The following is a 144,179-nucleotide window of genomic DNA, read 5'->3' as shown; positions in this document are numbered from 1 at the left end:
TAGTAGCAAAGGCTAAAAAAAGAAGTTAAGGCTCGGCAAGCCAAGCTTCGTAATTGTTCCATCTCCGTTATCATGGCCCAAGTAATTGACCTAGAAGAGGAGGACTGGGAGGTGAAATGTGCAGACTATGGTTTTGCATGACCATAGAAATTGGTCTCAAATAAAACATGGGAGAGCTAGCCATAACCTAATGTCTCATGAGACAGTGTGAGATACAACAGCCATCATTGACTCCCACAAAAGTGCAGGTGGAAGGAGTGAGCTCGTTCCAAACCACATGCATGGGAGCTTTCAGTACTATATGTTTCACATTGGTAATAACCCCTTGGAAGGGAAGTTTTATATCATCCCTGTAGTTCTTCTCGGACGAGAATGGACGGCCGTAATTTGATTGGGACTCAAGAACTGCTACCTTGTAAAAAGTAGCCTTGGGATAGGTAATCATTGTGTGATGTGACAAAAGAGGACTTCTTGGACGAGGGAATGAAGCCCATTAGCTTTGATATATTGAGGCCATAGATTCTCATGTCGACTTTTGCCACCAATGAAGAGGAAGACTAGAAAGCGAAGCGTGGTCGTGATCATAGAAATTGGTCTCAAATAAAACATGGGAGAGCTAGCCAAACCTAATGTCTCATGAGACAGTGTGAGATACAACAGCCATCATTGACTCCCACAAAAGTGCAGGTGGAAGCGGTGAGTTCGTTCCAAACCACAAGCATGGGAGCTTTCAGTACTATATGTTTCACATTGGGAATAACCCCTTGGAAGGGAAGTTTTATATCATCCCTGTAGTTCTTCTCGGACGAGAATGGACGGCCATAATTTGATTGGGACTCAAGAACTGCTACCTTGTAAAAAGTAGCCTTGGGATAGGTAATCATTGTGTGATGTGACAAAAGAGGACTTCTTGGACGAGGGAATGAAGACCATTAGCTTTGATATATTGAGGCCATAGATTCTCATGTCGACTTTTGCCACCAATGAAAAAGAGAGGTCAATATTCTAATCAAGTTAATGGCCACGTAGAGAGATGAACCCTTAGGTTTGGAAGAATCTAGAAAACTCTCTCGCTCTGCCAAGAAGAGCAATGAATAAATTCTTAGCAAAGGCTAAAAAAGAAGTTAAGGCTAGGCAAGCCAAGCTTCGTAATTGCTTCATCTCCATTAACATGGCCCGAGTAATTGAGCTAGAAGAGGAAGACTAGGAGGCGAAGCGTGGTCGTGATCATAGAAATTGGTCTCAAATAAAACATGGGAGAGCTAGCCATAACCTAATGTCTCATGAGACAGTGTGAGATACAACAAGCATCATCGACTCCCACAAAAGTTCAGGTGGAAGGAGTGAACACGTTGCAAACCACATGCATCATCGGAGCTCTCACTACAATATTTCGCATTGGGAATAACCCCTTAGAAGGGAAGTTTTAAATCAGGCCTGCAGTAGTTCTTGGACGACGATGGATAGCCAAAATTTGATTGGGACTCGAGAACTGCTACCTTGTACGTAGCCTAAGAATAGGTAATCATTGTGATGTGACCAAAGAGGCTGAGCCCATGTAGTACTTCTTGGACGAGGGAATGAAGAGCATTAGCTTTGATATGTTGAGGCCATAGACTCTCAGGTGTGGACTTTGCCACCAATGGAAAAAAGAGAGCTTAATATTCTTAAGGTTCTGATCAAGTTAACGGCCGCATAGAGAGATGAATCCTTAGGTTTGGAAGAATCTAGAAAACTCTCTCGCTCTGCCAAAGAAGAGCAAGAAATAAATCCTTAGTAGAGCAAAGGCTAAAAAAGAAGTTAAGGTTAGGAAAGCCAAGCTTTGTACTTGCTCCATCTCCAAGCAATTTACCTAGAAGAGGAAGACTCGGAGGTGAAGGGTGCCAGCATGACCATAGAAACTGGTCTCAAATAAAACATAAGAGAGCTCGCTATAACCTAATGTCTCATGAGATAGCGTGAGATACAACAACCATCATTGACTCCCACAAAAGTGCAGGTGGAAGGAGTGAACTCGTTCCAGGCCACATGTATAGGAGCTTTCACTGCTATGTTTCACATTGGGAATAACCACCAAGAAACGTCTTAAAGAGAGCAAGATTCAAAATAAGAACAAGATTTAAACTTTATTCATTCTCGGAACTTATACAGTAAAGATAGAAGAACTCTTTACACTTCCATAAGCCCGTCCATCATATGATCACAAAAGCAGTCCTCACAAGCTGCACAAGTATAAGGTAACTCATCTATGGGAATAATTCTGTTGGTTATTGCTGCACCTATCTCAGTGGTATGAGGTGATCTAACAAAAGGACCTCTGAGAGGCAAGCCAAAAACGGGATAAAGGCATATCTTCTCATGAGGAAGAAAACATGCCAGTAAGAAGACCCGCTCAGAAAACCCAAGATGTCTTGATCTCATGACACAGTAATATCGGGGACCCAAACCCAAAGCTTCAATAACCATGGCCAAGCGGACATTGTTACGAAAGTGCTGCTGACCCCAGGGTGTTACCCTAGTTATGTTTTGATAGGTCCGCCATTTGGTTTGCGCTACAGAAGTTCCCAAGTGAGGGAAAAGTGAGCGCTCATACTGCTCTATAAAATCCTTCTTCACAGATTCACTTGCGTCTTGAAGGTGAGGAATCATTATGGATAAAACTAGTTCTTGTTGCCAAGCCATGAAGGAGATTAAGAAAGAAAGGAGATCGATGGAAGTAAGATTACTGTGAGCGACAAGTAAAAGTTACGACTTATATAAAGGAAGGAGCTAGCATAACTTAGAAGCCAACGGTAACTTGCCACTGAAGTTTTACCGTCTTTCCATGATTTGGGTTTGGCACATATTTCTATGAAATACATTAAGAACTTTGAGATGAGGAGATAAAAGAAGCTCGTAAGCTAAGTCGCTTACTTTCTTTGAATTCAGATAAGGCTCACAATATCTGGTGGATAACTTCTTAAACTCCCCAATAGATAAAGAACTTCTTTTGGGCCGTACTCGAATGAAGACCAAAACCTTGGTATCCAAAACACCGATTTTTACTTCTGAACTCATTGTTCTGAATCCTTAAAACAGGTGGAACTCCTAAGAAGTATTCTAGGGAAAGGGTCTTTCTTTCTTAAACAGAATCTTTCTTTTATTTTAGAGATCAAAAAGGGAGATTCTTACTCCTGTATACCTCGAAGGCTGGGGAGGAATCTTACATTCTACCCCACTTAAAAAAAGTGCGAGATGTCCTCATCTCGCCAAGTAGAGGACAACTCTTTTTCTTAAGATCCAATTTTATTCTGGGGTTCCTTATATTTTGGTCAACCCAACAGAATACTGGAATAAATATCCCTTAGAACTCATCAACAATTCATTCAGATCATATCATTCATATCTTTAACATGATAATGGTCCATTAGACCGAAAAATTTCCTTCTGAACATTCCTCCACGGGAATTTTAGTCAAGTAAGTTCTCAATTTGTCATCCCTTAACTTGATCTAACGGTCAAGTATTAATAGTAGCAAACTGACAGCACAATCCACTAATCTCATAGTGATTTGCTGAAATCATTATCATCATTCTAGTTATGAATATCATCACAGGGATTCGTCCCACTCATCCTCATTGAGGTTTCGCTCATCTTATTACATTTCAACCAATTTTCAGGGATCATCATTTTTCAATCAGAATCCAAATCAATTCATCAATTCTCAAACAGAATTAAAAAACATATCAACCACATTCAAATTCATCATCTGGATAGCATTAACGCTTATAATTTCAAGTCTTAGATTTACTCGTATATACTGTCAGTAAAGAGCTGCAGTATACTCTCGGTATATACGGGTAGTCGTGGCTCTTGGAATTATAAGGTAAATACCATCATGTCTAGGCCTCAAGCAAGTCAGGGATTCTATATAATTGCGGTACTTCTATCTGAAGACCCAATTACCAAATTACGAATTTCAATTTGAATATCAAATTGTATGAATTATATCACACAATTACAACCTTTTTGTGTTTCTACATAAATTTTTGACATATTTGTCTTCTCAGTTGATCTTTATTAAAATATTCGCTCTGATACCAACTGTGAGATCCCTGTTCCCACACCGAGCAACGGATTCAGGATACTGGCAGCGGAAGTAACACATCATGCGCGGGTAGGGGTCTCACACTCGGGGTCTCACCCACGGATATCCGGACAAAAGACTAATCCGTCGGTTTTTCCAAAACCAGACCCGGAAAAACTTCCCTTATCCGGAAAGCACGGGCGATTCCACCAGGATAATTTTTACTCTAACGTAGTCAAAACCCTTACTGATCAAACAGATCCGACTGCATCTATAAAGATACTTGGTCAGATCAAGGAAGAAACTTGCACTTGGATCATTGGGATCAACGCTTTTTTCCCCACCAAGGAGGCACAGCCGTTGATTCCTATCCATAGAACAATTACTATCTGGGATTTACTTTATCTATCGTAATAACAGAAATTGAGTCTCGATTTATGGATCCATCAGTCCAGCCTAACCCCATCCGATCCCATGGGTTAGCCAACCGCCCAACCACTGTAGTGATGGAATCCAATTTGGAATTTGGTTAGGTTTTGTCCCGGGTACCAAGGAAAAGAGTTCCAAGGCCCCCTAGCCGGAATTTCATGCAAACATAAAACTAGCCACACCACTTACACACCCAATATGAAAATTGCCTTTTTCTTAGCATCAGTTAACTTTAAAACAATCCTTTAATGAAACCATAGTACCACTGATCACAATCTCCCAATTTATCCAGTTGATTCATAATTTTCCATCATTCCTTCATCAGAGTATCTATGGCATCATTGGCAACTAGAACGCTCACCACCTGTCCACACAGGGGCCGTTTCAATAGTTCCTAGCCCATAATACTCAACAATATAATCACTTATCAAGATGGACTCTCGTTGAAGATCAGCAAGATCAACCAACAGATCCATATAAAAGAGCCATGGACTCATCCGTTGAGGACCAGCAAGGTCAGTCAACCAGATCCATGCCCGGTTCCAGAAAACAACTCTTACTCCTTGTTCCAATATCTTCCTCGACGCACGCGTGGGTATCCTAGGCGACCCAGAGCCCGAGCACCGTATGGTCAGCACCCTCTAGGATCCTTCGCAGGTGACCTAGCGCTTCACTCATAGGCCGCTTCCTTGGTCCCTCATCCACCGTACCGGAAGCTCACCATTTTAATCGCACCGAGGCTGGTCAAGACCTCGGCCGACCTTGCTACGCGAGACGTCCTCCATTGACTCTCCGTCAGCAGTTGCAACTTTATCAGTTAGGTCTCCACGACCTTAATCACAAGATGGTCAAAATGCTTTCCCAGCATTCTTGACATAAAACAGCCATTTACAGACAGCATTTACAAACAGTTTACAAATACAATTTCTATGTTAACTCTCATTTTTCCACATTATCCCTCATACAATCCACATTACTTATTCCACATTTCATTTATATGTGTACTCATCCAATCACATCATTTTCCATCTCTTCACTTCAGATTCCTTCACATCACATATCATATATTCACATCCATATCCACATCCATACATCCACATCCACATCCACATTCACATCCATACATCCACATCTACATGCTTATCTCCATTTTCACATCCTCATTTATACATCCACATCCCATATCCACATTCATACATACACATCCATATCCGCATTCATACATACACATCTATATCCACATCCACATGCATACATTCATTATCACGTCCTCATTCATACATCCATATCCACATACATACATACATCCACATCCACATTTCTATTCACATCTATACATCCATATCTACATGCACATTCACATCCATACATCCACATCTATATCCTCATTCACATCCATACATCCACATTCATGTATCCACATCTACATGCATACATCCATACATACACATCCACATTTACATCCATGCATCCACATCCACATCCTCATTCACATCCATACATCCAAATTCATACATCCACACCCACATCCACATTCACATCCATACATCCACATCTACATGCTTATCTCCATTTTCACATCCTCATTTATACATCCACATCCCATATCCACATTCATACATACACATCCATATCCACATCCACATGCATACATACATCCACATCCACATTCCCATTCACATATATACATCCATATCTACATGCACATTCACATCCATACATCCACATCTATATGCTCATTCACATCCATACATCCACATTCATGCATCCACATCTACATGCATACATCCATACATCCACATCCACATTTACATCCATGCATCCACATCTACATCCTCATTCACATCCATACATCCACATTCATACATCCATACATCCACATTCATACATCCACATCCACATCCACATTCACATCCATACATCCACATCTACATGCTTATCTCCATTTTCACATCCTCATTTATACATCCACATCCCATATCCACATTCATACATACACATCCATATCCACATCCACATGCATCTTATCATATCTTATCACTTCCCATATCTTTTATGCATACCTCTATGCATGAAATTCAATTATGCTAAAAGTAACACTTTTATAATAAAATATTCAACTTTTATGCATACCTCTATGCATGAAATCCAATATGATAAAAGTAACACTTTTGATATAAAAAAATTATCCTTTATGCATACTTCTATGCATGAAAATTAAAAATGATAAAAGTAACACTTTTGATATAAAAATTTTCCTTTATGCATACTTCTATGCATGAAAATTAAAAATGATAAAAGTAACACTTTTAATATAAAAAAAATTATCCTTTATGCATACTTCTATGCATGAAAATTAAAAATGATAAAAGTAACACTTTTGATATAAAAATTTTCCTTTATGCATACTTCTATGCATGAAAATTAAAAATGATAAAAGTAACACTTTTAATATAAAAAAAATTATCCTTTATGCATACTTCTATGCATGAAAATTAAAAATGATAAAAGTAACACTTTTGATATAAAAATTTTCCTTTATGCATACTTCTATGCATGAAAATTAAAAATGATAAAAGTAACACTTTTAATATAAAAAAAATTATCCTTTATGCATACTTCTATGCATGAAAATTAAAAATGATAAAAGTAACACTTTTGATATAAAAGAATTATCCTTTATGCATGATATTAAAATTCAATTTCTCCATGATTATAATGAAATTCTTTCAATTAATCTAGGATGATAATTCCTAGAATATGGTAGGAAGTCCTCTTTTTATGCTTTGAATGAAATTATTTTATGCATATTTTTTTATAAAAATTTTGCCATAGCTCCGCTGCTATGACTGATAAATCTCAATTTTTTCTAAGGGATAAAGCTTATCATTAAGGAAATAATTAAAATGATCTCTAATTGGATCATTAATCTATAATGGATTGAATCATCAATATGCATAAACTAAAAGCATATGAAAAAGCTATTAATTTGGCCTCAAGCTTAGCTTAATCTTGGATTAAGAAAAAGCTTTATGAAAAGCCTCATGTGGATTGAGAATGGGTCATGAGTATGACCATTTCTTGAGTGAGAGAGAGAAATTACATAAAAACCATTAGAGTTTAAACATAAATAAAAATTAACTTCAATAGCATTTATTAAATTATGTAACTCTTCACTACGATTCACCAATTAACTTTAATAGCATTTAAAAAAACCATACCAATTAAGCTTCTCAAGCTTGAGAGGGGTTGAGAAGAGAGAAACATTGAGAAATTATAGAAAAGAGCAATATTTACTAATTACCTTACAAATTGCTTGATTCTTTGTTCACGGTAGAGGCCCCCAACCAATCAATTGGTTAAGTATGTTGATGGAGCCACTAATAGGGATTGAAGAAAGAGGGAAGCTCCAAAAACTAGTGAATTATTAAATGAATTCACAGTTCTTGGCTTAGGTGGAGTAGAGTAACGATGCATAAACACTATATATTTTTCAACAAGGGGGAGGCTTCTATTTATAGGAAAATTTGAGCTCCTAACCAAACAAACTGATTCTAGAATTTTCCAAATCAGTTTGGTCAATTTTTGACCATTTTTAGGTCAGTTAAGCTAATTTTTTGGAACTAGACTTGAATGAGGAGAGAGGAGAGATGAAATATCTCAATTTTTATGAGTTTAAAACTCATTCAAGCATGTGAAATATGCACCTCCTTTAAAGAACTCCCCTTCCTTACATATGTGTCATAATGGAATCATTTTAATATTGCTCATAGTTTTTTTACTAATAAACCTTGTACATTTTCAACTCTTCATCTTATGTGAAATATGCACCTCCTTTAAAGAACTCCCCTTCCTTACATATGTGTCATAATGGAATCATTTTATTATTGCTCATAGTTTTTTACTAATAAACCTTGTACATTTTCAACTCTTCATCTTATGTGAGCATTTAAGGGACTCCCCTTCCTTACATATGTGTCATAATAAAATCATTATACCCAAAATATCTCATATTTTTAATATTGCACATAGTTTTTTACTAATAAACCTTGTACATTTTCAACTCTTCACCTCATGTGAGCATTTACTCATTTTTGGGTATTTTCTTTTTACAAGCTGGATTTATCTCCTCCCTACACATGGATTGATGCTATTGGTCCATAGGAACCTTAATTGGACCATAGTCTAAAGATTTCTGAAAATCTAGACCCTTAGGCTAAGGTTCTTTATACCTATTTTCAATTAATTCCAATTGCACATTGGAAAATTCTTTTTGAATTTCTGTTTCAGGGGAACTCATTTGAATTAGAAGAGATATTTTTCTATCCAAAAATATTCAAAATCTGAATATTCTCTCTCTAGAATATTTTTCTCTCTCTAGGCTAAAACAGATAGAAACAAGGTCTTTATATTTCTGAAGAGGGATTGATTACAGGGAAAGATACTAGACATCAAAAAGGGGGTGGGGGAGGAATCTTACATTCTACCCCACTTAGAAAAATGCGAGATGTCCTCATCTCGCAAACTGGGATAATTTCGCAAGATGCACGAATATGAGACTTAGAGAAAAATTTTAATCAAGATTAACCACCAAGAAACGTCTTAAAGAGAGCAAGATTCAAAATAAGAACAAGATTTAAACTTTATTCATTCTCGGAACTTATACAGTAAAGATAGAAGAACTCTTTACACTTCCATAAGCCCGTCCATCATATGATCACAAAAGCAGTCCTCACAAGCTGCACAAGTATAAGGTAACTCATCTATGGGAATAATTCTGTTGGTTATTGCTGCACCTATCTCAGTGGTATGAGGTGATCTAACAAAAGGACCTCTGAGAGGCAAGCCAAAAACGGGATAAAGGCATATCTTCTCATGAGGAAGAAAACATGCCAGTAAGAAGACCCGCTCAGAAAACCCAAGATGTCTTGATCTCATGACACAGTAATATCGGGGACCCAAACCCAAAGCTTCAATAACCATGGCCAAGCGGACATTGTTACGAAAGTGCTGCTAACCCCAGGGTGTTACCCTAGTTATGTTTTGATAGGTCTGCCATTTGGTTTGCGCTACAGAAGTTCCCAAGTGAGGGAAAAGTGAGCGCTCATACTGCTCTATAAAATCCTTCTTCACAGATTCACTTGCGTCTTGAAGGTGAGGAATCATTATGGATAAAACTAGTTCTTGTTGCCAAGCCATGAAGGAGATTAAGAAAGAAAGGAGATCGATGGAAGTGAGATTACTGTGAGCGACAAGTAAAAGTTACGACTTATATAAAGGAAGGAGCTAGCGTAACTTAGAAGCCAACGGTAACTTGCCACTGAAGTTTTACCGTCTTTCCATGATTTGGGTTTGGCACATATTTCTATGAAATACATTAAGAACTTTGAGATGAGGAGATAAAAGAAGCTCGTAAGCTAAGTCGCTTACTTTCTTTGAATTCAGATAAGGCTCACAATATCTGGTGGATAACTTCTTAAACTCCCCAATAGATAAAGAACTTCTTTTGGGCCGTACTCGAATGAAGACCAAAACCTTGGTATCCAAAACACCGATTTTTACTTCTGAACTCATTGTTCTGAATCCTTAAAACAGGTGGAACTCCTGAGAAGTATTCTAGGGAAAGGGTCTTTCTTTCTTAAACAGAATCTTTCTTTTATTTTAGAGATCAAAAAGGGAGATTCTTACTCCTGTATACCTCGAAGGCTGGGGAGGAATCTTACATTCTACCCCACTTAAAAAAAGTGCAAGATGTCCTCATCTCGCCAAGTAGAGGACAACTCTTTTTCTTAAGATCCAATTTTATTCTGGGGTTCCTTATATTTTGGTCAACCCAACAGAATACTGGAATAAATATCCCTTAGAACTCATCAACAATTCATTCAGATCATATCATTCATATCTTTAACATGATAATGGTCCATTAGACCGAAAAATTTCCTTCTGAACATTCCTCCACGGGAATTTTAGTCAAGTAAGTTCTCAATTTGTCATCCCTTAACTTGATCTAACGGTCAAGTATTAATAGTAGCAAACTGACAGCACAATCCACTAATCTCATAGTGATTTGCTGAAATCATTATCATCATTCTAGTTATGAATATCATCACAGGGATTCGTCCCACTCATCCTCATTGAGGTTTCGCTCATCTTATTACATTTCAACCAATTTTCAGGGATCATCATTTTTCAATCAGAATCCAAATCAATTCATCAATTCTCAAACAGAATTAAAAAACATATCAACCACATTCAAATTCATCATCTGGATAGCATTAACGCTTATAATTTCAAGTCTTAGATTTACTCGTATATACTGTCAGTAAAGAGCTGCAGTATACTCTCGGTATATACGGGTAGTCGTGGCTCTTGGAATTATAAGGTAAATACCATCATGTCTAGGCCTCAAGCAAGTCAGGGATTCTATATAATTGCGGTACTTCTATCTAAAGACCCAATTACCAAATTATGAATTTCAATTTGAATATCAAATTGTATGAATTATATCACACAATTACAACCTTTTTGTGTTTCTACATAAATTTTTGACATATTTGTCTTCTCAGTTGATCTTTATTAACCAATTCGCTCTGATACCAACTGTGAGATCCCTGTTCCCACACCGAGCAACGGATTCAGGATACTGGCAGCGGAAGTAACACATCATGCGTGGGTAGGGGTCTCACACTCAGGGTCTCACCCACGGATATCCGGACAAAAGACTAATCCGTCGGTTTTTCCAAAACCAGACCCGGAAAAACTTCCCTTATCCGGAAAGCACGGGCGATTCCACCAGGATAATTTTTACTCTAACGTAGTCAAAACCCTTACTGATCAAATAGATCCGACTGCATCTATAAAGATACTTGGTCAGATCAAGGAAGAAACTTGCACTTGGATCATTGGGATCAACGCCTTTTTCCCCACCAAGGAGGCACAGCCGTTGATTCCTATCCATAGAACAATTACTATCTGGGATTTACTTTATCTATCGTAATAACAGAAATTGAGTCTCGATTTACGGATCCATCAGTCCAGCCTAACCCCATCCGATCCCATGGGTTAGCCAACCGCCCAACCACTGTAGTGATGGGATCCAATTTGGAATTTGGTTAGGTTTTGTCCCGGGTACCAAGAAAAAGAGTTCCAAGGCCCCCTAGCCGGAATTTCATGCAAACATAAAACTAGCCACACCACTTACACACCCAATATGAAAATTGCCTTTTTCTTAGCATCAGTTAACTTTAAAACAATCCTTTAATGAAACCATAGTACCACTGATCACAATCTCCCAATTTATCCAGTTGATTCATAATTTTCCATCATTCCTTCATCAGAGTATCTATGGCATCATTGGCAACTAGAACGCTCACCACCTGTCCACACAGGGGCCGTTTCAATAGTTCCTAGCCCATAATACTCAACAATATAATCACTTATCAAGATGGACTCTCGTTGAAGATCAGCAAGATCAACCAACAGATCCATATAAAAGAGCCATGGACTCATCCGTTGAGGACCAGCAAGGTCAGTCAACCAGATCCATGCCCGGTTCCAGAAAACAACTCTTACTCCTTGTTCCAATATCTTCCTCGACGCACGCGTGGGTATCCTAGGCGACCCAGAGCCCGAGCACCGTATGGTCAGCACCCTCTAGGATCCTTCGTAGGTGACCTAGCGCTTCACTCATAGGCCGCTTCCTTGGTCCCTCATCCACCGTACCGGAAGCTCACCATTTTAATCGCACCGAGGCTGGTCAAGACCTCGGCCGACCTTGCTACGCGAGACGTCCTCCATTGACTCTCCGTCACGGCAGTTGCAACTTTATCAGTTAGGTCTCCACGACCTTAATCACAAGACGGTCAAAATGCTTTCCCAGCATTCTTGACATAAAACAGCCATTTACAAACAGCATTTACAAACAGTTTACAAATACAATTTCTATATTAACTCTCATTTTTCCACATTATCCCTCATACAATCCACATTACTTATTCCACATTTCATTTATATGTTGTGTACTCATCCAATCATATCATTTTCCATCTCTTCACTTCAGATTCCTTCACATCACATATCATATATTCACATCCATATCTACATTCATACATACACATCCATATCCACATCCATACATCCACATCTACATGCTAATCTCCATTTTCACATCCTCATTTATACATCCACATCCCATATCCACATTCATACATACACATCCATATCCACATCCATATCCGCATTCATACATACACATCTATATCCACATCCACATGCATACATTCATTATCACGTCCTCATTCATACATCCATATCCACATACATACATACATCCACATCCACATTTCTATTCACATCTATACATCCATATCTACATGCACATTCACATCCATACATCCACATCTATATCCTCATTCACATCCATACATCCACATTCATGTATCCACATCTACATGCATACATCCATACATACACATCCACATTTACATCCATGCATCCACATCCACATCCTCATTCACATCCATACATCCAAATTCATACATCCACACCCACATCCACATTCACATCCATACATCCACATCTACATGCTTATCTCCATTTTCACATCCTCATTTATACATCCACATCCCATATCCACATTCATACATACACATCCATATCCACATCCACATGCATACATACATCCACATCCACATTCCCATTCACATATATACATCCATATCTACATGCACATTCACATCCATACATCCACATCTATATGCTCATTCACATCCATACATCCACATTCATGCATCCACATCTACATGCATACATCCATACATCCACATCCACATTTACATCCATGCATCCACATCTACATCCTCATTCACATCCATACATCCACATTCATACATCCATACATCCACATCCACATCCACATTCACATCCATACATCCACATCTACATGCTTATCTCCATTTTCACATCCTCATTTATACATCCACATCCCATATCCACATTCATACATACACATCCATATCCACATCCACATGCATCTTATCATATCTTATCACTTCCCATATCTTTTATGCATACCTCTATGCATGAAATTCAATTATGCTAAAAGTAACACTTTTATAATAAAATATTCAACTTTTATGCATACCTCTATGCATGAAATCCAATATGATAAAAGTAACACTTTTGATATAAAAAAATTATCCTTTATGCATACTTCTATGCATGAAAATTAAAAATGATAAAAGTAATACTTTTGATATAAAAATTTTCCTTTATGCATACTTCTATGCATGAAAATTAAAAATGATAAAAGTAACACTTTTAATATAAAAAAAATTATCCTTTATGCATACTTCTATGCATGAAAATTAAAAATGATAAAAGTAACACTTTTGATATAAAAATTTTCCTTTATGCATACTTCTATGCATGAAAATTAAAAATGATAAAAGTAACACTTTTAATATAAAAAAAATTATCCTTTATGCATACTTCTATGCATGAAAATTAAAAATGATAAAAGTAACACTTTTGATATAAAAGAATTATCCTTTATGCATGATATTAAAATTCAATTTCTCCATGATTATAATGAAATTCTTTCAATTAATCTAGGATGATAATTCCTAGAATATGGTAGGAAGTCCTCTTTTTATGCTTTGAATGAAATTATTTTATGCATATTTTTTTATAAAAATTTTGCCATAGCTCCGCTGCTATGACTGATAAATCTCAATTTTTTCTAAGGGATAAAGCTTATCATTAAGGAAATAATTAAAATGATCTCTAATTGGATCATTAATCTATAATGGATTGAATCATCAATATGCATAAACTAAAAGCATATGAAAAAGCTATTAATTTGGCCTCAAGCATAGCTTAATCTTGGATTAAGGAAAAGCTTTATGAAAAGCCTCATGTGGATTGAGAATGGGTCATGAGTATGACCATTTCTTGAGTGAGAGAGAGAAATTACATAAAAACCATTAGAGTTTAAACATAAATAAAAATTAACTTCAATAGCATTTATTAAATTATGTAACTCTTCACTACGATTCACCAATTAACTTTAATAGCATTTAAAAAAACCTTACCAATTAAGCTTCTCAAGCTTGAGAGGGGTTGAGAAGAGAGAAACATTGAGAAATTATAGAAAAGAGCAATATTCACTAATTACCTTACAAATTGCTTGATTCTTTGTTTACGGTAGAGGCCCCCAACCAATCAATTGGTTAAGTATGTTGATGGAGCCACTAATAGGGATTGAAGAAAGAGGGAAGCTCCAAAAACTAGTGAATTATTAAATGAATTCACAGTTCTTGGCTTAGGTGGAGTAGAGTAACGATGCATAAACACTATATATTTTTCAACAAGGGGGAGGCTTCTATTTATAGGAAAATTTGAGCTCCTAACCAAACAAACTGATTCTAGAATTTTCCAAATCAGTTTGGTCAATTTTTGACCATTTTTAGGTCAGTTAAGCTAATTTTTTGGAACTAGACTTGAATGAGGAGAGAGGAGAGATGAAATATCTCAATTTTTATGAGTTTAAAACTCATTCAAGCATGTGAAATATGCACCTCCTTTAAAGAACTCCCCTTCCTTACATATGTGTCATAATGGAATCGTTTTAATATTGCTCATAGTTTTTTTACTAATAAACCTTGTACATTTTCAACTCTTCATCTTATGTGAAATATGCACCTCCTTTAAAGAACTCCCCTTCCTTACATATGTGTCATAATGGAATCATTTTATTATTGCTCATAGTTTTTTACTAATAAACCTTGTACATTTTCAACTCTTCATCTTATGTGAGCATTTAAGGGACTCCCCTTCCTTACATATGTGTCATAATAAAATCATTATACCCAAAATATCTCATATTTTTAATATTGCACATAGTTTTTTACTAATAAACCTTGTACATTTTCAACTCTTCACCTCATGTGAGCATTTACTCATTTTTGGGTATTTTCTTTTTACAAGCTGGATTTATCTCCTCCCTACACATGGATTGATGCTATTGGTCCATAGGAACCTTAATTGGACCATAGTCTAAAGATTTCTGAAAATCTAGACCCTTAGGCTAAGGTTCTTTATACCTATTTTCAATTAATTCCAATTGCACATTGGAAAATTCTTTTTGAATTTCTGTTTCAGGGGAACTCATTTGAATTAGAAGAGATATTTTTCTATCCAAAAATATTCAAAATCTGAATATTCTCTCTCTAGAATATTTTTCTCTCTCTAGGCTAAAACAGATAGAAACAAGGTCTTTATATTTCTGAAGAGGGATTGATTACAGGGAAAGATACTAGACATCAAAAAGGGGGTGGGGGAGGAATCTTACATAATTGACCTAGAAGAAGAGGACTGGGAGGTGAAATGTGCAGACTATGGTTTTGCATGACCATAGAAATTGGTCTCAAATAAAACATGGGAGAGCTAGCCATAACCTAATGTCTCATGAGACAGTGTGAGATACAACAGCCATCATTGACTCCCACAAAAGTGCAGGTGGAAGGAGTGAGCTCGTTCCAAACCACATGCATGGGAGCTTTCAGTACTATATGTTTCACATTGGTAATAACCCCTTGGAAGGGAAGTTTTATATCATCCCTGTAGTTCTTCTCGGACGAGAATGGACGGCCGTAATTTGATTGGGACTCAAGAACTGCTACCTTGTAAAAAGTAGCCTTGGGATAGGTAATCATTGTGTGATGTGACAAAAGAGGACTTCTTGGACGAGGGAATGAAGCCCATTAGCTTTGATATATTGAGGCCATAGATTCTCATGTTGACTTTTGCCACCAATGAAGAGGAAGACTAGAAAGCGAAGCGTGGTCGTGATCATAGAAATTGGTCTCAAATAAAACATGGGAGAGCTAGCCATAACCTAATGTCTCATGAGACAGTGTGAGATACAACAGCCATCATTGACTCCCACAAAAGTGCAGGTGGAAGGAGTGAGTTCGTTCCAAACCACATGCATGGGAGCTTTCAGTACTATATGTTTCACATTGGGAATAACCCCTTGGAAGGGAAGTTTTATATCATCCCTGTAGTTCTTCTCGGACGAGAATGGACGGCCATAATTTGATTGGGACTCAAGAACTGCTACCTTGTAAAAAGTAGCCTTGGGATAGGTAATCATTGTGTGATGTGACAAAAGAGGACTTCTTGGACGAGGGAATGAAGACCATTAGCTTTGATATATTGAGGCCATAGATTCTCATGTCGACTTTTGCCACCAATGAAAAAGAGAGCTCAATATTCTAATCAAGTTAATGGCCACATAGAGAGATGAACCCTTAGGTTTGGAAGAATCTAGAAAACTCTCTCGCTCTGCCAAGAAGAGCAATGAATAAATTCTTAGCAAAGGCTAAAAAAGAAGTTAAGGCTAGGCAAGCCAAGCTTCGTAATTGCTTCATCTCCATTAACATGGCCCGAGTAATTGATCTAGAAGAGGAAGACTAGGAGGCGAAGCGTGGTCGTGATCATAGAAATTGGTCTCAAATAAAACATGGGAGAGCTAGCCATAACCTAATGTCTCATGAGACAGTGTGAGATACAACAAGCATCATCGACTCCCACAAAAGTTCAGGTGGAAGGAGTGAACACGTTGCAAACCACATGCATCATCGGAGCTCTCACTACAATATTTCGCATTGGGAATAACCCCTTAGAAGGGAAGTTTTAAATCAGGCCTGCAGTAGTTCTTGGACGACGATGGATAGCCATAATTTGATTGGGACTCGAGAACTGCTACCTTGTACGTAGCCTAAGAATAGGTAATCATTGTGATGCGACCAAAGAGGCTGAGCCCATGTAGTACTTCTTGGACGAGGGAATGAAGAGCATTAGCTTTGATATGTTGAGGCCATAGACTCTCAGGTGTGGACTTTGCCACCAATGGAAAAAAGAGAGCTTAATATTCTTAAGGTTCTGATCAAGTTAACGGCCGCATAGAGAGATGAATCCTTAGGTTTGGAAGAATCTAGAAAACTCTCTCGCTCTGCCAAAGAAGAGCAAGAAATAAATCCTTAGTAGAGCAAAGGCTAAAAAAGAAGTTAAGGTTAGGAAAGCCAAGCTTTGTACTTGCTCCATCTCCAAGCAATTTACCTAGAAGAGGAAGACTCGGAGGTGAAGGGTGCCAGCATGACCATAGAAACTGGTCTCAAATAAAACATAAGAGAGCTCGCTATAACCTAATGTCTCATGAGATAGCGTGAGATACAACAACCATCATTGACTCCCACAAAAGTGCAGGTGGAAGGAGTGAACTCGTTCCAGGCCACATGTATAGGAGCTTTCACTACTATGTTTCACATTGGGAATAACCCCTTGGGGAGGGAAGTTTTATATCATGCCTGTAGTACTTCTTGGATTAGGATGGATGGGCATAACTTGATTGGGACTGGAGGACATGGACCGAGTAATTGACCTAGCAGAGGAAAACTAGGAGGAGGTGAAGTGTGCCAGACTATGGTTGGTCATGATCATAGAAATTGCTCTCAAATAAGACATGGGAGAGCTAGCCATAACCCAATGTCTCATGATCATAGAAATTGCTCTCAAATAAAACATGGGAGAGCTAGCCAGAACCTAATGTCTCCTGATCATAGAAATTGCTCTCAGATAAAACATGGGAGAGCTAGCAACAACCTAATGTCTCATGAGACAGTGTGAGATACAACAACCATCATTGACTCCCACAAGAGTCCACGCGGAAGGAAAGAACTCGTTCTTTCAAACCACATGCATAGGAGCTTTCACTACTATGTCTCACATTGGGAATAACCCCTTGGAAGGGAAGTTTTTTTATCATGCCTGTAGTTCTTCTTGGACGAGGATGGATGGGCATAATTTGATTGGGACTCAAGAACTACTACCTTGTGAGTAGCCTTGGGATATCGGTAATAATCATTCTGATGTGACCAACGAGGAGCCCATGTAGTACTTCTTGGACGAGGGAATGAAGAGCATTAGCTTCGATATGTTGAGGCCATAGACCTCTCATGTGGACTTTTGCCACACCAATGGAATAGAGAGCTCAATATTTTTCAGGTTCTGATCAAGTTAATGGCCACATAGTGATCTGAACCCTTAGGTTTAGAAGAATCTAGAAAACTCTCACTCTGCCAAGAAGAGCAGTAAATAAATCTTTAGCAAAGGCTAAAAAAGAAGTTAAGGCTAGCAAAGCCAGGCTTCGTAATTGCTCCACCTCCGTTAGCATGGCCCAAGTAATTAACCTAGAAGAGGAAGACTGGGAGGTGAAGTGTGCCAGAATATGGTTTTGCATGACCATAGAAATTGGTCTCAATTAAAACATGAGAGAGCTAGCCATAACCTAATGTCTCATGAAACAATGTGAGATACAACAACCATTATTAACTCCCACAAATGTGAGATCCCTGTTCCCACCGCGCAACGGATTCGGGGTACTAGCAGCGGAAGTAGCACTTCTTGCGCGAGACAGGGTCCCACACTCGGGGCCTCGTCCACGGATATCCGGACAAAAGACTAATCCGTCGGTTTTTCCAAAACCAGACCCGGAAAAACTTCCCTTATCCGGAAAGTACGGGCGATTCCACCAGGATAATTTTTACTCTAACGTAGTCAAAACCCTTACTGATCAAACAGATCCGACTGCATCTATAAAGATACTTGGTCAGATCAAGGAAGAAACTTGCACTTGGATCATTGGGATCAACGCTTTTTTCCCCACCAAGGAGGCACAGCCGTTGATTCCTATCCATAGAACAATTACTATCTGGGATTTACTTTATCTATCGTAATAACAGAAATTGAGTCTCGATTTACGGATCCATCAGTCCAGCCTAACCCCATCCGATCCCATGGGTTAGCCAACCGCCCAACCACTGTAGTGATGGGATCCAATTTGGAATTTGGTTAGGTTTTGTCCCGGGTACCAAGGAAAAGAGTTCCAAGGCCCCCTAGCCGGAATTTCATGCAAACATAAAACTAGCCACACCACTTACACACCCAATATGAAAATTGCATTTTTCTTAGCATCAACTAACTTTAAAACAATCCTTTAATGAAACCATAGTACCACTGATCACAATCTCCCAATTTATCCAGTTGATTCATAATTTTCCATCATTCCTTCATCAGAGTATCTATGGCATCATTGGCAACTAGAACGCTCACCACCTGTCCACACAGGGGCCGTTTCAATAGTTCCTAGCCCATAATACTCAGCAATATAATCACTTATCAAGATGGACTCTCGTTGAAGATCAGCAAGATCAACCAACAGATCCATATAAAAGAGCCATGGACTCATCCGTTGAGGACCAGCAAGGTCAGTCAACCAGATCCATTCCCGGTTCCAGAAAACAACTTTTACTCCTTGTTCCAATATCTTCCTCGACGCACGCGTGGGTATCCTGGGCGACCCAGAGCCCGAGCACCGTATGGTCAGCACCCTCTAGGATCCTTCGCAGGTGACCTAGCGCTTCACTCATAGGCCGCTTCCTTGGTCCCTCATCCACCGTACCGGAAGCTCACCATTTTAATCGAACCGAGGCTGGTCAAGACCTCGGCCGACCTTGCTACACGAGACGTCCTCCATTGACTCTCCGTCACGGCAGTTGCAACTTTATCAGTTAGGTCTCCACGACCTTAATCACAAGACGGTCAAAATGCTTTCCCAGCATTCTTGACATAAAACAGCCATTTACAAACAGCATTTACAAACAGTTTACAAATACAATTTCTATATTAACTCTCATTTTTCCACATTATCCCTCATACAATCCACATTACTTATTCCACATTTCATTTATATGTTGTGTACTCATCCAATCATATCATTTTCCATCTCTTCACTTCAGATTCCTTCACATCACATATCATATATTCACATCCATATCTACATTCATACATACACATCCATATCCACATCCACATGCATACATTCATTATCACGTCCTCATTCATACATCCACATCCACATACATACATACATACATCCACATCCACATCCACATTCCCATTCACATCTATACATCCATATCTACATGCACATTTCATCCATACATCCACATCTATATCCTCATTCACATCCATACATCCACATTCATGCATCCACATCTACATGCTTATCTCCATTTTCACATCCTCATTTATACATCCACATCCCATATCCACATTCATACATACGCATCCATATCCACATCCACATGCATACATATATCCACATCCACATTCTCATTCACATATATACATCCATATCTACATGCACATTCACATCCATACATCCACATCTATATGCTCATTCACATCCATACATCCACATTCATGCATCCACATCTACATGCATACATCCATACATCCACATCCACATTTACATCCATGCATCCACATCTACATGCTTAACTCCATTTTCACATCCTCATTTATACATCCACATCCCATATCCACATTCATACATACGCATCCATATCCACATCCACATGCATATATATATCCACATCCACATTCCCATTCACATATATACATCCATATCTACATGCACATTCACATCCATACATCCACATCTATATGCTCATTCACATCCATACATCCACATTCATGCATCCACATCTACATGCATACATCCATACATACACATCCACATTTACATCCATGCATCCACATCTACATCCTCATTCACATCCATACATCCACATTCATGCATCCACATCTACATGCTTATCTCCATTTTCACATCCTTATTTATACATCCACATCCCATATCCACATTCATACATACGCATCCATATCCACATCCACATGCATACATATATCCACATCCACATTCCCATTCACATATATACATCCATATCTACATGCACATTCACATCCATACATCCACATCTATATGCTCATTCACATCCATACATCCACATTCATGCATCCACTTCTACATGCATACATCCATACATACACATCCACATTTACATCCATGCATCCACATCTACATCCTCATTCACATCCATACATCCACATCTACAAGCTTATCTCCATTTTCACATCCTCATTTATACATCCACATCCCATATCCACATTCATACATACACATCCATATCCACATCCACATGCATCTTATCATATTTTATCACTTCCCATATCTTTTATGCATACCTCTATGTATGAAATTCAATTATGCTAAAAGTAACACTTTTATAATAAAATATTCAACTTTTATGCATACCTCTATGCATGAAATCCAATATGATAAAAGTAACACTTTTGATATAAAAAATATTTCATTTATGCATACTTCTATGCATGAAAATTAAAAATGATAAAAGTAACACTTTTGATATAAAAAAAATTATCCTTTATGCATGATATTAAAATTCAATTTCTCCATGATTATAATGAAATTCTTTCAATTAATCTAGGATGATAATTCCTAGAATATGGTAGGAAGTCCTCTTTTTATGCTTTGAATGAAATTATTTTATGCATAATTTTTATAAAAATTTTACCATAGCTCCGCTGCTATGACTGATAAATCTCAATTTTTTTCTGAGGGATAAAGCTTATCATTAAGGAAATAATTAAAATGATCTCTAATTGGATCATTAATCTATAATGGATTGAATCATCAATATGCATAAACTTAAAGCATAGAAAAAAGCCATTAATTTGGCCTCAAGCATAGCTTAATCTTGAATTAAGGAAAAGCTTTATGAAAAGCTTCATTTGGATTGAGAAAGGGTCATGAGTATGACCATTTCTTGAGTGAGAGAGAGAGAAATTACATAAAAACCATTAGAATTTAAACATAAATAAAAATTAACTTCAATAGCATTTATTAAATTATGTAACTCTTCACTACTATTCACCAATTAACTTTAACAGCATTTAAAAAACCATACCAATTAAGCTTCTCAAGCTTGAGAGGGGTTGAGAAGAGAGAAACATTGAGAAATTATAGAAAAGATCAATATTCACTAATTACCTTACAAATTGCTTGATTCTTTGTTCACGGTAGAGGCCCCCAACCAATCAATTGGTTAAGTATGTTGATGGAGCCACTAATGGGGATTGAAGAAAGAGGGAAGATCCAAAAACTAGTGAATTATTAAATGAATTCACAGTTCTTGGCTTAGGTGGAGTAGAGTAACGATGCATAAACACTATATATTTTTCAACAAGGGGGAGGCTTCTATTTATAGGAAAAATTGAGCTCCTAACCAAACAAATTGATTCTAGAATTTTCTAAATCAGTTTGGTCAATAATTGACCATTTTTAGGTCAGTTAAGCTAACTTTTTGGAACTAGACTTGAATGAGGAAAGAGGAGAGATGAAATATCTCAATTTTTATGAGTTTAAAACTCATTCAAGCATGTGAAATATGCACCTCCTTTAAAGAACTCCCCTTCCTTACATATGTGTCATAATGGAATCATTTTAATATTGCTCATAGTTTTTTTACTAATAAACCTTGTACATTTTCAACTCTTCATCTTATGTGAAATATGCACCTCCTTTAAAGAACTCCCCTTCCTTACATATGTGTCATAATGGAATCATTTTAATATTGCTCATAGTTTTTTTACTAATAAACCTTGTACATTTTCAACTCTTCATCTTATGTGAAATATGCACCTCCTTTAAAGAACTCCCCTTCCTTACATATGTGTCATAATGGAATCATTTTAATATTGCTCATAGTTTTTTACTAATAAACCTTGTACATTTTCAACTCTTCATCTTATGTGAGCATTTAAGGGACTCCCCTTCCTTACATATGTGTCATAATAAAATCATTATACCCAAAATATCTCATATTTTTAATATTGCACATAGTTTTTTACTAATAAACCTTGTACATTTTCAACTCTTCACCTCATGTGAGCATTTACTCATTTTTGGGTATTTTCTTTTTACAAGTTGGATTTATCTCCTCCCTACACATGGATTGATGCTATTGGTCCATAGGAACCTTAATTGGACCATAGTCTAAAGATTTCTGAAAATCTAGACCCTTAGGCTAAGGTTCTTTATACCTATTTTCAATTAATTCCAATTGCACATTGGAAAATTCTTTTTGAATTTCGGTTTCAGGGGAACTCATCTGAATTAGAAGAGATATTTTTCTATCCAAAAATATTCACAATCTGAATATTCTCTCTCTAGAATATTTTTCTCTCTCTAGGCTAAAACAGATAGAAACAAGGTCTTTATATTTCTGAAGAGGGATTGATTACAAGGAAAGATACTAGACATCAAAAAGGGGGTGGGGGAGGAATCTTACATTCTACCCCACTTAAAAAATGCGAGATGTCCTCATCTCGCAAACTGGGATAATTTCGCAAGATGCACGAATATGAGACTTAGAGAAAAATTTTAATCAAGATTAACCACCAAGAAACGTCTTAAAGAGAGCAAGATTCAAAATAAGAACAAGATTTAAACTTTATTCATTCTCGGAACTTATACAGTAAAGATAGAAGAACTCTTTACACTTCCATAAGCCCGTCCATCATATGATCACAAAAGCAGTCCTCACAAGCTGCACACTTCTATGCATGAAAATTAAAAATGATAAAAGTAACACTTTTGATATAAAAATTTTCCTTTATGCATACTTCTATGCATGAAAATTAAAAATGATAAAAGTAACACTTTTAATATAAAAAAAATTATCCTTTATGCATACTTCTATGCATGAAAATTAAAAATGATAAAAGTAACACTTTTGATATAAAAATTTTCCTTTATGCATACTTCTATGCATGAAAATTAAAAATGATAAAAGTAACACTTTTAATATAAAAAAATTATCCTTTATGCATACTTCTATGCATGAAAATTAAAAATGATAAAAGTAACACTTTTGATATAAAAATTTTCCTTTATGCATACTTCTATGCATGAAAATTAAAAATGATAAAAGTAACACTTTTAATATAAAAAAAATTATCCTTTATGCATACTTCTATGCATGAAAATTAAAAATGATAAAAGTAACACTTTTGATATAAAAGAATTATCCTTTATGCATGATATTAAAATTCAATTTCTCCATGATTATAATGAAATTCTTTCAATTAATCTAGGATGATAATTCCTAGAATATGGTAGGAAGTCCTCTTTTTATGCTTTGAATGAAATTATTTTATGCATATTTTTTTATAAAAATTTTGCCATAGCTCCGCTGCTATGACTGATAAATCTCAATTTTTTCTAAGGGATAAAGCTTATCATTAAGGAAATAATTAAAATGATCTCTAATTGGATCATTAATCTATAATGGATTGAATCATCAATATGCATAAACTAAAAGCATATGAAAAAGCTATTAATTTGGCCTCAAGCATAGCTTAATCTTGGATTAAGGAAAAGCTTTATGAAAAGCCTCATGTGGATTGAGAATGGGTCATGAGTATGACCATTTCTTGAGTGAGAGAGAGAAATTACATAAAAACCATTAGAGTTTAAACATAAATAAAAATTAACTTCAATAGCATTTATTAAATTATGTAACTCTTCACTACGATTCACCAATTAACTTTAATAGCATTTAAAAAAACCATACCAATTAAGCTTCTCAAGCTTGAGAGGGGTTGAGAAGAGAGAAACATTGAGAAATTATAGAAAAGAGCAATATTCACTAATTACCTTACAAATTGCTTGATTCTTTGTTCACGGTAGAGGCCCCCAACCAATCAATTGGTTAAGTATGTTGATGGAGCCACTAATAGGGATTGAAGAAAGAGGGAAGCTCCAAAAACTAGTGAATTATTAAATGAATTCACAGTTCTTGGCTTAGGTGGAGTAGAGTAACGATGCATAAACACTATATATTTTTCAACAAGGGGGAGGCTTCTATTTATAGGAAAATTTGAGCTCCTAACCAAACAAACTGATTCTAGAATTTTCCAAATCAGTTTGGTCAATTTTTGACCATTTTTAGGTCAGTTAAGCTAATTTTTTGGAACTAGACTTGAATGAGGAGAGAGGAGAGATGAAATATCTCAATTTTTATGAGTTTAAAACTCATTCAAGCATGTGAAATATGCACCTCCTTTAAAGAACTCCCCTTCCTTACATATGTGTCATAATGGAATCATTTTAATATTGCTCATAGTTTTTTTACTAATAAACCTTGTACATTTTCAACTCTTCATCTTATGTGAAATATGCACCTCCTTTAAAGAACTCCCCTTCCTTACATATGTGTCATAATGGAATCATTTTATTATTGCTCATAGTTTTTTACTAATAAACCTTGTACATTTTCAACTCTTCATCTTATGTGAGCATTTAAGGGACTCCCCTTCCTTACATATGTGTCATAATAAAATCATTATACCCAAAATATCTCATATTTTTAATATTGCACATAGTTTTTTACTAATAAACCTTGTACATTTTCAACTCTTCACCTCATGTGAGCATTTACTCATTTTTGGGTATTTTCTTTTTACAAGCTGGATTTATCTCCTCCCTACACATGGATTGATGCTATTGGTCCATAGGAACCTTAATTGGACCATAGTCTAAAGATTTCTGAAAATCTAGACCCTTAGGCTAAGGTTCTTTATACCTATTTTCAATTAATTCCAATTGCACATTGGAAAATTCTTTTTGAATTTCTGTTTCAGGGGAACTCATTTGAATTAGAAGAGATATTTTTCTATCCAAAAATATTCAAAATCTGAATATTCTCTCTCTAGAATATTTTGCTCTCTCTAGGCTAAAACAGATAGAAACAAGGTCTTTATATTTCTGAAGAGGGATTGATTACAGGGAAAGATACTAGACATCAAAAAGGGGGTGGGGGAGGAATCTTACATAATTGACCTAGAAGAAGAGGACTGGGAGGTGAAATGTGCAGACTATGGTTTTGCATGACCATAGAAATTGGTCTCAAATAAAACATGGGAGAGCTAGCCATAACCTAATGTCTCATGAGACAGTGTGAGATACAACAGCCATCATTGACTCCCACAAAAGTGCAGGTGGAAGGAGTGAGCTCGTTCCAAACCACATGCATGGGAGCTTTCAGTACTATATGTTTTACATTGGTAATAACCCCTTGGAAGGGAAGTTTTATATCATCCCTGTAGTTCTTCTCGGACGAGAATGGACGGCCGTAATTTGATTGGGACTCAAGAACTGCTACCTTGTAAAAAGTAGCCTTGGGATAGGTAATCATTGTGTGATGTGACAAAAGAGGACTTCTTGGACGAGGGAATGAAGCCCATTAGCTTTGATATATTGAGGCCATAGATTCTCATGTCGACTTTTGCCACCAATGAAGAGGAAGACTAGAAAGCGAAGCGTGGTCGTGATCATAGAAATTGGTCTCAAATAAAACATGGGAGAGCTAGCCATAACCTAATGTCTCATGAGACAGTGTGAGATACAACAGCCATCATTGACTCCCACAAAAGTGCAGGTGGAAGGAGTGAGTTCGTTCCAAACCACATGCATGGGAGCTTTCAGTACTATATGTTTCACATTGGGAATAACCCCTTGGAAGGGAAGTTTTATATCATCCCTGTAGTTCTTCTCGGACGAGAATGGACGGCCATAATTTGATTGGGACTCAAGAACTGCTACCTTGTAAAAAGTAGCCTTGGGATAGGTAATCATTGTGTGATGTGACAAAAGAGGACTTCTTGGACGAGGGAATGAAGACCATTAGCTTTGATATATTGAGGCCATAGATTCTCATGTCGACTTTTGCCACCAATGAAAAAGAGAGCTCAATATTCTAATCAAGTTAATGGCCACATAGAGAGATGAACCCTTAGGTTTGGAAGAATCTAGAAAACTCTCTCGCTCTGCCAAGAAGAGCAATGAATAAATTCTTAGCAAAGGCTAAAAAAGAAGTTAAGGCTAGGCAAGCCAAGCTTCGTAATTGCTTCATCTCCATTAACATGGCCCGAGTAATTGATCTAGAAGAGGAAGACTAGGAGGCGAAGCGTGGTCGTGATCATAGAAATTGGTCTCAAATAAAACATGGGAGAGCTAGCCATAACCTAATGTCTCATGAGACAGTGTGAGATACAACAAGCATCATCGACTCCCACAAAAGTTCAGGTGGAAGGAGTGAACACGTTGCAAACCACATGCATCATCGGAGCTCTCACTACAATATTTCGCATTGGGAATAACCCCTTAGAAGGGAAGTTTTAAATCAGGCCTGCAGTAGTTCTTGGACGACGATGGATAGCCATAATTTGATTGGGACTCGAGAACTGCTACCTTGTACGTAGCCTAAGAATAGGTAATCATTGTGATGCGACCAAAGAGGCTGAGCCCATGTAGTACTTCTTGGACGAGGGAATGAAGAGCATTAGCTTTGATATGTTGAGGCCATAGACTCTCAGGTGTGGACTTTGCCACCAATGGAAAAAAGAGAGCTTAATATTCTTAAGGTTCTGATCAAGTTAACGGCCGCATAGAGAGATGAATCCTTAGGTTTGGAAGAATCTAGAAAACTCTCTCGCTCTGCCAAAGAAGAGCAAGAAATAAATCCTTAGTAGAGCAAAGGCTAAAAAAGAAGTTAAGGTTAGGAAAGCCAAGCTTTGTACTTGCTCCATCTCCAAGCAATTTACCTAGAAGAGGAAGACTCGGAGGTGAAGGGTGCCAGCATGACCATAGAAACTGGTCTCAAATAAAACATAAGAGAGCTCGCTATAACCTAATGTCTCATGAGATAGCGTGAGATACAACAACCATCATTGACTCCCACAAAAGTGCAGGTGGAAGGAGTGAACTCGTTCCAGGCCACATGTATAGGAGCTTTCACTACTATGTTTCACATTGGGAATAACCCCTTGGGGAGGGAAGTTTTATATCATGCCTGTAGTACTTCTTGGATTAGGATGGATGGGCATAACTTGATTGGGACTGGAGGACATGGACCGAGTAATTGACCTAGCAGAGGAAAACTAGGAGGAGGTGAAGTGTGCCAGACTATGGTTGGTCATGATCATAGAAATTGCTCTCAAATAAGACATGGGAGAGCTAGCCATAACCCAATGTCTCATGATCATAGAAATTGCTCTCAAATAAAACATGGGAGAGCTAGCCAGAACCTAATGTCTCCTGATCATAGAAATTGCTCTCAGATAAAACATGGGAGAGCTAGCAACAACCTAATGTCTCATGAGACAGTGTGAGATACAACAACCATCATTGACTCCCACAAGAGTCCACGCGGAAGGAAAGAACTCGTTCTTTCAAACCACATGCATAGGAGCTTTCACTACTATGTCTCACATTGGGAATAACCCCTTGGAAGGGAAGTTTTTTTATCATGCCTGTAGTTCTTCTTGGACGAGGATGGATGGGCATAATTTGATTGGGACTCAAGAACTACTACCTTGTGAGTAGCCTTGGGATATCGGTAATAATCATTCTGATGTGACCAACGAGGAGCCCATGTAGTACTTCTTGGACGAGGGAATGAAGAGCATTAGCTTCGATATGTTGAGGCCATAGACCTCTCATGTGGACTTTTGCCACACCAATGGAATAGAGAGCTCAATATTTTTCAGGTTCTGATCAAGTTAATGGCCACATAGTGATCTGAACCCTTAGGTTTAGAAGAATCTAGAAAACTCTCACTCTGCCAAGAAGAGCAGTAAATAAATCTTTAGCAAAGGCTAAAAAAGAAGTTAAGGCTAGCAAAGCCAGGCTTCGTAATTGGTCCACCTCCGTTAGCATGGCCCAAGTAATTAACCTAGAAGAGGAAGACTGGGAGGTGAAGTGTGCCAGAATATGGTTTTGCATGACCATAGAAATTGGTCTCAATTAAAACATGAGAGAGCTAGCCATAACCTAATGTCTCATGAAACAATGTGAGATACAACAACCATTATTAACTCCCACAAATGTGAGATCCCTGTTCCCACCGCGCAACGGATTCGGGGTACTAGCAGCGGAAGTAGCACTTCTTGCGCGAGACAGGGTCCCACACTCGGGGCCTCGTCCACGGATATCCGGACAAAAGACTAATCCGTCGGTTTTTCCAAAACCAGACCCGGAAAAACTTCCCTTATCCGGAAAGTACGGGCGATTCCACCAGGATAATTTTTACTCTAACGTAGTCAAAACCCTTACTGATCAAACAGATCCGACTGCATCTATAAAGATACTTGGTCAGATCAAGGAAGAAACTTGCACTTGGATCATTGGGATCAACGCTTTTTTCCCCACCAAGGAGGCACAGCCGTTGATTCCTATCCATAGAACAATTACTATCTGGGATTTACTTTATCTATCGTAATAACAGAAATTGAGTCTCGATTTACGGATCCATCAGTCCAGCCTAACCCCATCCGATCCCATGGGTTAGCCAACCGCCCAACCACTGTAGTGATGGGATCCAATTTGGAATTTGGTTAGGTTTTGTCCCGGGTACCAAGGAAAAGAGTTCCAAGGCCCCCTAGCCGGAATTTCATGCAAACATAAAACTAGCCACACCACTTACACACCCAATATGAAAATTGCATTTTTCTTAGCATCAACTAACTTTAAAACAATCCTTTAATGAAACCATAGTACCACTGATCACAATCTCCCAATTTATCCAGTTGATTCATAATTTTCCATCATTCCTTCATCAGAGTATCTATGGCATCATTGGCAACTAGAACGCTCACCACCTGTCCACACAGGGGCCGTTTCAATAGTTCCTAGCCCATAATACTCAACAATATAATCACTTATCAAGATGGACTCTCGTTGAAGATCAGCAAGATCAACCAACAGATCCATATAAAAGAGCCATGGACTCATCCGTTGAGGACCAGCAAGGTCAGTCAACCAGATCCATTCCCGGTTCCAGAAAATAACTTTTACTCCTTGTTCCAATATCTTCCTCGACGCACGCGTGGGTATCCTGGGCGACCCAGAGCCCGAGCACCGTATGGTCAGCACCCTCTAGGATCCTTCGCAGGTGACCTAGCGCTTCACTCATAGGCCGCTTCCTTGGTCCCTCATCCACCGTACCGGAAGCTCACCATTTTAATCGAACCGAGGCTGGTCAAGACCTCGGCCGACCTTGCTACGCGAGACGTCCTCCATTGACTCTCCGTCACGGCAGTTGCAACTTTATCAGTTAGGTCTCCACGACCTTAATCACAAGACGGTCAAAATGCTTTCCCAGCATTCTTGACATAAAACAGCCATTTACAAACAGCATTTACAAACAGTTTACAAATACAATTTCTATATTAACTCTCATTTTTCCACATTATCCCTCATACAATCCACATTACTTATTCCACATTTCATTTATATGTTGTGTACTCATCCAATCATATCATTTTCCATCTCTTCACTTCAGATTCCTTCACATCACATATCATATATTCACATCCATATCTACATTCATACATACACATCCATATCCACATCCACATGCATACATTCATTATCACGTCCTCATTCATACATCCACATCCACATACATACATACATACATCCACATCCACATCCACATTCCCATTCACATCTATACATCCATATCTACATGCACATTTCATCCATACATCCACATCTATATCCTCATTCACATCCATACATCCACATTCATGCATCCACATCTACATGCTTATCTCCATTTTCACATCCTCATTTATACATCCACATCCCATATCCACATTCATACATACGCATCCATATCCACATCCACATGCATACATATATCCACATCCACATTCTCATTCACATATATACATCCATATCTACATGCACATTCACATCCATACATCCACATCTATATGCTCATTCACATCCATACATCCACATTCATGCATCCACATCTACATGCATACATCCATACATCCACATCCACATTTACATCCATGCATCCACATCTACATGCTTAACTCCATTTTCACATCCTCATTTATACATCCACATCCCATATCCACATTCATACATACGCATCCATATCCACATCCACATGCATATATATATCCACATCCACATTCCCATTCACATATATACATCCATATCTACATGCACATTCACATCCATACATCCACATCTATATGCTCATTCACATCCATACATCCACATTCATGCATCCACATCTACATGCATACATCCATACATACACATCCACATTTACATCCATGCATCCACATCTACATCCTCATTCACATCCATACATCCACATTCATGCATCCACATCTACATGCTTATCTCCATTTTCACATCCTTATTTATACATCCACATCCCATATCCACATTCATACATACGCATCCATATCCACATCCACATGCATACATATATCCACATCCACATTCCCATTCACATATATACATCCATATCTACATGCACATTCACATCCATACATCCACATCTATATGCTCATTCACATCCATACATCCACATTCATGCATCCACTTCTACATGCATACATCCATACATACACATCCACATTTACATCCATGCATCCACATCTACATCCTCATTCACATCCATACATCCACATCTACAAGCTTATCTCCATTTTCACATCCTCATTTATACATCCACATCCCATATCCACATTCATACATACACATCCATATCCACATCCACATGCATCTTATCATATTTTATCACTTCCCATATCTTTTATGCATACCTCTATGCATGAAATTCAATTATGCTAAAAGTAACACTTTTATAATAAAATATTCAACTTTTATGCATACCTCTATGCATGAAATCCAATATGATAAAAGTAACACTTTTGATATAAAAAATTTATCATTTATGCATACTTCTATGCATGAAAATTAAAAATGATAAAAGTAACACTTTTGATATAAAAAAAATTATCCTTTATGCATGATATTAAAATTCAATTTCTCCATGATTATAATGAAATTCTTTCAATTAATCTAGGATGATAATTCCTAGAATATGGTAGGAAGTCCTCTTTTTATGCTTTGAATGAAATTATTTTATGCATAATTTTTATAAAAATTTTACCATAGCTCCGCTGCTATGACTGATAAATCTCAATTTTTTTCTAAGGGATAAAGCTTATCATTAAGGAAATAATTAAAATGATCTCTAATTGGATCATTAATCTATAATGGATTGAATCATCAATATGCATAAACTTAAAGCATAGAAAAAAGCCATTAATTTGGCCTCAAGCATAGCTTAATCTTGAATTAAGGAAAAGCTTTATGAAAAGCTTCATTTGGATTGAGAAAGGGTCATGAGTATGACCATTTCTTGAGTGAGAGAGAGAGAAATTACATAAAAACCATTAGAATTTAAACATAAATAAAAATTAACTTCAATAGCATTTATTAAATTATGTAACTCTTCACTACTATTCACCAATTAACTTTAACAGCATTTAAAAAACCATACCAATTAAGCTTCTCAAGCTTGAGAGGGGTTGAGAAGAGAGAAACATTGAGAAATTATAGAAAAGATCAATATTCACTAATTACCTTACAAATTGCTTGATTCTTTGTTCACGGTAGAGGCCCCCAACCAATCAATTGGTTAAGTATGTTGATGGAGCCACTAATGGGGATTGAAGAAAGAGGGAAGATCCAAAAACTAGTGAATTATTAAATGAATTCACAGTTCTTGGCTTAGGTGGAGTAGAGTAACGATGCATAAACACTATATATTTTTCAACAAGGGGGAGGCTTCTATTTATAGGAAAAATTGAGCTCCTAACCAAACAAATTGATTCTAGAATTTTCTAAATCAGTTTGGTCAATAATTGACCATTTTTAGGTCAGTTAAGCTAACTTTTTGGAACTAGACTTGAATGAGGAAAGAGGAGAGATGAAATATCTCAATTTTTATGAGTTTAAAACTCATTCAAGCATGTGAAATATGCACCTCCTTTAAAGAACTCCCCTTCCTTACATATGTGTCATAATGGAATCATTTTAATATTGCTCATAGTTTTTTTACTAATAAACCTTGTACATTTTCAACTCTTCATCTTATGTGAAATATGCACCTCCTTTAAAGAACTCCCCTTCCTTACATATGTGTCATAATGGAATCATTTTAATATTGCTCATAGTTTTTTTACTAATAAACCTTGTACATTTTCAACTCTTCATCTTATGTGAAATATGCACCTCCTTTAAAGAACTCCCCTTCCTTACATATGTGTCATAATGGAATCATTTTAATATTGCTCATAGTTTTTTACTAATAAACCTTGTACATTTTCAACTCTTCATCTTATGTGAGCATTTAAGGGACTCCCCTTCCTTACATATGTGTCATAATAAAATCATTATACCCAAAATATCTCATATTTTTAATATTGCACATAGTTTTTTACTAATAAACCTTGTACATTTTCAACTCTTCACCTCATGTGAGCATTTACTCATTTTTGGGTATTTTCTTTTTACAAGTTGGATTTATCTCCTCCCTACACATGGATTGATGCTATTGGTCCATAGGAACCTTAATTGGACCATAGTCTAAAGATTTCTGAAAATCTAGACCCTTAGGCTAAGGTTCTTTATACCTATTTTCAATTAATTCCAATTGCACATTGGAAAATTCTTTTTGAATTTCGGTTTCAGGGGAACTCATCTGAATTAGAAGAGATATTTTTCTATCCAAAAATATTCACAATCTGAATATTCTCTCTCTAGAATATTTTTCTCTCTCTAGGCTAAAACAGATAGAAACAAGGTCTTTATATTTCTGAAGAGGGATTGATTACAAGGAAAGATACTAGACATCAAAAAGGGGGTGGGGGAGGAATCTTACATTCTACCCCACTTAAAAAATGCGAGATGTCCTCATCTCGCAAACTGGGATAATTTCGCAAGATGCACGAATATGAGACTTAGAGAAAAATTTTAATCAAGATTAACCACCAAGAAACGTCTTAAAGAGAGCAAGATTCAAAATAAGAACAAGATTTAAACTTTATTCATTCTCGGAACTTATACAGTAAAGATAGAAGAACTCTTTACACTTCCATAAGCCCGTCCATCATATGATCACAAAAGCAGTCCTCACAAGCTGCACAAGCTGCACAAGTATAAGGTAACTCATCTATGGGAATAATTCTGTTGGTTATTGCTGCACCTATCTCAGTGGTATGAGGTGATCTAACAAAAGGATCTCTGAGAGGCAAGCCAAAAACGGGATAAAGGCATATCTTCTCATGAGGAAGAAAACATGCCAGTAAGAAGACCCGCTCAGAAAACCCAAGATGCCTTGATCTCATGACACAGTAATATCGGGGACCCAAACCCAAAGCTTCAATAACCATGGCCAAGCGGACATTGTTACGAAAGTGCTGCTGACCCCAGGGTGTTACCCTAGTTATGTTTTGATAGGTCCGCCATTTGGTTTGCGCTACAGAAGTTCCCAAGTGAGGGAAAAGTGAGCGCTCATACTGCTCTATAAAATCCTTCTTCACAGATTCACTTGCATCTTGAAGGTGAGGAATCATTATGGATAAAACTAGTTCTTGTTGCCAAGCCATGAAGGAGATTAAGAAAGAAAGGAGATCGATGGAAGTAAGATTACTGTGAGCAACAAGTAAAAGTTACGACTTATATAAAGGAAGGAGCTAGCGTAACTTAGAAGCCAACGGTAACTTGCCACTGAAGTTTTACCGTCTTTCCATGATTTAGATTTGACATATTTTTCTATAGAAGGCATTAAGAATTTTGAGATGAAGAGATAAAAGAAGCTTGTAGGCTAAGTCACCTACTTTCATTGAATTCAGATATAAGGCTCACAATATCTGGGGGATAACTTCATATACTCCCCAAGAGATAAAGAACTTCTTTTGGGCCGTACTCGAATGAAGACCAAAACCTTGATATCCAAAACATCGATTCTCACTTCTGAACTCATTGTTCTGAATCCTTAAAACAGGTGGGACTCTTGAGAAGTATTCTAGGAAAAGGGTCTTCCTTTGTTAAACAGAACTTTCTTTTATTTTAGAGAGGGAATAATTATAAGATCAGAAAGGGAGATTCTTACTCCTGTATACCTCGAAGGCTGGGGAGGAATCTTACATTCTACCCCACTTAAAAAGTGCGAGATGTCCTCATCTTGCAAGGTAGAGGACAACTCTTTTTCTTAACATCCAATTTTATTTTGGGGTTCCTTATATTCTGGTCAACCCAACAGAACACTGGGATAAATATCCCTTATATAGAACTCATCATTAATATTCAGATCATATGATTCATATCTTTAACATGATAATGGTCCATTAGACCGAAAAATTTCCTTCTGAACATTCCTCCATGGGAATTTCAGTCAAGCAAGTTCTCAATTTGTCATCCCTTAACTCGATCTACTGATTAAGTATTAACAGTAACAATTTGATAGCACAATCCACTAATCTCATAGTGATTTGCTGAATTCATTATCATCATTCCAGTTATGAATATCATCACTGGGACTCGTCCCATTCATCCTCATTGTGGTTTTGTTCAGATTTTTATATTTCAACTAATTTCAGAAATCATCATTTTTCAATCAGAATTTTCAATCAGAATCCAATTCAATTCATCAATTCTCAAACAGAATTAAAAATCATATCAACCACATTCGAATTCATCATCTGGATAGCATTAACGCTTATAATTTCAAGTCTTAGATTTACTCGTATATACTGTCAGTAAAGAGCTGCAGTATACTCTCGGTATATACGGGTAGTCGTGGCTCTTAGAATTATAAGGTAAATACCATCATGTCTAGGCCTCAAGCAAGTCAGGGATTCTATATAATTGCGGTACTTCTATCTGAAGACCCAATTACCAAATTACGAATTTCAATTTGAATATCAAATTGTATGAATTATATCACACAATTATAACCTTTTTGTGTTTCTACATAAATTTTTGACATATTTGTCTTCTCAATTGATCTTTATTAACCAATTCGGTCTGATACCAACTGTGAGATCCCTGTTCCCACCGCGCAACGGATTCGGGGTACTAGCAGCGGAAGTAGCACTTCTTGCGCGAGACAGGGTCCCACACTCGGGGCCTCGTCCACCACGGATATCCGGACAAAAGACTAATCCGTCGGTTTTTCCAAAACCAGACCCGGAAAAACTTCCCTTATCCGGAAAGTACGGGCGATTCCACCAGGATAATTTTTACTCTAACGTAGTCAAAACCCTTACTGATCAAACAGATCCGACTGCATCTATAAAGATACTTGGTCAGATCAAGGAAGAAACTTGCACTTGGATCATTGGGATCAACGCTTTTTTCCCCACCAAGGAGGCACAGCCGTTGATTCCTATCCATAGAACAATTACTATCTGGGATTTACTTTATCTATCGTAATAACAGAAATTGAGTCTCGATTTACGGATCCATCAGTCCAGCCTAACCCCATCCGATCCCATGGGTTAGCCAACCGCCCAACCACTGTAGTGATGGGATCCAATTTGGAATTTGGTTAGGTTTTGTCCCGGGTACCAAGGAAAAGAGTTCCAAGGCCCCCTAGCCGGAATTTCATGCAAACATAAAACTAGCCACACCACTTACACACCCAATATGAAAATTGCATTTTTCTTAGCATCAACTAACTTTAAAACAATCCTTTAATGAAACCATAGTACCACTGATCACAATCTCCCAATTTATCCAGTTGATTCATAATTTTCCATCATTCCTTCATCAGAGTATCTATGGCATCATTGGCAACTAGAACGCTCACCACCTGTCCACACAGGGGCCGTTTCAATAGTTCCTAGCCCATAATACTCAACAATATAATCACTTATCAAGATGGACTCTCGTTGAAGATCAGCAAGATCAACCAACAGATCCATATAAAAGAGCCATGGACTCATCCGTTGAGGACCAGCAAGGTCAGTCAACCAGATCCATTCCCGGTTCCAGAAAACAACTTTTACTCCTTGTTCCAATATCTTCCTCGACGCACGCGTGGGTATCCTGGGCGACCCAGAGCCCGAGCACCGTATGGTCAGCACCCTCTAGGATCCTTCGCAGGTGACCTAGCGCTTCACTCATAGGCCGCTTCCTTGGTCCCTCATCCACCGTACCGGAAGCTCACCATTTTAATCGAACCGAGGTTGGTCAAGACCTCGGCCGACCTTGCTACGCGAGACGTCCTCCATTGACTCTCCGTCACGGCAGTTGCAACTTTATCAGTTAGGTCTCCACGACCTTAATCACAAGACGGTCAAAATGCTTTCCCAGCATTCTTGACATAAAACAGCCATTTACAAACAGCATTTACAAACAGTTTACAAATACAATTTCTATATTAACTCTCATTTTTCCACATTATCCCTCATACAATCCACATTACTTATTCCACATTTCATTTATATGTTGTGTACTCATCCAATCATATCATTTTCCATCTCTTCACTTCAGATTCCTTCACATCACATATCATATATTCACATCCATATCTACATTCATACATACACATCCATATCCACATCCACATGCATACATTCATTATCACGTCCTCATTCATACATCCACATCCACATACATACATACATACATCCACATTCCCATTCACATCTATACATCCATATCTACATGCACATTTCATCCATACATCCACATCTATATCCTCATTCACATCCATACATCCACATTCATGCATCCACATCTACATGCTTATCTCCATTTTCACATCCTCATTTATACATCCACATCCCATATCCACATTCATACATACGCATCCATATCCACATCCACATGCATACATATATCCACATCCACATTCTCATTCACATATATACATCCATATCTACATGCACATTCACATCCATACATCCACATCTATATGCTCATTCACATCCATACATCCACATTCATGCATCCACATCTACATGCATACATCCATACATCCACATCCACATTTACATCCATGCATCCACATCTACATGCTTAACTCCATTTTCACATCCTCATTTATACATCCACATCCCATATCCACATTCATACATACGCATCCATATCCACATCCACATGCATATATATATCCACATCCACATTCCCATTCACATATATACATCCATATCTACATGCACATTCACATCCATACATCCACATCTATATGCTCATTCACATCCATACATCCACATTCATGCATCCACATCTACATGCATACATCCATACATACACATCCACATTTACATCCATGCATCCACATCTACATCCTCATTCACATCCATACATCCACATTCATGCATCCACATCTACATGCTTATCTCCATTTTCACATCCTTATTTATACATCCACATCCCATATCCACATTCATACATACGCATCCATATCCACATCCACATGCATACATATATCCACATCCACATTCCCATTCACATATATACATCCATATCTACATGCACATTCACATCCATACATCCACATCTATATGCTCATTCACATCCATACATCCACATTCATGCATCCACTTCTACATGCATACATCCATACATACACATCCACATTTACATCCATGCATCCACATCTACATCCTCATTCACATCCATACATCCACATCTACAAGCTTATCTCCATTTTCACATCCTCATTTATACATCCACATCCCATATCCACATTCATACATACACATCCATATCCACATCCACATGCATCTTATCATATTTTATCACTTCCCATATCTTTTATGCATACCTCTATGCATGAAATTCAATTATGCTAAAAGTAACACTTTTATAATAAAATATTCAACTTTTATGCATACCTCTATGCATGAAATCCAATATGATAAAAGTAACACTTTTGATATAAAAAATATTTCATTTATGCATACTTCTATGCATGAAAATTAAAAATGATAAAAGTAACACTTTTGATATAAAAAAAATTATCCTTTATGCATGATATTAAAATTCAATTTCTCCATGATTATAATGAAATTCTTTCAATTAATCTAGGATGATAATTCCTAGAATATGGTAGGAAGTCCTCTTTTTATGCTTTGAATGAAATTATTTTATGCATAATTTTTATAAAAATTTTACCATAGCTCCGCTGCTATGACTGATAAATCTCAATTTTTTTCTGAGGGATAAAGCTTATCATTAAGGAAATAATTAAAATGATCTCTAATTGGATCATTAATCTATAATGGATTGAATCATCAATATGCATAAACTTAAAGCATAGAAAAAAGCCATTAATTTGGCCTCAAGCATAGCTTAATCTTGAATTAAGGAAAAGCTTTATGAAAAGCTTCATTTGGATTGAGAAAGGGTCATGAGTATGACCATTTCTTGAGTGAGAGAGAGAGAAATTACATAAAAACCATTAGAATTTAAACATAAATAAAAATTAACTTCAATAGCATTTATTAAATTATGTAACTCTTCACTACTATTCACCAATTAACTTTAACAGCATTTAAAAAACCATACCAATTAAGCTTCTCAAGCTTGAGAGGGGTTGAGAAGAGAGAAACATTGAGAAATTATAGAAAAGATCAATATTCACTAATTACCTTACAAATTGCTTGATTCTTTGTTCACGGTAGAGGCCCCCAACCAATCAATTGGTTAAGTATGTTGATGGAGCCACTAATGGGGATTGAAGAAAGAGGGAAGATCCAAAAACTAGTGAATTATTAAATGAATTCACAGTTCTTGGCTTAGGTGGAGTAGAGTAACGATGCATAAACACTATATATTTTTCAACAAGGGGGAGGCTTCTATTTATAGGAAAAATTGAGCTCCTAACCAAACAAATTGATTCTAGAATTTTCTAAATCAGTTTGGTCAATAATTGACCATTTTTAGGTCAGTTAAGCTAACTTTTTGGAACTAGACTTGAATGAGGAAAGAGGAGAGATGAAATATCTCAATTTTTATGAGTTTAAAACTCATTCAAGCATGTGAAATATGCACCTCCTTTAAAGAACTCCCCTTCCTTACATATGTGTCATAATGGAATCATTTTAATATTGCTCATAGTTTTTTTACTAATAAACCTTGTACATTTTCAACTCTTCATCTTATGTGAAATATGCACCTCCTTTAAAGAACTCCCCTTCCTTACATATGTGTCATAATGGAATCATTTTAATATTGCTCATAGTTTTTTTACTAATAAACCTTGTACATTTTCAACTCTTCATCTTATGTGAAATATGCACCTCCTTTAAAGAACTCCCCTTCCTTACATATGTGTCATAATGGAATCATTTTAATATTGCTCATAGTTTTTTACTAATAAACCTTGTACATTTTCAACTCTTCATCTTATGTGAGCATTTAAGGGACTCCCCTTCCTTACATATGTGTCATAATAAAATCATTATACCCAAAATATCTCATATTTTTAATATTGCACATAGTTTTTTACTAATAAACCTTGTACATTTTCAACTCTTCACCTCATGTGAGCATTTACTCATTTTTGGGTATTTTCTTTTTACAAGTTGGATTTATCTCCTCCCTACACATGGATTGATGCTATTGGTCCATAGGAACCTTAATTGGACCATAGTCTAAAGATTTCTGAAAATCTAGACCCTTAGGCTAAGGTTCTTTATACCTATTTTCAATTAATTCCAATTGCACATTGGAAAATTCTTTTTGAATTTCGGTTTCAGGGGAACTCATCTGAATTAGAAGAGATATTTTTCTATCCAAAAATATTCACAATCTGAATATTCTCTCTCTAGAATATTTTTCTCTCTCTAGGCTAAAACAGATAGAAACAAGGTCTTTATATTTCTGAAGAGGGATTGATTACAAGGAAAGATACTAGACATCAAAAAGGGGGTGGGGGAGGAATCTTACATTCTACCCCACTTAAAAAATGCGAGATGTCCTCATCTCGCAAACTGGGATAATTTCGCAAGATGCACGAATATGAGACTTAGAGAAAAATTTTAATCAAGATTAACCACCAAGAAACGTCTTAAAGAGAGCAAGATTCAAAATAAGAACAAGATTTAAACTTTATTCATTCTCGGAACTTATACAGTAAAGATAGAAGAACTCTTTACACTTCCATAAGCCCGTCCATCATATGATCACAAAAGCAGTCCTCACAAGCTGCACAAGCTGCACAAGTATAAGGTAACTCATCTATGGGAATAATTCTGTTGGTTATTGCTGCACCTATCTCAGTGGTATGAGGTGATCTAACAAAAGGACCTCTGAGAGGCAAGCCAAAAACGGGATAAAGGCATATCTTCTCATGAGGAAGAAAACATGCCAGTAAGAAGACCCGCTCAGAAAACCCAAGATGCCTTGATCTCATGACACAGTAATATCGGGGACCCAAACCCAAAGCTTCAATAACCATGGCCAAGCGGACATTGTTACGAAAGTGCTGCTGACCCCAGGGTGTTACCCTAGTTATGTTTTGATAGGTCCGCCATTTGGTTTGCGCTATAGAAGTTCCCAAGTGAGGGAAAAGTGAGCGCTCATACTGCTCTATAAAATCCTTCTTCACAGATTCACTTGCGTCTTGAAGGTGAGGAATCATTATGGATAAAACTAGTTCTTATTGCCAAGCCATGAAGGAGATTAAGAAAGAAAGGAGATCGATGGAAGTAAGATTACTGTGAGCAACAAGTAAAAGTTACGACTTATATAAAGGAAGGAGCTAGCGTAACTTAGAAGCCAACGGTAACTTGCCACTGAAGTTTTACCGTCTTTCCATGATTTGGATTTGACATATTTTTCTATAGAAGGCATTAAGAATTTTGAGATGAAGAGATAAAAGAAGCTTGTAGGCTAAGTCACCTACTTTCATTGAATTCAGATATAAGGCTCACAATATCTGGGGGATAACTTCATATACTCCCCAAGAGATAAAGAACTTCTTTTGGGCCGTACTCGAATGAAGACCAAAACCTTGATATCCAAAACATCGATTCTCACTTCTGAACTCATTGTTCTGAATCCTTAAAACAGGTGGGACTCTTGAGAAGTATTCTAGGAAAAGGGTCTTCCTTTGTTAAACAGAACTTTCTTTTATTTTAGAGAGGGAATAATTATAAGATCAGAAAGGGAGATTCTTACTCCTGTATACCTCGAAGGCTGGGGAGGAATCTTACATTCTACCCCACTTAAAAAGTGCGAGATGTCCTCATCTCGCAAGGTAGAGGACAACTCTTTTTCTTAACATCCAATTTTATTTTGGGGTTCCTTATATTCTGGTCAACCCAACAGAACACTGGGATAAATATCCCTTATATAGAACTCATCATTAATATTCAGATCATATCATTCATATCTTTAACATGATAATGGTCCATTAGACCGAAAAATTTCCTTCTGAACATTCCTCCATGGGAATTTCAGTCAAGCAAGTTCTCAATTTGTCATCCCTTAACTCGATCTACTGATTAAGTATTAACAGTAACAATTTGATAGCACAATCCACTAATCTCATAGTGATTTGCTGAATTCATTATCATCATTCCAGTTATGAATATCATCACTGGGACTCGTCCCATTCATCCTCATTGTGGTTTTGTTCAGATTTTTATATTTCAACTAATTTCAGAAATCATCATTTTTCAATCAGAATCCAATTCAATTCATCAATTCTCAAACAGAATTAAAAATCATATCAACCACATTCGAATTCATCATCTGGATAGCATTAACGCTTATAATTTCAAGTCTTAGATTTACTCGTATATACTGTCAGTAAAGAGCTGCAGTATACTCTCGGTATATACGGGTAGTCGTGGCTCTTAGAATTATAAGGTAAATACCATCATGTCTAGGCCTCAAGCAAGTCAGGGATTCTATATAATTGCGGTACTTCTATCTGAAGACCCAATTACTAAATTACGAATTTCAATTTGAATATCAAATTGTATGAATTATATCACACAATTATAACCTTTTTGTGTTTCTACATAAATTTTTGACATATTTGTCTTCTCAATTGATCTTTATTAACCAATTCGCTCTGATACCAACTGTGAGATCCCTGTTCCCACCGCGCAACGGATTCGGGGTACTAGCAGCGGAAGTAGCACTTCTTGCGCGAGACAGGGTCCCACACTCGGGGCCTCGTCCACGGATATCCGGACAAAAGACTAATCCGTCGGTTTTTCCAAAACCAGACCCGGAAAAACTTCCCTTATCCGGAAAGTACGGGCGATTCCACCAGGATAATTTTTACTCTAACGTAGTCAAAACCCTTACTGATCAAACAGATCCGACTGCATCTATAAAGATACTTGGTCAGATCAAGGAAGAAACTTGCACTTGGATCATTGGGATCAACGCTTTTTTCCCCACCAAGGAGGCACAGCCGTTGATTCCTATCCATAGAACAATTACTATCTGGGATTTACTTTATCTATCGTAATAACAGAAATTGAGTCTCGATTTACGGATCCATCAGTCCAGCCTAACCCCATCCGATCCCATGGGTTAGCCAACCGCCCAACCACTGTAGTGATGGGATCCAATTTGGAATTTGGTTAGGTTTTGTCCCGAGTACCAAGGAAAAGAGTTCCAAGGCCCCCTAGCCGGAATTTCATGCAAACATAAAACTAGCCACACCACTTACACACCCAATATGAAAATTGCATTTTTCTTAGCATCAACTAACTTTAAAACAATCCTTTAATGAAACCATAGTACCACTGATCACAATCTCCCAATTTATCCAGTTGATTCATAATTTTCCATCATTCCTTCATCAGAGTATCTATGGCATCATTGGCAACTAGAACGCTCACCACCTGTCCACACAGGGGCCGTTTCAATAGTTCCTAGCCCATAATACTCAACAATATAATCACTTATCAAGATGGACTCTCGTTGAAGATCAGCAAGATCAACCAACAGATCCATATAAAAGAGCCATGGACTCATCCGTTGAGGACCAGCAAGGTCAGTCAACCAGATCCATTCCCGGTTCCAGAAAACAACTTTTACTCCTTGTTCCAATATCTTCCTCGACGCACGCGTGGGTATCCTGGGCGACCCAGAGCCCGAGCACCGTATGGTCAGCACCCTCTAGGATCCTTCGCAGGTGACCTAGCGCTTCACTCATAGGCCGCTTCCTTGGTCCCTCATCCACCGTACCGGAAGCTCACCATTTTAATCGAACCGAGGTTGGTCAAGACCTCGGCCGACCTTGCTACGCGAGACGTCCTCCATTGACTCTCCGTCACGGCAGTTGCAACTTTATCAGTTAGGTCTCCACGACCTTAATCACAAGACGGTCAAAATGCTTTCCCAGCATTCTTGACATAAAACAGCCATTTACAAACAGCATTTACAAACAGTTTACAAATACAATTTCTATATTAACTCTCATTTTTCCACATTATCCCTCATACAATCCACATTACTTATTCCACATTTCATTTATATGTTGTGTACTCATCCAATCATATCATTTTCCATCTCTTCACTTCAGATTCCTTCACATCACATATCATATATTCACATCCATATCTACATTCATACATACACATCCATATCCACATCCACATGCATACATTCATTATCACGTCCTCATTCATACATCCACATCCACATACATACATACATACATCCACATCCACATCCACATTCCCATTCACATCTATACATCCATATCTACATGCACATTTCATCCATACATCCACATCTATATCCTCATTCACATCCATACATCCACATTCATGCATCCACATCTACATGCTTATCTCCATTTTCACATCCTCATTTATACATCCACATCCCATATCCACATTCATACATACGCATCCATATCCACATCCACATGCATACATATATCCACATCCACATTCTCATTCACATATATACATCCATATCTACATGCACATTCACATCCATACATCCACATCTATATGCTCATTCACATCCATACATCCACATTCATGCATCCACATCTACATGCATACATCCATACATCCACATCCACATTTACATCCATGCATCCACATCTACATGCTTAACTCCATTTTCACATCCTCATTTATACATCCACATCCCATATCCACATTCATACATACGCATCCATATCCACATCCACATGCATATATATATCCACATCCACATTCCCATTCACATATATACATCCATATCTACATGCACATTCACATCCATACATCCACATCTATATGCTCATTCACATCCATACATCCACATTCATGCATCCACATCTACATGCATACATCCATACATACACATCCACATTTACATCCATGCATCCACATCTACATCCTCATTCACATCCATACATCCACATTCATGCATCCACATCTACATGCTTATCTCCATTTTCACATCCTTATTTATACATCCACATCCCATATCCACATTCATACATACGCATCCATATCCACATCCACATGCATACATATATCCACATCCACATTCCCATTCACATATATACATCCATATCTACATGCACATTCACATCCATACATCCACATCTATATGCTCATTCACATCCATACATCCACATTCATGCATCCACTTCTACATGCATACATCCATACATACACATCCACATTTACATCCATGCATCCACATCTACATCCTCATTCACATCCATACATCCACATCTACAAGCTTATCTCCATTTTCACATCCTCATTTATACATCCACATCCCATATCCACATTCATACATACACATCCATATCCACATCCACATGCATCTTATCATATTTTATCACTTCCCATATCTTTTATGCATACCTCTATGCATGAAATTCAATTATGCTAAAAGTAACACTTTTATAATAAAATATTCAACTTTTATGCATACCTCTATGCATGAAATCCAATATGATAAAAGTAACACTTTTGATATAAAAAATATTTCATTTATGCATACTTCTATGCATGAAAATTAAAAATGATAAAAGTAACACTTTTGATATAAAAAAAATTATCCTTTATGCATGATATTAAAATTCAATTTCTCCATGATTATAATGAAATTCTTTCAATTAATCTAGGATGATAATTCCTAGAATATGGTAGGAAGTCCTCTTTTTATGCTTTGAATGAAATTATTTTATGCATAATTTTTATAAAAATTTTACCATAGCTCCGCTGCTATGACTGATAAATCTCAATTTTTTTCTGAGGGATAAAGCTTATCATTAAGGAAATAATTAAAATGATCTCTAATTGGATCATTAATCTATAATGGATTGAATCATCAATATGCATAAACTTAAAGCATAGAAAAAAGCCATTAATTTGGCCTCAAGCATAGCTTAATCTTGAATTAAGGAAAAGCTTTATGAAAAGCTTCATTTGGATTGAGAAAGGGTCATGAGTATGACCATTTCTTGAGTGAGAGAGAGAGAAATTACATAAAAACCATTAGAATTTAAACATAAATAAAAATTAACTTCAATAGCATTTATTAAATTATGTAACTCTTCACTACTATTCACCAATTAACTTTAACAGCATTTAAAAAACCATACCAATTAAGCTTCTCAAGCTTGAGAGGGGTTGAGAAGAGAGAAACATTGAGAAATTATAGAAAAGATCAATATTCACTAATTACCTTACAAATTGCTTGATTCTTTGTTCACGGTAGAGGCCCCCAACCAATCAATTGGTTAAGTATGTTGATGGAGCCACTAATGGGGATTGAAGAAAGAGGGAAGATCCAAAAACTAGTGAATTATTAAATGAATTCACAGTTCTTGGCTTAGGTGGAGTAGAGTAACGATGCATAAACACTATATATTTTTCAACAAGGGGGAGGCTTCTATTTATAGGAAAAATTGAGCTCCTAACCAAACAAATTGATTCTAGAATTTTCTAAATCAGTTTGGTCAATAATTGACCATTTTTAGGTCAGTTAAGCTAACTTTTTGGAACTAGACTTGAATGAGGAAAGAGGAGAGATGAAATATCTCAATTTTTATGAGTTTAAAACTCATTCAAGCATGTGAAATATGCACCTCCTTTAAAGAACTCCCCTTCCTTACATATGTGTCATAATGGAATCATTTTAATATTGCTCATAGTTTTTTTACTAATAAACCTTGTACATTTTCAACTCTTCATCTTATGTGAAATATGCACCTCCTTTAAAGAACTCCCCTTCCTTACATATGTGTCATAATGGAATCATTTTAATATTGCTCATAGTTTTTTTACTAATAAACCTTGTACATTTTCAACTCTTCATCTTATGTGAAATATGCACCTCCTTTAAAGAACTCCCCTTCCTTACATATGTGTCATAATGGAATCATTTTAATATTGCTCATAGTTTTTTACTAATAAACCTTGTACATTTTCAACTCTTCATCTTATGTGAGCATTTAAGGGACTCCCCTTCCTTACATATGTGTCATAATAAAATCATTATACCCAAAATATCTCATATTTTTAATATTGCACATAGTTTTTTACTAATAAACCTTGTACATTTTCAACTCTTCACCTCATGTGAGCATTTACTCATTTTTGGGTATTTTCTTTTTACAAGTTGGATTTATCTCCTCCCTACACATGGATTGATGCTATTGGTCCATAGGAACCTTAATTGGACCATAGTCTAAAGATTTCTGAAAATCTAGACCCTTAGGCTAAGGTTCTTTATACCTATTTTCAATTAATTCCAATTGCACATTGGAAAATTCTTTTTGAATTTCGGTTTCAGGGGAACTCATCTGAATTAGAAGAGATATTTTTCTATCCAAAAATATTCACAATCTGAATATTCTCTCTCTAGAATATTTTTCTCTCTCTAGGCTAAAACAGATAGAAACAAGGTCTTTATATTTCTGAAGAGGGATTGATTACAAGGAAAGATACTAGACATCAAAAAGGGGGTGGGGGAGGAATCTTACATTCTACCCCACTTAAAAAATGCGAGATGTCCTCATCTCGCAAACTGGGATAATTTCGCAAGATGCACGAATATGAGACTTAGAGAAAAATTTTAATCAAGATTAACCACCAAGAAACGTCTTAAAGAGAGCAAGATTCAAAATAAGAACAAGATTTAAACTTTATTCATTCTCGGAACTTATACAGTAAAGATAGAAGAACTCTTTACACTTCCATAAGCCCGTCCATCATATGATCACAAAAGCAGTCCTCACAAGCTGCACAAGCTGCACAAGTATAAGGTAACTCATCTATGGGAATAATTCTGTTGGTTATTGCTGCACCTATCTCAGTGGTATGAGGTGATCTAACAAAAGGACCTCTGAGAGGCAAGCCAAAAACGGGATAAAGGCATATCTTCTCATGAGGAAGAAAACATGCCAGTAAGAAGACCCGCTCAGAAAACCCAAGATGCCTTGATCTCATGACACAGTAATATCGGGGACCCAAACCCAAAGCTTCAATAACCATGGCCAAGCGGACATTGTTACGAAAGTGCTGCTGACCCCAGGGTGTTACCCTAGTTATGTTTTGATAGGTCCGCCATTTGGTTTGCGCTATAGAAGTTCCCAAGTGAGGGAAAAGTGAGCGCTCATACTGCTCTATAAAATCCTTCTTCACAGATTCACTTGCGTCTTGAAGGTGAGGAATCATTATGGATAAAACTAGTTCTTATTGCCAAGCCATGAAGGAGATTAAGAAAGAAAGGAGATCGATGGAAGTAAGATTACTGTGAGCAACAAGTAAAAGTTACGACTTATATAAAGGAAGGAGCTAGCGTAACTTAGAAGCCAACGGTAACTTGCCACTGAAGTTTTACCGTCTTTCCATGATTTGGATTTGACATATTTTTCTATAGAAGGCATTAAGAATTTTGAGATGAAGAGATAAAAGAAGCTTGTAGGCTAAGTCACCTACTTTCATTGAATTCAGATATAAGGCTCACAATATCTGGGGGATAACTTCATATACTCCCCAAGAGATAAAGAACTTCTTTTGGGCCGTACTCGAATGAAGACCAAAACCTTGATATCCAAAACATCGATTCTCACTTCTGAACTCATTGTTCTGAATCCTTAAAACAGGTGGGACTCTTGAGAAGTATTCTAGGAAAAGGGTCTTCCTTTGTTAAACAGAACTTTCTTTTATTTTAGAGAGGGAATAATTATAAGATCAGAAAGGGAGATTCTTACTCCTGTATACCTCGAAGGCTGGGGAGGAATCTTACATTCTACCCCACTTAAAAAGTGCGAGATGTCCTCATCTCGCAAGGTAGAGGACAACTCTTTTTCTTAACATCCAATTTTATTTTGGGGTTCCTTATATTCTGGTCAACCCAACAGAACACTGGGATAAATATCCCTTATATAGAACTCATCATTAATATTCAGATCATATCATTCATATCTTTAACATGATAATGGTCCATTAGACCGAAAAATTTCCTTCTGAACATTCCTCCATGGGAATTTCAGTCAAGCAAGTTCTCAATTTGTCATCCCTTAACTCGATCTACTGATTAAGTATTAACAGTAACAATTTGATAGCACAATCCACTAATCTCATAGTGATTTGCTGAATTCATTATCATCATTCCAGTTATGAATATCATCACTGGGACTCGTCCCATTCATCCTCATTGTGGTTTTGTTCAGATTTTTATATTTCAACTAATTTCAGAAATCATCATTTTTCAATCAGAATCCAATTCAATTCATCAATTCTCAAACAGAATTAAAAATCATATCAACCACATTCGAATTCATCATCTGGATAGCATTAACGCTTATAATTTCAAGTCTTAGATTTACTCGTATATACTGTCAGTAAAGAGCTGCAGTATACTCTCGGTATATACGGGTAGTCGTGGCTCTTAGAATTATAAGGTAAATACCATCATGTCTAGGCCTCAAGCAAGTCAGGGATTCTATATAATTGCGGTACTTCTATCTGAAGACCCAATTACTAAATTACGAATTTCAATTTGAATATCAAATTGTATGAATTATATCACACAATTATAACCTTTTTGTGTTTCTACATAAATTTTTGACATATTTGTCTTCTCAATTGATCTTTATTAACCAATTCGCTCTGATACCAACTGTGAGATCCCTGTTCCCACCGCGCAACGGATTCGGGGTACTAGCAGCGGAAGTAGCACTTCTTGCGCGAGACAGGGTCCCACACTCGGGGCCTCGTCCACGGATATCCGGACAAAAGACTAATCCGTCGGTTTTTCCAAAACCAGACCCGGAAAAACTTCCCTTATCCGGAAAGTACGGGCGATTCCACCAGGATAATTTTTACTCTAACGTAGTCAAAACCCTTACTGATCAAACAGATCCGACTGCATCTATAAAGATACTTGGTCAGATCAAGGAAGAAACTTGCACTTGGATCATTGGGATCAACGCTTTTTTCCCCACCAAGGAGGCACAGCCGTTGATTCCTATCCATAGAACAATTACTATCTGGGATTTACTTTATCTATCGTAATAACAGAAATTGAGTCTCGATTTACGGATCCATCAGTCCAGCCTAACCCCATCCGATCCCATGGGTTAGCCAACCGCCCAACCACTGTAGTGATGGGATCCAATTTGGAATTTGGTTAGGTTTTGTCCCGAGTACCAAGGAAAAGAGTTCCAAGGCCCCCTAGCCGGAATTTCATGCAAACATAAAACTAGCCACACCACTTACACACCCAATATGAAAATTGCATTTTTCTTAGCATCAACTAACTTTAAAACAATCCTTTAATGAAACCATAGTACCACTGATCACAATCTCCCAATTTATCCAGTTGATTCATAATTTTCCATCATTCCTTCATCAGAGTATCTATGGCATCATTGGCAACTAGAACGCTCACCACCTGTCCACACAGGGGCCGTTTCAATAGTTCCTAGCCCATAATACTCAACAATATAATCACTTATCAAGATGGACTCTCGTTGAAGATCAGCAAGATCAACCAACAGATCCATATAAAAGAGCCATGGACTCATCCGTTGAGGACCAGCAAGGTCAGTCAACCAGATCCATTCCCGGTTCCAGAAAACAACTTTTACTCCTTGTTCCAATATCTTCCTCGACGCACGCGTGGGTATCCTGGGCGACCCAGAGCCCGAGCACCGTATGGTCAGCACCCTCTAGGATCCTTCGCAGGTGACCTAGCGCTTCACTCATAGGCCGCTTCCTTGGTCCCTCATCCACCGTACCGGAAGCTCACCATTTTAATCGAACCGAGGCTGGTCAAGACCTCGGCCGACCTTGCTACGCGAGACGTCCTCCATTGACTCTCCGTCACGGCAGTTGCAACTTTATCAGTTAGGTCTCCACGACCTTAATCACAAGACGGTCAAAATGCTTTCCCAGCATTCTTGACATAAAACAGCCATTTACAAACAGCATTTACAAACAGTTTACAAATACAATTTCTATATTAACTCTCATTTTTCCACATTATCCCTCATACAATCCACATTACTTATTCCACATTTCATTTATATGTTGTGTACTCATCCAATCATATCATTTTCCATCTCTTCACTTCAGATTCCTTCACATCACATATCATATATTCACATCCATATCTACATTCATACATACACATCCATATCCACATCCACATGCATACATTCATTATCACGTCCTCATTCATACATCCACATCCACATACATACATACATACATCCACATCCACATCCACATTCCCATTCACATCTATACATCCATATCTACATGCACATTTCATCCATACATCCACATCTATATCCTCATTCACATCCATACATCCACATTCATGCATCCACATCTACATGCTTATCTCCATTTTCACATCCTCATTTATACATCCACATCCCATATCCACATTCATACATACGCATCCATATCCACATCCACATGCATACATATATCCACATCCACATTCTCATTCACATATATACATCCATATCTACATGCACATTCACATCCATACATCCACATCTATATGCTCATTCACATCCATACATCCACATTCATGCATCCACATCTACATGCATACATCCATACATCCACATCCACATTTACATCCATGCATCCACATCTACATGCTTAACTCCATTTTCACATCCTCATTTATACATCCACATCCCATATCCACATTCATACATACGCATCCATATCCACATCCACATGCATATATATATCCACATCCACATTCCCATTCACATATATACATCCATATCTACATGCACATTCACATCCATACATCCACATCTATATGCTCATTCACATCCATACATCCACATTCATGCATCCACATCTACATGCATACATCCATACATACACATCCACATTTACATCCATGCATCCACATCTACATCCTCATTCACATCCATACATCCACATTCATGCATCCACATCTACATGCTTATCTCCATTTTCACATCCTTATTTATACATCCACATCCCATATCCACATTCATACATACGCATCCATATCCACATCCACATGCATACATATATCCACATCCACATTCCCATTCACATATATACATCCATATCTACATGCACATTCACATCCATACATCCACATCTATATGCTCATTCACATCCATACATCCACATTCATGCATCCACTTCTACATGCATACATCCATACATACACATCCACATTTACATCCATGCATCCACATCTACATCCTCATTCACATCCATACATCCACATCTACAAGCTTATCTCCATTTTCACACCCTCATTTATACATCCACATCCCATATCCACATTCATACATACACATCCATATCCACATCCACATGCATCTTATCATATTTTATCACTTCCCATATCTTTTATGCATACCTCTATGCATGAAATTCAATTATGCTAAAAGTAACACTTTTATAATAAAATATTCAACTTTTATGCATACCTCTATGCATGAAATCCAATATGATAAAAGTAACACTTTTGATATAAAAAATTTATCATTTATGCATACTTCTATGCATGAAAATTAAAAATGATAAAAGTAACACTTTTGATATAAAAAAAATTATCCTTTATGCATGATATTAAAATTCAATTTCTCCATGATTATAATGAAATTCTTTCAATTAATCTAGGATGATAATTCCTAGAATATGGTAGGAAGTCCTCTTTTTATGCTTTGAATGAAATTATTTTATGCATAATTTTTATAAAAATTTTACCATAGCTCCGCTGCTATGACTGATAAATCTCAATTTTTTTCTGAGGGATAAAGCTTATCATTAAGGAAATAATTAAAATGATCTCTAATTGGATCATTAATCTATAATGGATTGAATCATCAATATGCATAAACTAAAAGCATAGAAAAAAGCCATTAATTTGGCCTCAAGCATAGCTTAATCTTGAATTAAGGAAAAGCTTTATGAAAAGCTTCATTTGGATTGAGAAAGGGTCATGAGTATGACCATTTCTTGAGTGAGAGAGAGAGAAATTACATAAAAACCATTAGAATTTAAACATAAATAAAAATTAACTTCAATAGCATTTATTAAATTATGTAACTCTTCACTACTATTCACCAATTAACTTTAACAGCATTTAAAAAACCATACCAATTAAGCTTCTCAAGCTTGAGAGGGGTTGAGAAGAGAGAAACATTGAGAAATTATAGAAAAGATCAATATTCACTAATTACCTTACAAATTGCTTGATTCTTTGTTCACGGTAGAGGCCCCCAACCAATCAATTGGTTAAGTATGTTGATGGAGCCACTAATGGGGATTGAAGAAAGAGGGAAGATCCAAAAACTAGTGAATTATTAAATGAATTCACAGTTCTTGGCTTAGGTGGAGTAGAGTAACGATGCATAAACACTATATATTTTTCAACAAGGGGGAGGCTTCTATTTATAGGAAAAATTGAGCTCCTAACCAAACAAATTGATTCTAGAATTTTCTAAATCAGTTTGGTCAATAATTGACCATTTTTAGGTCAGTTAAGCTAACTTTTTGGAACTAGACTTGAATGAGGAAAGAGGAGAGATGAAATATCTCAATTTTTATGAGTTTAAAACTCATTCAAGCATGTGAAATATGCACCTCCTTTAAAGAACTCCCCTTCCTTACATATGTGTCATAATGGAATCATTTTAATATTGCTCATAGTTTTTTTACTAATAAACCTTGTACATTTTCAACTCTTCATCTTATGTGAAATATGCACCTCCTTTAAAGAACTCCCCTTCCTTACATATGTGTCATAATGGAATCATTTTAATATTGCTCATAGTTTTTTTACTAATAAACCTTGTACATTTTCAACTCTTCATCTTATGTGAAATATGCACCTCCTTTAAAGAACTCCCCTTCCTTACATATGTGTCATAATGGAATCATTTTAATATTGCTCATAGTTTTTTACTAATAAACCTTGTACATTTTCAACTCTTCATCTTATGTGAGCATTTAAGGGACTCCCCTTCCTTACATATGTGTCATAATAAAATCATTATACCCAAAATATCTCATATTTTTAATATTGCACATAGTTTTTTACTAATAAACCTTGTACATTTTCAACTCTTCACCTCATGTGAGCATTTACTCATTTTTGGGTATTTTCTTTTTACAAGTTGGATTTATCTCCTCCCTACACATGGATTGATGCTATTGGTCCATAGGAACCTTAATTGGACCATAGTCTAAAGATTTCTGAAAATCTAGACCCTTAGGCTAAGGTTCTTTATACCTATTTTCAATTAATTCCAATTGCACATTGGAAAATTCTTTTTGAATTTCGGTTTCAGGGGAACTCATCTGAATTAGAAGAGATATTTTTCTATCCAAAAATATTCAAAATCTGAATATTCTCTCTCTAGAATATTTTTCTCTCTCTAGGCTAAAACAAATAGAAACAAGGTCTTTATATTTCTGAAGAGGGATTGATTACAAGGAAAGATACTAGACATCAAAAAGGGGGTGGGGGAGGAATCTTACATTTCACATCTATACATCCACATCCATTCACATCTATACATCCACATCTACATCCACATTCACATCTATGCATATATATCTTCATGCATATATCCATTTTCACGTTCATACATCCATACTCCCATACATCCACATCTATACATCCACATTCCACATTCACATCTATATATCCACATCTACATTCACATTCACATACATCCACATCTACATTCACATTCACATACATCCACATCCACATTCCACATTCATATCTATACATCCACATCTACATCCACATTCACATACATCCACATCCACATTCCCATTCACATCTATACATCCACATCCATTCACATCTATACATCCACATCTACATCCACATTCACATCTATGCATATATATCTTCATGCATATATCCATTTTCACGTTCATACATCCACACTCCCATCTCCACATCCACACATCCACATACATACATCCATTTCCACATTCCCATTTATATAACCCCATATACCTTCACATCTAATCTTTTACATCACATCCATTCTCGCCCTATCACAACCCATATACATCTTATCCTATCACATACACTTCTTACCTCATCCCCCCATACACATCTTAATTCATCTTATCACCTCCTAACTTATTTCATAAGCATCTTATCACCTCTTATCACATCTCATCACATTTCATATCTTTTTTAAGAGAATTCTTATATTTGATATAAGATTTCTCTACACATTTATTTATGCATAAATTCCATTTAAGGAGACTAACACTTTCGAAATTAAAATCAATCTTTTATGCATCTTCTTATGCATAAATTCAATTTGGTAAGAATTACACTTTTAGAATAAAAAAATTTCTCTTATGCATCTAAGTTAAGCATAAAATCCATTTATGAGGAAAATCACACTTTTAGTATAAAAAGAATATCTTTTATGCATACCTATATGCATGAAATTCAATTATGATAAAAGTCACACTTTTATAATAAAATAATCAACTTTTATGTATACCTCTATGCATGAAATCCAATATGATAAAAGTAACACTTTTGATATAAAATTTTTTCCATTATGCATACTTCTATGCATGAAATAAAAATGGTAAAAATAACACTTTTGATATAAAAATTTATCCATTATGCCTAATATTAAAATTCAATTTCTCCATGATTGTAATGTATTCTTTCAATTAATCTAGGATGATAATTCCTAGAATATGGTAGGAAGTCCTCTTTTTATGCTTTGAATGAGATTATTTTATGCATAATTTTTATAAAAATTTTGCCATAGCTCCGCTGCTATGACTGATAAATCTCAATTTTTCTAAGGGATAATGCTTATCATTAAGGAAATAATTAAAATGATCTCTAATTGGATTATTAATCCATAATGGATTGAATCATCAATATTCATAAACTAAAAGCATAGAAAAAAGCTATTAATTTGGCCTCAAGCATAGCTTAATCTTGGGTTAAGGAAAAGCTTTATGAAAAGCTTGATTTGGATTGAGAACGGGTCATGAGTATGACCATTTCTTGAGTGAGAGAGAATATTTACATAAGAATCATTCAAAACTCATTCAAGCATGTGAAATATGCACCTCCTTTAAAGAACTCCCCTTCCTTACATATGTGTCATAATGGAATCATTTTAATATTGCTCATAGTTTTTTTACTAATAAACCTTGTACATTTTCAACTCTTCATCTTATGTGAAATATGCACCTCCTTTAAAGAACTCCCCTTCCTTACATATGTGTCATAATGGAATCATTTTAATATTGCTCATAGTTTTTTTACTAATAAACCTTGTACATTTTCAACTCTTCATCTTATGTGAAATATGCACCTCCTTTAAAGAACTCCCCTTCCTTACATATGTGTCATAATGGAATCATTTTAATATTGCTCATAGTTTTTTACTAATAAACCTTGTACATTTTCAACTCTTCATCTTATGTGAGCATTTAAGGGACTCCCCTTCCTTACATATGTGTCATAATAAAATCATTATACCCAAAATATCTCATATTTTTAATATTGCACATAGTTTTTTACTAATAAACCTTGTACATTTTCAACTCTTCACCTCATGTGAGCATTTACTCATTTTTGGGTATTTTCTTTTTACAAGTTGGATTTATCTCCTCCCTACACATGGATTGATGCTATTGGTCCATAGGAACCTTAATTGGACCATAGTCTAAAGATTTCTGAAAATCTAGACCCTTAGGCTAAGGTTCTTTATACCTATTTTCAATTAATTCCAATTGCACATTGGAAAATTCTTTTTGAATTTCGGTTTCAGGGGAACTCATCTGAATTAGAAGAGATATTTTTCTAACCAAAAATATTCAAAATCTGAATATTCTCTCTCTAGAATATTTTTCTCTCTCTAGGCTAAAACAGATAGAAACAAGGTCTTTATATTTCTGAAGAGGGATTGATTACAAGGAAAGATACTAGACATCAAAAAGGGGGTGGGGGAGGAATCTTACATTCTACCCCACTTAAAAAATGCGAGATGTCCTCATCTCGCAAACTGGGATAATTTCGCAAGATGCACGAATATGAGACTTAGAGAAAAATTTTAATCAAGATTAACCACCAAGAAACGTCTTAAAGAGAGCAAGATTCAAAATAAGAACAAGATTTAAACTTTATTCATTCTCGGAACTTATACAGTAAAGATAGAAGAACTCTTTACACTTCCATAAGCCCGTCTATCATATGATCACAAAAGCAGTCCTCACAAGCTGCACAAGCTGCACAAGTATAAGGTAACTCATCTATGGGAATAATTCTGTTGGTTATTGCTGCACCTATCTCAGTGGTATGAGGTGATCTAACAAAAGGACCTCTGAGAGGCAAGCCAAAAACGGGATAAAGGCATATCTTCTCATGAGGAAGAAAACATGCCAGTAAGAAGACCCGCTCAGAAAACCCAAGATGCCTTGATCTCATGACACAGTAATATCGGGGACCCAAACCTAAAGCTTCAATAACCATGGCCAAGCGGACATTGTTACGAAAGTGCTGCTGACCCCAGGGTGTTACCCTAGTTATGTTTTGATAGGTCCGCCATTTGGTTTGCGCTACAGAAGTTCCCAAGTGAGGGAAAAGTGAGCGCTCATACTGCTCTATAAAATCCTTCTTCACAGATTCACTTGCGTCTTGAAGGTGAGGAATCATTATGGATAAAACTAGTTCTTGTTGCCAAGCCATGAAGGAGATTAAGAAAGAAAGGAGATCGATGGAAGTAAGATTACTGTAAGCAACAAGTAAAAGTTACGACTTATATAAAGGAAGGAGCTAGCGTAACTTAGAAATTAACGGCCGCATAGAGAGATGAATCCTTAGGTTTGGAAGAATCTAGAAAACTCTCTCGCTCTGCCAAAGAAGAGCAAGAAATAAATCCTTAGTAGAGCAAAGGCTAAAAAAGAAGTTAAGGTTAGGAAAGCCAAGCTTTCTACTTGCTCCATCTCCAAGCAATTTACCTAGAAGAGGAAGACTCGGAGGTGAAGGGTGCCAGCATGACCATAGAAACTGGTCTCAAATAAAACATAAGAGAGCTCTCTATAACCTAATGTCTCATGAGATAGCGTGAGATACAACAACCATCATTGACTCCCACAAAAGTGCAGGTGGAAGGAGTGAACTCGTTCCAGGCCACATGTATAGGAGCTTTCACTACTATGTTTCACATTGGGAATAACCCCTTGGGGAGGGAAGTTTTATGTCATGCCTGTAGTACTTCTTGGATTAGGATGGATGGGCATAACTTGATTGGGACTGGAGGACATGGACCGAGTAATTGACCTAGCAGAGGAAAACTAGGAGGAGGTGAAGTGTGCCAGACTATGGTTGGTCATGATCATAGAAATTGCTCTCAAATAAGACATGGGAGAGCTAGCCATAACCCAATGTCTCATGATCATAGAAATTGCTCTCAAATAAAACATGGGAGAGCTAGCCAGAACCTAATGTCTCCTGATCATAGAAATTGCTCTCAGATAAAACATGGGAGAGCTAGCAACAACCTAATGTCTCATGAGACAGTGTGAGATACAACAACCATCATTGACTCCCACAAGAGTCCATGCGGAAGGAAAGAACTCGTTCTTCCAAACCACATGCATAGGAGCTTTCACTACTATGTCTCACATTGGGAATAACCCCTTGGAAGGGAAGTTTTTTTATCATGCCTGTAGTTCTTCTTGGACGAGGATGGATGGGCATAATTTGATTGGGACTCAAGAACTACTACCTTGTGAGTAGCCTTGGGATATCGGTAATAATCATTCTGATGTGACCAACGAGGAGCCCATGTAGTACTTCTTGGACGAGGGAATGAAGAGCATTAGCTTCGATATGTTGAGGCCATAGACCTCTCATGTGGACTTTTGCCACACCAATGGAATAGAGAGCTCAATATTTTTCAGGTTCTGATCAAGTTAATGGCCACATAGTGATCTGAACCCTTAGGTTTAGAAGAATCTAAAAAACTCACTCTGCCAAGAAGAGCAGTAAATAAATCTTTAGCAAAGGCTAAAAAAGAAGTTAAGGCTAGCAAAGCCAGGCTTCGTAATTGGTCCACCTCCGTTAGCATGGCCCAAGTAATTAACCTAGAAGAGGAAGACTGGGAGGTGAAGTGTGCCAGAATATGGTTTTGCATGACCATAAAAATTGGTCTCAATTAAAACATGAGAGAGTTAGCCATAACCTAATGTCTCATGAAACAATGTGAGATACAACAACCATCATTTTGAACTCGTTCCAAACCACATACATAGGAGTAGCTTTCACTACTATGTTTCACATTGGGAATAACTCCTTGGGAGTGAAGTTTTACATCATGCCTACAATACTTCTCTGGACGAGGATGGATGGGCATAATTTGATTGGGACACTCCAGAACTGCTACCTTGTAATAAGTAGCCTTGGGATATCAGTAATCATTCTGCTGATGTGACCAAAGAGGAGCCCATGTAGTACTTCTTGGACGAGGGAATGAAGACAATGCATTAGCTTTGATATGTTGAGGCCGTAGACTCTCATGTGTGGACTTTTGCCACCAATGGAAAAGAGAGCTCAATTTTTAAGGTTCTGATCAAGTTAATGGCCACATAGCGAGATGAACCCTTATGTCTAGAAGAATCTAGAAAACTCTATCGCTCTGCCAAGAAGAGCAATAAGTAAATCCTTAGTAGCAAAGGCTAAAAAAAGAAGTTAAGGCTCGGCAAGCCAAGCTTCGTAATTGTTCCATCTCCGTTATCATGGCCCAAGTAATTGACCTAGAAGAGGAGGACTGGGAGGTGAAATGTGCAGACTATGGTTTTGCATGACCATAGAAATTGGTCTCAAATAAAACATGGGAGAGCTAGCCATAACCTAATGTCTCATGAGACAGTGTGAGATACAACAGCCATCATTGACTCCCACAAAAGTGCAGGTGGAAGGAGTGAGCTCGTTCCAAACCACATGCATGGGAGCTTTGAGTACTATATGTTTCACATTGGTAATAACCCCTTGGAAGGGAAGTTTTATATCATCCCTATAGTTCTTCTCGGACGAGAATGGACGGCCGTAATTTGATTGGGACTCAAGAACTGCTACCTTGTAAAAAGTAGCCTTGGGATAGGTAATCATTGTGTGATGTGACAAAAGAGGACTTCTTGGACGAGGGAATGAAGCCCATTAGCTTTGATATATTGAGGCCATAGATTCTCATATCGACTTTTGCCACCAATGAAGAGGAAGACTAGAAAGCGAAGCGTGGTCGTGATCATAGAAATTGGTCTCAAATAAAACATGGGAGAGCTAGCCATAACCTAATGTCTCATGAGACAGTGTGAGATACAACAGCCATCATTGACTCCCACAAAAGTGCAGGTGGAAGGAGTGAGTTCGTTCCAAACCACATGCATGGGAGCTTTCAGTACTATATGTTTCACATTGGGAATAACCCCTTGGAAGGGAAGTTTTATATCATCCCTGTAGTTCTTCTCGGATGAGAATGGACGGCCATAATTTGATTGGGACTCAAGAACTGCTACCTTGTAAAAAGTAGCCTTGGGATAGGTAATCATTGTGTGATGTGACAAAAGAGGACTTCTTGGACGAGGGAATGAAGACCATTAGCTTTGATATATTGAGGCCATAGGTTCTCATGTCGACTTTTGCCACCAATGAAAAAGAGAGCTCAATATTCTAATCTAGTTAATGGCCACATAGAGAGATGAACCCTTAGGTTTGGAAGAATCTAGAAAACTCTCTCGCTCTGCCAAGAAGAGCAATGAATAAATTCTTAGCAAAGGCTAAAAAAGAAGTTAAGGCTAGGCAAGCCAAGCTTTGTAATTGCTTCATCTCCATTAACATGGCCCGAGTAATTGAGCTAGAAGAGGAAGACTAGGAGGCGAAGCGTGGTCGTGATCATAGAAATTGGTCTCAAATAAAACATGGGAGAGCTAGCCAAAACCTAATGTCTCATGAGACAGTGTGAGATACAACAAGCATCATCGACTCCCACAAAAGTTCAGGTGGAAGGAGTGAACACGTTGCAAACCACATGCATCATCGGAGCTCTCACTACAATATTTCGCATTGGGAATAACCCCTTAGAAGGGAAGTTTTAAATCAGGCCTGCAGTAGTTCTTGGACGACGATGGATAGCCATAATTTGATTGGGACTCGAGAACTGCTACCTTGTACGTAGCCTAAGAATAGGTAATCATTGTGATGTGACCAAAGAGGCTGAGCCCATGTAGTACTTCTTGGACGAGGGAATGAAGAGCATTAGCTTTGATATGTTGAGGCCATAGACTCTCAGGTGTGGACTTTGCCACCAATGGAAAAAAGAGAGCTTAATATTCTTAAGGTTCTGATCAAGTTAACGGCCGCATAGAGAGATGAATCCTTAGGTTTGGAAGAATCTAGAAAACTCTCTCGCTCTGCCAAAGAAGAGCAAGAAATAAATCCTTAGTAGAGCAAAGGCTAAAAAAGAAGTTAAGGTTAGGAGAGCCAAGCTTTGTACTTGCTCCATCTCCAAGCAATTTACCTAGAAGAGGAAGACTCGGAGGTGAAGGGTGCCAGCATGACCATAGAAACTGGTCTCAAATAAAACATAAGAGAGCTCGCTATAACCTAATGTCTCATGAGATAGCGTGAGATACAACAACCATCATTGACTCCCACAAAAGTGCAGGTGGAAGGAGTGAACTCGTTCCAGACCACATGTATAGGAGCTTTCACTACTATGTTTCACATTGGGAATAACCCCTTGGGGAGGAAAGTTTTATATCATGCCTGTAGTACTTCTTGGATTAGGATGGATGGGCATAACTTGATTGGGACTGGAGGACATGGACCGAGTAATTGACCTAGCAGAGGAAAACTAGGAGGAGGTGAAGTGTGCCAGACTATGGTTGGTCATGATCATAGAAATTGCTCTCAAATAAGACATGGGAGAGCTAGCCATAACCCAATGTCTCATGATCATAGAAATTGCTCTCAAATAAAACATGGGAGAGCTAGCCAGAACCTAATGTCTCCTGATCATAGAAATTGCTCTCAGATAAAACATGGGAGAGCTAGCAACAACCTAATGTCTCATGAGACAGTGTGAGATACAACAACCATCATTGACTCCCACAAGAGTCCACGCGGAAGGAAAGAACTCGTTCTTCCAAACCACATGCATAGGAGCTTTCACTACTATGTCTCACATTGGGAATAACCCCTTGGAAGGGAAGTTTTTTTATCATGCCTGTAGTTCTTCTTGGACGAGGATGGATGGGCATAATTTGATTGGGACTCAAGAACTACTACCTTGTGAGTAGCCTTGGGATATCGGTAATAATCATTCTGATGTGACCAACGAGGAGCCCATGTAGTACTTCTTGGACGAGGGAATGAAGAGCATTAGCTTCGATATGTTGAGGCCATAGACCTCTCATGTGGACTTTTGCCACACCAATGGAATAGAGAGCTCAATATTTTTCAGGTTCTGATCAAGTTAATGGCCACATAGTGATCTGAACCCTTAGGTTTAGAAGAATCTAGAAAACTCTCACTCTGCTAAGAAGAGCAGTAAATAAATCTTTAGCAAAGGCTAAAAAAGAAGTTAAGGCTAGCAAAGCCAGGCTTCGTAATTGGTCCACCTCCGTTAGCATGGCCCAAGTAATTAACCTAGAAGAGGAAGACTGGGAGGTGAAGTGTGCCAGAATATGGTTTTGCATGACCATAGAAATTGGTCTCAATTAAAACATGAGAGAGCTAGCCATAACCTAATGTCTCATGAAACAATGTGAGATACAACAACCATTATTAACTCCCACAAAAGTGCAGTAGGAAGGAGTGAACTCGTTCCAAACCACATACATAGAAGTAGCTTTCACTACTATGTTTCACATTGGGAATAACTCCTTGGGAGTGAAGCTTTACATCATGCCTACAATACTTCTTGGACGAGGATGGATGGGCATAATTTGATTGGGACACTCCAGAACTGCTACCTTGTAATAAGTAGCCTTGGGATATCGGTAATCATTCTGCTGATGTGACCAAAGAGGAGCCCATGTAGTACTTCTTGGACGAGGGAATGAAGACAATGCATTAGCTTTGATATGTTGAGGCCGTAGACTCCCATGTGTGGACTTTTGCCACCAATGGAAAAGAGAGCTCAATTTTTAAGGTTCTGATCAAGTTAATGGCCACATAGCGAGATGAACCCTTATGTCTACAAGAATCTAGAAAACTCTATCGCTCTGCCAAGAAGAGCAATAAGTAAATCCTTAGTAGCAAAGGCTAAAAAAAGAAGTTAAGGCTAGGCAAGCCAAGCTTCGTAATTGTTCCATCTCCGTTATCATGGCCCAAGTAATTGACCTAGAAGAGGAGGACTGGGAGGTGAAATGTGCAGACTATGGTTTTGCATGACCATAGAAATTGGTCTCAAATAAAACATGGGAGAGCTAGCCATAACCTAATGTCTCATGAGATAGTGTGAGATACAACAGCCATCATTGACTCCCACAAAAGTGCAGGTGGAAGGAGTGAGCTCGTTCCAAACCACATGCATGGGAGCTTTCAGTACTATATGTTTCACATTGGTAATAACCCCTTGGAAGGGAAGTTTTATATCATCCCTGTAGTTCTTCTCGGACGAGAATGGACGGCCATAATTTGATTGGGACTCAAGAACTGCTACCTTGTAAAAAGTAGCCTTGGGATAGGTAATCATTGTGTGATGTGACAAAAGAGGACTTCTTGGACGAGGGAATGAAGCCCATTAGCTTTGATATATTGAGGCCATAGATTCTCATGTCGACTTTTGCCACCAATGAAGAGGAAGACTAGAAAGCGAAGCGTGGTCGTGATCATAGAAATTGGTCTCAAATAAAACATGGGAGAGCTAGCCATAACCTAATGTCTCATGAGACAGTGTGAGATACAACAGCCATCATTGACTCCCACAAAAGTGCAGGTGGAAGGAGTGAGTTCGTTCCAAACCACATGCATGGGAGCTTTCAGTACTATATGTTTCACATTGGGAATAACCCCTTGGAAGGGAAGTTTTATATCATCCCTGTAGTTCTTCTCGGACGAGAATGGACGGCCATAATTTGATTGGGACTCAAGATTTGCTACCTTGTAAAAAGTAGCCTTGGGATAGGTAATCATTGTGTGATGTGACAAAAGAGGACTTCTTGGACGAGGGAATGAAGACCATTAGCTTTGATATATTGAGGCCATAGATTCTCATGTCGACTTTTGCCACCAATGAAAAAGAGAGCTCAATATTCTAATCAAGTTAATGGCCACATAGAGAGATGAACCCTTAGGTTTGGAAGAATCTAGAAAACTCTCTCGCTCTGCCAAGAAGAGCAATGAATAAATTCTTAGCAAAGGCTAAAAAAGAAGTTAAGGCTAGGCAAGCCAAGCTTCGTAATTGCTTCATCTCCATTAACATGGCCCGAGTAATTGAGCTAGAAGAGGAAGACTAGGAGGCGAAGCGTGGTCGTGATCATAGAAATTGGTCTCAAATAAAACATGGGAGAGCTAGCCATAACCTAATGTCTCATGAGACAGTGTGAGATACAACAAGCATCATCAACTCCCACAAAAGTTCAGGTGGAAGGAGTGAACACGTTGCAAACCACATGCATCATCTGTGAGATCCCTGTTCCCACCGAGCAACAGATTCGGGATACTAGCAGCGGAAGTAGCACTTCTCGCGCGGGACAGGGGTCCCACATTCGGGGCCTCACCCACGGATATCCGGATAAGAGACTAATCCGTCGGTTGTTCCAAAACCGGAACCTGGAAAAACTTCCTTTACCGGAAAGCACAGGCGACTCCACCAGGATAACTTTTTACTCTAACGTAGTCAAGATCATTTCTGATCGAGCTGATCCAATTACATCTACAAGATACTTGGTCAGATCAAGGAAGAAACTTGCACTTGGATCATTGGGATCAACGCTTTTTTCCCCATTCAAGAGGCACAGCCGTTGATTCCTATCCATAGAACAGTTACTGTCTGGGATTTATTATTTTATCTATCGTAAAAACAAAAGTTTGAGTCTCGATTTACGGATCCATCAGTCCAGCCTAACCCCATCCAGTCCCATGGGTTAGCCAACCGCCCAACCACTATAGTGATGGGATCCAATTTGGAATTTGGTTAGGTTTTGTCCCGGGTACCAAGGAAAAGAGTTCCAAGGCCCCCTAGCCGGAAGTTCATGCAAACATAAAACTAGCCACACCACTTACACACCCAATATGAAATTGCCTTTTCCTTAGCATCAGCTAACTTTAAAACAATCCTTTAATGAAACCATAGTACCACTGATCACAATCTTCCAATTTATCCAGTTGATTCATAATTTCCCATCATTCCTTCATCAGAGTATCTATGACATCATTGGCAACTAGAACGCTCACCACCTGTCCACACAGGGGCCTTTTCAATAGTTCCTAGCCCATAATACTCGAAAATATAATCATTTATAAAAATCAAGATGGACTCTCGTTGAAGATCAGCAAGATCAACCAACAGATCCATATAAAGAGCCATGGACTCATCCATTGAAGACCAGCAAGGTCAATCAACCAGATCCATGCCCGGTTTCACAAAACAACTCTTACTCCTTGTTCCAATATCTTCCTCGACGCACGCGTGGGTATCCTAGGTGACCCAGAGCCCGAGCACCGTATGGTCAGCACCCTCTAGGATCCTTCGCAGGTGACCTAGCGCTTCACTCATAGGCCGCTTCCTTGGTCCCTCATCCACCGTACCGGAAGCTCACCATTTTAATCGAACCGAGGCTGGTCAAGACCTCGGCCGACCTTGCTACGTGAGACGTCCTCCATTGACTCTCCGTCAGCAGTTGCAACTTTATCAGTTAGGTCTCCACGACCTTAATCACAAGATGGTCAAAATGCTTTCCCAGCATTCTTGACATAAAACAGCCATTTACAGACAGCATTTACAAACAGTTTACAAATACAATTTCTATGTTAACTCTCATTTTTCCACATTATCCCTCATACAATCCACATTACTTATTCCACATTTCATTTATATGTGTACTCATCCAATCACATCATTTTCCATCTCTTCACTTCAGATTCCTTCACATCACATATCATATATTCACATCCATATCCACATCCATACATCCACATCCACATCCACATTCACATCCATACATCCACATCTACATGCTTATCTCCATTTTCACATCCTCATTTATACATCCACATCCCATATCCACATTCATACATACACATCCATATCCACATCCATATCCGCATTCATACATACACATCTATATCCACATCCACATGCATACATTCATTATCACGTCCTCATTCATACATCCATATCCACATACATACATACATCCACATCCACATTTCCATTCACATCTATACATCCATATCTACATGCACATTCACATCCATACATCCACATCTATATCCTCATTCACATCCATACATCCACATTCATGTATCCACATCTACATGCATACATCCATACATACACATCCACATTTACATCCATGCATCCACATCCACATCCTCATTCACATCCATACATCCAAATTCATACATCCACATCCACATCCACATTCACATCCATACATCCACATCTAGATGCTTATCTCCATTTTCACATCCTCATTTATACATCCACATCCCATATCCACATTCATACATACACATCCATATCCACATCCACATGCATACATACATCCACATCCACATTCCCATTCACATATATACATCCATATCTACATGCACATTCACATCCATACATCCACATCTATATGCTCATTCACATCCATACATCCACATTCATGTATCCACATCTACATGCATACATCCATACATCCACATCCACATTTACATCCATGCATTCACATCTACATCCTCATTCACATCCATACATCCACATTCATACATCCATACATCCACATTCATACATCCACATCCACATCCACATTCACATCCATACATCCACATCTACATGCTTATCTCCATTTTCACATCCTCATTTATACATCCACATCCCATATCCACATTCATACATACATATCCATATCCACATCCACATGCATACATACATCCACATCCACATTCCCATTCACATATATACATCCATATCTACATGCACATTCATATCCATACATCCACATCTATATGCTCATTCACATCCATACATCCACATTCATGCATCCACATCTACATGCATACATCCATACATCCACATCCACATTTACATCCATGCATCCACATCTACATCCTCATTCACATCCATACATCCACATTCATACATCCATACATCCACATTCATACATCCACATCCACATCCACATTCACATCCATACATCCACATCTACATGCTTATCTCCATTTTCACATCCTCATTTATACATCCACATCCCATATCCACATTCATACATACACATCCATATCCACATCCACATGCATCTTATCATATCTTATCACTTCCCATATCTTTTATGCATACCTCTATGCATGAAATTCAATTATGCTAAAAGTAACACTTTTATAATAAAATATTCAACTTTTATGCATACCTCTATGCATGAAATCCAATATGATAAAAGTAACACTTTTGATATAAAAAAATTATCCTTTATGCATACTTCTATGCATGAAAATTAAAAATGATAAAAGTAACACTTTTGATATAAAAATTTTCCTTTATGCATACTTCTATGCATGAAAATTAAAAATGATAAAAGTAACACTTTTAATATAAAAAAAATTATCCTTTATGCATACTTCTATGCATGAAAATTAAAAATGATAAAAGTAACACTTTTAATATAAAAAAAATTATCCTTTATGCATACTTCTATGCATGAAAATTAAAAATGATAAAAGTAACACTTTTGATATAAAAATTTTTCTTTTATGCATACTTCTATGCATGAAAATTAAAAATGATAAAAGTAACACTTTTGATATAAAAAATTATCCTTTATGCATACTTCTATGCATGAAAATTAAAAATGATAAAAGTAACACTTTTGATATAATTTTTTTTTTTCCTTTATACATACTTCTATGCATGAAAATTAAAAATGATAAAAGTAACACTTTTGATATAAAAGAATTATCCTTTATGCATGATATTAAAATTCAATTTCTCCATGATTATAATGAAATTCTTTCAATTAATCTAGGATGATAATTCCTAGAATATGGTAGGAAGTCCTCTTTTTATGCTTTGAATGAAATTATTTTATGCATATTTTTTATAAAAATTTTGCCATAGCTCCGCTGCTATGACTGATAAATCTCAATTTTTTCTAAGGGATAAAGCTTATCATTAAGGAAATAATTAAAATGACCTCTAATTGGATCATTAATCTATAATGGATTGAATCATCAATATGCATAAACTAAAAGCATATGAAAAAGCCATTAATTTGGCCTCAAGCATAGCTTAATCTTGGATTAAGAAAAAGCTTTATGAAAAGCTTGATTTGGATTGAGAATGGGTCATGAGTATGACCATTTCTTGAGTGAGAGAGAGAAATTACATAAAAATCATTACAATTTAAACATAAATAGAAATTAACTTCAATAGCATTTATTAAATTATGTAACTCTTCACTACTATTCACCAATTAACTTCAATAGCATTTAAAAAACCATACCAATTAAGCTTCTCAAACTTGAGAGGGGTTGAGAAGAGAGAAACATTGAGAATTTATAGAAAAGATAAATATTCACTAATTACCTTACAAATTGCTTGATTCTTTGTTCACGGTAGAGGCCCCCAACCAATCAATTGGTTAAGTATGTTGATGGAGCCACTAATGGGGATTGAAGAAAGAGGGAAGCTCCAAAAACTAGTGAATTATTAAATGAATTCACAGTTTCTGGCTTAGGTGGAGTAGAGTAACGATGCATAAACACTATATCTTTTTCAACAAGGGGGAGGCTTCTATTTATAGGAAAAATTGAGCTCCTAACCAAACAAACTGATTCTAGAATTTTCTAAATCAGTTTGGTCAATATTTGACCATTTTTAGATCAGTTAAGCTAACTTTTTGGAACTAGACTTGAATGAGGAGAGAGGAGAGATGAAATATCTCAATTTTTATAAGTTTAAAACTCATTCAAGCATGTGAAATATGCACCTCCTTTAAAGAACTCCCCTTCCTTACATATGTCATATTTTTAATATTGCTCATAGTTTTTTACTAATAAACCTTGTACATTTTCAACTCTTCATCTTATGTGAAATATGCACCTCCTTTAAAGAACTCCCCTTCCTTACATATATCATACTTTTAATATTGCTCATAATTTTTTACTAATAAACCTTGTACATTTTCAACTCTTCATCTTATGTGAAATATGCACCTCCTTTAAAGAACTCCCCTTCCTTACATATGTCATACTTTTAATATTGCTCATAATTTTTTACTAATAAACCTTGTACATTTTCAACTCTTCATCTTATGTGAAATATGCACCTCCTTTAAAGAACTCCCCTTCCTTACATATGTCATACTTTTAATATTGCTCATAATTTTTTACTAATAAACCTTGTACATTTTCAACTCTTCATCTTATGTGAGCATTTACTCATTTTTGGGTATCTCCTTTTACAAATAGAATTTATCTCCTCCCTACACATGGATTGATGCTATTGGCCCATAGGAACCTTAATTGGACCATAATCCAAAAATTTCTGAAAATCTAGACCCTTAGGCTAAGGTCCTTTATACCCATTTCCAATTAATTCCAATTGCACATTGGAAAATTCTTTCTGAATTTCTGTTTCAGGGGAATTCATTTTAATAAGATGAGATATTTTTCTATCCAAAAATATTCAAAATCTGAATATTCTCTCTCTAGAATATTTTCTCCGAGAAGTGCTACTTCCGCTGCTAGTATCCCGAATCTGTTGCTCGGTGGGAACAGGGGTCCCACATTCGGGGCCTCACCCACGGATATCCGGATAAGAGACTAATCCGTCGGTTGTTCCAAAACCGGAACCCGGAAAAACTTCCTTTACCGAAAAGCACGGGCGATTCCACCAGGATAACTTTTTACTCTAACGTAGTCAAGATCATTTGTGATCGAGCTGATCCAATTACATCTACAAGATACTTGGTCAGATCAAGGAAGAAACTTGCACTTGGATCATTGGGATCAACGCTTTTTTCCCCATTCAAGAGGCACAGCCGTTGATTCCTATCCATAGAACAGTTACTGTCCGGGATTTATTTTATCTATCGTAAAAACAAAAGTTTGAGTCTCGATTTACGGATCCATCAGTCCAGCCTAACCCCATCCAGTCCCATGGGTTAGCCAACCGCCCAACCACTATAGTGATGGGATCCAATTTGGAATTTGGTTAGGTTTTGTCCCGGGTACCAAGGAAAAGAGTTCCAAGGCCCCCTAGCCGGAAGTTCATGCAAACATAAAACTAGCCACACCACTTACACACCCAATATGAAATTGCCTTTTCCTTAGCATCAGCTAACTTTAAAACAATCCTTTAATGAAACCATAGTACCACTGATCACAATCTTCCAATTTATCTAGTTGATTCATAATTTCCCATCATTCCTTCATCAGAGTATCTATGACATCATTGGCAACTAGAACGCTCACCACCTGTCCACACAGGGGCCTTTTCAATAGTTCCTAGCCTATAATACTCGAAAATATAATCATTTATAAAAATCAAGATGGACTCTCGTTGAAGATCAGCAAGATCAACCAACAGATCCATATAAAGAGCCATGGACTCATCCATTGAAGACCAGCAAGGTCAATCAACCAGATCCATGCCCGGTTTCACAAAACAACTCTTACTCCTTGTTCCAATATCTTCCTCGACGCACGCGTGGGTATCCTAGGCGACCCAGAGCCCGAGCACCGTATGGTCAGCACCCTCTAGGATCCTTCGCAGGTGACCTAGCGCTTCACTCATAGGCCGCTTCCTTGGTCCCTCATCCACCGTACCGGAAGCTCACCATTTTAATCGAACCGAGGCTGGTCAAGACCTCGGCCGACCTTGCTACGTGAGACGTCCTCCATTGACTCTCCGTCTGTAAGATTCCTCCCCCAACCCCTTTTTGATGTCTAGTATCTTCCCCTGTAATCAACCCTCTTCAGAAATATAAAGACCTTGTTTCTATCTGTTTTAGCCTAGAGAGAGAAAAATATTCTAGAGAGAGAATATTCAGATTTTGAATATTTTTGGATAGAAAAATATCTCTTATAATTCAGATGAGTTCCCCTGAAATAGAAATTCAAAAAGAATTTTCCAATGTGCAATTGGAATTAATTGGAAATAGGTATAAAGAACCTTAGTCTAAGGGTCTAGATTTTCAAAAATCTTTAGACTATGGTCCAATTAAGGTTCCTATGGGCCAATAGCATCAATCCATGTGTAGGGAAGAGATAAATCCAAATTTGTAAAAAAAGAAGATACCCAAAAATGAGTAAATGCTCACATAAGGTGAAGAGTTGAAAATGTACAAGGTTTATTAGTAAAAAACTATGAGCAATATTAAAAATATGAGATATTTTGGGTATCCAAAAATGAGTAAATGCTCACATAAGATGAAGAGTTGAAAATGTACAAGGTTTATTAGTAAAAAACTATGAGCAATATTAAAATGATGCCATTATGACACATATGTAAGGAAGGGGAATTCTTTAAAGGAGGTGCATATTTCACATAAGATGAAGAGTTGAAAATGTACAAGGTTTATTAGTAAAAAAAAACTATGAGCAATATTAAAATGATTCCATTATGACACATATGTAAGGAAGGGGAGTTCTTTAAAGGAGGTGCATATTTCACATGCTTGAATGAGTTTTAAACCCATAAAAATTGAGATATTTCATCTCTCCTCTCTCCTCATTCAAGTCTAGTTCCAAAAAGTTAGCTTAACTGACCTAAAAATGGTCAAATATTGACCAAACTGATTTAGAAAATTCTAGAATCAGTTTGTTTGGTTAGGAGCTCAATTTTTCCTATAAATAGAAGCCTCCCCCTTGTTGAAAAATAGTTAGTGTTTATGCATCGTTACTCTACTCCACCTAAGCCAAGAACTGTGAATTCCTTTAATAATTCACTAGTTTTTGGAGCTTCCCTCTTTCTTCAATTCCCATTAGTGGCTCCATCAACATACTTAACCAATTGATTGGTTGGGGGCCTCTACCGTGAACAAAGAATCAAGCAAGTTGTAAGGTAATTAGTGAATATTGATCTTTCTATAATTTCTCAATGTTTCTCTCTTCTCAACCCCTCTCAAGCTTGAGAAGTTTAATTAGTATGGTTTTTTTTAAAATGCTATTGAAGTTTGAATAGTAGTGAAGAGTTACATAATGCTATTGAAGTTAATTTTCATTTATGTTTAAATTCTAATGGTTTTTATGTAATTTCTCTCTCTCACTCAAGAAATGGTCATACTCATGACCGTTCTCAATCCAAATCAAGCTTTTCATAAAGCTTTTCCTTAACCCAAGATTAAGCTATGCTTGAGGCCAATTTAATGGCTTTTTTCTATGCTTTTAGTTTATGCATATTGATGATTCAATCCACTATAGATTAATGATCCAATTAGAGATCATTTTAATTATTTCCTTAATGATAAGCTTTATCCCTTAGAAAAAATTGAGATCTATCAGTCATAGCAGCGGAGCTATGGCAAAATTTTTATAAAAATTATGCATAAAATAATTTCATTCAAAGCATAAAAAGAGGACTTCCTACCATATTCTAGGAATTATCATCCTAGATTAATTGAAAGAATTTCATTATAATCATGGAGAAATCGAATTTTAATATCATGCATAAAGGATAATTTTTTATATCAAAAGTGTTACTTTTATCATTTTTAATTTTCATGCATAAAAGTATGCATAAAGGAAAAAATTTTATATCAAAAGTGTTACTTTTATCATTTTTAATTTTCATGCATAGAAGTATGCATAAAGAAAAATTTTTTATATCAAAAGTGTTACTTTTATCATTTTTAATTTTCATGCATAGAAGTATGCATAAAGGATAATTTTTTTATATCAAAAGTGTTACTTTTATCATATTGGATTTCATGCATAGAGGTATGCATAAAAGTTGAATATTTTATTATAAAAGTGTTACTTTTAGCATAATTGAATTTCATGCATAGAGGTATGCATAAAAGATATGGGAAGTGATAAGATATGATAAGATGCATGTGGATGTGGATGTGGATGTATGAATGTGGATGTATGGATGTGAATGTGGATGTGGATGTGGATGTATGAATGTGGATGTATGGATGTGAATGTGGATGTGGATGTGGATGTATGAATGTGGATGTATGGATGTGAATGTGGATATGGATGTGGATGTATGAATGTGGATGTATGGATGTATGAATGTAGATGTATGGATGTGAATGAGGATGTAGATGTGGATGCATGGATGTAAATGTGGATGTGGATGTATGGATGTATGCATGTAGATGTGGATGCATGAATGTGGATGTATGGATGTGAATGAGCATATAGATTTGGATGTATGGATGTGAATGTGCATGAAGATATGGATGTATATATGTGAATGGGAATGTGGATGTGGATGTATGTATGCATGTGCATGTAGATATGGATGTATATATGTGAATGGGAATGTGGATGTGGATGTATGTAAGCATGTGGATGTGGATATGGATGTGTATGTATGAATGTGGATATGGGATGTGGATGTATAAATGAGGATGTGAAAATGGAGATAAGCATGTAGATGTGGATGTATGGATGTGAATGTGGATGTGGATGTGGATGTATGAATGTGGATGTATGGATGTGAATGAGGATGTGGATGTGGATGCATGGATGTAAATGTGGATGTGTATGTATGGATGTAGGCATGTAGATGTGGATGCATGAATGTGGATGTATGGATGTGAATGAGGATATAGATGTGGATGTATGGATGTGAATGTGCATGTAGATATGGAAGTATAGATGTGAATAGGAATGTGGATTTGGATGTGGATGTATGTATGTATGTATGTGGATGTGGATGTATGAATGAGGACGTGATAATGAATGTATGCATGTGGATGTGGATATGGATGTGTATGTATGAATGCGGATATGGATGTGGATATGGATGTGTATGTATGAATGCGGATATGGATGTGGAGATGGATGTGTATGTATGAATGTGGATATGGGATGTGGATGTATGGATGTGAATGTGGATGTGGATGTGGATGTATGGATGTGGATATGGATGTGAATATATGATATGTGATGTGAAGGAATCTGAAGTGAAGAGATGGAAAATGATATGATTGGATGAGTACACATATAAATGAAATGTGGAATAAGTAATGTGGATTGTATGAGGGATAATGTGGAAAAATGAGAGTTAATATAGAAATTGTATTTGTAAACTGTTTGTAAATGCTGTTTGTAAATGGCTGTTTTATGTCAAGAATGCTGGGAAAGCATTTTGACCGTCTTGTGATTAAGGTCGTGGAGACCTAACTGATAAAGTTGCAACTGCTGACGGAGAGTCAATGGAGGACGTCTCGCGTAGCAAGGTCGGCCGAGGTCTTGACCAGCCTCGGTTCGATTAAAATGGTGAGCTTCCGGTACGGTGGATGAGGGACCAAGGAAGCGGCCTATGAGTGAAGCGCTAGGTCACCTGCGAAGGATCCTAGAGGGTGCTGACCATACGGTGCTCGGGCTCTGGGTCGCCCAGGATACCCACGCGTGCGTCGAGGAAGATATTGGAACAAGGAGTAAGAGTTGTTTTCTGGAACCGGGCATGGATCTGGTTGACTGACCTTGCTGGTCCTCAACGGATGAGTCCATGGCTCTTTTATATGGATCTGTTGGTTGATCTTGCTGATCTTCAACGAGAGTCCATCTTGATAAGTGATTATATTGTTGAGTATTATGGGCTAGGAACTATTGAAACGGCCCCTGTGTGGACAGGTGGTGAGCGTTCTAGTTGCCAATGATGCCATAGATACTCTGATGAAGGAATGATGGGAAATTATGAATCAACTGGATAATTTGGGAGATTGTGATCAGTGGTACTATGGTTTCATTAAAGGATTGTTTTAAAGTTAGCTGATGCTAAGAAAAAGGCAATTTTCATATTGGGTGTGTAAGTGGTGTGGCTAGTTTTATGTTTGCATGAAATTCCGGCTAGGGGGCCTTGGAACTCTTTTCCTTGGTACCCGGGACAAAACCTAACCAAATTCCAAATTGGATCCCATCACTACAGTGGTTGGGCGGTTGGCTAACCCATGGGATCGGATGGGGTTAGGCTGGACTGATGGATCCGTAAATCGAGACTCAATTTCTGTTATTACGATAGATAAAGTAAATCCCGGATAGTAATTGTTCTATGGATAGGAATCAACGGCTGTGCCTCCTTGGTGGGGAAAAAAGCGTTGATCCCAATGATCCAAGTGCAAGTTTCTTCCTTGATCTGACCAAGTATCTTTATAGATGCAGTCGGATCTGTTTGATCAGTAAGAGTTTTGACTACGTTAGAGTAAAAATTATCCTGGTGGAATCGCCCGTGCTTTCCGGATAAGGGAAGTTTTTTCGGGTCTGGTTTTGGAAAAACCGACGGATTAGTCTTTTGTCCGGATATCCGTGGACGAGGCCCCGAGTGTGGGACCCTGCCTCGCGCAAGAAGTGCTACTTCCGCTGCTAGTACCCCGAATCCGTTGCGCGGTGGGAACAGGGATCTCACAGTTGGTATCAGAGCATTTGGTTAATAAAGATCAACTGAGAAGACAAATATGTCAAAAATTTATCAAGAAGCACAAAAAGGTTGTAATTGTGTGATATAATTCATACAATTTGATATTCAAACTGAAATTCGTAATTTGGTAATTGGGTCTTCAGATGGAAGTACCGCAATTATATAGAATCCCTGACTTGCTTGAGGCCTAGGCATGATGGTATTTACCTTATAATTCCAAGAGCCACGACTACCCGTATATACCGAGAGTATACTGCAGCTCTTTACTGACAGTATATACGAGTAAATCTAAAGACTTGAAATTATAAGCGTTAATGCTATCCAGATGATGAATTCGAATGTGGTTGATATGATTTTTAATTCTGTTTGAGAATTGATGAATTGAATTGGATTCTGATTGAAAATTCTGATTGAAAAATGATGATTTCTGAAATTAGTTGAAATATAAAAATCTGAACAAAACCACAATGAGGATGAATGGGACGAGTCCCAGTGATGATATTCATAACTGGAATGATGATAATGAATTCAGCAAATCACTATGAGATTAGTGGGTTGTGCTGTCAAATTGTTACTGTTAACACTTGATCAGTAGATCAAGTTAAGGGATGACAAATTGAGAACTTGCTTGACTGAAATTCCCGTGGAGGAATGTTCAGAAGGAAATTTTTCGGTCTAATGGACCATTATCATGTTAAAGATATGAATGATATGAGCTAAATATTAATGATGAGTTTTATATAAGGGATATTTATCCCAGTGTTCTGTTGGGTTGACCAGAATATAAGGAACCCCAAAATAAAATTGGATGTTAAGAAAAAGAGTTGTCCTCTACCTTGCGAGATGAGGACATCTCGCACTTTTTAAGTGGGGTAGAATGTAAGATTCCTCCCCCAGCCTTAGAGGTATACAGGAGTAAGAATCTCCCTTTTTGATCTTATAATTATTCCCTCTCTAAAATAAAAGAAAGATTCTGTTTAAAAAAGGAAGACCCTTTCCCTAGAATACTTCTCAAGAGTCCCACCTGTTTTAAGGATTCAGAACAATGAGTTCAGAAGTGAGAATCGATGTTTTGGATATCAAGGTTTTGGTCTTCATTCGAGTACGGCCCAAAAGAAGTTCTTTATCTCTTGGGGAGTATATGAAGTTATCCCCCAGATATTGTGAGCCTTATATCTGAATTCAATGAAAGTAGGTGACTTAGCCTACAAGCTTCTTTTATCTCTTCATCTCAAAATTCTTAATGCCTTCTATAGAAAAATGTGTCAAACCCAAATCATGGAAAGACGGTAAAACTTCAGTGGCAAGTTACCATTGGCTTCTAAGTTACGCTAGCTCCTTCCTTTATATAAGTCGTAACTTTTACTTGTCGCTCACAGTAATCTTACTTCCATCGATCTCCTTTCTTTCTTAATCTCCTTCATGGCTTGGCAACAAGAACTAGTTTTATCCCTAATGATTTCTCACCTTCAAGACGCAAGGGAGTCTGTGAAGAAAGATTTTATAGAGCAGTATGAGCGCTCACTTTTCCCTCACTTGGGAACTTCTGTAGCGCAGACAAAATGGCGGACCTATCAAGACATAACTAGGGTAACACCCTGGGGTCAGCAACACTTTCGTAACAATGTCCGCTTGGCCATGGTTATTGAAGCTTTGGGTTTGGGTCCCCGATACTACTGTGTCATGAGATCAAGGCATCTTGGGTTTTCTGAGCGGGTCTTCTTACTGGCGTGTTTTCTTCCTCATGAGAAGATATGCCTTTACCCCGTTTTTGGCTTGCCTCTCAGAGGTCCTTTTGTTAGAACACCTCATACCACTGAGATAGGCGCAGCAATAACCCACAGAATCATTCCCATAGATGAGTTACCTTATACTTGTGCAGCTTGTGAGGACTGCTTTTGTGATCATATGATGGACGGGCTTATGGAAGTGTAAAGAGTTTTTCTATCTTTACTGTATAAGTTCCGAGAATGAATAAAGTTTAAATCTTGTTCTTATTTTGAATCTTGCTCTCTTTAAGACATTTCTTGGTGGTTAATCTTGATTAAAAATTTTCTCTAAGTCTCATATTCGTGAATCTTGCGAAATTATCACAAGTTGCGAGATGAGGACATCTCGCGTTTTTTAAGTGGGGTAGAATGTAAGATTCCTCCCCCAACCCCTTTTTGATGTCTAGTATCTTCCCCTGTAATCAACCCTCTTCAGAAATATAAAGACCTTGTTTCTATCTGTTTTAGCCTAGAGAGAGAAAAATATTCTAGAGAGAGAATATTCAGATTTTGAATATTTTTGGATAGAAAAATATCTCTTATAATTCAGATGAGTTCCCCTGAAATAGAAATTCAAAAAGAATTTTCCAATGTGCAATTGGAATTAATTGGAAATAGGTATAAAGAACCTTAGTCTAAGGGTCTAGATTTTCAAAAATCTTTAGACTATGGTCCAATTAAGGTTCCTATGGGCCAATAGCATCAATCCATGTGTAGGGAAGAGATAAATCCAAATTTGTAAAAAAAGAAGATACCCAAAAATGAGTAAATGCTCACATAAGGTGAAGAGTTGAAAATGTACAAGGTTTATTAGTAAAAAACTATGAGCAATATTAAAAATATGAGATATTTTGGGTATCCAAAAATGAGTAAATGCTCACATAAGATGAAGAGTTGAAAATGTACAAGGTTTATTAGTAAAAAACTATGAGCAATATTAAAATGATGCCATTATGACACATATGTAAGGAAGGGGAATTCTTTAAAGGAGGTGCATATTTCACATAAGATGAAGAGTTGAAAATGTACAAGGTTTATTAGTAAAAAAAAACTATGAGCAATATTAAAATGATTCCATTATGACACATATGTAAGGAAGGGGAGTTCTTTAAAGGAGGTGCATATTTCACATGCTTGAATGAGTTTTAAACCCATAAAAATTGAGATATTTCATCTCTCCTCTCTCCTCATTCAAGTCTAGTTCCAAAAAGTTAGCTTAACTGACCTAAAAATGGTCAAATATTGACCAAACTGATTTAGAAAATTCTAGAATCAGTTTGTTTGGTTAGGAGCTCAATTTTTCCTATAAATAGAAGCCTCCCCCTTGTTGAAAAATAGTTAGTGTTTATGCATCGTTACTCTACTCCACCTAAGCCAAGAACTGTGAATTCCTTTAATAATTCACTAGTTTTTGGAGCTTCCCTCTTTCTTCAATTCCCATTAGTGGCTCCATCAACATACTTAACCAATTGATTGGTTGGGGGCCTCTACCGTGAACAAAGAATCAAGCAAGTTGTAAGGTAATTAGTGAATATTGATCTTTCTATAATTTCTCAATGTTTCTCTCTTCTCAACCCCTCTCAAGCTTGAGAAGTTTAATTAGTATGGTTTTTTTTAAAATGCTATTGAAGTTTGAATAGTAGTGAAGAGTTACATAATGCTATTGAAGTTAATTTTCATTTATGTTTAAATTCTAATGGTTTTTATGTAATTTCTCTCTCTCACTCAAGAAATGGTCATACTCATGACCGTTCTCAATCCAAATCAAGCTTTTCATAAAGCTTTTCCTTAACCCAAGATTAAGCTATGCTTGAGGCCAATTTAATGGCTTTTTTCTATGCTTTTAGTTTATGCATATTGATGATTCAATCCACTATAGATTAATGATCCAATTAGAGATCATTTTAATTATTTCCTTAATGATAAGCTTTATCCCTTAGAAAAAATTGAGATCTATCAGTCATAGCAGCGGAGCTATGGCAAAATTTTTATAAAAATTATGCATAAAATAATTTCATTCAAAGCATAAAAAGAGGACTTCCTACCATATTCTAGGAATTATCATCCTAGATTAATTGAAAGAATTTCATTATAATCATGGAGAAATCGAATTTTAATATCATGCATAAAGGATAATTTTTTATATCAAAAGTGTTACTTTTATCATTTTTAATTTTCATGCATAAAAGTATGCATAAAGGAAAAAATTTTATATCAAAAGTGTTACTTTTATCATTTTTAATTTTCATGCATAGAAGTATGCATAAAGAAAAATTTTTTATATCAAAAGTGTTACTTTTATCATTTTTAATTTTCATGCATAGAAGTATGCATAAAGGATAATTTTTTTATATCAAAAGTGTTACTTTTATCATATTGGATTTCATGCATAGAGGTATGCATAAAAGTTGAATATTTTATTATAAAAGTGTTACTTTTAGCATAATTGAATTTCATGCATAGAGGTATGCATAAAAGATATAGGAAGTGATAAGATATGATAAGATGCATGTGGATGTGGATGTGGATGTATGAATGTGGATGTATGGATGTGAATGTGGATGTGGATGTGGATGTATGAATGTGGATGTATGGATGTGAATGTGGATGTGGATGTGGATGTATGAATGTGGATGTATGGATGTGAATGTGGATATGGATGTGGATGTATGAATGTGGATGTATGGATGTATGAATGTAGATGTATGGATGTGAATGAGGATGTAGATGTGGATGCATGGATGTAAATGTGGATGTGGATGTATGGATGTATGCATGTAGATGTGGATGCATGAATGTGGATGTATGGATGTGAATGAGCATATAGATTTGGATGTATGGATGTGAATGTGCATGAAGATATGGATGTATATATGTGAATGGGAATGTGGATGTGGATGTATGTATGCATGTGCATGTAGATATGGATGTATATATGTGAATGGGAATGTGGATGTGGATGTATGTAAGCATGTGGATGTGGATATGGATGTGTATGTATGAATGTGGATATGGGATGTGGATGTATAAATGAGGATGTGAAAATGGAGATAAGCATGTAGATGTGGATGTATGGATGTGAATGTGGATGTGGATGTGGATGTATGAATGTGGATGTATGGATGTGAATGAGGATGTGGATGTGGATGCATGGATGTAAATGTGGATGTGTATGTATGGATGTAGGCATGTAGATGTGGATGCATGAATGTGGATGTATGGATGTGAATGAGGATATAGATGTGGATGTATGGATGTGAATGTGCATGTAGATATGGAAGTATAGATGTGAATAGGAATGTGGATTTGGATGTGGATGTATGTATGTATGTATGTGGATGTGGATGTATGAATGAGGACGTGATAATGAATGTATGCATGTGGATGTGGATATGGATGTGTATGTATGAATGCGGATATGGATGTGGATATGGATGTGTATGTATGAATGCGGATATGGATGTGGAGATGGATGTGTATGTATGAATGTGGATATGGGATGTGGATGTATGGATGTGAATGTGGATGTGGATGTGGATGTATGGATGTGGATATGGATGTGAATATATGATATGTGATGTGAAGGAATCTGAAGTGAAGAGATGGAAAATGATATGATTGGATGAGTACACATATAAATGAAATGTGGAATAAGTAATGTGGATTGTATGAGGGATAATGTGGAAAAATGAGAGTTAATATAGAAATTGTATTTGTAAACTGTTTGTAAATGCTGTTTGTAAATGGCTGTTTTATGTCAAGAATGCTGGGAAAGCATTTTGACCGTCTTGTGATTAAGGTCGTGGAGACCTAACTGATAAAGTTGCAACTGCTGACGGAGAGTCAATGGAGGACGTCTCGCGTAGCAAGGTCGGCCGAGGTCTTGACCAGCCTCGGTTCGATTAAAATGGTGAGCTTCCGGTACGGTGGATGAGGGACCAAGGAAGCGGCCTATGAGTGAAGCGCTAGGTCACCTGCGAAGGATCCTAGAGGGTGCTGACCATACGGTGCTCGGGCTCTGGGTCGCCCAGGATACCCACGCGTGCGTCGAGGAAGATATTGGAACAAGGAGTAAGAGTTGTTTTCTGGAACCGGGCATGGATCTGGTTGACTGACCTTGCTGGTCCTCAACGGATGAGTCCATGGCTCTTTTATATGGATCTGTTGGTTGATCTTGCTGATCTTCAACGAGAGTCCATCTTGATAAGTGATTATATTGTTGAGTATTATGGGCTAGGAACTATTGAAACGGCCCCTGTGTGGACAGGTGGTGAGCGTTCTAGTTGCCAATGATGCCATAGATACTCTGATGAAGGAATGATGGGAAATTATGAATCAACTGGATAATTTGGGAGATTGTGATCAGTGGTACTATGGTTTCATTAAAGGATTGTTTTAAAGTTAGCTGATGCTAAGAAAAAGGCAATTTTCATATTGGGTGTGTAAGTGGTGTGGCTAGTTTTATGTTTGCATGAAATTCCGGCTAGGGGGCCTTGGAACTCTTTTCCTTGGTACCCGGGACAAAACCTAACCAAATTCCAAATTGGATCCCATCACTACAGTGGTTGGGCGGTTGGCTAACCCATGGGATCGGATGGGGTTAGGCTGGACTGATGGATCCGTAAATCGAGACTCAATTTCTGTTATTACGATAGATAAAGTAAATCCCGGATAGTAATTGTTCTATGGATAGGAATCAACGGCTGTGCCTCCTTGGTGGGGAAAAAAGCGTTGATCCCAATGATCCAAGTGCAAGTTTCTTCCTTGATCTGACCAAGTATCTTTATAGATGCAGTCGGATCTGTTTGATCAGTAAGAGTTTTGACTACGTTAGAGTAAAAATTATCCTGGTGGAATCGCCCGTGCTTTCCGGATAAGGGAAGTTTTTTCGGGTCTGGTTTTGGAAAAACCGACGGATTAGTCTTTTGTCCGGATATCCGTGGACGAGGCCCCGAGTGTGGGACCCTGCCTCGCGCAAGAAGTGCTACTTCCGCTGCTAGTACCCCGAATCCGTTGCGCGGTGGGAACAGGGATCTCACACCGTCAGCAGTTGCAACTTTATCAGTTAGGTCTCCACGACCTTAATCACAAGATGGTCAAAATGCTTTCCCAGCATTCTTGACATAAAACAGCCATTTACAGACAGCATTTACAAACAGTTTACAAATACAATTTCTATGTTAACTCTCATTTTTCCACATTATCCCTCATACAATCCACATTACTTATTCCACATTTCATTTATATGTGTACTCATCCAATCACATCATTTTCCATCTCTTCACTTCAGATTCCTTCACATCACATATCATATATTCACATCCATATCCACATCCATACATCCACATCCACATCCACATTCACATCCATACATCCACATCTACATGCTTATCTCCATTTTCACATCCTCATTTATACATCCACATCCCATATCCACATTCATACATACACATCCATATCCACATCCATATCCGCATTCATACATACACATCTATATCCACATCCACATGCATACATTCATTATCACGTCCTCATTCATACATCCATATCCACATACATACATACATCCACATCCACATTTCCATCACATCTATACATCCATATCTACATGCACATTCACATCCATACATCCACATCTATATCCTCATTCACATCCATACATCCACATTCATGTATCCACATCTACATGCATACATCCATACATACACATCCACATTTACATCCATGCATCCACATCCACATCCTCATTCACATCCATACATCCAAATTCATACATCCACATCCACATCGACATTCACATCCATACATCCACATCTACATGCTTATCTCCATTTTCACATCCTCATTTATACATCCACATCCCATATCCACATTCATACATACACATCCATATCCACATCCACATGCATACATACATCCACATCCACATTCCCATTCACATATATACATCCATATCTACATGCACATTCACATCCATACATCCACATCTATATGCTCATTCACATCCATACATCCACATTCATGTATCCACATCTACATGCATACATCCATACATCCACATCCACATTTACATCCATGCATTCACATCTACATCCTCATTCACATCCATACATCCACATTCATACATCCATACATCCACATTCATACATCCACATCCACATCCACATTCACATCCATACATCCACATCTACATGCTTATCTCCATTTTCACATCCTCATTTATACATCCACATCCCATATCCACATTCATACATACATATCCATATCCACATCCACATGCATACATACATCCACATCCACATTCCCATTCACATATATACATCCATATCTACATGCACATTCATATCCATACATCCACATCTATATGCTCATTCACATCCATACATCCACATTCATGCATCCACATCTACATGCATACATCCATACATCCACATCCACATTTACATCCATGCATCCACATCTACATCCTCATTCATATCCATACATCCACATTCATACATCCATACATCCACATTCATACATCCACATCCACATCCACATTCACATCCATACATCCACATCTACATGCTTATCTCCATTTTCACATCCTCATTTATACATCCACATCCCATATCCACATTCATACATACACATCCATATCCACATCCACATGCATCTTATCATATCTTATCACTTCCCATATCTTTTATGCATACCTCTATGCATGAAATTCAATTATACTAAAAGTAACACTTTTATAATAAAATATTCAACTTTTATGCATACCTCTATGCATGAAATCCAATATGATAAAAGTAACACTTTTGATATAAAAAAATTATCCTTTATGCATACTTCTATGCATGAAAATTAAAAATGATAAAAGTAACACTTTTGATATAAAAATTTTCCTTTATGCATACTTCTATGCATGAAAATTAAAAATGATAAAAGTAACACTTTTAATATAAAAAAAATTATCCTTTATGCATACTTCTATGCATGAAAATTAAAAATGATAAAAGTAACACTTTTAATATAAAAAAAATTATCCTTTATGCATACTTCTATGCATGAAAATTAAAAATGATAAAAGTAACACTTTTGATATAAAAATTTTTCTTTTATGCATACTTCTATGCATGAAAATTAAAAATGATAAAAGTAACACTTTTGATATAAAAAATTATCCTTTATGCATACTTCTATGCATGAAAATTAAAAATGATAAAAGTAACACTTTTGATATAATTTTTTTTTTCCTTTATACATACTTCTATGCATGAAAATTAAAAATGATAAAAGTAACACTTTTGATATAAAAGAATTATCCTTTATGCATGATATTAAAATTCAATTTCTCCATGATTATAATGAAATTCTTTCAATTAATCTAGGATGATAATTCCTAGAATATGGTAGGAAGTCCTCTTTTTATGCTTTGGATGAAATTATTTTATGCATATTTTTTATAAAAATTTTGCCATAGCTCCGCTGCTATGACTGATAAATCTCAATTTTTTCTAAGGGATAAAGCTTATCATTAAGGAAATAATTAAAATGACCTCTAATTGGATCATTAATCTATAATGGATTGAATCATCAATATGCATAAACTAAAAGCATATGAAAAAGCCATTAATTTGGCCTCAAGCATAGCTTAATCTTGGATTAAGAAAAAGCTTTATGAAAAGCTTGATTTGGATTGAGAATGGGTCATGAGTATGACCATTTCTTGAGTGAGAGAGAGAAATTACATAAAAATCATTACAATTTAAACATAAATGGAAATTAACTTCAATAGCATTTATTAAATTATGTAACTCTTCACTACTATTCACCAATTAACTTCAATAGCATTTAAAAAACCATACCAATTAAGCTTCTCAAACTTGAGAGGGGTTGAGAAGAGAGAAACATTGAGAATTTATAGAAAAGATAAATATTCACTAATTACCTTACAAATTGCTTGATTCTTTGTTCACGGTAGAGGCCCCCAACCAATCAATTGGTTAAGTATGTTGATGGAGCCACTAATGGGGATTGAAGAAAGAGGGAAGCTCCAAAAACTAGTGAATTATTAAATGAATTCACAGTTTCTGGCTTAGGTGGAGTAGAGTAACGATGCATAAACACTATATCTTTTTCAACAAGGGAGAGGCTTCTATTTATAGGAAAAATTGAGCTCCTAACCAAACAAACTGATTCTAGAATTTTCTAAATCAGTTTGGTCAATATTTGACCATTTTTAGATCAGTTAAGCTAACTTTTTGGAACTAGACTTGAATGAGGAGAGAGGAGAGATGAAATATCTCAATTTTTATGAGTTTAAAACTCATTCAAGCATGTGAAATATGCACCTCCTTTAAAGAACTCCCCTTCCTTACATATGTCATATTTTTAATATTGCTCATAGTTTTTTACTAATAAACCTTGTACATTTTCAACTCTTCATCTTATGTGAAATATGCACCTCCTTTAAAGAACTCCCCTTCCTTACATATGTTATACTTTTAATATTGCTCATAATTTTTTACTAATAAACCTTGTACATTTTCAACTCTTCATCTTATGTGAAATATGCACCTCCTTTAAAGAACTCCCCTTCCTTACATATGTCATACTTTTAATATTGCTCATAATTTTTTACTAATAAACCTTGTACATTTTCAACTCTTCATCTTATGTGAAATATGCACCTCCTTTAAAGAACTCCCCTTCCTTACATATGTCATACTTTTAATATTGCTCATAATTTTTTACTAATAAACCTTGTACATTTTCAACTCTTCATCTTATGTGAGCATTTACTCATTTTTGGGTATCTTCTTTTACAAATAGGATTTATCTCCTCCCTACACATGGATTGATGCTATTGGCCCATAGGAACCTTAATTGGACCATAATCCAAAAATTTCTGAAAATCTAGACCCTTAGGCTAAGGTCCTTTATACCCATTTCCAATTAATTCCAATTGCACATTGGAAAATTCTTTCTGAATTTCTGTTTCAGGGGAATTCATTTTAATAAGATGAGATATTTTTCTATCCAAAAATATTCAAAATCTGAATATTCTCTCTCTAGGTTAAAACAGTTAGAAACAAGGTCTTTATATTTCTGAAGAGGGATTGATTACAGGGGAAGATACTAGACATCAAAAAGGGGGTAGGGGAGGAATCTTACATTCTACCCCACTTAAAAAAACGCGAGATGTCCTCATCTCGCAAACTAGGGTAATTTCGCAAGATACACGAATATGAGACTTAGAGAAAAATTTTAATCAAGATTAACCACCAAGAAAAGTCTCAAAGAGAGCAAGATAAGAACAAGATTTAAACTTTATTCATTCTCGAAACTTATACAGTAAAGATAGAAGAACTCTTTATACTTCCATAAGCCCGTCCATCATATGGTCACAAAATCAGCACTCACAAGCTGCACAAGTATAGGGTAACTCATCCATGGGAATAATTCTGTTGGTTATTGCCGCACCTATCTCAGTGGTATGAGGTGATCTAACAAAAGGACCTCTGAGAGGTAAGCCAAAAATGGGGTAAAGGCATATCTTCTCATGAGGAAGAAAACACGCCAGTAAGAAGACCCGCTCAGAAAACCCAAGATGTCTTGATCTCATGACGCAGTAGTATCGGGGACCCAAACCCAAGGCTTCAATAACCATGGCCAAGCGGACATTGTTGCGAAAGTGCTGCTGACCCCAGGGTGTTACCCTAGTTATGTCTTGATAGGTCCGCCATTTGGTCTGCGCTACAGAAGTTCCCAAGTGAGGGAAAAGTGAGCGCTCATACTGTTCTATAAAATCCTTCTTCACAGACTCACTTGCGTCTTGAAGGTGAGGAATCATTATGGATAAAACTAATTCTTGTTGCCAAGCCATGAAGGAGATTAGGAAGAAAGGAGATCGATGGAAGTAAGATTACTGTGAGCGACAGGTAAAAGTTACGACTTATATAAAGGAAGGAGCTAGCGTAACTTAGAAGCCAACGGTATCTTGTCACTGAAGTTTTACCGTCTTTCCATGATTTTGGTTTGGCACATATTTCTATGAAATACATTAAGAACTTTGAGATGAGGAGGTAAAAGAAGCTTGTAGGCTAAGTCACCTACTTTCATTGAATTCAGATATAAGGCTCACAATATCTGGGGGATAAGTTCTTATACTCCCCAAGAGATAAAGAACTTCTTTTGGGCCGTACTCGAATGAAAACCAAAACCTTGGTATCCAAAACACCGATTTTCACTTCTGAACTCATTGTTCAGGCGTGACTCCTGAGAAGTATTCTAGGGAAAGGGTCTTTCTTTTTTTAAACAAAATCTTTCTTTTATTTTAGAGAGGGAATAATTATAAGATCAAAAAGGGAGATTCTTACTCCTTTATACCTCAAAGGTTGGGGAGGAATCTTACATTCTACCGCACTTGAAAAGTGCGAGATGTCCTCATCTCGCCAAGGTAGAGGACAACTCTTTTTCTTAAGATCCAATTTTATTCTGGGGTTCCTTATATTCTGGTCAACCCAACAGAATACTGGGATAAATATCTCTTAGAACTCATCATTAAATAACAATTCATTCAGATCATATCATTCATATCTTTAACATGATAAAGGTCCATTAGACCGAAAAATTTCATTCTGATGAACATTCCTCCACGGGAATTTCAGTCAAGTAAGTTCTCAATTTGTCATCCCTTAACTTGATCTAACGGTCAAGTGTTAACAGTAGCAATTTGACAGCACAATCCACTAATCTCATAGTGATTTGTTGAATCATTTTCATCATTTATCATTACAGGGACTCGTCCCAATCATCCTCATTGTGGTTTCATTATATTTCAACTAAATTTTAGAAATCGTCATTAAGGAAAGAACTCGTTCTTCCAAACCACATGCATAGGAGCTTTCACTACTATGTCTCACATTGGGAATAACCCCTTGGAAGGGAAGTTTTTTTATCATGCCTGTAGTTCTTCTTGGACGAGGATGGATGGGCATAATTTGATTGGGACTCAAGAACTACTACCTTGTGAGTAGCCTTGGGATATCGGTAATAATCATTCTGATGTGACCAACGAGGAGCCCATGTAGTACTTCTTGGACGAGGGAATGAAGAGCATTAGCTTCGATATGTTGAGGCCATAGACCTCTCATGTGGACTTTTGCCACACCAATGGAATAGAGAGCTCAATATTTTTCAGGTTCTGATCAAGTTAATGGCCACATAGTGATCTGAACCCTTAGGTTTAGAAGAATCTAGAAAACTCTCACTCTGCCAAGAAGAGCAGTAAATAAATCTTTAGCAAAGGCTAAAAAAGAAGTTAAGGCTAGCAAAGCCAGGCTTCGTAATTGGTCCACCTCCGTTAGCATGGCCCAAGTAATTAACCTAGAAGAGGAAGACTGGGAGGTGAAGTGTGCCAGAATATGGTTTTGCATGACCATAGAAATTGGTCTCAATTAAAACATGAGAGAGCTAGCCATAACCTAATGTCTCATGAAACAATGTGAGATACAACAACCATTATTAACTCCCACAAAAGTGCAGTAGGAAGGAGTGAACTCGTTCCAAACCACATACATAGGAGTAGCTTTCACTACTATGTTTCACATTGGGAATAACTCCTTGGGAGTGAAGTTTTACATCATGCCTACAATACTTCTTGGACGAGGATGGATGGGCATAATTTGATTGGGACACTCCAGAACTGCTACCTTGTAATAAGTAGCCTTGGGATATCGGTAATCATTCTGCTGATGTGACCAAAGAGGAGCCCATGTAGTACTTCTTGGACGAGGGAATGAAGACAATGCATTAGCTTTGATATGTTGAGGCCGTAGACTCCCATGTGTGGACTTTTGCCACCAATGGAAAAGAGAGCTCAATTTTTAAGGTTCTGATCAAGTTAATGGCCACATAGCGAGATGAACCCTTATGTCTAGAAGAATCTAGAAAACTCTATCGCTCTGCCAAGAAGAGCAATAAGTAAATCCTTAGTAGCAAAGGCTAAAAAAAGAAGTTAAGGCTAGGCAAGCCAAGCTTCGTAATTGTTCCATCTCCGTTATCATGGCCCAAGTAATTGACCTAGAAGAGGAGGACTGGGAGGTGAAATGTGCAGACTATGGTTTTGCATGACCATAGAAATTGGTCTCAAATAAAACATGGGAGAGCTAGCCATAACCTAATGTCTCATGAGACAGTGTGAGATACAACAGCCATCATTGACTCCCACAAAAGTGCAGGTGGAAGGAGTGAGCTCGTTCCAAACCACATGCATGGGAGCTTTCAGTACTATATGTTTCACATTGGTAATAACCCCTTGGAAGGGAAGTTTTATATCATCCCTGTAGTTCTTCTCGGACGAGAATGGACGGCCGTAATTTGATTGGGACTCAAGAACTGCTACCTTGTAAAAAGTAGCCTTGGGATAGGTAATCATTGTGTGATGTGACAAAAGAGGACTTCTTGGACGAGGAAATGAAGCCCATTAGCTTTGATATATTGAGGCCATAGATTCTCATGTCGACTTTTGCCACCAATGAAGAGGAAGACTAGAAAGCGAAGCGTGGTCGTGATCATAGAAATTGGTCTCAAATAAAACATGGGAGAGCTAGCCATAACCTAATGTCTCATGAGACAGTGTGAGATACAACAGCCATCATTGACTCCCACAAAAGTGCAGGTGGAAGGAGTGAGTTCGTTCCAAACCACATGCATGGGAGCTTTCAGTACTATATGTTTCACATTGGGAATAACCCCTTGGAAGGGAAGTTTTATATCATCCCTGTAGTTCTTCTCGGACGAGAATGGACGGCCATAATTTGATTGGGACTCAAGAACTGCTACCTTGTAAAAAGTAGCCTTGGGATAGGTAATCATTGTGTGATGTGACTGAAAAGATGCAGGGGGGAAGAGAGCTTGAGCTCTTGCAAGCACACACACACACTCACAAAACCCTAATAGAGAACACACAAGGTGAGAGGCTGAAAATCTTCTTCTTCTCTACTCAACACTCAACACACCATATACAAGATAAGAGTACACAATAATATGAAAGGTACTCAACCAATACATACACGGGTTCTCTATAGTGTGAACCCGACTAAATGAGCTGGCGCTATAACTATGCCAGTCTCTAGAGTGGCTGTCACACAGCCTGTCATCCCACTGGCCGCATATCACCCAAGATCTCACCAACCATGCCAGTGGTGTAAGTGCGGGGCCTATCCCCCAGGCGGGTCACCAGTGTCCACCGCCTCACTAGAGCTCAATATCTCAACACTCCCCCTCGAGCTCAACTCCATCTCATGTACACCAAGCGAAGCCCTGAATCTGCGGAGCTTCTCTGTACCCAATGCTTTGGTGAAGATGTCAGCTACCTGATCCTCTGTGCTGACATAAACAAGGTCAAGGTCTCCTGCCAAGACCTTCTCTCTGACGAAATGGTAGTGGACCTCTATGTGCTTCGTACGAGCATGAAAGACTGGGTTCCTGGCCAACTGTATACTGCTAATGTTGTCACAGAAAATGACAACTTGTCTATCCACTGATAGACCCAAATCTGCAAGTAGCTTTCTCAACCAAGCTACCTCACATGCTGCCATAGCAGCTCCTCTGTACTCGGCCTCTGTACTCGATAGAGCAACCGTAGGCTGCTTCTTGCTGCTCCAAGTCACAGCAGCACTCCCCAAAGAAAACATGAAGCCACTAGTAGATCTCCTATCTGAGATACTACCAGCCCAATCAGCATCTGTGTACCCATGTACACATATCTCTGTCCCAGTCTCATAGAATAGTCCACAATGCAAAGTAGACCTCACATACCTCAGTATGCGTCTCACTGCATCCAAATGCGGTTTCCGTGGAACCTGCATAAACTGACTCACCAACCCAACAGCATAGCTCAAATCTGGTCTGGTGATCGTCATGTAGATCAAGCTTCCTACTATGCTCCTGTACATAGTAGGATCCTCCAATATCTCTCCTGAATCTGAACTCAACTTGCCATTCTGATCCAATGGCACAGAAATAGGCTTACAGCCTGTCATACCATACTTGGACAACATGTCCAAGCCATACTGTCTCTGCAGTAATCCAATACCATGTGGTGACCTAATCACCTCAATGCCTAAGAAATATCTGAGCTCCCCCAGATCCTTCATCTCAAACTTCTGTCTTAGCAAGATCTTTACATCAAAGATCTCTGCATCATGGTCCCCCGTAATGATCAAGTCATCTACATAGATGACAACAAGCACAACTCCTCTATCACCATGTCTCACATACAATGAGAAATCTGCATTGGCTACATGAAAGCCAATATTGACAAGATATTCAGAAATCTTGTCAGACCATGCTCTTGGTGCTTGCTTTAAGCCATACAAGGCTTTCTTCAACCTGCAAACATGCTCGGGGTGACCCACATCCTCATATCCAGGTGGCTGCAACATATACACCTCTTCTTGCAAATCCCCATGCAAGAATGCATTCTTTACATCCATCTGATGTAAAGACCATTGCTTTGACGCAGCCACTGCTATCACAACTCTCACCGTTGCCATCTTGGCAACTGGGCTGAAAGTTTCTTCATAATCAATCCCATATGTCTGCGCATATCCTTTGGCTACCAATCTAGCCTTGTACCTGTTTATGCTTCCATCACTGTTATGTTTAACTTTGTACACCCACTTGCATCCAATGGCTTTCTTGCCTTCTGGCAATTGCACTAAATCCCAAGTTTCATTTCCATATAGTGCATCCATCTCCTCATCCATAGCTTTCTCCCAATGCACATTTCCAACAGCCTCATCAATGCATGTGGGCTCAACAACCTGCACAACCTTTGCCATATATGCATAGTGATGTGCCACATAACCATCATATGTAAATCTTTGCACAGGGTTCTTCACTCTCCCTGATCTTCGCAGCTTTTCATTCATGGCTTCCATAGCCTTCTTTACACCAGGTGTTCTCATAGCTGGGATCCCAAGCTCCTCATCAAGGCTCATATCTGAGCCACTAGACTCTCCATCAACATGAGAATGCCCTGCAGAAATGTCAGGCATACCAAGGGGCTCAACCACTTTCTCTTTTCCTTTACGTGATGTACTAATCACATTTGCAGGACTGGTATTATGACGCAACCTGCCACTCCATGGTCTATCAACAGACCCACTAGATGAGGACTCTCTTGGTCCACTCAAAGACTGTGATTGCTGACCTGCATTCTGTGCAACCACACTTCCACTCACATCAGCCCCGACAGCTTCTTTTTCAGCAGCATACCAGCTGCTCATCTCATCAAAGACAACATCCCTGCTTACCCTCAACTCACGTGTAGCAGGATTATAACACCTGTATCCCTTTTGCTCAAGGGAGTATCCAATAAACACACATTTTTCAGCTTTCGGATCCAGCTTAGTTCTCAGCTCATCTGGCACATGCACATATGCAATACATCCAAAAACTTTCAGATGAGACAAATCTGGTTTTCTGCCAGTAAACTTCTCCTCTGGAGTTACATCATGTATGGCTGCAGTTGGAGTCCTGTTCATGATGTATACTGCTGTAGAAACAGCCTCAGCCCAATAGCAATGCGGCATATTCTTCTCTTCCATCAATGCTCGCGCAATCTCTGCAATGTGCCTGTTTTTCCGCTCAGCAACTCCATTTTGCTGCGGAGTGTATCTGCATGTAAACTGTCTCTGAATACCATTCTTCTTCAAAAATTCAGAGAACTCATTGGAGAAGTATTCTCCCCCTCCATCCGACCTTAGGCACTTGACATATTTTCCTGTTTGCTTTTCAACCAAAACTCTGAAATTCTGAAAGTGAGTGAACACCTCACTCTTCTCCTTCATGAAATATACCCACACTTTCCTTGTGTGGTCATCAATGAAAGTGACATAGTACCTGCAGCCTCCCATAGACACGGTCTTCGTAGGACCCCATACATCTGAATGCACAACATCTAGTGCATTTCTGCTCACATATCTGTTACGTGGAAACACATGCTTTGTTTGCTTCCCAAATTGGCATGCTTCACATATTTTTTGCATACCTTCCACTTTAAATTTTGGCAGCCCTGTCACAATTCCTTTTGTCTGCATAGACTTCAATCTTTGCACATTCACATGACCAATCCTTTTATGCCATATGTCTGTGTCTGCAACAACTCCTGAACCATTTGCAAACATTGCAGCACTCATTTCAGGCATGTCTACATCCAACGTAAACATTCTGCCCACTCTGTTGCCTTTTGCAACCAACCTGCACTTGTCTTTAAAATCTTCAACATAACATCCATCAGGGTTAAACCGAACCTGCAAACCCTGCTCAATCATCTGGCCAACTGAAACCAGATTCTTTGTTATGTTCGGTACATGAAGTACATCTGCAAGGTACTTCACTTTGCCATCCTGCATAGATAATGGCACATCTCCAACGTGGGCAATTGGATGAGCCGTGTCATCCCCTGTTTCCACAAAACCTGGTCTTTCCGGGTTTTTCATCTCCTTGAACCACTCCCCATGACTTGTCATGTGGTTCGAAGCGCCTGAATCCACATACCATACATTATCTTTTTGTGCTGCATCCACATTTTCAGACATGGCATTCACAACATGCTGCATAACAAACAACCTTTCATTATCCTCATTATTTCTGCTTGAGGATGCATAGTTGTTTTGCTGCACTTTCCCATTTTGCATGTCAGCCTGCTTCTTATAACATTCTGACTGCACATGTCCAGGCTTACCACAATAATAGCATTCACGTGCATCATTATATTGCCTTTGCCAATTTCCACGGCCTCTTTGACTCCCCCTGCCTCTGAATTTGCCTCTTCCACCTGCGTGTTGTTGTTGTTGTTGATTCTGGGACTGTTGTTGTTGCTGCTGCTGCTGGCCATAATTCTGATTACCTGTTCGGCCACCTCCTTGACCGCGTCCACGGCCTCCTCTACCTCGTCCTCTTCCTGAACTCGTGTAGAAGGCTTGTTGCTCTGAACTGTTTTTGCTTTGTGAAGACTGTTGGTCTTCACCCAAGCTCTTCTCTTCGATAATCAGCATAGACACCAAATCTGTAAAGTTGGGAATGTTTTCCCGAGTCTGAATAGACGTCTTGAACGCCTTGTATTGTGGCCCGAGACCACGTAGACAGACTTCCACCTTGTCATCATCATCTACTGACACACCAATAGATGCAAGGGATTCCACAATACCCTTTATCTTCAACGCATAGTCATTCACAGACATGCTCTTTTTCTCCACAGTATGAAGTTCATTCTTCAACTGTATCTTACGTGCCTTGGTATTTGTTTCATACAGCTTTACCAAGGTGTCCCACGCCTCCTTGGGGGACTTGGCATCCTGAATATGCCCAATCATGGTGTCCTGTATACTAATGGAGAGCCAATACATGACTTTCCTCGCTCCTTGGTTCCAGTCTTTAAACTCTTTCACATCTGCAGCAGTCGGATTTATATCCGGTATCTCCGGTGCCTCTTCATGCTCACCTTCTATGTAGTCCCAATAGCCTTTTCCCATCAGGAAATTTGTCAACCTGAACCTCCAAGCATGGAAGTTATTCTTATCCAGCTTCTCAGCCACAATCTGTGTTATGCCATCATTAGACATCTTGCCAAACACACAATTTTACCAGAAACTGCACTCTGGTTTTTCTGCACAACCTGCAGTATTTTCTGCACAGCGGTATTGTAGTACTCAAATGTCACAACCAGTGACTTCAATGTGCATACATACACCCAATGGCAACTGTAGACCTCTTTGCAGCACCCACAGTGTCTGCACAGTCAATCTGTCTTCCTGCAGTTCTTAAAACAGAGTTCTGCAGAGAATCGATGACTTACCCGCAGTGCTCGAAATCGCCTGCTTTCTGAAAAACGGAGGTCCGGACGCGCCCGAAACGCGTTTTCGGCCCGAAAATGGTAGTCCGTAGGACTGTATAGTTGCCCTATAGCTTCACTCCCGCGAAGAAAGCTCCTCAATCGGAGATCGTTTGCCGGTGCCTCCCGTAGAGCTCCCGACAAGGGTGTAGTCACCAACACAATAGGGAAGAGTAGTTGAAGCTCTTACCCTCGTACCGCTTCCTGTGGTTCTCTTGCTTGCAGCTCAGCCCTTAGCACAAACCAGGCTCTGATACCATGAAAAGATGCAGGGGGGAAGAGAGCTTGAGCTCTTGCAAGCACACACACACACTCACAAAACCCTAATAGAGAACACACAAGGTGAGAGGCTGAAAATCTTCTTCTTCTCTACTCAACACTCAACACACCATATACAAGATAAGAGTACACAATAATATGAAAGGTACTCAACCAATACATACACGGGTTCTCTATAGTGTGAACCCGACTAAATGAGCTGGCGCTATAACTATGCCAGTCTCTAGAGTGGCTGTCACACAGCCTGTCATCCCACTGGCCGCATATCACCCAAGATCTCACCAACCATGCCAGTGGTGTAAGTGCGGGGCCTATCCCCCAGGCGGGTCACCAGTGTCCACCGCCTCACTAGAGCTCGATATCTCAACAGTGACAAAAGAGGACTTCTTGGACGAGGGAATGAAGACCATTAGCTTTGATATATTGAGGCCATAGATTCTCATGTCGACTTTTGCCACCAATGAAAAAGAGAGCTCAATATTCTAATCAAGTTAATGGCCACATAGAGAGATGAACCCTTAGGTTTGGAAGAATCTAGAAAACTCTCTCGCTCTGCCAAGAAGAGCAATGAATAAATTCTTAGCAAAGGCTAAAAAAGAAGTTAAGGCTAGGCAAGCCAAGCTTCGTAATTGCTTCATCTCCATTAACATGGCCCGAGTAATTGAGCTAGAAGAGGAAGACTAGGAGGCGAAGCGTGGTCGTGATCATAGCAATTGGTCTCAAATAAAACATGGGAGAGCTAGCCATAACCTAATGTCTCATGAGACAGTGTGAGATACAACAAGCATCATCGACTCCCACAAAAGTTCAGGTGGAAGGAGTGAACACGTTGCAAACCACATGCATCATCGGAGCTCTCACTACAATATTTCGCATTGGGAATAACCCCTTAGAAGGGAAGTTTTAAATCAGGCCTGCAGTAGTTCTTGGACGACGATGGATAGCCATAATTTGATTGGGACTCGAGAACTGCTACCTTGTACGTAGCCTAAGAATAGGTAATCATTGTGATGCGACCAAAGAGGCTGAGCCCATGTAGTACTTCTGTTAAAAACCATCCTAAGGAGGATCAAACACTAGCTCCATTGCATAGTTGAATAGAAATGAAGAAGATGAAGTTAAGCTACTAATCAAGAAGTAATTAGCATAATGATGAGCATAATGACAACATAAGTGAGGGGCAATAAAATGTGTTGATTTCAATAGATGAGAGCCTCTTTATATAGGCTGAAGTACATGAGGATTAAGCTCAAGATTAGGTGTTAATCATCATCTAAATCATCTCCACCTTCCCTCCTAGATTCAAGCACCTAAAAGTGACCACCAACCCTAGAATCTTGCTAATCACACCAATGCTACCTAATCAAGGGATCACGACCCCTTTGGCTGATGTTGAGCTCCTAAATGACTCTTTTACATCATGGTAAGGTTGCATAATAACCTTTGTATCCATTTGCCCATAATCTATGACTTTAGTGCATAGTGCTAGTTACAAGGTATGTGCCCTACACATCATTTTAGTGACTCTTTTACATCATGGTAAGGTTGCATAATAACCTTTGTATCCATTTGCCCATAATCTATGACTTTAGTGCATAGTGCTAGTTACAAGGTATGTGCCCTACACATCATTTTAGTGAAGGTGTTTGCCATATTTTTAACAACTTCTTAGACGAGGGAATGAAGAGCATTAGCTTTGATATGTTGAGGCCATAGACTCTCAGGTGTGAACTTTGCCACCAATGGAAAAAAGAGAGCTTAATATTCTTAAGGTTCTGATCAAGTTAACGGCCGCATAGAGAGATGAATCCTTAGGTTTGGAAGAATCTAGAAAACTCTCTCGCTCTACCAAAGAAGAGCAAGAAATAAATCCTTAGTAGAGCAAAGGCTAAAAAAGAAGTTAAGGTTAGGAAAGCCAAGCTTTGTACTTGCTCCATCTCCAAGCAATTTACCTAGAAGAGGAAGACTCGGAGGTGAAGGGTGCCAGCATGACCATAGAAACTGGTCTCAAATAAAACATAAGAGAGCTCGCTATAACCTAATGTCTCATGAGATAGCGTGAGATACAACAACCATCATTGACTCCCACAAAAGTGCAGGTGGAAGGAGTGAACTCGTTCCAGACCACATGTATAGGAGCTTTCACTACTATGTTTCACATTGGGAATAACCCCTTGGGGAGGGAAGTTTTATATCATGCCTGTAGTACTTCTTGGATTAGGATGGATGGGCATAACTTGATTGGGACTGGAGGACATGGACCGAGTAATTGACCTAGCAGAGGAAAACTAGGAGGAGGTGAAGTGTGCCAGACTATGGTTGGTCATGATCATAGAAATTGCTCTCAAATAAGACATGGGAGAGCTAGCCATAACCCAATGTCTCATGATCATAGAAATTGCTCTCAAATAAAACATGGGAGAGCTAGCCAGAACCTAATGTCTCCTGATCATAGAAATTGCTCTCAGATAAAACATGGGAGAGCTAGCAACAACCTAATGTCTCATGAGACAGTGTGAGATACAACAACCATCATTGACTCCCACAAGAGTCCACGCGGAAGGAAAGAACTCGTTCTTCCAAACCACATGCATAGGAGCTTTCACTACTATGTCTCACATTGGGAATAACCCCTTGGAAGGGAAGTTTTTTTATCATGCCTGTAGTTCTTCTTGGACGAGGATGGATGGGCATAATTTGATTGGGACTCAAGAACTACTACCTTGTGAGTAGCCTTGGGATATCGGTAATAATCATTCTGATGTGACCAACGAGGAGCCCATGTAGTACTTCTTGGACGAGGGAATGAAGAGCATTAGCTTCGATATGTTGAGGCCATAGACCTCTCATGTGGACTTTTGCCACACCAATGGAATAGAGAGCTCAATATTTTTCAGGTTCTGATCAAGTTAATGGCCACATAGTGATCTGAACCCTTAGGTTTAGAAGAATCTAGAAAACTCTCACTCTGCCAAGAAGAGCAGTAAATAAATCTTTAGCAAAGGCTAAAAAAGAAGTTAAGGCTAGCAAAGCCAGGCTTCGTAATTGGTCCACCTCCGTTAGCATGGCCCAAGTAATTAACCTAGAAGAGGAAGACTGGGAGGTGAAGTGTGCCAGAATATGGTTTTGCATGACCATAGAAATTGGTCTCAATTAAAACATGAGAGAGCTAGCCATAACCTAATGTCTCATGAAACAATGTGAGATACAACAACCATTATTAACTCCCACAAAAGTGCAGTAGGAAGGAGTGAACTCGTTCCAAACCACATACATAGGAGTAGCTTTCACTACTATGTTTCACATTGGGAATAACTCCTTGGGAGTGAAGTTTTACATCATGCCTACAATACTTCTTGGACGAGGATGGATGGGCATAATTTGATTGGGACACTCCAGAACTGCTACCTTGTAATAAGTAGCCTTGGGATATCGGTAATCATTCTGCTGATGTGACCAAAGAGGAGCCCATGTAGTACTTCTTGGACGAGGGAATGAAGACAATGCATTAGCTTTGATATGTTGAGGCCGTAGACTCCCATGTGTGGACTTTTGCCACCAATGGAAAAGAGAGCTCAATTTTTAAGGTTCTGATCAAGTTAATGGCCACATAGCGAGATGAACCCTTATGTCTACAAGAATCTAGAAAACTCTATCGCTCTGCCAAGAAGAGCAATAAGTAAATCCTTAGTAGCAAAGGCTAAAAAAAGAAGTTAAGGCTAGGCAAGCCAAGCTTCGTAATTGTTCCATCTCCGTTATCATGGCCCAAGTAATTGACCTAGAAGAGGAGGACTGGGAGGTGAAATGTGCAGACTATGGTTTTGCATGACCATAGAAATTGGTCTCAAATAAAACATGGGAGAGCTAGCCATAACCTAATGTCTCATGAGACAGTGTGAGATACAACAGCCATCATTGACTCCCACAAAAGTGCAGGTGGAAGGAGTGAGCTCGTTCCAAACCACATGCATGGGAGCTTTCAGTACTATATGTTTCACATTGGTAATAACCCCTTGGAAGGGAAGTTTTATATCATCCCTGTAGTTCTTCTCGGACGAGAATGGACGGCCGTAATTTGATTGGGACTCAAGAACTGCTACCTTGTAAAAAGTAGCCTTGGGATAGGTAATCATTGTGTGATGTGACAAAAGAGGACTTCTTGGACGAGGGAATGAAGCCCATTAGCTTTGATATATTGAGGCCATAGATTCTCATGTCGACTTTTGCCACCAATGAAGAGGAAGACTAGAAAGCGAAGCGTGGTCGTGATCATAGAAATTGGTCTCAAATAAAACATGGGAGAGCTAGCCATAACCTAATGTCTCATGAGACAGTGTGAGATACAACAGCCATCATTGACTCCCACAAAAGTGCAGGTGGAAGGAGTGAGTTCGTTCCAAACCACATGCATGGGAGCTTTCAGTACTATATGTTTCACATTGGGAATAACCCCTTGGAAGGGAAGTTTTATATCATCCCTGTAGTTCTTCTCGGACGAGAATGGACGGCCATAATTTGATTGGGACTCAAGAACTGCTACCTTGTAAAAAGTAGCCTTGGGATAGGTAATCATTGTGTGATGTGACAAAAGAGGACTTCTTGGACGAGGGAATGAAGACCATTAGCTTTGATATATTGAGGCCATAGATTCTCATGTCGACTTTTGCCACCAATGAAAAAGAGAGCTCAATATTCTAATCAAGTTAATGGCCACATAGAGAGATGAACCCTTAGGTTTGGAAGAATCTAGAAAACTCTCTCGCTCTGCCAAGAAGAGCAATGAATAAATTCTTAGCAAAGGCTAAAAAAGAAGTTAAGGCTAGGCAAGCCAAGCTTCGTAATTGCTTCATCTCCATTAACATGGCCCGAGTAATTGAGCTAGAAGAGGAAGACTAGGAGGCGAAGCGTGGTCGTGATCATAGAAATTGGTCTCAAATAAAACATGGGAGAGCTAGCCATAACCTAATGTCTCATGAGACAGTGTGAGATACAACAAGCATCATCGACTCCCACAAAAGTTCAGGTGGAAGGAGTGAACACGTTGCAAACCACATGCATCATCGGAGCTCTCACTACAATATTTCGCATTGGGAATAACCCCTTAGAAGGGAAGTTTTAAATCAGGCCTGCAGTAGTTCTTGGACGACGATGGATAGCCATAATTTGATTGGGACTCGAGAACTGCTACCTTGTACGTAGCCTAAGAATAGGTAATCATTGTGATGCGACCAAAGAGGCTGAGCCCATGTAGTACTTCTTGGACGAGGGAATGAAGAGCATTAGCTTTGATATGTTGAGGCCATAGACTCTCAGGTGTGGACTTTGCCACCAATGGAAAAAAGAGAGCTTAATATTCTTAAGGTTCTGATCAAGTTAACGGCCGCATAGAGAGATGAATCCTTAGGTTTGGAAGAATCTAGAAAACTCTCTCGCTCTGCCAAAGAAGAGCAAGAAATAAATCCTTAGTAGAGCAAAGGCTAAAAAAGAAGTTAAGGTTAGGAAAGCCAAGCTTTGTACTTGCTCCATCTCCAAGCAATTTACCTAGAAGAGGAAGACTCGGAGGTGAAGGGTGCCAGCATGACCATAGAAACTGGTCTCAAATAAAACATAAGAGAGCTCGCTATAACCTAATGTCTCATGAGATAGCGTGAGATACAACAACCATCATTGACTCCCACAAAAGTGCAGGTGGAAGGAGTGAACTCGTTCCAGACCACATGTATAGGAGCTTTCACTACTATGTTTCACATTGGGAATAACCCCTTGGGGAGGGAAGTTTTATATCATGCCTGTAGTACTTCTTGGATTAGGATGGATGGGCATAACTTGATTGGGACTGGAGGACATGGACCGAGTAATTGACCTAGCAGAGGAAAACTAGGAGGAGGTGAAGTGTGCCAGACTATGGTTGGTCATGATCATAGAAATTGCTCTCAAATAAGACATGGGAGAGCTAGCCATAACCCAATGTCTCATGATCATAGAAATTGCTCTCAAATAAAACATGGGAGAGCTAGCCAGAACCTAATGTCTCCTGATCATAGAAATTGCTCTCAGATAAAACATGGGAGAGCTAGCAACAACCTAATGTCTCATGAGACAGTGTGAGATACAACAACCATCATTGACTCCCACAAGAGTCCACGCGGAAGGAAAGAACTCGTTCTTCCAAACCACATGCATAGGAGCTTTCACTACTATGTCTCACATTGGGAATAACCCCTTGGAAGGGAAGTTCTTTTATCATGCCTGTAGTTCTTCTTGGACGAGGATGGATGGGCATAATTTGATTGGGACTCAAGAACTACTACCTTGTGAGTAGCCTTGGGATATCGGTAATAATCATTCTGATGTGACCAACGAGGAGCCCATGTAGTACTTCTTGGACGAGGGAATGAAGAGCATTAGCTTCGATATGTTGAGGCCATAGACCTCTCATGTGGACTTTTGCCACACCAATGGAATAGAGAGCTCAATATTTTTCAGGTTCTGATCAAGTTAATGGCCACATAGTGATCTGAACCCTTAGGTTTAGAAGAATCTAGAAAACTCTCACTCTGCCAAGAAGAGCAGTAAATAAATCTTTAGCAAAGGCTAAAAAAGAAGTTAAGGCTAGCAAAGCCAGGCTTCGTAATTGGTCCACCTCCGTTAGCATGGCCCAAGTAATTAACCTAGAAGAGGAAGACTGGGAGGTGAAGTGTGCCAGAATATGGTTTTGCATGACCATAGAAATTGGTCTCAATTAAAACATGAGAGAGCTAGCCATAACCTAATGTCTCATGAAACAATGTGAGATACAACAACCATTATTAACTCCCACAAAAGTGCAGTAGGAAGGAGTGAACTCGTTCCAAACCACATACATAGGAGTAGCTTTCACTACTATGTTTCACATTGGGAATAACTCCTTGGGAGTGAAGTTTTACATCATGCCTACAATACTTCTTGGACGAGGATGGATGGGCATAATTTGATTGGGACACTCCAGAACTGCTACCTTGTAATAAGTAGCCTTGGGATATCGGTAATCATTCTGTTGATGTGACCAAAGAGGAGCCCATGTAGTACTTCTTGGACGAGGGAATGAAGACAATGCATTAGCTTTGATATGTTGAGGCCGTAGACTCCCATGTGTGGACTTTTGCCACCAATGGAAAAGAGAGCTCAATTTTTAAGGTTCTGATCAAGTTAATGGCCACATAGCGAGATGAACCCTTATGTCTAGAAGAATCTAGAAAACTCTATCGCTCTGCCAAGAAGAGCAATAAGTAAATCCTTAGTAGCAAAGGCTAAAAAAAGAAGTTAAGGCTAGGCAAGCCAAGCTTCGTAATTGTTCCATCTCCGTTATCATGGCCCAAGTAATTGACCTAGAAGAGGAGGACTGGGAGGTGAAATGTGCAGACTATGGTTTTGCATGACCATAGAAATTGGTCTCAAATAAAACATGGGAGAGCTAGCCATAACCTAATGTCTCATGAGACAGTGTGAGATACAACAGCCATCATTGACTCCCACAAAAGTGCAGGTGGAAGGAGTGAGCTCGTTCCAAACCACATGCATGGGAGCTTTCAGTACTATATGTTTCACATTGGTAATAACCCCTTGGAAGGGAAGTTTTATATCATCCCTGTAGTTCTTCTCGGACGAGAATGGACGGCCGTAATTTGATTGGGACTCAAGAACTGCTACCTTGTAAAAAGTAGCCTTGGGATAGGTAATCATTGTGTGATGTGACAAAAGAGGACTTCTTGGACGAGGGAATGAAGCCCATTAGCTTTGATATATTGAGGCCATAGATTCTCATGTCGACTTTTGCCACCAATGAAGAGGAAGACTAGAAAGCGAAGCGTGGTCGTGATCATAGAAATTGGTCTCAAATAAAACATGGGAGAGCTAGCCATAACCTAATGTCTCATGAGACAGTGTGAGATACAACAGCCATCATTGACTCCCACAAAAGTGCAGGTGGAAGGAGTGAGTTCGTTCCAAACCACATGCATGGGAGCTTTCAGTACTATATGTTTCACATTGGGAATAACCCCTTGGAAGGGAAGTTTTATATCATCCCTGTAGTTCTTCTCGGACGAGAATGGACGGCCATAATTTGATTGGGACTCAAGAACTGCTACCTTGTAAAAAGTAGCCTTGGGATAGGTAATCATTGTGTGATGTGACAAAAGAGGACTTCTTGGACGAGGGAATGAAGACCATTAGCTTTGATATATTGAGGCCATAGATTCTCATGTCGACTTTTGCCACCAATGAAAAAGAGAGCTCAATATTCTAATCAAGTTAATGGCCACATAGAGAGATGAACCCTTAGGTTTGGAAGAATCTAGAAAACTCTCTCGCTCTGCCAAGAAGAGCAATGAATAAATTCTTAGCAAAGGCTAAAAAAGAAGTTAAGGCTAGGCAAGCCAAGCTTCCTAATTGCTTCATCTCCATTAACATGGCCCGAGTAATTGAGCTAGAAGAGGAAGACTAGGAGGCGAAGCGTGGTCGTGATCATAGAAATTGGTCTCAAATAAAACATGGGAGAGCTAGCCATAACCTAATGTCTCATGAGACAGTGTGAGATACAACAAGCATCATCGACTCCCACAAAAGTTCAGGTGGAAGGAGTGAACACGTTGCAAACCACATGCATCATCGGAGCTCTCACTACAATATTTCGCATTGGGAATAACCCCTTAGAAGGGAAGTTTTAAATCAGGCCTGCAGTAGTTCTTGGACGACGATGGATAGCCATAATTTGATTGGGACTCGAGAACTGCTACCTTGTACGTAGCCTAAGAATAGGTAATCATTGTGATGCGACCAAAGAGGCTGAGCCCATGTAGTACTTCTTGGACGAGGGAATGAAGAGCATTAGCTTTGATATGTTGAGGCCATAGACTCTCAGGTGTGGACTTTGCCACCAATGGAAAAAAGAGAGCTTAATATTCTTAAGGTTCTGATCAAGTTAACGGCCGCATAGAGAGATGAATCCTTAGGTTTGGAAGAATCTAGAAAACTCTCTCGCTCTGCCAAAGAAGAGCAAGAAATAAATCCTTAGTAGAGCAAAGGCTAAAAAAGAAGTTAAGGTTAGGAAAGCCAAGCTTTGTACTTGCTCCATCTCCAAGCAATTTACCTAGAAGAGGAAGACTCGGAGGTGAAGGGTGCCAGCATGACCATAGAAACTGGTCTCAAATAAAACATAAGAGAGCTCGCTATAACCTAATGTCTCATGAGATAGCGTGAGATACAACAACCATCATTGACTCCCACAAAAGTGCAGGTGGAAGGAGTGAACTCGTTCCAGACCACATGTATAGGAGCTTTCACTACTATGTTTCACATTGGGAATAACCCCTTGGGGAGGGAAGTTTTATATCATGCCTGTAGTACTTCTTGGATTAGGATGGATGGGCATAACTTGATTGGGACTGGAGGACATGGACCGAGTAATTGACCTAGCAGAGGAAAACTAGGAGGAGGTGAAGTGTGCCAGACTATGGTTGGTCATGATCATAGAAATTGCTCTCAAATAAGACATGGGAGAGCTAGCCATAACCCAATGTCTCATGATCATAGAAATTGCTCTCAAATAAAACATGGGAGAGCTAGCCAGAACCTAATGTCTCCTGATCATAGAAATTGCTCTCAGATAAAACATGGGAGAGCTAGCAACAACCTAATGTCTCATGAGACAGTGTGAGATACAACAACCATCATTGACTCCCACAAGAGTCCACGCAGAAGGAAAGAACTCGTTCTTCCAAACCACATGCATAGGAGCTTTCACTACTATGTCTCACATTGGGAATAACCCCTTGGAAGGGAAGTTCTTTTATCATGCCTGTAGTTCTTCTTGGACGAGGATGGATGGGCATAATTTGATTGGGACTCAAGAACTACTACCTTGTGAGTAGCCTTGGGATATCGGTAATAATCATTCTGATGTGACCAACGAGGAGCCCATGTAGTACTTCTTGGACGAGGGAATGAAGAGCATTAGCTTCGATATGTTGAGGCCATAGACCTCTCATGTGGACTTTTGCCACACCAATGGAATAGAGAGCTCAATATTTTTCAGGTTCTGATCAAGTTAATGGCCACATAGTGATCTGAACCCTTAGGTTTAGAAGAATCTAGAAAACTCTCACTCTGCCAAGAAGAGCAGTAAATAAATCTTTAGCAAAGGCTAAAAAAGAAGTTAAGGCTAGCAAAGCCAGGCTTCGTAATTGGTCCACCTCCGTTAGCATGGCCCAAGTAATTAACCTAGAAGAGGAAGACTGGGTGGTGAAGTGTGCCAGAATATGGTTTTGCATGACCATAGAAATTGGTCTCAATTAAAACATGAGAGAGCTAGCCATAACCTAATGTCTCATGAAACAATGTGAGATACAACAACCATTATTAACTCCCACAAAAGTGCAGTAGGAAGGAGTGAACTCGTTCCAAACCACATACATAGGAGTAGCTTTCACTACTATGTTTCACATTGGGAATAACTCCTTGGGAGTGAAGTTTTACATCATGCCTACAATACTTCTTGGACGAGGATGGATGGGCATAATTTGATTGGGACACTCCAGAACTGCTACCTTGTAATAAGTAGCCTTGGGATATCGGTAATCATTCTGCTGATGTGACCAAAGAGGAGCCCATGTAGTACTTCTTGGACGAGGGAATGAAGACAATGCATTAGCTTTGATATGTTGAGGCCGTAGACTCCCATGTGTGGACTTTTGCCACCAATGGAAAAGAGAGCTCAATTTTTAAGGTTCTGATCAAGTTAATGGCCACATAGCGAGATGAACCCTTATGTCTACAAGAATCTAGAAAACTCTATCGCTCTGCCAAGAAGAGCAATAAGTAAATCCTTAGTAGCAAAGGCTAAAAAAAGAAGTTAAGGCTAGGCAAGCCAAGCTTCGTAATTGTTCCATCTCCGTTATCATGGCCCAAGTAATTGACCTAGAAGAGGAGGACTGGGAGGTGAAATGTGCAGACTATGGTTTTGCATGACCATAGAAATTGGTCTCAAATAAAACATGGGAGAGCTAGCCATAACCTAATGTCTCATGAGACAGTGTGAGATACAACAGCCATCATTGACTCCCACAAAAGTGCAGGTGGAAGGAGTGAGCTCGTTCCAAACCACATGCATGGGAGCTTTCAGTACTATATGTTTCACATTGGTAATAACCCCTTGGAAGGGAAGTTTTATATCATCCCTGTAGTTCTTCTCGGACGAGAATGGACGGCCGTAATTTGATTGGGACTCAAGAACTGCTACCTTGTAAAAAGTAGCCTTGGGATAGGTAATCATTGTGTGATGTGACAAAAGAGGACTTCTTGGACGAGGGAATGAAGCCCATTAGCTTTGATATATTGAGGCCATAGATTCTCATGTCGACTTTTGCCACCAATGAAGAGGAAGACTAGAAAGCGAAGCGTGGTCGTGATCATAGAAATTGGTCTCAAATAAAACATGGGAGAGCTAGCCATAACCTAATGTCTCATGAGACAGTGTGAGATACAACAGCCATCATTGACTCCCACAAAAGTGCAGGTGGAAGGAGTGAGTTCGTTCCAAACCACATGCATGGGAGCTTTCAGTACTATATGTTTCACATTGGGAATAACCCCTTGGAAGGGAAGTTTTATATCATCCCTGTAGTTCTTCTCGGACGAGAATGGACGGCCATAATTTGATTGGGACTCAAGAACTGCTACCTTGTAAAAAGTAGCCTTGGGATAGGTAATCATTGTGTGATGTGACAAAAGAGGACTTCTTGGACGAGGGAATGAAGACCATTAGCTTTGATATATTGAGGCCATAGATTCTCATGTCGACTTTTGCCACCAATGAAAAAGAGAGCTCAATATTCTAATCAAGTTAATGGCCACATAGAGAGATGAACCCTTAGGTTTGGAAGAATCTAGAAAACTCTCTCGCTCTGCCAAGAAGAGCAATGAATAAATTCTTAGCAAAGGCTAAAAAAGAAGTTAAGGCTAGGCAAGCCAAGCTTCGTAATTGCTTCATCTCCATTAACATGGCCCGAGTAATTGAGCTAGAAGAGGAAGACTAGGAGGCGAAGCGTGGTCGTGATCATAGAAATTGGTCTCAAATAAAACATGGGAGAGCTAGCCATAACCTAATGTCTCATGAGACAGTGTGAGATACAACAAGCATCATCGACTCCCACAAAAGTTCAGGTGGAAGGAGTGAACACGTTGCAAACCACATGCATCATCGGAGCTCTCACTACAATATTTCGCATTGGGAATAACCCCTTAGAAGGGAAGTTTTAAATCAGGCCTGCAGTAGTTCTTGGACGACGATGGATAGCCATAATTTGATTGGGACTCGAGAACTGCTACCTTGTACGTAGCCTAAGAATAGGTAATCATTGTGATGCGACCAAAGAGGCTGAGCCCATGTAGTACTTCTTGGACGAGGGAATGAAGAGCATTAGCTTTGATATGTTGAGGCCATAGACTCTCAGGTGTGGACTTTGCCACCAATGGAAAAAAGAGAGCTTAATATTCTTAAGGTTCTGATCAAGTTAACGGCCGCATAGAGAGATGAATCCTTAGGTTTGGAAGAATCTAGAAAACTCTCTCGCTCTGCCAAAGAAGAGCAAGAAATAAATCCTTAGTAGAGCAAAGGCTAAAAAAGAAGTTAAGGTTAGGAAAGCCAAGCTTTGTACTTGCTCCATCTCCAAGCAATTTACCTAGAAGAGGAAGACTCGGAGGTGAAGGGTGCCAGCATGACCATAGAAACTGGTCTCAAATAAAACATAAGAGAGCTCGCTATAACCTAATGTCTCATGAGATAGCGTGAGATACAACAACCATCATTGACTCCCACAAAAGTGCAGGTGGAAGGAGTGAACTCGTTCCAGACCACATGTATAGGAGCTTTCACTACTATGTTTCACATTGGGAATAACCCCTTGGGGAGGGAAGTTTTATATCATGCCTGTAGTACTTCTTGGATTAGGATGGATGGGCATAACTTGATTGGGACTGGAGGACATGGACCGAGTAATTGACCTAGCAGAGGAAAACTAGGAGGAGGTGAAGTGTGCCAGACTATGGTTGGTCATGATCATAGAAATTGCTCTCAAATAAGACATGGGAGAGCTAGCCATAACCCAATGTCTCATGATCATAGAAATTGCTCTCAAATAAAACATGGGAGAGCTAGCCAGAACCTAATGTCTCCTGATCATAGAAATTGCTCTCAGATAAAACATGGGAGAGCTAGCAATAACCTAATGTCTCATGAGACAGTGTGAGATACAACAACCATCATTGACTCCCACAAGAGTCCACGCGGAAGGAAAGAACTCGTTCTTCCAAACCACATGCATAGGAGCTTTCACTACTATGTCTCACATTGGGAATAACCCCTTGGAAGGGAAGTTCTTTTATCATGCCTGTAGTTCTTCTTGGACGAGGATGGATGGGCATAATTTGATTGGGACTCAAGAACTACTACCTTGTGAGTAGCCTTGGGATATCGGTAATAATCATTCTGATGTGACCAACGAGGAGCCCATGTAGTACTTCTTGGACGAGGGAATGAAGAGCATTAGCTTCGATATGTTGAGGCCATAGACCTCTCATGTGGACTTTTGCCACACCAATGGAATAGAGAGCTCAATATTTTTCAGGTTCTGATCAAGTTAATGGCCACATAGTGATCTGAACCCTTAGGTTTAGAAGAATCTAGAAAACTCTCACTCTGCCAAGAAGAGCAGTAAATAAATCTTTAGCAAAGGCTAAAAAAGAAGTTAAGGCTAGCAAAGCCAGGCTTCGTAATTGGTCCACCTCCGTTAGCATGGCCCAAGTAATTAACCTAGAAGAGGAAGACTGGGAGGTGAAGTGTGCCAGAATATGGTTTTGCATGACCATAGAAATTGGTCTCAATTAAAACATGAGAGAGCTAGCCATAACCTAATGTCTCATGAAACAATGTGAGATACAACAACCATTATTAACTCCCACAAAAGTGCAGTAGGAAGGAGTGAACTCGTTCCAAACCACATACATAGGAGTAGCTTTCACTACTATGTTTCACATTGGGAATAACTCCTTGGGAGTGAAGTTTTACATCATGCCTACAATACTTCTTGGACGAGGATGGATGGGCATAATTTGATTGGGACACTCCAGAACTGCTACCTTGTAATAAGTAGCCTTGGGATATCGGTAATCATTCTGCTGATGTGACCAAAGAGGAGCCCATGTAGTACTTCTTGGACGAGGGAATGAAGACAATGCATTAGCTTTGATATGTTGAGGCCGTAGACTCCCATGTGTGGACTTTTGCCACCAATGGAAAAGAGAGCTCAATTTTTAAGGTTCTGATCAAGTTAATGGCCACATAGCGAGATGAACCCTTATGTCTACAAGAATCTAGAAAACTCTATCGCTCTGCCAAGAAGAGCAATAAGTAAATCCTTAGTAGCAAAGGCTAAAAAAAGAAGTTAAGGCTAGGCAAGCCAAGCTTCGTAATTGTTCCATCTCCGTTATCATGGCCCAAGTAATTGACCTAGAAGAGGAGGACTGGGAGGTGAAATGTGCAGACTATGGTTTTGCATGACCATAGAAATTGGTCTCAAATAAAACATGGGAGAGCTAGCCATAACCTAATGTCTCATGAGACAGTGTGAGATACAACAGCCATCATTGACTCCCACAAAAGTGCAGGTGGAAGGAGTGAGCTCGTTCCAAACCACATGCATGGGAGCTTTCAGTACTATATGTTTCACATTGGTAATAACCCCTTGGAAGGGAAGTTTTATATCATCCCTGTAGTTCTTCTCGGACGAGAATGGACGGCCGTAATTTGATTGGGACTCAAGAACTGCTACCTTGTAAAAAGTAGCCTTGGGATAGGTAATCATTGTGTGATGTGACAAAAGAGGACTTCTTGGACGAGGGAATGAAGCCCATTAGCTTTGATATATTGAGGCCATAGATTCTCATGTCGACTTTTGCCACCAATGAAGAGGAAGACTAGAAAGCGAAGCGTGGTCGTGATCATAGAAATTGGTCTCAAATAAAACATGGGAGAGCTAGCCATAACCTAATGTCTCATGAGACAGTGTGAGATACAACAGCCATCATTGACTCCCACAAAAGTGCAGGTGGAAGGAGTGAGTTCGTTCCAAACCACATGCATGGGAGCTTTCAGTACTATATGTTTCACATTGGGAATAACCCCTTGGAAGGGAAGTTTTATATCATCCCTGTAGTTCTTCTCGGACGAGAATGGACGGCCATAATTTGATTGGGACTCAAGAACTGCTACCTTGTAAAAAGTAGCCTTGGGATAGGTAATCATTGTGTGATGTGACAAAAGAGGACTTCTTGGACGAGGGAATGAAGACCATTAGCTTTGATATATTGAGGCCATAGATTCTCATGTCGACTTTTGCCACCAATGAAAAAGAGAGCTCAATATTCTAATCAAGTTAATGGCCACATAGAGAGATGAACCCTTAGGTTTGGAAGAATCTAGAAAACTCTCTCGCTCTGCCAAGAAGAGCAATGAATAAATTCTTAGCAAAGGCTAAAAAAGAAGTTAAGGCTAGGCAAGCCAAGCTTCCTAATTGCTTCATCTCCATTAACATGGCCCGAGTAATTGAGCTAGAAGAGGAAGACTAGGAGGCGAAGCGTGGTCGTGATCATAGAAATTGGTCTCAAATAAAACATGGGAGAGCTAGCCATAACCTAATGTCTCATGAGACAGTGTGAGATACAACAAGCATCATCGACTCCCACAAAAGTTCAGGTGGAAGGAGTGAACACGTTGCAAACCACATGCATCATCGGAGCTCTCACTACAATATTTCGCATTGGGAATAACCCCTTAGAAGGGAAGTTTTAAATCAGGCCTGCAGTAGTTCTTGGACGACGATGGATAGCCATAATTTGATTGGGACTCGAGAACTGCTACCTTGTACGTAGCCTAAGAATAGGTAATCATTGTGATGCGACCAAAGAGGCTGAGCCCATGTAGTACTTCTTGGACGAGGGAATGAAGAGCATTAGCTTTGATATGTTGAGGCCATAGACTCTCAGGTGTGGACTTTGCCACCAATGGAAAAAAGAGAGCTTAATATTCTTAAGGTTCTGATCAAGTTAACGGCCGCATAGAGAGATGAATCCTTAGGTTTGGAAGAATCTAGAAAACTCTCTCGCTCTGCCAAAGAAGAGCAAGAAATAAATCCTTAGTAGAGCAAAGGCTAAAAAAGAAGTTAAGGTTAGGAAAGCCAAGCTTTGTACTTGCTCCATCTCCAAGCAATTTACCTAGAAGAGGAAGACTCGGAGGTGAAGGGTGCCAGCATGACCATAGAAACTGGTCTCAAATAAAACATAAGAGAGCTCGCTATAACCTAATGTCTCATGAGATAGCGTGAGATACAACAACCATCATTGACTCCCACAAAAGTGCAGGTGGAAGGAGTGAACTCGTTCCAGACCACATGTATAGGAGCTTTCACTACTATGTTTCACATTGGGAATAACCCCTTGGGGAGGGAAGTTTTATATCATGCCTGTAGTACTTCTTGGATTAGGATGGATGGGCATAACTTGATTGGGACTGGAGGACATGGACCGAGTAATTGACCTAGCAGAGGAAAACTAGGAGGAGGTGAAGTGTGCCAGACTATGGTTGGTCATGATCATAGAAATTGCTCTCAAATAAGACATGGGAGAGCTAGCCATAACCCAATGTCTCATGATCATAGAAATTGCTCTCAAATAAAACATGGGAGAGCTAGCCAGAACCTAATGTCTCCTGATCATAGAAATTGCTCTCAGATAAAACATGGGAGAGCTAGCAACAACCTAATGTCTCATGAGACAGTGTGAGATACAACAACCATCATTGACTCCCACAAGAGTCCACGCGGAAGGAAAGAACTCGTTCTTCCAAACCACATGCATAGGAGCTTTCACTACTATGTCTCACATTGGGAATAACCCCTTGGAAGGGAAGTTCTTTTATCATGCCTGTAGTTCTTCTTGGACGAGGATGGATGGGCATAATTTGATTGGGACTCAAGAACTACTACCTTGTGAGTAGCCTTGGGATATCGGTAATAATCATTCTGATGTGACCAACGAGGAGCCCATGTAGTACTTCTTGGACGAGGGAATGAAGAGCATTAGCTTCGATATGTTGAGGCCATAGACCTCTCATGTGGACTTTTGCCACACCAATGGAATAGAGAGCTCAATATTTTTCAGGTTCTGATCAAGTTAATGGCCACATAGTGATCTGAACCCTTAGGTTTAGAAGAATCTAGAAAACTCTCACTCTGCCAAGAAGAGCAGTAAATAAATCTTTAGCAAAGGCTAAAAAAGAAGTTAAGGCTAGCAAAGCCAGGCTTCGTAATTGGTCCACCTCCGTTAGCATGGCCCAAGTAATTAACCTAGAAGAGGAAGACTGGGAGGTGAAGTGTGCCAGAATATGGTTTTGCATGACCATAGAAATTGGTCTCAATTAAAACATGAGAGAGCTAGCCATAACCTAATGTCTCATGAAACAATGTGAGATACAACAACCATTATTAACTCCCACAAAAGTGCAGTAGGAAGGAGTGAACTCGTTCCAAACCACATACATAGGAGTAGCTTTCACTACTATGTTTCACATTGGGAATAACTCCTTGGGAGTGAAGTTTTACATCATGCCTACAATACTTCTTGGACGAGGATGGATGGGCATAATTTGATTGGGACACTCCAGAACTGCTACCTTGTAATAAGTAGCCTTGGGATATCGGTAATCATTCTGCTGATGTGACCAAAGAGGAGCCCATGTAGTACTTCTTGGACGAGGGAATGAAGACAATGCATTAGCTTTGATATGTTGAGGCCGTAGACTCCCATGTGTGGACTTTTGCCACCAATGGAAAAGAGAGCTCAATTTTTAAGGTTCTGATCAAGTTAATGGCCACATAGCGAGATGAACCCTTATGTCTACAAGAATCTAGAAAACTCTATCGCTCTGCCAAGAAGAGCAATAAGTAAATCCTTAGTAGCAAAGGCTAAAAAAAGAAGTTAAGGCTAGGCAAGCCAAGCTTCGTAATTGTTCCATCTCCGTTATCATGGCCCAAGTAATTGACCTAGAAGAGGAGGACTGGGAGGTGAAATGTGCAGACTATGGTTTTGCATGACCATAGAAATTGGTCTCAAATAAAACATGGGAGAGCTAGCCATAACCTAATGTCTCATGAGACAGTGTGAGATACAACAGCCATCATTGACTCCCACAAAAGTGCAGGTGGAAGGAGTGAGCTCGTTCCAAACCACATGCATGGGAGCTTTCAGTACTATATGTTTCACATTGGTAATAACCCCTTGGAAGGGAAGTTTTATATCATCCCTGTAGTTCTTCTCGGACGAGAATGGACGGCCGTAATTTGATTGGGACTCAAGAACTGCTACCTTGTAAAAAGTAGCCTTGGGATAGGTAATCATTGTGTGATGTGACAAAAGAGGACTTCTTGGACGAGGGAATGAAGCCCATTAGCTTTGATATATTGAGGCCATAGATTCTCATGTCGACTTTTGCCACCAATGAAGAGGAAGACTAGAAAGCGAAGCGTGGTCGTGATCATAGAAATTGGTCTCAAATAAAACATGGGAGAGCTAGCCATAACCTAATGTCTCATGAGACAGTGTGAGATACAACAGCCATCATTGACTCCCACAAAAGTGCAGGTGGAAGGAGTGAGTTCGTTCCAAACCACATGCATGGGAGCTTTCAGTACTATATGTTTCACATTGGGAATAACCCCTTGGAAGGGAAGTTTTATATCATCCCTGTAGTTCTTCTCGGACGAGAATGGACGGCCATAATTTGATTGGGACTCAAGAACTGCTACCTTGTAAAAAGTAGCCTTGGGATAGGTAATCATTGTGTGATGTGACAAAAGAGGACTTCTTGGACGAGGGAATGAAGACCATTAGCTTTGATATATTGAGGCCATAGATTCTCATGTCGACTTTTGCCACCAATGAAAAAGAGAGCTCAATATTCTAATCAAGTTAATGGCCACATAGAGAGATGAACCCTTAGGTTTGGAAGAATCTAGAAAACTCTCTCGCTCTGCCAAGAAGAGCAATGAATAAATTCTTAGCAAAGGCTAAAAAAGAAGTTAAGGCTAGGCAAGCCAAGCTTCGTAATTGCTTCATCTCCATTAACATGGCCCGAGTAATTGAGCTAGAAGAGGAAGACTAGGAGGCGAAGCGTGGTCGTGATCATAGAAATTGGTCTCAAATAAAACATGGGAGAGCTAGCCATAACCTAATGTCTCATGAGACAGTGTGAGATACAACAAGCATCATCGACTCCCACAAAAGTTCAGGTGGAAGGAGTGAACACGTTGCAAACCACATGCATCATCGGAGCTCTCACTACAATATTTCGCATTGGGAATAACCCCTTAGAAGGGAAGTTTTAAATCAGGCCTGCAGTAGTTCTTGGACGACGATGGATAGCCATAATTTGATTGGGACTCGAGAACTGCTACCTTGTACGTAGCCTAAGAATAGGTAATCATTGTGATGCGACCAAAGAGGCTGAGCCCATGTAGTACTTCTTGGACGAGGGAATGAAGAGCATTAGCTTTGATATGTTGAGGCCATAGACTCTCAGGTGTGGACTTTGCCACCAATGGAAAAAAGAGAGCTTAATATTCTTAAGGTTCTGATCAAGTTAACGGCCGCATAGAGAGATGAATCCTTAGGTTTGGAAGAATCTAGAAAACTCTCTCGCTCTGCCAAAGAAGAGCAAGAAATAAATCCTTAGTAGAGCAAAGGCTAAAAAAGAAGTTAAGGTTAGGAAAGCCAAGCTTTGTACTTGCTCCATCTCCAAGCAATTTACCTAGAAGAGGAAGACTCGGAGGTGAAGGGTGCCAGCATGACCATAGAAACTGGTCTCAAATAAAACATAAGAGAGCTCGCTATAACCTAATGTCTCATGAGATAGCGTGAGATACAACAACCATCATTGACTCCCACAAAAGTGCAGGTGGAAGGAGTGAACTCGTTCCAGACCACATGTATAGGAGCTTTCACTACTATGTTTCACATTGGGAATAACCCCTTGGGGAGGGAAGTTTTATATCATGCCTGTAGTACTTCTTGGATTAGGATGGATGGGCATAACTTGATTGGGACTGGAGGACATGGACCGAGTAATTGACCTAGCAGAGGAAAACTAGGAGGAGGTGAAGTGTGCCAGACTATGGTTGGTCATGATCATAGAAATTGCTCTCAAATAAGACATGGGAGAGCTAGCCATAACCCAATGTCTCATGATCATAGAAATTGCTCTCAAATAAAACATGGGAGAGCTAGCCAGAACCTAATGTCTCCTGATCATAGAAATTGCTCTCAGATAAAACATGGGAGAGCTAGCAACAACCTAATGTCTCATGAGACAGTGTGAGATACAACAACCATCATTGACTCCCACAAGAGTCCACGCGGAAGGAAAGAACTCGTTCTTCCAAACCACATGCATAGGAGCTTTCACTACTATGTCTCACATTGGGAATAACCCCTTGGAAGGGAAGTTCTTTTATCATGCCTGTAGTTCTTCTTGGACGAGGATGGATGGGCATAATTTGATTGGGACTCAAGAACTACTACCTTGTGAGTAGCCTTGGGATATCGGTAATAATCATTCTGATGTGACCAACGAGGAGCCCATGTAGTACTTCTTGGACGAGGGAATGAAGAGCATTAGCTTCGATATGTTGAGGCCATAGACCTCTCATGTGGACTTTTGCCACACCAATGGAATAGAGAGCTCAATATTTTTCAGGTTCTGATCAAGTTAATGGCCACATAGTGATCTGAACCCTTAGGTTTAGAAGAATCTAGAAAACTCTCACTCTGCCAAGAAGAGCAGTAAATAAATCTTTAGCAAAGGCTAAAAAAGAAGTTAAGGCTAGCAAAGCCAGGCTTCGTAATTGGTCCACCTCCGTTAGCATGGCCCAAGTAATTAACCTAGAAGAGGAAGACTGGGAGGTGAAGTGTGCCAGAATATGGTTTTGCATGACCATAGAAATTGGTCTCAATTAAAACATGAGAGAGCTAGCCATAACCTAATGTCTCATGAAACAATGTGAGATACAACAACCATTATTAACTCCCACAAAAGTGCAGTAGGAAGGAGTGAACTCGTTCCAAACCACATACATAGGAGTAGCTTTCACTACTATGTTTCACATTGGGAATAACTCCTTGGGAGTGAAGTTTTACATCATGCCTACAATACTTCTTGGACGAGGATGGATGGGCATAATTTGATTGGGACACTCCAGAACTGCTACCTTGTAATAAGTAGCCTTGGGATATCGGTAATCATTCTGCTGATGTGACCAAAGAGGAGCCCATGTAGTACTTCTTGGACGAGGGAATGAAGACAATGCATTAGCTTTGATATGTTGAGGCCGTAGACTCCCATGTGTGGACTTTTGCCACCAATGGAAAAGAGAGCTCAATTTTTAAGGTTCTGATCAAGTTAATGGCCACATAGCGAGATGAACCCTTATGTCTACAAGAATCTAGAAAACTCTATCGCTCTGCCAAGAAGAGCAATAAGTAAATCCTTAGTAGCAAAGGCTAAAAAAAGAAGTTAAGGCTAGGCAAGCCAAGCTTCGTAATTGTTCCATCTCCGTTATCATGGCCCAAGTAATTGACCTAGAAGAGGAGGACTGGGAGGTGAAATGTGCAGACTATGGTTTTGCATGACCATAGAAATTGGTCTCAAATAAAACATGGGAGAGCTAGCCATAACCTAATGTCTCATGAGACAGTGTGAGATACAACAGCCATCATTGACTCCCACAAAAGTGCAGGTGGAAGGAGTGAGCTCGTTCCAAACCACATGCATGGGAGCTTTCAGTACTATATGTTTCACATTGGTAATAACCCCTTGGAAGGGAAGTTTTATATCATCCCTGTAGTTCTTCTCGGACGAGAATGGACGGCCGTAATTTGATTGGGACTCAAGAACTGCTACCTTGTAAAAAGTAGCCTTGGGATAGGTAATCATTGTGTGATGTGACAAAAGAGGACTTCTTGGACGAGGGAATGAAGCCCATTAGCTTTGATATATTGAGGCCATAGATTCTCATGTCGACTTTTGCCACCAATGAAGAGGAAGACTAGAAAGCGAAGCGTGGTCGTGATCATAGAAATTGGTCTCAAATAAAACATGGGAGAGCTAGCCATAACCTAATGTCTCATGAGACAGTGTGAGATACAACAGCCATCATTGACTCCCACAAAAGTGCAGGTGGAAGGAGTGAGTTCGTTCCAAACCACATGCATGGGAGCTTTCAGTACTATATGTTTCACATTGGGAATAACCCCTTGGAAGGGAAGTTTTATATCATCCCTGTAGTTCTTCTCGGACGAGAATGGACGGCCATAATTTGATTGGGACTCAAGAACTGCTACCTTGTAAAAAGTAGCCTTGGGATAGGTAATCATTGTGTGATGTGACAAAAGAGGACTTCTTGGACGAGGGAATGAAGACCATTAGCTTTGATATATTGAGGCCATAGATTCTCATGTCGACTTTTGCCACCAATGAAAAAGAGAGCTCAATATTCTAATCAAGTTAATGGCCACATAGAGAGATGAACCCTTAGGTTTGGAAGAATCTAGAAAACTCTCTCGCTCTGCCAAGAAGAGCAATGAATAAATTCTTAGCAAAGGCTAAAAAAGAAGTTAAGGCTAGGCAAGCCAAGCTTCGTAATTGCTTCATCTCCATTAACATGGCCCGAGTAATTGAGCTAGAAGAGGAAGACTAGGAGGCGAAGCGTGGTCGTGATCATAGAAATTGGTCTCAAATAAAACATGGGAGAGCTAGCCATAACCTAATGTCTCATGAGACAGTGTGAGATACAACAAGCATCATCGACTCCCACAAAAGTTCAGGTGGAAGGAGTGAACACGTTGCAAACCACATGCATCATCGGAGCTCTCACTACAATATTTCGCATTGGGAATAACCCCTTAGAAGGGAAGTTTTAAATCAGGCCTGCAGTAGTTCTTGGACGACGATGGATAGCCATAATTTGATTGGGACTCGAGAACTGCTACCTTGTACGTAGCCTAAGAATAGGTAATCATTGTGATGCGACCAAAGAGGCTGAGCCCATGTAGTACTTCTTGGACGAGGGAATGAAGAGCATTAGCTTTGATATGTTGAGGCCATAGACTCTCAGGTGTGGACTTTGCCACCAATGGAAAAAAGAGAGCTTAATATTCTTAAGGTTCTGATCAAGTTAACGGCCGCATAGAGAGATGAATCCTTAGGTTTGGAAGAATCTAGAAAACTCTCTCGCTCTGCCAAAGAAGAGCAAGAAATAAATCCTTAGTAGAGCAAAGGCTAAAAAAGAAGTTAAGGTTAGGAAAGCCAAGCTTTGTACTTGCTCCATCTCCAAGCAATTTACCTAGAAGAGGAAGACTCGGAGGTGAAGGGTGCCAGCATGACCATAGAAACTGGTCTCAAATAAAACATAAGAGAGCTCGCTATAACCTAATGTCTCATGAGATAGCGTGAGATACAACAACCATCATTGACTCCCACAAAAGTGCAGGTGGAAGGAGTGAACTCGTTCCAGACCACATGTATAGGAGCTTTCACTACTATGTTTCACATTGGGAATAACCCCTTGGGGAGGGAAGTTTTATATCATGCCTGTAGTACTTCTTGGATTAGGATGGATGGGCATAACTTGATTGGGACTGGAGGACATGGACCGAGTAATTGACCTAGCAGAGGAAAACTAGGAGGAGGTGAAGTGTGCCAGACTATGGTTGGTCATGATCATAGAAATTGCTCTCAAATAAGACATGGGAGAGCTAGCCATAACCCAATGTCTCATGATCATAGAAATTGCTCTCAAATAAAACATGGGAGAGCTAGCCAGAACCTAATGTCTCCTGATCATAGAAATTGCTCTCAGATAAAACATGGGAGAGCTAGCAACAACCTAATGTCTCATGAGACAGTGTGAGATACAACAACCATCATTGACTCCCACAAGAGTCCACGCGGAAGGAAAGAACTCGTTCTTCCAAACCACATGCATAGGAGCTTTCACTACTATGTCTCACATTGGGAATAACCCCTTGGAAGGGAAGTTCTTTTATCATGCCTGTAGTTCTTCTTGGACGAGGATGGATGGGCATAATTTGATTGGGACTCAAGAACTACTACCTTGTGAGTAGCCTTGGGATATCGGTAATAATCATTCTGATGTGACCAACGAGGAGCCCATGTAGTACTTCTTGGACGAGGGAATGAAGAGCATTAGCTTCGATATGTTGAGGCCATAGACCTCTCATGTGGACTTTTGCCACACCAATGGAATAGAGAGCTCAATATTTTTCAGGTTCTGATCAAGTTAATGGCCACATAGTGATCTGAACCCTTAGGTTTAGAAGAATCTAGAAAACTCTCACTCTGCCAAGAAGAGCAGTAAATAAATCTTTAGCAAAGGCTAAAAAAGAAGTTAAGGCTAGCAAAGCCAGGCTTCGTAATTGGTCCACCTCCGTTAGCATGGCCCAAGTAATTAACCTAGAAGAGGAAGACTGGGAGGTGAAGTGTGCCAGAATATGGTTTTGCATGACCATAGAAATTGGTCTCAATTAAAACATGAGAGAGCTAGCCATAACCTAATGTCTCATGAAACAATGTGAGATACAACAACCATTATTAACTCCCACAAAAGTGCAGTAGGAAGGAGTGAACTCGTTCCAAACCACATACATAGGAGTAGCTTTCACTACTATGTTTCACATTGGGAATAACTCCTTGGGAGTGAAGTTTTACATCATGCCTACAATACTTCTTGGACGAGGATGGATGGGCATAATTTGATTGGGACACTCCAGAACTGCTACCTTGTAATAAGTAGCCTTGGGATATCGGTAATCATTCTGCTGATGTGACCAAAGAGGAGCCCATGTAGTACTTCTTGGACGAGGGAATGAAGACAATGCATTAGCTTTGATATGTTGAGGCCGTAGACTCCCATGTGTGGACTTTTGCCACCAATGGAAAAGAGAGCTCAATTTTTAAGGTTCTGATCAAGTTAATGGCCACATAGCGAGATGAACCCTTATGTCTACAAGAATCTAGAAAACTCTATCGCTCTGCCAAGAAGAGCAATAAGTAAATCCTTAGTAGCAAAGGCTAAAAAAAGAAGTTAAGGCTAGGCAAGCCAAGCTTCGTAATTGTTCCATCTCCGTTATCATGGCCCAAGTAATTGACCTAGAAGAGGAGGACTGGGAGGTGAAATGTGCAGACTATGGTTTTGCATGACCATAGAAATTGGTCTCAAATAAAACATGGGAGAGCTAGCCATAACCTAATGTCTCATGAGACAGTGTGAGATACAACAGCCATCATTGACTCCCACAAAAGTGCAGGTGGAAGGAGTGAGCTCGTTCCAAACCACATGCATGGGAGCTTTCAGTACTATATGTTTCACATTGGTAATAACCCCTTGGAAGGGAAGTTTTATATCATCCCTGTAGTTCTTCTCGGACGAGAATGGACGGCCGTAATTTGATTGGGACTCAAGAACTGCTACCTTGTAAAAAGTAGCCTTGGGATAGGTAATCATTGTGTGATGTGACAAAAGAGGACTTCTTGGACGAGGGAATGAAGCCCATTAGCTTTGATATATTGAGGCCATAGATTCTCATGTCGACTTTTGCCACCAATGAAGAGGAAGACTAGAAAGCGAAGCGTGGTCGTGATCATAGAAATTGGTCTCAAATAAAACATGGGAGAGCTAGCCATAACCTAATGTCTCATGAGACAGTGTGAGATACAACAGCCATCATTGACTCCCACAAAAGTGCAGGTGGAAGGAGTGAGTTCGTTCCAAACCACATGCATGGGAGCTTTCAGTACTATATGTTTCACATTGGGAATAACCCCTTGGAAGGGAAGTTTTATATCATCCCTGTAGTTCTTCTCGGACGAGAATGGACGGCCATAATTTGATTGGGACTCAAGAACTGCTACCTTGTAAAAAGTAGCCTTGGGATAGGTAATCATTGTGTGATGTGACAAAAGAGGACTTCTTGGACGAGGGAATGAAGACCATTAGCTTTGATATATTGAGGCCATAGATTCTCATGTCGACTTTTGCCACCAATGAAAAAGAGAGCTCAATATTCTAATCAAGTTAATGGCCACATAGAGAGATGAACCCTTAGGTTTGGAAGAATCTAGAAAACTCTCTCGCTCTGCCAAGAAGAGCAATGAATAAATTCTTAGCAAAGGCTAAAAAAGAAGTTAAGGCTAGGCAAGCCAAGCTTCCTAATTGCTTCATCTCCATTAACATGGCCCGAGTAATTGAGCTAGAAGAGGAAGACTAGGAGGCGAAGCGTGGTCGTGATCATAGAAATTGGTCTCAAATAAAACATGGGAGAGCTAGCCATAACCTAATGTCTCATGAGACAGTGTGAGATACAACAAGCATCATCGACTCCCACAAAAGTTCAGGTGGAAGGAGTGAACACGTTGCAAACCACATGCATCATCGGAGCTCTCACTACAATATTTCGCATTGGGAATAACCCCTTAGAAGGGAAGTTTTAAATCAGGCCTGCAGTAGTTCTTGGACGACGATGGATAGCCATAATTTGATTGGGACTCGAGAACTGCTACCTTGTACGTAGCCTAAGAATAGGTAATCATTGTGATGCGACCAAAGAGGCTGAGCCCATGTAGTACTTCTTGGACGAGGGAATGAAGAGCATTAGCTTTGATATGTTGAGGCCATAGACTCTCAGGTGTGGACTTTGCCACCAATGGAAAAAAGAGAGCTTAATATTCTTAAGGTTCTGATCAAGTTAACGGCCGCATAGAGAGATGAATCCTTAGGTTTGGAAGAATCTAGAAAACTCTCTCGCTCTGCCAAAGAAGAGCAAGAAATAAATCCTTAGTAGAGCAAAGGCTAAAAAAGAAGTTAAGGTTAGGAAAGCCAAGCTTTGTACTTGCTCCATCTCCAAGCAATTTACCTAGAAGAGGAAGACTCGGAGGTGAAGGGTGCCAGCATGACCATAGAAACTGGTCTCAAATAAAACATAAGAGAGCTCGCTATAACCTAATGTCTCATGAGATAGCGTGAGATACAACAACCATCATTGACTCCCACAAAAGTGCAGGTGGAAGGAGTGAACTCGTTCCAGACCACATGTATAGGAGCTTTCACTACTATGTTTCACATTGGGAATAACCCCTTGGGGAGGGAAGTTTTATATCATGCCTGTAGTACTTCTTGGATTAGGATGGATGGGCATAACTTGATTGGGACTGGAGGACATGGACCGAGTAATTGACCTAGCAGAGGAAAACTAGGAGGAGGTGAAGTGTGCCAGACTATGGTTGGTCATGATCATAGAAATTGCTCTCAAATAAGACATGGGAGAGCTAGCCATAACCCAATGTCTCATGATCATAGAAATTGCTCTCAAATAAAACATGGGAGAGCTAGCCAGAACCTAATGTCTCCTGATCATAGAAATTGCTCTCAGATAAAACATGGGAGAGCTAGCAACAACCTAATGTCTCATGAGACAGTGTGAGATACAACAACCATCATTGACTCCCACAAGAGTCCACGCGGAAGGAAAGAACTCGTTCTTCCAAACCACATGCATAGGAGCTTTCACTACTATGTCTCACATTGGGAATAACCCCTTGGAAGGGAAGTTCTTTTATCATGCCTGTAGTTCTTCTTGGACGAGGATGGATGGGCATAATTTGATTGGGACTCAAGAACTACTACCTTGTGAGTAGCCTTGGGATATCGGTAATAATCATTCTGATGTGACCAACGAGGAGCCCATGTAGTACTTCTTGGACGAGGGAATGAAGAGCATTAGCTTCGATATGTTGAGGCCATAGACCTCTCATGTGGACTTTTGCCACACCAATGGAATAGAGAGCTCAATATTTTTCAGGTTCTGATCAAGTTAATGGCCACATAGTGATCTGAACCCTTAGGTTTAGAAGAATCTAGAAAACTCTCACTCTGCCAAGAAGAGCAGTAAATAAATCTTTAGCAAAGGCTAAAAAAGAAGTTAAGGCTAGCAAAGCCAGGCTTCGTAATTGGTCCACCTCCGTTAGCATGGCCCAAGTAATTAACCTAGAAGAGGAAGACTGGGAGGTGAAGTGTGCCAGAATATGGTTTTGCATGACCATAGAAATTGGTCTCAATTAAAACATGAGAGAGCTAGCCATAACCTAATGTCTCATGAAACAATGTGAGATACAACAACCATTATTAACTCCCACAAAAGTGCAGTAGGAAGGAGTGAACTCGTTCCAAACCACATACATAGGAGTAGCTTTCACTACTATGTTTCACATTGGGAATAACTCCTTGGGAGTGAAGTTTTACATCATGCCTACAATACTTCTTGGACGAGGATGGATGGGCATAATTTGATTGGGACACTCCAGAACTGCTACCTTGTAATAAGTAGCCTTGGGATATCGGTAATCATTCTGCTGATGTGACCAAAGAGGAGCCCATGTAGTACTTCTTGGACGAGGGAATGAAGACAATGCATTAGCTTTGATATGTTGAGGCCGTAGACTCCCATGTGTGGACTTTTGCCACCAATGGAAAAGAGAGCTCAATTTTTAAGGTTCTGATCAAGTTAATGGCCACATAGCGAGATGAACCCTTATGTCTACAAGAATCTAGAAAACTCTATCGCTCTGCCAAGAAGAGCAATAAGTAAATCCTTAGTAGCAAAGGCTAAAAAAAGAAGTTAAGGCTAGGCAAGCCAAGCTTCGTAATTGTTCCATCTCCGTTATCATGGCCCAAGTAATTGACCTAGAAGAGGAGGACTGGGAGGTGAAATGTGCAGACTATGGTTTTGCATGACCATAGAAATTGGTCTCAAATAAAACATGGGAGAGCTAGCCATAACCTAATGTCTCATGAGACAGTGTGAGATACAACAGCCATCATTGACTCCCACAAAAGTGCAGGTGGAAGGAGTGAGCTCGTTCCAAACCACATGCATGGGAGCTTTCAGTACTATATGTTTCACATTGGTAATAACCCCTTGGAAGGGAAGTTTTATATCATCCCTGTAGTTCTTCTCGGACGAGAATGGACGGCCGTAATTTGATTGGGACTCAAGAACTGCTACCTTGTAAAAAGTAGCCTTGGGATAGGTAATCATTGTGTGATGTGACAAAAGAGGACTTCTTGGACGAGGGAATGAAGCCCATTAGCTTTGATATATTGAGGCCATAGATTCTCATGTCGACTTTTGCCACCAATGAAGAGGAAGACTAGAAAGCGAAGCGTGGTCGTGATCATAGAAATTGGTCTCAAATAAAACATGGGAGAGCTAGCCATAACCTAATGTCTCATGAGACAGTGTGAGATACAACAGCCATCATTGACTCCCACAAAAGTGCAGGTGGAAGGAGTGAGTTCGTTCCAAACCACATGCATGGGAGCTTTCAGTACTATATGTTTCACATTGGGAATAACCCCTTGGAAGGGAAGTTTTATATCATCCCTGTAGTTCTTCTCGGACGAGAATGGACGGCCGTAATTTGATTGGGACTCAAGAACTGCTACCTTGTAAAAAGTAGCCTTGGGATAGGTAATCATTGTGTGATGTGACAAAAGAGGACTTCTTGGACGAGGGAATGAAGACCATTAGCTTTGATATATTGAGGCCATAGATTCTCATGTCGACTTTTGCCACCAATGAAAAAGAGAGCTCAATATTCTAATCAAGTTAATGGCCACATAGAGAGATGAACCCTTAGGTTTGGAAGAATCTAGAAAACTCTCTCGCTCTGCCAAGAAGAGCAATGAATAAATTCTTAGCAAAGGCTAAAAAAGAAGTTAAGGCTAGGCAAGCCAAGCTTCGTAATTGCTTCATCTCCATTAACATGGCCCGAGTAATTGAGCTAGAAGAGGAAGACTAGGAGGCGAAGCGTGGTCGTGATCATAGAAATTGGTCTCAAATAAAACATGGGAGAGCTAGCCATAGCCTAATGTCTCATGAGACAGTGTGAGATACAACAAGCATCATCGACTCCCACAAAAGTTCAGGTGGAAGGAGTGAACACGTTGCAAACCACATGCATCATCGGAGCTCTCACTACAATATTTCGCATTGGGAATAACCCCTTAGAAGGGAAGTTTTAAATCAGGCCTGCAGTAGTTCTTGGACGACGATGGATAGCCATAATTTGATTGGGACTCGAGAACTGCTACCTTGTACGTAGCCTAAGAATAGGTAATCATTGTGATGCGACCAAAGAGGCTGAGCCCATGTAGTACTTCTTGGACGAGGGAATGAAGAGCATTAGCTTTGATATGTTGAGGCCATAGACTCTCAGGTGTGGACTTTGCCACCAATGGAAAAAAGAGAGCTTAATATTCTTAAGGTTCTGATCAAGTTAACGGCCGCATAGAGAGATGAATCCTTAGGTTTGGAAGAATCTAGAAAACTCTCTCGCTCTGCCAAAGAAGAGCAAGAAATAAATCCTTAGTAGAGCAAAGGCTAAAAAAGAAGTTAAGGTTAGGAAAGCCAAGCTTTGTACTTGCTCCATCTCCAAGCAATTTACCTAGAAGAGGAAGACTCGGAGGTGAAGGGTGCCAGCATGACCATAGAAACTGGTCTCAAATAAAACATAAGAGAGCTCGCTATAACCTAATGTCTCATGAGATAGCGTGAGATACAACAACCATCATTGACTCCCACAAAAGTGCAGGTGGAAGGAGTGATCTCGTTCCAGACCACATGTATAGGAGCTTTCACTACTATGTTTCACATTGGGAATAACCCCTTGGGGAGGGAAGTTTTATATCATGCCTGTAGTACTTCTTGGATTAGGATGGATGGGCATAACTTGATTGGGACTGGAGGACATGGACCGAGTAATTGACCTAGCAGAGGAAAACTAGGAGGAGGTGAAGTGTGCCAGACTATGGTTGGTCATGATCATAGAAATTGCTCTCAAATAAGACATGGGAGAGCTAGCCATAACCCAATGTCTCATGATCATAGAAATTGCTCTCAAATAAAACATGGGAGAGCTAGCCAGAACCTAATGTCTCCTGATCATAGAAATTGCTCTCAGATAAAACATGGGAGAGCTAGCAACAACCTAATGTCTCATGAGACAGTGTGAGATACAACAACCATCATTGACTCCCACAAGAGTCCACGCGGAAGGAAAGAACTCGTTCTTCCAAACCACATGCATAGGAGCTTTCACTACTATGTCTCACATTGGGAATAACCCCTTGGAAGGGAAGTTCTTTTATCATGCCTGTAGTTCTTCTTGGACGAGGATGGATGGGCATAATTTGATTGGGACTCAAGAACTACTACCTTGTGAGTAGCCTTGGGATATCGGTAATAATCATTCTGATGTGACCAACGAGGAGCCCATGTAGTACTTCGTGGACGAGGGAATGAAGAGCATTAGCTTCGATATGTTGAGGCCATAGACCTCTCATGTGGACTTTTGCCACACCAATGGAATAGAGAGCTCAATATTTTTCAGGTTCTGATCAAGTTAATGGCCACATAGTGATCTGAACCCTTAGGTTTAGAAGAATCTAGAAAACTCTCACTCTGCCAAGAAGAGCAGTAAATAAATCTTTAGCAAAGGCTAAAAAAGAAGTTAAGGCTAGCAAAGCCAGGCTTCGTAATTGGTCCACCTCCGTTAGCATGGCCCAAGTAATTAACCTAGAAGAGGAAGACTGGGAGGTGAAGTGTGCCAGAATATGGTTTTGCATGACCATAGAAATTGGTCTCAATTAAAACATGAGAGAGCTAGCCATAACCTAATGTCTCATGAAACAATGTGAGATACAACAACCATTATTAACTCCCACAAAAGTGCAGTAGGAAGGAGTGAACTCGTTCCAAACCACATACATAGGAGTAGCTTTCACTACTATGTTTCACATTGGGAATAACTCCTTGGGAGTGAAGTTTTACATCATGCCTACAATACTTCTTGAACGAGGATGGATGGGCATAATTTGATTGGGACACTCCAGAACTGCTACCTTGTAATAAGTAGCCTTGGGATATCGGTAATCATTCTGCTGATGTGACCAAAGAGGAGCCCATGTAGTACTTCTTGGACGAGGGAATGAAGACAATGCATTAGCTTTGATATGTTGAGGCCGTAGACTCCCATGTGTGGACTTTTGCCACCAATGGAAAAGAGAGCTCAATTTTTAAGGTTCTGATCAAGTTAATGGCCACATAGCGAGATGAACCCTTATGTCTAGAAGAATCTAGAAAACTCTATCGCTCTGCCAAGAAGAGCAATAAGTAAATCCTTAGTAGCAAAGTCTAAAAAAAGAAGTTAAGGCTAGGCAAGCCAAGCTTCGTAATTGTTCCATCTCCGTTATCATGGCCCAAGTAATTGACCTAGAAGAGGAGAACTGGGAGGTGAAATGTGCAGACTATGGTTTTGCATGACCATAGAAATTGGTCTCAAATAAAACATGGGAGAGCTAGCCATAACCTAATGTCTCATGAGACAGTGTGAGATACAACAGCCATCATTGACTCCCACAAAAGTGCAGGTGGAAGGAGTGAGCTCGTTCCAAACCACATGCATGGGAGCTTTCAGTACTATATGTTTCACATTGGTAATAACCCCTTGGAAGGGAAGTTTTATATCATCCCTGTAGTTCTTCTCGGACGAGAATGGACGGCCGTAATTTGATTGGGACTCAAGAACTGCTACCTTGTAAAAAGTAGCCTTGGGATAGGTAATCATTGTGTGATGTGACAAAAGAGGACTTCTTGGACGAGGGAATGAAGCCCATTAGCTTTGATATATTGAGGCCATAGATTCTCATGTCGACTTTTGCCACCAATGAAGAGGAAGACTAGAAAGCGAAGCGTGGTCGTGATCATAGAAATTGGTCTCAAATAAAACATGGGAGAGCTAGCCATAACCTAATGTCTCATGAGACAGTGTGAGATACAACAGCCATCATTGACTCCCACAAAAGTGCAGGTGGAAGGAGTGAGCTTGTTCCAAACCACATGCATGGGAGCTTTCAGTACTATATGTTTCACATTGGTAATAACCCCTTGGAAGGGAAGTTTTATATCATCCCTGTAGTTCTTCTCGGACGAGAATGGACGGCCGTAATTTGATTGGGACTCAAGAACTGCTACCTTGTAAAAAGTAGCCTTGGGATAGGTAATCATTGTGTGATGTGACAAAAGAGGACTTCTTGGACGAGGGAATGAAGCCCATTAGCTTTGATATATTGAGGCCATAGAATCTCATGTCGACTTTTGCCACCAATGAAGAGGAAGACTAGAAAGCGAAGCGTGGTCGTGATCATAGAAATTGGTCTCAAATAAAACATGGGAGAGCTAGCCATAACCTAACGTCTCATGAGACAGTGTGAGATACAATAGCCATCATTGACTCCCACAAAAGTGCAGGTGGAAGGAGTGAGTTCGTTCCAAACCACATGCATGGGAGCTTTCAGTACTATATGTTTCACATTGGGAATAACCCCTTGGAAGGGAAGTTTTATATCATCCCTGTAGTTCTTCTCGGACGAGAATGGACGGCCATAATTTGATTGGGACTCCAGAACTGCTACCTTGTAAAAAGTAGCCTTGGGATAGGTAATCATTGTGTGATGTGACAAAAGAGGACTTCTTGGACGAGGGAATGAAGACCATTAGCTTTGATATATTGAGGCCATAGATTCTCATGTCGACTTTTGCCACCAATGAAAAAGAGAGCTCAATATTCTAATCAAGTTAATGGCCACATAGAGAGATGAACCCTTAGGTTTGGAAGAATCTAGAAAACTCTCTCGCTCTGCCAAGAAGAGCAATGAATAAATTCTTAGCAAAGGCTAAAAAAGAAGTTAAGGCTAGGCAAGCCAAGCTTCGTAATTGCTTCATCTCCATTAACATGGCCCGAGTAATTGAGCTAGAAGAGGAAGACTAGGAGGCGAAGCGTGGTCGTGATCATAGAAATTGGTCTCAAATAAAACATGGGAGAGCTAGCCATAACCTAATGTCTCATGAGACAGTGTGAGATACAACAAGCATCATCGACTCCCACAAAAGTTCAAGTGGAAGGAGTGAACACGTTGCAAACCACATGCATCATCGGAGCTCTCACTACAATATTTCGCATTGGGAATAACCCCTTAGAAGGGAAGTTTTAAATCAGGCCTGCAGTAGTTCTTGGACGACGATGGATAGCCATAATTTGATTGGGACTCGAGAACTGCTACCTTGTACGTAGCCTAAGAATAGGTAATCATTGTGATGCGACCAAAGAGGCTGAGCCCATGTAGTACTTCTTGGACGAGGGAATGAAGAGCATTAGCTTTGATATGTTGAGGCCATAGACTCTCAGGTGTGGACTTTGCCACCAATGGAAAAAAGAGAGCTTAATATTCTTAAGGTTTTGATCAAGTTAACGGCCGCATAGAGAGATGAATCCTTAGGTTTGGAAGAATCTAGAAAACTCTCTCGCTCTGCCAAAGAAGAGCAAGAAATAAATCCTTAGTAGAGCAAAGGCTAAAAAAGAAGTTAAGGTTAGGAAAGCCAAGCTTTGTACTTGCTCCATCTCCAAGCAATTTACCTAGAAGAGGAAGACTCGGAGGTGAAGGGTGCCAGCATGACCATAGAAACTGGTCTCAAATAAAACATAAGAGAGCTCGCTATAACCTAATGTCTCATGAGATAGCGTGAGATACAACAACCATCATTGACTCCCACAAAAGTGCAGGTGGAAGGAGTGATCTCGTTCCAGACCACATGTATAGGAGCTTTCACTACTATGTTTCACATTGGGAATAACCCCTTGGGGAGGGAAGTTTTATATCATGCCTGTAGTACTTCTTGGATTAGGATGGATGGGCATAACTTGATTGGGACTGGAGGACATGGACCAAGTAATTGACCTAGCAGAGGAAAACTAGGAGGAGGTGAAGTGTGCCAGACTATGGTTGGTCATGATCATAGAAATTGCTCTCAAATAAGACATGGGAGAGCTAGCCATAACCCAATGTCTCATGATCATAGAAATTGGTCTCAAATAAAACATGGGAGAGCTAGCCAGAACCTAATGTCTCCTGATCATAGAAATTACTCTCAGATAAAACATGGGAGAGCTAGCAACAACCTAATGTCTCATGAGACAGTGTGAGATACAACAACCATCATTGACTCCCACAAGAGTCCACGCGGAAGGAAAGAACTCGTTCTTCCAAACCACATGCATAGGAGCTTTCACTACTATGTCTCACATTGGGAATAACCCCTTGGAAGGGAAGTTCTTTTATCATGCCTGTAGTTCTTCTTGGACGAGGATGGATGGGCATAATTTGATTGGGACCTACTACCTTGTGAGTAGCCTTGGGATATCGGTAATAATCATTCTGATGTGACCAACGAGGAGCCCATGTAGTACTTCTTGGACGAGGGAATGAAGAGCATTAGCTTCGATATGTTGAGGCCATAGACCTCTCATGTGGACTTTTGCCACACCAATGGAATAGAGAGCTCAATATTTTTCAGGTTCTGATCAAGTTAATGGCCACATAGTGATCTGAACCCTTAGGTTTAGAAGAATCTAGAAAACTCTCTCTGCCAAGAAGAGCAGTAAATAAATCTTTAGCAAAGGCTAAAAAAGAAGTTAAGGCTAGCAAAGCCAGGCTTCGTAATTGGTCCACCTCCGTTAGCATGGCCCAAGTAATTAACCTAGAAGAGGAAGACTGGGAGGTGAAGTGTGCCAGAATATGGTTTTGCATGACCATAGAAATTGGTCTCAATTAAAACATGAGAGAGCTAGCCATAACCTAATGTCTCATGAAACAATGTGAGATACAACAACCATTATTAACTCCCACAAAAGTGCAGTAGGAAGGAGTGAACTCGTTCCAAACCACATACATAGGAGTAGCTTTCACTACTATGTTTCACATTGGGAATAACTCCTTGGGAGTGACATTTTACATCATGCCTACAATACTTCTTGGACGAGGATGGATGGGCATAATTTGATTGGGACACTCCAGAACTGCTACCTTGTAATAAGTAGCCTTGGGATATCGGTAATCATTCTGCTGATGTGACCAAAGAGGAGCCCATGTAGTACTTCTTGGACGAGGGAATGAAGACAATGCATTAGCTTTGATATGTTGAGGCCGTAGACTCCCATGTGTGGACTTTTGCCACCAATGGAAAAGAGAGCTCAATTTTTAAGGTTCTGATCAAGTTAATGGCCACATAGCGAGATGAACCCTTATGTCTACAAGAATCTAGAAAACTCTATCGCTCTGCCAAGAAGAGCAATAAGTAAATCCTTAGTAGCAAAGGCTAAAAAAAGAAGTTAAGGCTAGGCAAGCCAAGCTTCATAATTGTTCCAACTCCGTTATCATGGCCCAAGTAATTGGCCTAGAAGAGGAGGACTGGGAGGTGAAATGTGCAGACTATGGTTTTGCATGACCATAGAAATTGGTCTCAAATAAAACATGGGAGAGCTAGCCATAACCTAATGTCTCATGAGACAGTGTGAGATACAACAGCCATCATTGACTCCCACAAAAGTGCAGGTGGAAGGAGTGAGCTCGTTCCAAACCACATGCATGGGAGCTTTCAGTACTATATGTTTCACATTGGTAATAACCCCTTGGAAGGGAAGTTTTATATCATCCCTGTAGTTCTTCTCGGACGAGAATGGACGGCCGTAATTTGATTGGGACTCAAGAACTGCTACCTTGTAAAAAGTAGCCTTGGGATAGGTAATCATTGTGTGATGTGACAAAAGAGGACTTCTTGGACGAGGGAATGAAGCCCATTAGCTTTGATATATTGAGGCCATAGATTCTCATGTCGACTTTTGCCACCAATGAAGAGGAAGACTAGAAAGCAAAGCGTGGTCGTGATCATAGAAATTGGTCTCAAATAAAACATGGGAGAGCTAGCCATAACCTAATGTCTCATGAGACAGTGTGAGATACAACAGCCATCATTGACTCCCACAAAAGTGCAGGTGGAAGGAGTGAGTTCGTTCCAAACCACATGCATGGGAGCTTTCAGTACTATATGTTTCACATTGGGAATAACCCCTTGGAAGGGAAGTTTTATATCATCCCTGTAGTTCTTCTCGGACGAGAATGGACGGCCATAATTTGATTGGGACTCAAGAACTGCTACCTTGTAAAAAGTAGCCTTGGGATAGGTAATCATTGTGTGATGTGACAAAAGAGGACTTCTTGGACGAGGGAATGAAGACCATTAGCTTTGATATATTGAGGCCATAGATTCTCATGTCGACTTTTGCCACCAATGAAAAAGAGAGCTCAATATTCTAATCAAGTTAATGGCCACATAGAGAGATGAACCCTTAGGTTTGGAAGAATCTAGAAAACTCTCTCGCTCTGCCAAGAAGAGCAATGAATAAATTCTTAGCAAAGGCTAAAAAAGAAGTTAAGGCTAGGCAAGCCAAGCTTCCTAATTGCTTCATCTCCATTAACATGGCCCGAGTAATTGAGCTAGAAGAGGAAGACTAGGAGGCGAAGCGTGGTCGTGATCATAGAAATTGGTCTCAAATAAAACATGGGAGAGCTAGCCATAACCTAATGTCTCATGAGACAGTGTGAGATACAACAAGCATCATCGACTCCCACAAAAGTTCAGGTGGAAGGAGTGAACACGTTGCAAACCACATGCATCATCGGAGCTCTCACTACAATATTTCGCATTGGGAATAACCCCTTAGAAGGGAAGTTTTAAATCAGGCCTGCAGTAGTTCTTGGACGACGATGGATAGCCATAATTTGATTGGGACTCGAGAACTGCTACCTTGTACGTAGCCTAAGAATAGGTAATCATTGTGATGCGACCAAAGAGGCTGAGCCCATGTAGTACTTCTTGGACGAGGGAATGAAGAGCATTAGCTTTGATATGTTGAGGCCATAGACTCTCAGGTGTGGACTTTGCCACCAATGGAAAAAAGAGAGCTTAATATTCTTAAGGTTCTGATCAAGTTAACGGCCGCATAGAGAGATGAATCCTTAGGTTTGGAAGAATCTAGAAAACTCTCTCGCTCTGCCAAAGAAGAGCAAGAAATAAATCCTTAGTAGAGCAAAGGCTAAAAAAGAAGTTAAGGTTAGGAAAGCCAAGCTTTGTACTTGCTCCATCTCCAAGCAATTTACCTAGAAGAGGAAGACTCGGAGGTGAAGGGTGCCAGCATGACCATAGAAACTGGTCTCAAATAAAACATAAGAGAGCTCGCTATAACCTAATGTCTCATGAGATAGCGTGAGATACAACAACCATCATTGACTCCCACAAAAGTGCAGGTGGAAGGAGTGAACTCGTTCCAGACCACATGTATAGGAGCTTTCACTACTATGTTTCACATTGGGAATAACCCCTTGGGGAGGGAAGTTTTATATCATGCCTGTAGTACTTCTTGGATTAGGATGGATGGGCATAACTTGATTGGGACTGGAGGACATGGACCGAGTAATTGACCTAGCAGAGGAAAACTAGGAGGAGGTGAAGTGTGCCAGACTATGGTTGGTCATGATCATAGAAATTGCTCTCAAATAAGACATGGGAGAGCTAGCCATAACCCAATGTCTCATGATCATAGAAATTGCTCTCAAATAAAACATGGGAGAGCTAGCCAGAACCTAATGTCTCCTGATCATAGAAATTGCTCTCAGATAAAACATGGGAGAGCTAGCAACAACCTAATGTCTCATGAGACAGTGTGAGATACAACAACCATCATTGACTCCCACAAGAGTCCACGCGGAAGGAAAGAACTCGTTCTTCCAAACCACATGCATAGGAGCTTTCACTACTATGTCTCACATTGGGAATAACCCCTTGGAAGGGAAGTTCTTTTATCATGCCTGTAGTTCTTCTTGGACGAGGATGGATGGGCATAATTTGATTGGGACTCAAGAACTACTACCTTGTGAGTAGCCTTGGGATATCGGTAATAATCATTCTGATGTGACCAACGAGGAGCCCATGTAGTACTTCTTGGACGAGGGAATGAAGAGCATTAGCTTCGATATGTTGAGGCCATAGACCTCTCATGTGGACTTTTGCCACACCAATGGAATAGAGAGCTCAATATTTTTCAGGTTCTGATCAAGTTAATGGCCACATAGTGATCTGAACCCTTAGGTTTAGAAGAATCTAGAAAACTCTCACTCTGCCAAGAAGAGCAGTAAATAAATCTTTAGCAAAGGCTAAAAAAGAAGTTAAGGCTAGCAAAGCCAGGCTTCGTAATTGGTCCACCTCCGTTAGCATGTGTAAGATTCCTCCCCCAACCCCTTTTTGATGTCTAGTATCTTCCCCTGTAATCAACCCTCTTCAGAAATATAAAGACCTTGTTTCTATCTGTTTTAGCCTAGAGAGAGAAAAATATTCTAGAGAGAGAATATTCAGATTTTGAATATTTTTGGATAGAAAAATATCTCTTATAATTCAGATGAGTTCCCCTGAAATAGAAATTCAAAAAGAATTTTCCAATGTGCAATTGGAATTAATTGGAAATAGCTATAAAGAACCTTAGCCTAAGAGTCTAGATTTTCAGAAATCTTTAGACTATGGTCCAATTAAGGTTCCTATGGACCAATAGCATCAATCCATGTGTAGGGAGGAGATAAATCCAACTTGTAAAAAGAAAATACCCAAAAATGAGTAAATGCTCACATGAGGTGAAGAGTTGAAAATGTACAAGGTTTATTAGTAAAAAAACTATGAGCAATATTAAAAGTATGACATATGTAAGGAAGAGGAGTTCTTTAAAGGAGGTGCATATTTCACATAAGATGAAGAGTTGAAAATGTACAAGGTTTATTAGTAAAAAATTATGAGCAATATTAAAAGTATGACATATGTAAGGAAGAGGAGTTCTTTAAAGGAGGTGCATATTTCACATAAGATGAAGAGTTGAAAATGTACAAGGTTTATTAGTAAAAAACTATGAGCAATATTAAAAATATGACATATGTAAGGAAGGGGAGTTCTTTAAAGGAGGTGCATATTTCACATGCTTGAATGAGTTTTAAACTCATAAAAATTGAGATTTTCATCTCTCCTCTCTCCTCATTCAAGTCTAGTTCCAAAAAGTTAGCTTAACTGACCTAAAAATGGTCAAATATTGACCAAACTGATTTAGAAAATTCTAGAATCAGTTTGTTTGGTTAGGAGCTCAATTTTTCCTATAAATAGAAGCCTCCCCCTTGTTGAAAAATATATAGTGTTTATGCATCGTTACTCTACTCCACCTAAGCCAAGAACTGTGAATTCATTTAATAATTCACTAGTTTTTGGAGCTTCCCTCTTTCTTCAATCCCCATTAGTGGCTCCATCAACATACTTAACCAATTGATTGGTTGGGGGCCTCTACCGTGAACAAAGAATCAAGCAAGTTGTAAGGTAATTAGTGAATATTGATCTTTCTATAATTTCTCAATGGTTCTCTCTTCTCAACCCCTCTCAAGCTTGAGAAGTTTAATTGGTATGGTTTTTTTTTTTTTAAATACTATTGAAGTTTGAATAGTAGTGAAGAGTTACATAAGTTAATAAATGCTATTGAAGTTAATTTTTTATTTATGTTTAAATTCTAATGATTTTTATGTAAATTCTCTCTCTCACTCAAGAAATGGTCATACTCATGACCCGTTCTCAATCCAAATCAAGCTTTTCATAAAGCTTTTCCTTAACCCAAGATTAAGCTATGCTTGAGGCCAAATTAATGGCTTTTTTCTATGCTTTTAGTTTATGTATATTAATGATTCAATCCATTATGGATTGATAATCCAATTAGAGATTATTTTAATTATTTTCTTAATGATAAGCATTATTCCTTAGAAAAATTGAGATTTATTAGTCATAGCAGCGGAGCTATGGCAAAATTTTTATAAAAATTATGCATAAAATAATCTCATTCAAAGCATAAAAAGAGGACTTCCTACCATATTCTAGGAATTATCATCCTAGATTAATTGAAAGAATTTCATTACAATCATGGAGAAATTGAATTTTAATATTAGGCATAATGGATAAATTTTTATATCAAAAGTGTTATTTTTACCATTTTTATTTCATGCATAGAAGTATGCATAATGGATAAATTTTTATATCAAAAGTGTTATTTTTACCATTTTTATTTCATGCATAGAAGTATGCATAATAGAAAAATTTTTATATCAAAAGTGTTACTTTTATCATATTGGATTTCATGCATAGAGGTATGCATAAAAGTTGATTATTTTATTATAAAAGTGTGACTTTTATCATAATTGAATTTCATGCATATAGGTATGCATAAAAGATATTCTTTTTATACTAAAAGTGTGATTTTCCTCATAAATGGATTTTATGCTTAACTTAGATGCATAAGAGAAATTTTTTATTCTAAAAGTGTAATTCCTACCAAATTGAATTTATGCATAAGAAGATGCATAAAAGATTGATTTTTTTAATTCAAAAGTGTCATTCTCATCTAAATTGAATTTATGTATAGAAAAATGCATAAAAGATTAAAATTTAATTCAAAAGTGTCATTTTCATTAAAAATGAATTTATGCATAGGAAGATGCATAAAAGATTGATTTTTACTTTGAAAGTATTAATCTCCTTAAATAGAATTTATTCATAAATAAATGTGTAAAGAAATCTTATATCAAATGTAAGAATTCTCTTGTATTCTATAAATAGATAAGAGATGTGATAGGATGTGATAAGAGATGTGATAAGATGCTTATGAAATAAGTTAGGAGGTGATAAGAGATGTGATAAGAGGTGTGATAAGAGGTGATAAGATGCTTATGAAATAAGTTAGGAGGTGATAAGATGAATTAAGATGTGTATGGGGGGATGAGGTAAGAAGTGTATGTGATAGGATAAGATGTATATGGGTTGTGATAGGGCGAGAATGGATGTGATGTAAAAGATTAGATGTGAAGGTATATGGGGTTATATAAAGGGGAATGTGGATGTGGATGTATGTGAATGTGGATGTAGATGTGGATGTATAGATGTGGATGTGGAATGTGGATGTGGATGTATGTATGTATGTGGATGTAGATGTGGATGTATAGATGTGAATGGGAATGGGGATGTGGATGTATGTGAATGTGAATGTGGATGTGGATGTATGTATGTATGTGGATGTGGATGTGGATATGGATGTGTATGTATGAATGTGGATATGGGATGTGGATGTATAAATGAGGATGTGAAAATGGAGATAAGCATGTAGATGTGGATGCATGAATGTGGATGTATGGATGTGAATGAGGATATAGATGTGGATGTATGGATGTGAATGTGCATGTAGATATGGATGTATATATGTGAATGGGAATGTGGATGTGGATGTATGTATGCATGTGGATGTGGATATGGATGTGTATGTATGAATGTGGATATGGGATGTGGATGTATAAATGAGGATGTGAAAATGGAGATAAGCATGTAGATGTGGATGTATGGATGTGAATGTGGGTGTGGATGTGGATGTATGAATGTGGATGTATGGATGTGAATGAGGATGTGGATGTGGATGCATGGATGTAAATGTGGATTTGTATGTATGGATGTAGGCATGTAGATGTGGATGCATGAATGTGGATGTATGGATGTGAATGAGGATATAGATGTGGATGTATGGATGTGAATGTGCATGTAGATATGGATGTATAGATGTGAATGAGAATGTGGATGTGGATGTGGATGTATGTATGTATGTATGTGGTGTGGATGTATGAATGAGGACGTGATAATGAATGTATGCATGTGGATGTGGATATGGATGTGTATGTATGAATGCGGATATGGATGTGGATATGGATGTGTATGTATGAATGTGGATATGGGATGTGGATGTATAAATGAGGATGTGAAAATGGAGATAAGCATGTAGATGTGGATGTATGGATGTGAATGTGGATGTGGATGTGGATGTATGGATGTGGATATGGATGTGAATATATGATATGTGATGTGAAGGAATCTGAAGTGAAGAGATGGAAAATGATATGATTGGATGAGTACACATATAAATGAAATGTGGAATAAGTAATGTGGATTGCATGAGGGATAATGTGGAAAAATGAGAGTTAATATAGAAATTGTATTTGTAAACTGTTTGTAAATGCTGTTTGTAAATGGCTGTTTTATGTCAAGAATGCTGGGAAAGCATTTTGACCGTCTTGTGATTAAGGTCATGGAGACCTAACTGATAAAGTTGCAACTGCTGACGGAGAGTCAATGGAGGACGTCTCGCGTAGCAAGGTCGGCCGAGGTCTTGACCAGCCTCGGTTCGATTAAAATGGTGAGCTTCCGGTACGGTGGATGAGGGACCAAGGAAGCGGCCTATGAGTGAAGCGCTAGGTCACCTGCGAAGGATCCTAGAGGGTGCTGACCATACGGTGCTCGGGCTCTGGGTCGCCTAGGATACCCACGCGTGCGTCGAGGAAGATATTGGAACAAGGAGTAAGAGTTGTTTTGTGAAACCGGGCATGGATCTGGTTGACTGACCTTGCTGGTCCTCAACGGATGAGTCCATGGCTCTTTTATATGGATCTGTTGGTTGATCTTGCTGATCTTCAACGAGAGTCCATCTTGATAAGTGATTATATTGCCGAGTATTATGGGCTAGGAACTATGGAAACGGCCTCTGTGTGGACAGGTGGTGAGCGTTCTAGTTGCCAATGATGCCATAGATACTCTGATGAAGGAATGATGGGAAATTATAAATCAACTGGATAAATTGGGAGATTGTGATCAGTGGTACTATGGTTTCATTAAAGGATTGTTTTAAAGTTAGCTGATGCTAAGAAAAAGGTAATTTTCATATTGGGTGTGTAAGTGGTGTGGCTAGTTTTATGTTTGCATGAAATTCCGGCTAGGGGTCCTTGGAACTCTTTTCCTTGGTACCCGGGACAAAACCTAACCAAATTCCAAATTGGATCCCATCACTACAGTGGTTGGGCGGTTGGCTAACCCATGGGATCGGATGGGGTTAGGCTGGACTGATGGATCCATAAATCGAGACTCAACTTTGTTTTTACGATAGATAAAGTAAATCCCGGATAGAAATTGTTCTATGGATAGGAATCAACGGCTGTGCCTCTTGATGGGGAAAAAAGCGTTGATCCCAATGATCCAAGTGCAAGTTTCTACCTTGAATTGACCAAGTACCGTTAAAGGTGCAGTCAGATCAGTTGATCCGTAATGATCTTGACTACGTTAGAGTAAAGAGTTGTCCTGGTGGAATCGCCCATGCTTTCCGAGTAAAGGAAGTTTTTCCAGTTTCGGTTTTGGACAAACCGACGGATTAGTCTCTTGTCCGGATATCCGTGGGCGAGGCCCCGAATGTGGAACCCTGTCCCGCGCGAGAAGTGCTACTTCCGCTGCCAGTATCTTGAATCTGTTGCTCGGTGGGAACAGGGATCTCACAGTTGGTATCAGAGCCGCTTTTGAAAGCTAATAAAGATAATTAAATTCTTATCTGAAATTGGTAATAAGAATTCAGAAACAGCATTTTCATAATGTATTTTCAGCCCGTAAGCTTCTTTAATGAAGAAATTTTAATCAAAGAAATTGTTTTTATAGATGGAAGTTCCACATTTATCTGGTATTCCCGACCTCACCCAGTCTCAAGATATGATTGCATTTGCCTTCGAGCATCTCATCTCTTCCGCTTCAACTCAAACAAGCCGAGTAAGACTTGCACGCCATTTCAAGGATTTATATTTTCCTACCCCAGTGGAGAGAATACAACATAAGTGGGTTGCAGGGCAATATGTCCACGCTCATTGCAACCGCCGTACAATGCTGTGGCAGAATCTCTCATTGACTATGATCCTGTTAAAGCTGAAAATGGTGCGTGGTGTCATTCTATATCATTCGACACCTCGAAATTTCAGACTTTCATGTCAAATTTATAGACTCCTTAGTCGATTTATCCCTAAGGAGAAAATAATAATTTCCTTCGCAGTTAGAGAACTTATGTAACAGGGCATGACTATGGCCCAGTACCGTCGTCTTATACGTCTCTCGAAGAGATTTTGAATTTTGGAACCGAACCACTCTATGTAATTATTGCAACTTGTATATAAATATACAAATGTTTTTTTTACGGACGATCGGATAAAGAAAAATCTATTTATCAGACTTAAGTCATAGATCTCCAATAAGATCAACTGAGGAGCAAATTATGTCAAAAGTTTATCAAGACGCACAAAAAGGTTGTAATTGTTTGATATAATTCATACAAATTGTTAATTCAAATTGAAATTCGTAAATTAGTAATTGGGTCTTAAATTGGAAGTACCGCAATTTTATGGAACCCTGACTTGCTTGAGACCTAGACATGATGGTATTTACCTTATAGTTTCGAGTATCATGACTATCCGTATATACCGAGGGTATAACTGCAGCTCTTTACCGATAGTATATACGAGTAAATCTAAGACTTGAAATTATAAGCGTTAATGCTATCCAGATGATGATTTCGAATGTGGTTGATATGATTTTTAATTCTGTTTGAGAATTGATGAATTGAATTGGATTCTGATTGAAAAATGACGATTTTCGAAATTTAGTTGAAATGTAATAAGCTGAGCGAAACCACAATGAGGATGAATGGGACGAGTCCCAGTGATGATATTCATAACTGGAATGATGATAATGATTTCAGCAAATCACTATGAGATTAGTGGATTGTGCTGTCAAATTGTTACTGTTAAAACTTGATCAGTAGATCAAGTTAAGGGATGACAAATTGAGAACTTGCTTGACTGAAATTCCCATGGAGGAATGTTCAGAAGGAAATTTTTCGGTCTAATGGACCATTATCATGTTAAAGATATGAATGATATGATCTGAATATTAATGATGAGTTCTATATAAGGGATATTTATCCCAGTGTTCTGTTGGGTTGACCAGAATATAAGGAATCCCAAAATAAAATTGGATGTTAAGAAAAAGAGTTGTCCTCTACCTTGCGAGATGAGGACATCTCGCACTTTTTAAGTGGGGTAGAATGTAAGATTCCTCCCCAGCCTTCGAGGTATACAGGAGTAAGAATCTCCCTTTCTGATCTTATAATTATTCCCTCTCTAAAATAAAAGAAAGTTCTGTTTAACAAAGGAAGACCCTTTTTCTAGAATACTTCTCAAGAGTCCCACCTGTTTTAAGGATTCAGAACAATGAGTTCAGAAGTAAGAATCGATGTTTTGGATATCAAGGTTTTGGTCTTCATTCGAGTACGGCCCAAAAGAAGTTCTTTATCTCTTGGGGAGTATATGAAGTTATCCCCCAGATATTGTGAGCCTTATATCTGAATTCAATGAAAGTAGGTGACTTAGCCTACAAGCTTCTTTTATCTCTTCATCTCAAAATTCTTAATACCTTCTATAGAAAAATGTGTCAAACCCAAATCATGGAAAGACGGTAAAACTTCAGTGGCAAGTTACCGTTGGCTTCTAAGTTACGCTAGCTCCTTCCTTTATATAAGTCGTAACTTTTACTTGTCGCTCACAGTAATCTTACTTCCATCGATCTCCTTTCTTTCTTAATCTCCTTCATGGCTTGGCAACAAGAACTAGTTTTATCCATAATGATTCCTCACCTTCAAGACGCAAGTGAATCTGTGAAGAAGGATTTTATAGAGCAGTATGAGCGCTCACTTTTCCCTCACTTGGGAACTTCTGTAGCGCAAACCAAATGGCGGACCTATCAAAACATAACTAGGGTAACACCCTGGGGTCAGCAGCACTTTCGTAACAATGTCCGCTTGGCCATGGTTATTGAAGCTTTGGGTTTGGGTCCCCGATATTACTGCATCATGAGATCAAGACATCTTGGGTTTTCTGAGCGGGTCTTCTTACTGGCGTGTTTTCTTCCTCATGAGAAGATATGCCTTTACCCCGTTTTTGGCTTGCCTCTCAGAGGTCCTTTTGTTAGAACACCTCATACCACTGAGATAGGCGCAGCAATAACCCACAGAATCATTCCCATAGATGAGTTACCTTATACTTGTGCAGCTTGTGAGGACTGCTTTTGTGACCATATGATGGACGGGCTTATGGAAGTGTAAAGAGTTCCTCTATCTTTACTGTATAAGTTTCGAGAATGAATAAAGTTTAAATCTTGTTCGTATTTTGAATCTTGCTCTCTTTAAGACTTATCTTGGTGGTTAATCTTGATTAAAATTTTTCTCTAAGTCTCATATTCGTGAATCTTGCGAAATTATCACAAGTTGCGAGATGAGGACATCTCGCGTTTTTTAAGTGGGGTAGAATGTAAGATTCCTCCCCCAACCCCTTTTTGATGTCTAGTATCTTCCCCTGTAATCAACCCTCTTCAGAAATATAAAGACCTTGTTTCTATCTGTTTTAGCCTAGAGAGAGAAAAATATTCTAGAGAGAGAATATTCAGATTTTGAATATTTTTGGATAGAAAAATATCTCTTATAATTCAGATGAGTTCCCCTGAAATAGAAATTCAAAAAGAATTTTCCAATGTGCAATTGGAATTAATTGGAAATAGCTATAAAGAACCTTAGCCTA

The sequence above is a fragment of the Cibotium barometz genome, chromosome 60, assembly GCF_041138505.1.
Source record: "Cibotium barometz isolate CiBa-2024 chromosome 60, ASM4113850v1, whole genome shotgun sequence".
Taxonomy (NCBI): domain Eukaryota; kingdom Viridiplantae; phylum Streptophyta; class Polypodiopsida; order Cyatheales; family Cibotiaceae; genus Cibotium; species Cibotium barometz.
Note: the sequence above shows the minus strand (reverse complement) of the source record.